The following is a 144,179-nucleotide window of genomic DNA, read 5'->3' as shown; positions in this document are numbered from 1 at the left end:
GAAGTACACAGGCATTCATGGATAAGGAGTTAGAGTGATGACGAACTTCAATTACTCTCACATTGACTAGAATGACTTCTATTTGGGGAATCCAGCCTTTCTAGATTTCCTAGATGTCTGTAGGAGTCATGGAATTAACTAAAAGAGAAGCATATCTCGACCTAATCCTAAGTGGTTCTGCTCAGAATTTAGTATATGTTATTGAATGAACTGGGATTGCATTTGACTTTAGAAGAGGGTATTTCTCTTAAACAGGGAAAGTGCTAGAAACAAGTTGAAAGGAAACTCAACTTTTCACATGAAATAAGGAATATACAAGATAATTTTGAGGAATGTGATTTGTTATATTTATTTCTTTGCAGTAGTGGTACCCCACCCTTCTCAACCCCAAAGGGGACTCAGAGCAACCGCACAATGGCAACAATTCAATGCCACATCAACAACCCCCACAAGACCAACAATAAAGATACCAATGCCTCCATTGAAATTTTCAAGAAAAGAGTTTAAGGAGCTGGTCCAAATGATGATACCAAGAGATGATTTAGATTAGGCTTTGGCAATTGTACAAGGCTGGGGGCAATTTCACACTCAAGTCCTTTCCATGAGCTACACCTCTAACATGACAAAATATCTTTGGACTACCTCTCTAAAATGCAATCAGAAGGGAAATTGTATCACTTCCTGTTATCAATTTGAGAAGGATTACACCAAAAACAGATACATATGAGGATGGTGAATGGCTCAAGTGGAGTTGGGATCTGGTGGATGGTGTGTTTTTGCATGTTTAGGGGCAGTTTTGTGTGCATGTGTGAAAATCATCCCTCAAATTATTTTTAAAACTAGGAGTTAGGGTGCTCTGAAGCACTAGTAGCAGGTTCAGAAGCCGCAGAAGTGCATGGACTACATATTCCCAACCATTGTTCTATATGTTCCTTAACAAATTAACTGATATCCACTGAAGGTGAAAGACAGGAGCAAAATAATAATAATAATAATAATAATAACAACAACAACAACAACAACAACAACAACAACAACAACATTAAGCTTTATTTATACCTCACCCCGCTCCCCAAAGGGACTCTGGGTGGCTTACAACAAATACTTCTTTACACATACCTATTCAAGTTGTGGAATTTGCTACCATTAATGACATGAATGGCCAACGATGAAGCAACCAATTTGGATAGTTTGAAAAGGAGATTAAATGAAGTAACAAATAAAATTAATATCTTCTGAACCTGATGGTTGTATATTGCACCCAGTAATATTTGTGCTATGCTTGTGAATAGTGGCTGGCCAACTAAAATGTCAATAGAATAGGGGACTAGTATTGCTCAATCGGGTTCAACTGGACTTTTGTTATGTTCTTCTGTGTGAATGGGTATATTCAGCAACAAATCCTCAGCAAAGAAACAGAAATGGCGTGGGGTAATTCATGCTGCAGCATGAAGGAATGGAAGCTTAAAATGACAAAGCCAATTAGTGCAAAGATACAGATCAAAGGAGTCAGCTGTGTTCTTGCTCTCTGTACTGGAAATAAGATTAAAGTATTGATTCAAAGGAAGGTTCCTAAATGAAAGAGAAGGGAGATACCACAATTTATTGCCAAAAATTAAGTAGGTTCATGCTTCACAACTCATATCATGAGATAAATACATTCTAGGCATGCAACATTATCCTACGTGCCGTAGTTTCAAGGAAAGCCAAAATGAGATGGCTGGAGAAACCGATGAAAAATTCATATGTTTTTAATAATTTACATCATTGGACTACTGACCCTAAAGTCTTGTGTTAAAAATTAAGAAGCCAGTGGAATTGTTATTTCATAGATTCAGAATCTGACCTTAAATGCATAATGTAGCTTTCATAAAAATTAAATTTGTTCTTCGTGGTTAGAAAGGAAAAGTTCTGGTGTCTGCAATCACATAAATACATGTTATTATCCATTTTGGATTATGCCATCAAAGCAGTAAAGAACATGAAACGGGGACACAAATGCGTATATACAATTCAATTTGTACTAGTATATAGATCTGAGCTGAAAATTACCTGAAAATTGTTTTCTAGGAAACTGAACTAATTTTAAGATTCCAAACCCCCCACCTCCAAAATGGTGTAAAATATCAGCTTCAGCCACAATTTAGTAAAGATAAGACTCCTCAAAAACTAGGCTAATCTGCACTAAATTACAACTGAAGTTAACATTTGACATCTCATACCAAAAAATTTCATACTGGTTTATTCATACACATGTGCTTGTGTGTGAGAGAGAGAGAGAGCCCCACATACACACGCACACACACACCAGTAATTATATTTCACTTGGCATAAAAATATATCCAACACATTTTAAATGTTATTGAACATTTCAAACATTACTTGATTCACCTTCTCTTGCTTATTTGGAATTATTTCTTTGGGGACAAGGAACACACAAAAACAAAGGTACGTATGTTAATAGTTTTTACTTGGAAGAACAGAATTTAATTCCAAAGCAGATATTGTTGGACTGAAAGTCCCAGCAGCTATAGCCAACTAGAGTCTCTTCAACACAGCTGAATAAAATCCCTCATTTTCTGCTTTGAACTGGAATATATGGCAGTGTGGACTCAGATAACCCAGTTCAAAGCAGATCATGTAGGATTTCTGCCTTGATATTCTGGGTGATATGGCTGTATGGAAGGGCCCAAAGACAATACTGAGGAATGCTTCAAATTGTGTAGATGCATCCAGTGCTGTAATTCTGTAGTGTGCATGAGTCCCTCCATGATCTCATCATTATAATGAGATGTATTATTCAAATTATATCAGTGTTTTCTAAATTTGAATCTATAACACACAAATTAGTTCCTTCATTAATTATTGTGCAAATGTGAACTCCTTTTTTTTTGGTGATGTGTAACCCACACTGAAGGTATGGGGTTTGCTTAGCCAAGTGTTTATCTTTCCTAAAAATATGGCCTTCACACAGGAAACCTAGCTTTTCAGAGAGAAACCGAGGCTAACTGATAGAGAGGCTTTGCATTTGGTTGGTTGTTTTTTTCCCTAAGGAGGGTCATTCAATCATGCAAAGCCATACTTCAGTCTCACTGGTACAACCGAGATACCAATTTACTACTTCAGCGCAAGCTAGACTGTAGTTAAGCCCCATTGACTTTAACAAGAAAGTTAAGCACATAGTTAAAGTGCTCACATTTGGCTAAATAGTGCCTCTTATGAGTCAGCTGTGAGTTTAATGATTTTAGCATTCTCCCATCAGTTTGTCCTTTGTAAACACAAATGATTAAAGGTGCTTTACTTACTGATGTTCCTGAGGAGCAGCATCAAGGTTGGACAATTCACAAAGCAAGAAAATTCCATCCAAGCAATCAACTCACGATCACCTAATAATGGGCTCTTCTACACTGACCACTTAGATTGGTTTGGAACCAGTTTGGGAGAAACCGCTTTCTCTATGCGGATGATTCAATTGTCATTTTTACAACAGGATCAAGTCCAGGATGGTGATTGCATTAATCCCAGAAGATGTCCTTGAACTAGGTCCAGAATCTGCAGTATTCATAGCTTGACAGAATGTGGGATCCCCCCCCCCCCATTTCCCAACCAGGGTGTGCATGAGTGCTCTAGAAGCATAAGAGACAATTTGGAGCCAGCTTCAAACTTCATTATATGTTCGGTGTAAATGAGCCCAATGAGATAAACTTTGGTTCACCTAGAAAGGAAAGGAGTGGGGTGGGAAGGGACAGGGACACAGACAACAACAGGGAGGGAGAACATATATACTTGAAAAGGAAGAAAAACATTGTTCAGAAAATAAAACATATGTACCACATTAATACAGACTGCATTGTATTAAGCCACAACTTTTTTTTTTTTGCATTAGAGTAGTCATCACTTGAAAGAGAATCTGATTAGTCATAAAGTTAAAACTGTGTAGGCAAAAAAAAAGGCTTTCTTTTTTTATAAATACTTCCGTCTGCTTATTACAATTCTGCACTCAGCTTGAGAACAGAAGTCCTAAACATACCAACTTGGGAGTGTCTGAGCTGGACTCTAACTGCCATACCAAACCCAAATCATACACACAGGCATACATAGAGGACCCCATCAGAAAGGCCAGGTGAAGCATCCTGTTTTGCCTGGCATTGTAGCAAAAAGAGAGAGCAGAAGGGCAAATCTGTCACCCCATGCGCAGCTCTCTCTTGGAGACACTTTCCCCATCAGATGTGGGAAGCATTGCCATTCTGCGAAGAACCTATGCTGACTTTATTGAAGCCAGCACAACACGGACAGGCTCCTGTGTTGTCAGGGAAGCCTATAACAACACCCCCCCCCCTCCTCCACCAAGTCAGGGACAGGGCTTCCACCAGAAGTCACCCAATGTCATGTGATGTCCAGCTTGAGGCTCCATCCTCAAGACAGGGTGAAAGTTAAATTTACTCCATCTATTAAGGTCCATAGACACATACACAAATTTAGGACCTCATCATACTTGAGCATTTATCCACTTTAATCCACTTTCTGCGAAGGCTGTGGTTTGTCGTTTAGGGAGAGGCCTTTAAACTGCTCATCCAGAGAAGCCCTGGGCTTCCCTAAACTACATACTCCAGAATTCTGCAGAAGGCAGTCACAGCATTTAAAGTGGATTAAAGTGAATGAGGTCCTAACATTCGTTCTATGAATCTTTAAATAGTAGGTGTCCTGAATGCCTGAAAAACTACGACAAACTATTTGGTTATTGTACACCCTGTACAGTCAGTCTCCAAGTTATAAACAAGATCGGTTCTTAAGTTGAATTTGTATGTAACGGGTACATTTTTAAGTGTAACTCCAGCCATATATATACATATAAAGCTTTGGGTAGTATAGGGAATGGTTAAAACTCCTGTGGTGTTGGTTTTGCAATCTGTGCCCCATTCATAAGATTTCACCTCACTTTCTGCCCTTGTGATATTTGGAGTTTGAAAAATGTGGCTCTTTGTGGAAACAGGGATTGATGAGAAAGCTTCAGTGGAGACACCTTTTCCCCATAATAACTTTTTCAGGAGTGAATATCCCTTTCTAAGGATAGACTTCTCTCATTTCATGTTGTCACACCTCCATTCTCAACTATGACTTGTTTGTAAGTTGGATGTTTGTAACTCAGGGACTGCCTGTAATAATAATTTGGAAATAATAATTTATCAGTAACATAATTACCTACAATGAATTACTTTGAATCAATGAAGCCATATCAATGTTACATATCAAAAGAAACACAGAACTTCATCCCATGGGCTTAGGAAACAGAGCCCCAAGGGAACCCCACAGAGGCCAGCACATGACACAAGGGCACTGGTGGGAATTCATGGGGCTCCGTTTCTACAATGCATGGAAACAGAGTCTGAAAACCATCTTCAGGAGTTGAGTGTTACCCGACTCCAAACACATTCAAGATGGGATAAAGCAAGGCAAAGACAGGGAAAGATGCCAGGGAACAGGTTAAGACAGTTCCCTTCATTTTCACCACTTTCCCCTCCCTTTGTCTGATGCAGTCCATAATGACAAAAAGTGAAGTTCATTAACATAATGGGTTCTAGTTATTTCCAAGAGTTACTTTTCGTGAGCATTTCAGAGACTTTTAAAGATTATTTTTCTCAAACATGATGCCATTTTCTTATGAAACACAACCCCCCCCCCCCAAGTAACAAAAAAGAACAGAATATGGTCAAACAGTAATTTGTAACAGGCTTTGAAAAGTCTCCCATTGCTATTATTTGGAACAAGTTAAAAAATGACTGATATCTGTTTTTTTGTTGCACAGCTTAATCATATTTTGTTCTTTTTTTAATTGGGGGGGGGGGGTTGATGAGAAAATGATGTTCCACATATGTTGTTTGACCTCAGCTCCCAACGGTTCTTGCCTGAACACCAAATGGCAATAGTGAAGGACAATAGGAAGTGCACTCTAACAGTACCTGGAGAGAGCAACTTCCCTTAAGTTGGGAAAAATATTTCAAACAGAAAACTGCAGTCTGTAATCTTAGTCTTTGACTAATCTTTGTCTATTTTTATCTTATATTACAGTGTAGGTGGCTGGTCACTAGTTATGTAAAGTACTTTAGATCTTAGTAGAACTAAATATCATTAAGAAATCCTGACTGTAAAAGAAATCAGTATTATACGATTAAGCACAAATGCCCAGTCCTAAATGCTATGGGAAAAATAGCAACAAACCAAGGTCAATCAATGTATCCCTGCCAAAGAAAGCAAGCCATGCTTTATATTGTCAAAGAGACAACTGTTGGTTCCTCAGCCTAGGAAAGGCATTTCACTCAGATCTTTTCAAATGCTCTGATTTTTATTTTTATTTATTTTTAATTTTTTTGTGTGTGTAAGGAGCAACTTAAGAAACTGCAAATCACATCTGGCTCGAAAGAATTCGCCCTCTGCAAGGACTTTGCCCAGGAGATACCCACATGATTTTGATGTTTTATCATTCTTGTGGAAGGCTTCTCTCATGTCCCTGCATGGGGAGCTGGAGCCAACAGTCTTTAGTCCTGCCAACACAAGAGTTTAACCCATTGTGCCACCAGGGGCTCCAATGTTCTGATGTCTCAGTAACATCTCATTGTGGAAACAAGGTCTAAGGAATTACACCAAGAGAGGGAGGCTGTAAAAGATCTTTGAAAGCTACTAAAAGAACAAGAAATGGTAGATTCAGGGACATTGGACAAATTACCCTTAGAAAATCTCACATTCCCAAAAGAAAAATCAGATACTTGTGTTTTGAACAAATCAATTCTATTTTTGTTCTTTTGTCAATATTTGAATACCAAATAATTTTGAAAAGGGTATCTTTTCTTATATGGCAATCCCCAGTGGTTTTGCACATAGGATGGGTAACCAGAAAATATTAACTCAGCTTAACCTGCCATGAACTCAACTGGTTACTAACCCTTTCTATCTCTCTTCTCCTTCCTCCTATTCTCTCTTTCCACTACAGATCTAGCATTATCAATGCTGTATCTTTGCAGAATATTTTCTGTGTGTATGATAATAATAAAGCACTTTGGGAAAACAACAAAGTGAGAGATTGGAACAAAATGGTGGAAAAACCACCTCTGGCTGCCTCCTTTTCTGAATGGCAAATACTATATGATAACTATGAGGTCCTGGTCAACTATAACCCACCCAACCCCGCCTTCCTTTTGAAACAATCAAATTCCCTCACAACTACACAAACCAAAGGAAAAAATAGACAGAACTCAGGCAGTAGCAACTGAACCAAGGACCACTGGGAGGATTGAACAAAAATCAGGCATTCCCTGTTGGTCTTGCATAAATATTCTATTGTAGCTGTGATGGGAAAAAGACTGAGTGCTACACTGATTTCCAGCTGAGAACTAAAGTGGATCAAATTAGTAGAAAGCCACCAGAGTATGGGGTACCTTTGTTCTACCATGATAAAAGCCAGTCTCCTAGGTTCTGGCACAGATGTGTTTACTTTTAAGCTCTAGCATAAAGGTATTTCCATATAAACTGGTTAGAGTGGTGAGTGAAGAAACAATGAAAGTATTCTTTGGCACTTGTTGCATTATGCTGAAGCCTGGGCTAATGAAGTAATAACTCAACACAGTGAGGTCTCGGGGACTCGGGGCAGCTTACATGAGGCCAAGCCCAAACAACAAATTACAGCAAAATATAACTGAAAACGCAAACAATAAACAACAACATCATAATTACATAGAACATATGAATGCATAATGATATAAAATTACAATAAACACAATCACAGAGACAATGGGTGGGCTACATGTAATGATTAAAAGAAAAGTAATTAAAACGGATTGAAACTGATTAAATTCCTATTTTTTCCTCGGGCAAATGAAATTGCAGACATGGATTCCATAATCACATGGTTTCACTGTACAGTGATTATACTTTCCCTACCCATCCTATCTCCTTGCTACCCTCTCCTAATCATAAATTCATCTCTTAGGGTCTTTGCACTGCATATTTATAAAAGCTATCAGGTAATAGTTAAGCAAGTGTGGTGTAATGGTTTGAACATTGAATTGTGGACCTCATCACAAAGATCCATGGATTCACCATGCATCATAGAAAATCCATGGGTTCCCAGCGGGGAGCATGAAGAACCTGTCATCCCTGCCCCACATCAGATGGTTTAATGGGCACCCCATTGCATGAGGGGAAGCATTGCTGCCTGGCTTTGTCCCATTGTCCTGAAAGCAGCATTAGAAGCCTTTTGTGTTGCCAAGCTGGCGGCATACACCGCTTGCTCTCCCCTTTCTCAAAGGAGCCCTGCTGGAACTACACATGCATTATGTAATGGGCTATTTCAGTAAAGGGGAGAGCAAGCAGCATATGATGAGAAAAGGAGAACATCTGACAAGATAGCAAGACTTTGGAGATCAGGGTTCAAACTCTCACTTGGCCATTGAAAACCACTGGATGATCTGGTGTAATGGCAAGACTCCTATGAACAAGTCTTGCCAAAAAACCCTATCATAGGGTTACCATAAGTCAAAAATGGGGAGGGGGGGCACGTTTAGAAGTCAGTTTGTTCAAACATCTCTAATTGATTGTGTGTGTGTGTGTGTGTGTATTTGCAATAACTAAGATATAGGTGTTTAAGATTGTAGTTGTAATATAATTAAGGGGTGACTTCATCCCTCTTGGTTTAGTTAGAGTGGGATCCTCTTGTTAGGCCATTTCACCACCAAAAGGCACTGTTTGGAACGGTGCACAGTGGCAACAAAGAACAAAAGAGATATCCAGGATATGAAAAAAGCTTCCCTTCCAAGTGCTGAGCAGAATCCAGCAGGGCAGTTTTCCCCCCTTGACACAGATGATTTCTCATACCATTCCACTCCCTACCACACTGCCTGTGGCCATTTTAACCCTGCCATTGCTGGCCACACCACCACCACAGTCTACACTGGGATAATTGCTGGGTTTCCTGTACAGAAAACATACACATATGACCCCTTATCTATGGAAATGTTATATGCAGTTTCACTTATCCAGTTTCACTTGTTCGCTTAGTACCTCCTGGACAAACTATACCCTCTTCTCAGTACCTCCATCATTCATGCAATGGAAAGAATAGGTTTCTCTATTATTCATGGATTCATGTATCCACACCACATCTGGGGACATATTCCATGGGAAGCCTACCAGCAGTTTCCACTGCATTTTAGGAATTTTATAATTTTTAACTTTTTAATAATTTTATTGATGAGATTTTTATGGGCTGTTGATTATACTTATGTCATTGTATTTATACTTATGTATTGATGTCTGCATGTGGCATTTGGAGTGCTTCTGTGAACCACCCTGAGACCCTTTGGGGAGATGGTGGAGGGGTACAAATAAAGGATATTATTACTACATAGTAAACTTTTGGAGGAGATCATATAGTGTTTGGGAGTAGTCAACATTAGCAAGCAAACAGTTTTTAACTTTGCTTTCTTGCAAGTACTTGTGTGGAGAATTACTTTTCCCATCCAAAATAATTGAAACACCCCACTCGGTGGACTGTCACCTTGTCGTGGTAAGGGGACTTACATGTTTCAATGAACCTGCAGGCACAACAACTGGAGTCGTGCACTACCAGGAGTGGCTGCGGGGGAGGTTCCAGACCAAGCACAGTCGGAAGACCCAAAGAACTCAACGGCTGAGCAGGCGGAGGATAACATGGTACATGTTACAACGGCTGTGAAGGCAGAAGAAGGCTGCAACAGATTGAAAAGCCATGGTCATTGTGTTAAACTACACCACCAGTGGAACCTCACTCTGTGAAGACTGTGTGTTGATCAGTTGTGCACTGATCTCCACACATTAAAAAAAACTCATGCACAGGCATCTTCCAAAGAAAATAAAAACAAACCAACAAAAGTCCCATGGCGATCAGTGAGTGGCAACGGGGGCAGGACTGTGAAATCTGGAAGCCTCTAGTCACAGACTGGCACATTGGCAGTGGATACAGGCTCAGTCATTCTACCTCAAGGTCTGAGGCAGTTGAGTAGTTTGGCAGCTGTATGCATGACTGAGCAGCCCTTTGGAGGACCCACTCTGCTCACACCACACGGGGAAGGGGCTAGAAAAGGTGCCCTGAACATAGTCTGCCTCTCTTATCCCTGACTGGACTGCTGTGTCCAGTGGGGTCACCACCCTGTGACCAAAAAAGAAAAATGAACATGTACATGGAATGTATGGACACTGATGGACAACACTGACAATGAATGCCACGATGCAGAACTGCTTTCATTGCAAGGGAGCTGGGACATTTTAACATCGACATAGCAGCACTTCAGGAAACCCGAAGAGCAGGAGAGGGATAGCTGAAGGAAGAAAAAGGGACTGCCTGAAGAAGACCAAAGAATGCTATCACAAATGATCTGGTGAAACATCTGACCGAAGCACCCACTGGCATCAACGAATGACTCTCAACCCTCCGAATTGATCTTGCCAAAAACCAACAGGCAACCATCGTAAGTGCCTATGCACCAACACTAGATGTTTATGAAGACATCAAGGAGTTCGCCGTAATGTGCTCCTCACAAGAGCCATGACAGGTGCTGACGACTGCTGGACAGACCACAAGCTAATCCGATCCACGATGGCTATCAAGATCGCCCCCAAGCTCAGACTCCAAGGAAGAAAGACAAGGCGCAAAATGAACACCCAAGCCCTTCAGGAGCCCTCCAGATGTGCCCTTCTGCAAACAGCACTCAAGGACCATCTACCCACAGAACACCCCAAAAATGTTGAGGAACATTGGAACAAACTGAAGACCTCCATCATCACAGCCTGCAAAGAAACAATTGGATATCAAACCAAGAAACATCAAGATTTGTTGGATGAAAATGTCAACGAGATCCAACAGCTAATTAACAAGAAAAGGAAAACCTTCCAAAAATGTGAGAGAGAGACGTCAACTGTGCTGCTAAGAAAAAGATCTACACCAGTGCAAAAGCTGAGGTCCAAAGAAGGACAAGAGAACTCAAGAACAACTGGTGCACAAAGAAGGATGAAGAAATCCAACACCTGGCAGATACCCATGATACTCAGGGATTTTTCAAAGCCACAAAGGTCATCTATGGACCAAGCAACCATAGTATACAGCCTCTACACTCATCAGGTGGAACCAAACTCCTGAAAAACCAAAAATCAATTGCACTACATTGGAAAGAACACTACCAAAGCCTCCTGAACCACAGCTCCAATGTGGCCAAAGAGGTTCTCTCACAAATCCCACAACAACAAACCAGGGATGAGCTTGCAGCACTGCCTAGTTTGGAAGAAGTCAGCAATGCCATCAGCCAACAAAAAAAATTACAAAGCCAGCTGACCTGATGGGATCCCTGCTGAAATCTTTAAAGAGGGAGGACCTGAGCTGACACAAGAACTCCACCAGCTCATAGAAAAAATGTGTGTGACCGAGAAAATCCCAGCAGATTTCAAGGATGCCACCATCATCACCCTCTTCAAAAAAGGGGAAAGAACAGACTGCGGAAACTATTGAGGTATCTCCCTTCTAACCTCCACTGGGAAAATCCTCGCAAGAATCCTTGCAAACCGCCTTCTACCCCTCTCAGAAGACACCCTCCCAGAATCCCAGAACGACATGATCTTCACTGCACGACAGCTCCAAGAAAAATGCAGGGAACAAGATCAACCTCTGTACATGGCATTCAACACAGTGAATTGCAGTGCTCTCTGGACCATCCTCCAAAAAATCAGGTGTCCTAACAAATTTGTTAACATGCTGTGGCTCCTCCATGATGACATGATGGCAACAATCTTGGACAGCAATGGCTCCCAAAGTGACCCATTTAAGGTGGAATCAGATGTCAAACAGGGATGTGTAATTGCCCCAACTTTATTCTCCATCTTCATCGCTATGATACTTCACCTTGTTGATGGGAAGCTTCCCACCAGAGTGGAAATCATCTATCGGGCAGATGGCAAGCTGTCTAACCTCAGCAGACTAAAAGCCAAAACCAAGGTTACAACAACTTCTGTTATAGAACTCCAGTATGCTGATGACAATGTCATCTGTGCGCATTCAGAAGAAGATGTACAAGCCACTCTAAACACCTTCGCAGAAGCATATGAGAAGCTTGACTTGTCATTGAACATCGAGAAAACCAAAGTGCTCTTCCAGCAGTCCCCAGCCAATCCCTCTCCAATGCCAGAGATACAGCTTAATGGTGTAACATTAGAAAATGTTAACCATTTCCGCTACCTTGGCAGCCACCTCTCCACCAAAGTCAACATCGACACCGAAATACAACACCGCCTGAGCTCTGCAAGGGCAGCATTTTTCCGAATGAAACAGAGAGTGTTTGAGGACCGGGACATCCGTAGGGATACCAAGGTACTTGTTTATAAAGCTATTGTCCTCCCAACCCTGCTATATCCATGCGAAACATGGACTGTCTACAGACATCACATGCAACTCCTGGAACGACTCCATCAGTGCTGCCTCTGGAAAATCCTGCAAATCTCTTGGGAAGACAAGCGGACAATCGTCAGCGTGCTGGAAGAAACAAAGACCACCAACACTGAAGCAATGGTTTTCCACCATCAACTCCGCTGGACCGGCCACATTGTCCGGATGCCCGACCACCGTCTCCCAAAGCAGTTGCTCTACTTCGAAATCAAGAATGGAAAACGGGATGTTGGTGGACAGTAAAAGAGATTTAAAGATGGGCTCAAAGTCAACCTTAAAAACTTTGGCATAGACACTGAGAACTGGGAAGCCCTGGCCCTTGAGCACTCCAGCTGGAGGTCAGCTGTGACCAGCAGTGCTGCAGAATTTGAAGAGGCACGAATGGAGGGTGAAAGAGAGAAAAGTGCCAAGAGGAAGGCGCGTCAAGCCAACCCCAACTGAAATGGCCTTCCCCCTGGAAACCAATGCCCTCGCTGCGGGAGAAGATGCAGGTCAAGAATAGGGCTCCACAGTCACCTACGGACCCACAAGAATACTGATCCTGGAAGACTATTCTACTCGGCCAATGAGGGATCGCCTAAGTAAGTAAGTAATTGAAACACATATACCACCAAAATCAATGAGACCAACATTTGCTCTATCATCTTTCTAGCAGTAAGAATTAAATAATAGATTACCTAGTTAAACATGTATTGTCTTTAGTGATATCCTAAACGTATTGCTCGAGTTATCAATTTTACCCTCTTAACAATCTAGTGATATCTTGAACCCTGTGGAGAGTCACTAAAGGGGTCAAGTTTTGTATCATCTGGAAATAAGGTTCTACCTACTCTTTTGACTCTGGTGAAGCAGCCAAGAAAAATTGCTACATCTGTTCACTCAGTTGTTTGTGATCCTGCTACAAATTCTGCAGATTGACAAATTTGGAGCTGCTAGGGTACCATGAATTCATATAAATGAATATAATCCTTTCCTTGCAATATGACTGTACCTCTTTAAGTGAACCTTGTGTCACCCGCTAAGTTTCTGGACATGGCAGCAAACCACTAAATAAAAGAGCAGCATGACTTCCTGCATGGCCTTTTAAGATGCCCACTATCAAAGGGCTTTGTGGGGGCTTAACAGGGATTAGATATCAAGGCCCATCTGCCAGATTATTATGTAAGCAAACTCAGGGCCTGCTGGGCACGTGCCGCTCCCTCCTCGGGTGGCATGTTTTTGAGTACCTCCTGAATGGAAGGCTGTCATGCTGCAAGATGCTTCCTGGGGTTTAAACCCCACTTCTCCCAATAAGTACAGATCAAGACATTTCCTTTGCTAGGAAGGGAGCACTGTGTTGGCAAGGAAGCACATAGGGGCTCTGGTTGAGGATTACAGAGGATACCCACACACTCTCATTGTCCGGGGAACAGATTGTGTGGCAGCCCCAGGGGTTGGGGAAGCTGGGCTGGTGGAGCTCTGACTTAGAGAACCCGAGGGGATCATGATTAAGTATAAAGAGCTAAGATGAAACATTAAATGGTAATTCACATTATAGTGCCGTAATGTGCTTAAAAGGTTTTATGCCTCTGTTAATCCTCTGAAAGCTTTTGGAGTTGAGCAAAATAATGCCAGCGGACTGGGTGACTTGGAGTGCATTTACTTTGACAGTTCCCAGCAACATCTCTGCATTTGTGGTAAAAGGGCATTCGTGTCATCTGAGGTGCCGGGTGTGCTATTTGCAATCTCCTGTTAAGGGCTTGCCAGAACAAAGACAGGTGGCGAGGATGACTTTGGGCACAGCCGACAAGCTGTGGCTTTATTAAAAAATACTCCGAAGGAAGCAAGCAAGCACCTGCCCCAATGTATCACCTAGGAACTTGCAGCTTTCTAGTGCGGTGGCTACAGGCTATGAGTGAAGCGCAGATCATTTCAGTCCCCAAGCTTCATCTTTTTCGCAGAATCATACTTGTTAAAATTGAAAGGAAACTGGAAGTCAGCCAACACAAACCCTTCTTCCCCTCAGAGAGAGGGCAGATCTGACTGTATTCGCTCCAGTGATGAAATGTGGATGGATAAAACAGAAAGTAGGGTGAAATGGAAAGAGAGGCCATAAACACAGGATTGCACTAAAAATAAAAAAAAACAAAATTCTGAGATGAGAAAAGCTGGATTCTGCATTCTCTATACATTTTTGCAATGGAGGCAAAATCTGCATATTCCTTTACTCTTCTTCTGTAGTTTTGACTGTTTTGTACCACTTATTTCACTCCTTACAGTCCCTGCTTGGAGAGAAAGTGCCACGTGAAGTACTATCCTGTTTTTTATCCTTCGAGACCTTTTGCAACCACCTCCTAGCTTTGAATATTACATCAGACCATGCTACAAACTTTCAAACACAGGTTCATAACCATGAGATCTGAAGCTTGTTTTTTAAGAAACAAAAAGAAGATGCTCAGAATTGTATTTTGTGTGTGACTGGGATTGTAGTAAAAAAATATATATATCATGTCCTCATAGTTGCAGTAGGTGAACAAATGCCACTTTCTGTGAAAATACAGCCAAAGATAGTGTGCTCAGCCTATCCACTTCAGAGTTATCAAATCTGTTTTTCCTCGTGAACCAGTTAAATACAGTGGCTATCACAAAAGGCAGCCAAAACAGCAAAGGGCAGTCCCTATTACATGATACCATGTGCATCCCACGACCAGTTTGCTTTCCCCCAACAATTCTCCCATTCCTAGTATTTATGGTCCTTAGAGTAAGATTTGGGCAGAATCAGATTCAAACCAAAGAACCAGTGTGTTGTAGTCCTTTGAGTGTTGAACTAGGACTCTGAGAGACCAGAGGCCGAATCTGGCCATGGAAACCCACTGGGTGTGCTTTGGCATGTAAAATTCCCTGAGCCTCAGAGGAAAGCAATGGGAAATCCTCTCTGAACATATCTTATTCAAAAATCCTCATGACAGGTCCACATTGGAGTTGCCATAGGTCTGAGTCATACTACAATTGCTACCACAATTAAGTTCCTTTTCAGCCAGAGCATTCACTCATTGACTTGGGATCAGTTACTTCTCCAGTGTAACTTATTTTGCAGGGCAGTTTATTCTAGTGAGAATAAAATGGAACGGATAGAATTTTAGATTCAAATATCCTTCTTTGCTTTGGTTTAAAGGTTACTTAGATTACTACTATCTTACCAGTCCAAGAAATCAACAATACCACACAACCACTTCAGGCTTTCATTGACCTGCCAATCAAGTCAGTACTGCTCGCTAAGAATAGCAGTCGTTTAATTAGTATTTTTAAGGAAAGCATATCAAAAAGTTTTTGGCAACAAGTTTTTAAAAATATATAAAATACATAATAATAAGTAAGATCTGCTGGTTCTTGTTTGAAATAGGGGAAGAATTATGCTAGCAGATATAGTACTTTCTATAGGGAATATTAAGTGGCAGGTTAAAGGAATGCTGAGGACCACCCAGAGAAATTTTAGACAGATTTGTCAGTGCCAAAAATTGGATTTCTAAGCTTGTCATCATTCAAGTGCTATAACACTAGCAGTAATTGTGCCTTGACATGAAAAGGTTTTTTGAGCCATATACAGGTGAAGTGGAAGGAGCAGAATTTAGAATTGGTGACTCGGTTCTTTGCAGCATGTCTTCACTTTAGGAAAATAGTCTTTTAAGTACATTTTGAGGGCATGTGACAAATACAGACATTTTATCTATCAGATTGTTGTCATTGTCTTCCTTTCCGATTAATCTGGCACCCAGGGTTCACAAGGAGGCCTGTTTCCCCAAGGACAGGCATGGGCAAGCTAAAGCCTGGGGGATGGATGCAGCCCCTAGGCACTTCCTTCAGGTCTTCCTCGTTTTCCCTGTCCTCTCAGCATAAGGATGTGGCAGCCCACCACATCCTTATGCAGAAAGGACCGGGGAGGAAGGCATGCAGCAGATGAGAGCTCTCAGGAGTGCTCTCAACCACCATGTGTCTCACCCTCCTCCTACCATATTGCTGAGAGGACAGCCAAAGATCCAGGGAGAAGGATCAAGGCAGTCGCCACATGTCTCATTTTCCTCCTGGCATGAGGATGGCAAAGAAGGCCCATCCTTATGCCAGGAGGACAACCTGTGGATGACCTGGGACCTGCCCTTCCCCTGCCTTCTCCCAGGCCCATCCCACCCAGTGCATGCCCACCTGCCCTCTTTCCCAACCCAGCCCTCTCAACCGGACCCACAATGTGGCCCCAAAGCAAAAAGTTTGCCCATGCCTGCCCTAGGTGGATGGCACCATTCCTCATTCTGGTGCTAGTACCTCATCCTATAAAATTCTGTGTTCAGCTATCACAGTGTAAAACAATCAGATCTTCTTGAGCCCCTTAAATTTTTGAGGGAAGCTTTCCCTCATTCCCCCCAGTCCAAGCTAGATTTTATTGCATTCACTCAACCATCATTAGAATTGTGTCAACCAGGCAGTTGCTTGAAGAAAACAGAGGCTGGGCAAAGCATCCTTCCTGAGTTTCAGTTTAGCTCACTAACAATGTTTCAGCTATGATATGTATAGCCAAAGCTTCCATGCGCTCCACGGGACTAGGGGCAGATGTCAGGTAATCACATGCCGTACTGCTAGATACTCAGGTTGCTTGACTTAATAAGCAGTGATGTTGGGTAAAAGTGCACTACCTGGGAAATAATGTCTCATCTCCATGCCCCAGTGCAATTATTCAGTGGCAGTGCAATCAAATCCAAATTTTTCCCGGCTCCAGAGAGGTAAACTACTATGGGCAAAGGGGGAAATCCCACTGGTATTTTCCCTTTACATTAGTTAGACCAGGACTCCAATAATGCTGGAGAGCTGCAGGTAGAACTTCCAATATCAGCCAGTGAATCCATACCAGCTTTTAGTATGATGTTTAAAGGAGCTATCCAAGATTTTGAGCTCTATTCCCTCAAATAGGTTCTGCTTCTTGGGTTTTTTTTTAAAAAAAACTGGACTAAAATTTATTTATTTATTTATTTATTTATTTATTTCGGACATTTCTATCCCATCTTTCTCACCTCCGAAGAGGGACTCAGGACAGCTTACAGCAGGCAGTAATTAGATGCAAAAAAAAAAATACATCAAAACACACAGATACAATTAACACAATTAAAACAATTATAGGATTCAACAGTTCACCGGTTCAAAACATAATCCAAATCAGTCCATTGCAGTCTTCTAAAACATTGTTTTCCCAGGTGACCCATTTATTGCACAAATGCTTGATCCCAAAGCCAGGATTTTAGTTTCTAATATCATTGGATCTAATATCATTGAGGCAGATCTAATATCACTGAGGGACCACCACGGAGAAGGCCCTGTCTCTCATCCCCACCAGTCGCGACTTTGGAGGTGAGACCGAGAGCAGAACCTCCCCGGATGATCTTAACATCCTTGGTGGTTAATAGAGGGAGATACGTTCAGACAGGTAAACTGGGCCAGGGCTGTTTAGGGCTTTATAGACTAAAGCCAAAGCATATTAATTGCCTTACTACCATTTCAGCCACAACCACTACTGATGCTGTGGAATAATGATATCCCCCCCCCCCCCCCCCGCCCCGCATACCACTTTTCTTTGTTTTCATATAAAATGCTTTTTATTTATTCAAGGAAACTGGGCTCTACAGGCCAATGGATACTCCACCACAGACACCAGAAGAGCTGCCAGACTAAGAACTAGCTATGATAGTAAAGACAAAGATCCACCCAGAGGAAAAGTGTTGTTACCATACATCAAGGGAACCAATGACCACATAAGGAAGATGACAAAAAAAAACACAACCTACAAACTATCTACAGACTGACTAAGAAAATCCAACAAATGCTACGTTCAGCAAAGGACAAGAGGGATCTGCTCACCTCTGGAGGTCTATCGTATACCATGCAGCCGTGGACAAGTCTACATAGAGACCACCAAACGTAGCATTGCCCAAACACGTATCAAGGAACATGAAAGACACTGTATCAACCAGAGAAGCCAGCCATAGGAGAGTACTTGATGTACCAACCTGGACATAGCATATTGTTTGAGAACACAGATATGCTGAACTACTCTAACAACCACCATGTCAGACTATGCAGAGAAGCCACTGAAATCCACAAACATGTGCACAATTTCAACAGAAAGAAGGAAACCATGAAAATGAACATGTTTCATACCTACAAGTATTTTTAAAAAACTCTAAAATCAAAACAGTCAATAAAGAACAACACTCAAAAACAGGGGAATTCCTGACAAAAAACAATCAGAGCCAGCTAATCACCTCCCAACAAAGGATTCCTTCAGGCAGTAGGCAGCCAGACCTTGAAGCTGCAAGGCCATTAAATGCTAATCAAGGTGGCCAATTGCAACATTCATACCTGCCTCAAACAGACAAGAGTTCTTTCTCCCACCCTAGAAATTCCACAAATATATAAACCCCACTTGCAGAGTTTCCAAAAGACCTCACAACCTCTGAGGATGCCTGCCATAGATGCAGGTGAAACATCAGGAGATAAGGCTCCTGGAACATGGCTATACAGCCCGGAAAACTCAAAACAACCCAGTGATTCGGGCCATGAAAGCTTTCGATGACAACAACAACAACAACAACAACAACAACAACAATAATACAATGAAAATGTGGGGAGCAATCCTGTTGGGAACATAAGCACGAGTGACTTATTCATATATATGTATATCCTTTTTGAGGTGCTGCAGGGGTTCCTGCCTCCACAATACCCAAAGTTTGACTTTGATTAACTGAACCTTCACAGCCACTTCCTGCTGAATCTGAGGCAGTTCCTGGGCAGGTTTACACCGGGCTAAACTGCCTGGAAGATGAGCCCATGGTGACAAAAAGGGGTTTAGAACTAATTGGCCTGGGGCAAAACATGCCCTTAAAGTGTCCCATTTTGGCAGGGATGGTCCCAGTTGATCTTCTGTTATCCCACTTTTTCAACTACTTTTGTAGCGTCTCAGTTCTCTCGCTTCCACTTTGTCCACAGACTTGAAAAAAATCCAAAATTCAGATCTCTGGTCACAAACATTTTAGAGAACTGAGGTATTTCTGGATAGTGGGAGAAATATGTTATTGATTGGAGTGGGGGGCGGGAGAGAAGATCCAGAGACTTGGGTCATCAGTAGACACCAGCTCATTGGACTTTTCCAAAGATTTACATATAGTCCACATCACTCACACTCCTGTTTTATTTTGTAGGTGGACAAGTTTGCTCTCTTTGGGGGTGTGGGTAGCTGTTTTAGACCCAAGCCATCTTTTAATGGGGAAACTCAGAAGTTTCCTGAAATTCTTGGTCAAATTGACTGATGCATCAGAAGCAGAATAGGGGAGAATCATGCCCTTTGTGGACTTGTTTAATACATCTAGTTCAATGTTTCTCAACCTGGGGGTTGAGAACCTGGGTGGCCCTGGGTGGTCGTGAGGGAGTGTCAGGGGGGTTGCCAAAGACCATCAGAAAATGCAGTGTTTTCTGTTGGTCATAGATGTTCTGTGTGGCAATTTTGGCCCAATTCTGTCATTGGTGAGGTTCAGAATGCTCTTTGATTGTAAGTGAACTATAAACCCCAGCAATTCCAACTCGCAAATGTCAAGCTCTATTTTCCCCAAACTCCACAGGTGTTCACACTGGGGCATATTGAGTAACCATTCCAAGTTTGGTCCAGATCCATCATTGTTTGAGTCCACAGTGCTCTCTGGATACAGGTGAACTACAACTCCAGAACTCAAGGTCTTTGAGTATTTTCTGTTGGTCATGGGAGTTCTGTGTGCCAAGTTTGGTTAAATTCCATTGTTGGTGGAATTCAGAATGCTCTATGATTGTAGGTTAACTATAAATCCCAGCAACTACAACTGCCAAATGATAAAATCAACCCACCCCCCACCCCACCCCCCCCCCCACCCCAATATTCAAATTTGGGCATATTGGGTATTTGTACCAAATTTGATCCAGTGAATGAAAATACATCCTGTATATCAAACATTTACATTACGATTCATAACAGTAGCAAAATTACAGTTATGAAATAGCAGCTAAAATAATGTTTGTAGTTGGGAGTCACCACAGCATGAAGAACAATATTAAGGGTCACGGCATTAGGAAGGTTGAGAACCACTGATCTAGTTGATGACCGCAGGAGGAAAGATGCTGCAGAGCTCAGCAAGGCTACTTTGTTACAATTCATCTCCTAGAATTCTGCAACCAACAAGGCCAATGGTATTTAGCAAGTGCTTTGTATGGCCACCATATCAGCAGCAATTCTTTATTGACCCACAGGATTCTGGTGTTACTGTAGCAATGATACATGGAAGCAAAGAAAACAGCTTTTCTGAGAGTCAATCTAAGAACTGTTGTAAGAGGATCTCTTTCTTCCTTGTGATGTGATTTCAAAACTTTGAAAATAGAAGGGAGGGGTGTAGAGGCTACAGTTTCACGTAGCTGGAAAACATCCATCAACAGATTTGCCTGGTGGAAAGTTGGAAATGGTGTGTTTCTTAGTTTGTTGTCGCTCCTTTTGACAGGAACAGTAGCAGCGTTTCAGCAAACACATAAACATGTATCTTAAATGAAATCATAATGAATGAGGAAATATTGCACATTAAAAAATCTGAAAGACAAAAATATGATCCATAAAACATACATCATCAACAGCTATAACCCTAACTAATAATTGCAGCACATCCATCAAGTGCAGAGGCAGGTAAAATAATAACTTCCCAAACCCAGGAAACAGCGTGTCCCTGTATACTATTGTAAATGGCTGGGGGAAAAGAAATAGAAAGTTTGTGAAATATGTGCTTAGATTGCTCTCTCTTGGTGAAAATGCAGAACTGATTCAGTTTTCCGTGGTTGAAACTTACTGTTGTTTCTTTAAGATTTCATTCACTGTCTGCTAACCCTATGCACCACTTAAAAATTAATGGGGTAATGAATGCTCCAGTTCCAAAAGGTAAGCCCTGCTTCACCTAATTCTTTCCATTTCCAACATTTAAGAAGCTGGAAGGGATTTTTTTTCTCATTTTTTTAAAGTCTGCAAGCCTATTTTGGTTCCAGGAAGATGGCCAGAATCAATCTCTCTTCCTCTCTCTCCCTCTCTCTCTCCCTCATATATATACACACACAGCATTGCCAGAAGCACACAACAATTGGCAGACCATCCCAGACAAACTGACGCCTCATCTCTTGTAGATGCTATTGTATTGTTTCATTTCTCTCTCTCATCCCTCCATCTAAAATATGTGTGTGTTGAGAGAGAGAGAGAGGGAGAGAGAGAGAAGCAGAGAGGTTTTTTAAAAAACAAAATAGAAAGGAAAAAAGCTGGAGAGTCTGAATCAGGAGTGAGTGAAAAGAGCTTTCCTGCTTTTGAAGCAGGAAGAAACAATGCCAAGGCGATGCTTTCTGTAAACAAGAAAGATTTTGGAGAGACGGCACAACAAGATGTGCCACTTAAATCAAACGGCTCCAAACAGCACACGCTCTAAATTACAGAGTATTTCTTAGCACTCAAGCACTTCCTTCCAAAGGAGACTGGGCTTTGTGTAGACTTACACACTTGATGCACTTTCCCACTCCACCCACAAGACCTCTCTTTCCCATAACCTACCGCTCCCCGTAAATCCTCCATTTGAACAGCTTTTCACCTATGTTCTTCCTGAGATTTTTTGTCTACTCCGCTTGAAACAATTTGCATGTACTTTCACTGCCATGGAAAAAAATATTTCCCCAACTATCCTTGTTCTGTGCACCTATCCCAAGCAGTCCTTTCATAACTGATCTCCAATGGCCATTTATTTTCACAATATGCCAGATGACCTTCAGTGAGTCACTAGAGATAACTAAGTGAATCCTGAGATAAATCAATTCACACATTTCCAAGGTGTAATAGATATTTCCCTCATGAAATATATCCTCACGTCAAAAATAGTATAGATAAAGTGGATGGGCTCAGCTCAGGAAAGCTAGAAGCATACTGGTACTACAAATATAAATTGAAGGTTGTACCAATTGAATTAGGATGGTTTCCTGAAAGAGTCTTGGAAACTGCTATCTAAATATGGTGCCAAGAAATCTCTCCCAGGAATGCTTAGCCTTCACTAACCGAACAGCGGATTCAAGGGTCCCCTGGAGTGTGGGAATGACTGTTAAACCAGCCTGGGTTTGTAGTGAAGATACGCCTTAAAGGCAAAGCACGAAAGGCCAATCCGCTTTATGGCAGCAATATTTCAAAGCATGCAAATGTATGGTGTTCTATTAAATAACACAATTTTGCATTCTCAGCTTAAAAATTATAGGTTACTGCTCACAGTGCGCAAGAAATATATAAGCCACATTGCTTCAAGGCAAATCCCCAGGCCTGGTGTACACCTGCAGCAGAAATGAGGTTGGCAGCATGCTGAGAGGACAGAATGAATTACACCACTTTGGACTGCAGATAGGGAATTACACATGTCAATGTTTTGTTGCATTAAAACACACACATACATTAGGCAAACATAAGCCAGCACTACACAGTAGGCACAAGTTTCGATTAAAATCTTTCTTCCTGGGGTGCATATTTCATATTTGCACATAATTTCTTGACTATTTGAATGATGCCATATTCCAGTATTGAACTAACCCAAATTAGTAGGGCTTATTCTAACACTTCAGCATTCTGTTGCAGACATAAATCCAGTGGACTTTGGAAAAGTAATTTGTGTGGGACTATCATTTAATTACCTGGTTAAATTATAACCCCCTGGTGGCACAGCAGTTTTAACCACTGAGCTGCTGAACTTGCTGATCGAAAGGTTGCTGGTTTGAATCTGGAGAGTGGGGTGAGCTCCCGCTGTTAGCCCCAGCTCTTACCAACCTAACAGTTGGTAAGCTGGTACCAACCTAACATGCTTCTGTGGGAAGGTAATGGCACTCCTTCCAGTCATGCTGGCCACATGACCTTGGAGGTGTCTACAGACAACACCGGCTCTTGGGCTTAAAAATGGAGATGAGTACCACCACCCACCCACCCCAGAGTCTGACACAACTAGACTTAATGTCAGAGAAACCTTTAACTTTACCTTATAATTCCCAAACCACTCTCTTCCAGCCAGCAAAGGTGATGGCTGTGCTGACTGGGGGGATTTGAGGAGTTGTATTTTCACAAGTAAGTTTTCCAAGCTTTGATGCCCTATAGACTTAGCAAGTTTCAGATTCCAGAAATATATCTCTAAAGCCTTTTGAGTGCAATACTTGGAGTTATTGCTTGCCTCAGCTCATCGCTCTGAAGCAGGAGGCAACCATGTATTTAGGTTCCGTGCTTTGTATATAGACTGTACTGGGAGATAAACACTAGCCAAGAAAGTGGGTTGATTTGAATCTAATATATAATGATAGCAGCAGAACTATTCTTTAAAAGAAGTAAAATACAAACAGTCCTAGTTGCAAGGGATGCAAAAATCTTTCAGATGGCATGTACTCCAAGTATAGTTACAAGGACTTGTTTATAAAAAGTTTAAAAAGAGGTAAGCCAGGGACAGGAGCACTTCCCTACAAGGGCAGGTTATATTGCCTGGAGCTGTTTAGCTTTGAAAGAAATGGGTAAGGTAAGTGCACAGATTTATTTCCAAGACAGAGAAAATAAATTGGGAGACTCCTTTCTCATTCCCTTATTAATGCCAGAATCAAGGGTCTTCCACATAAATTGAACAGGAAGAGATTCAGGAAAAATTACAAGGAAGTAGCACATAGATGAACATGGACACAAAATGTAGTCATGCTTTGGACAGCTTTAATTGCATGGAGTTAAAATATCTATGGCTTAGTCAGGATGGTTATGCATCACCTCCGGAACTCCAGGCAGAATGTTTCTCTGTATCAGTTGCTGACGAAACACAATATGTGAAGTGTACAATTACACTTAGGTATTGCTGGTGGGCTTCTCATAGGCAAGTGACTGGCCCTTTTGTGCACAAAATGTTGGATTAGGTAGTCTTTTGGTCATACGTTCCTGTTATGTCAGCGCAGATATATTATCAAGGCTTTTTTCAAATATGCTGGTAGTAGGAATGGCAAAAATTGTGGATTTGGGAGCCATATCAGTTATGCTTAACTGTCATGGCTTCATGATGCAGAATAATAGGAATTGTAATTTTAAAAAGTCTTTCTAGACCAAAGAGTCCTGGTGCTTCAGCAAATTATAAATCTCGTGACTCCATAGCATAGCAGTTAAACTGGTGTCAAAACTGCATTAATTCAACAGTGTAGATTAACCCCTAGATGCCACTAAGGACATTATTCCATGGGTAGGAGGGAAGGAGAAGAAGTGGAGGAAAGCGTCTTGAAGAGTGGAGACCCATCTTACTATGGCAAGGTCCATCTTCAAGGGTGGCAAGCCATCTCACTACATTTTCCCATCTTCTTCTCACTTTCCTTTGCTTCCCACCACTTTCTTCAATCAGGGAACATCAGACTCCTAAAAATGGAGTCTTCTCACAGTCTCCGCATGCTGGCAAAATAGAATCTCATGGGCTGCCACCAGAACTGGCTGTGCATTATGGGATGGCCTCCACAGGACTCCATTTTGCCAGCATATGAAGATGGTAAGAAAACAGGGGAAAGTTAAGATGGGATAATGTTGAAAGTTAGTTGATTTATTCTGACTCACATAATATAGCTTTGTGTCTACTTTGCAGCATTTCTCTGCTTGCTTTTGATTTGGAGCTAGAGAAGATATGGAGGTCTTGGGGGGGGGGGGGGGATAAGGGAGATGGTTTTCCCGTTTTTTTCAAAAGTATTTTCCCAGAAAAATTGAAAATTTAAAAAAAAACATTGAAAAAATGAATTTTTGAATATTTTAATACAGAATGATAATTAAAACATTTAAGATATGATGTTCATGTATTTCTTCCCTTAACATTATTTCTTAAAACTATATAAAATGAAAGCTTTTACTTAGGATAATACACTGCATGTAGTAACTGATATTCCTTTTTTCACTTCTTTTAATAGGGACAAATGGTTTACATCAGCCTGACAGAATGAAAGAGTAGAAGGGAAAAAAATAATTTCCCTGTTAATGGTTTCTTATATTTTTATTGTTCTTTGTCTGCTCCTTGTAAAGTGCCAAAAGCAAAGAAGTTCTTTGCTGCTGAAGACCTTGTAGGTCCACTAGAAACACAATAATAATAATAATAATAATAATAATAATAAGAAGAAGAAGAAGAAGAAGAAGAAGAAGAAGAAGAAGAAGAGATTTCTGTTTGAAACAATTCTCTGACAAAACTGGATTTTGAACATACCATACATGATAATTTTAGACCAAAGAAATCTGCGTAATTGTGTGTGTAAGATACTTTCTTAGCACAAAATAAATTTCAATCTGTAAAGAATATTACTATCACATTTTTTAAAAAAAAAAATCTGAAAATGGGTTGCTGTGAGTTTTCTGGGCTGTATGACCAGAAGCTGAGGGGTCTGTTGGAAACTAATTAAGTGAGGTTTATATATCTGTGGAATGTCCAGGGTGGGGGAAAGAACTTTTTTCTGCTAGAGGTATGTGTGAATGTTGCAATTTGCCACCTTGATTAGCACTTAATGGCCTGCAGGTTCAAGGCCTGGCTGGTTGCTGCCTGTGGGGATCCTTTGTTGGGAGGTATTAGCTGGCCCTGATTGATTCTTGTCTGGAATTCCCCTGCTTTTTGAGTCTTGCTCTCTATTTACTGTTCTCATTTTAGAGTTTTTTAATACTGGTAGCCAGATACCGGTAGCCAGATTTTGTTCATCTTCATGGTTTCCTCCTTTCTGTTGCCTTTGACAACAAATCTGAAATTATTCATTTCTCCCCTCATTTTTTTTTAAAAAGGGAGGGTTTTTTTCCATGTCTTCAAAATTTCTGGTGATTTTCTCTCTCTCTTTAGGGCAGTGGTGCCAGGTAGAATATTTTCCTTAGACTTTGATGAATCCTGTTTCCCTGAAGAAGGGCTGTATAGTCCAAGACATGTTGGGACCATAGATGTTTCTATGCTTCACTAAACCTTCGGTACACGTTTAATCATTCTACCCTAGAGTCATTGTGCGAACACTTGTTCTGTATCATTTTAAGCAGCTGTATTTGAGATTATCTATCACACCAGCATGTATGACTCTTCGACTGCTTAATATTCCAGAAGCACCTCATGCCCCGGGACTCACTTGAAGATGTTATGCCTCGGTGTGACGATCCCTGTGCTTGAAATTTTAAAATGAATTAATTATTATAGATAAATTATGGAGAGCGAGGGGGAGAGGGAGATTAATTGAGCCATATTTCAGTCAAATGATCTCACTGAAGCCATGAATGCTGACAGCATTGTGGGGTAAACAGCACCAGACCTCTGGGGCAGGAAAGCAGCCATTTTAATTAGTTGCTCTATTTATTTCTTTATAAAAACCATAAAAAGAAATCAAACAATTGTGCAATTTTTAACCAAAGAATGTTAGATATGTTGTAATAATAGAAACAGCTGGAGCAGTTTCATTCAAAATGTCAGAATGAAAATTGGAAAAGGGAAAGATGGATGATGTGAAATAAGAAGATTAAGGTTATTATACTATTGACAAAAAAGGGAAAATACAGTCATATCGGTATAGGGAAAGGTAAAAATAGAAAGAGAGAAACCACTTCCACAGAAAGAACAATCAATGAGAATATAATCTTCTCCTTAAGTGACTGGAAAATATTTAAAGAAAGAATACAGTGTAAAGCAGTGGTTCCCAATCTTTTTTTGACCAGGGACCACTTGGACCAGGGATCACTTGACCAGAGACCACTTTGGCCAAGGACCACTTTCACCAGGGACCACTTAACCAGGGACTACTTGACCAGGGACCACTTTGACCAGGGAACTCTCCAAAATTGGCACCAAAAAGGTTATGAATCCGTTTTTGGTCAACTTTAGATTTGGTTTGGTTATTTGCGGTGCTGATTCAGAAAATTGTATTGGGTAGACCACATCAGCTCTAGTTTCTGTAGATTTGGTTTGAGGTACTGATTCAGAAATTTTAATTGGCTAGACCAGCTCTAGGTTCTGATACAGAACATATGCCATGGTCAGCAGAAGGTAAGGAGTGGCAGGTGGCATGAAAGGAGTGAAAATAAATTGAAGTAAGAGGAAGGAGGCTCGCAGACCAGATTTTTGTTCTCACGGCTCACTGGTGGTCTGAGGCCCACAGGTTAAGAACCACTAGTGTAAAGGGATGGGACAACATAGTTATCCTGCATTTATATTTTGAAATACAAGATGTGGTTTTAAAACAAAATCAATGAATATTTCCTACATACTCCTGGGAAACACTCAAGTATGCATGAGCTACTGAAGGGATGGTTCCTTACATAAGCCAAATAAGTTATTATTCGAACTTCAGTTGTGATCAGCATTTGGGCTATGGTGAAGAAGACCATCAAAGAAATTTGGAGGTCCCAAGAGGGCTACAAGATCGGGGGGGGGGGGGGATGTTTCTTGCTATTCTTGCTTCTGCTGCTTTCTTGAAACAGCAACACAAACCATCCCTTCAGTAACTCATGCATACCTGAGTGTTTCCCAGAAGTATGTAGGAAATAGTGTGAATGGAGTTTCTTCCAGAGCAGTTTATGAAATAAACCCAAAGATGAGATGTTGAGCAGAAACTGACTCTCCAAATTTCACTAACTTGTATAGGCTGCATTGGAGAGTCAAGATGTTTAACTGCACTGAACAGCATTATATGAGTCTACACTAACCATATAATGCAGTTTCAAACTGAATTATGGTAGTATAGATGGGGTCAATGACACTGTGGAATAACGGCTTCATGTTATAAAGTGCTGAGTGAAATATGGTGCTGGAAGAGCGTTGTATGGATACATGAACTACTAAAAAACCAACGAGTCAGGGAATGATTTAAGCCTGAATTCTCACTAGACATCAAATGACTAAAGTGAGGCTGTCATACTTTGGGCATACCATGAGTTGGAATAGGCAATAATGGAATGCAGTAACATCAAAGGAAGACCGCATTATAGATGGACTGATTCAATAAGGAAGTCATAGCCTTAAGTTTACAACCTGAACTTTTTAATAGCCAGGGCTCTTTGATATCGCTCATTGGTAGAATGACCATAACCCACTTGATAGCGCAACAACAGCAAAAAATATGCACAGTGTGCCATAAACCCAAGTTATTTTATAGGCAAGGCAGACATTCTTACAAGTTCTTCTCCCCTGGCAGCAAAAATACGATAATAACAACATAAAGAACTAAAAAAAATGCTGTCTCTATGTGACACATCAAATCTGCTGCCCGAGGCATCCATTTCCCTGTGCCTAATGGAGAGGCCAGCCCTGCCACTTAGCATGAACCTAAACAGCTCCTTAAGCCTAAATAGATTAGATTTTTGAGCTCTATAATGATTAACAAAACTAATTAAACTTTTTAACTTAATGTTCCAACTTCTAGGTCTAGGAAGCCCAAGGCAAGAGATACCGATAGCTTGTACTCAAAGAAACAGTCTCCTTCAAAAAGAGTTCCCTTGTTAAATCACATCATTTTTGTCCTAATTGCAGTAGATTGCAAGAGACTTGTTCCCAAAATGAAGTTAGGGTGGGAGGAACGTTTGTAAGTATTTAGTATTTGACTATTGTTACATTCCTCATGTTGATGGTTACTTCCTATTAACATGGAAGATAACCACATGAACAGTAACGTATGTGGGAGAATACCGCTGAGTACTGCGTCGATTTACTTATGCTAAGGGGGCAAGGAAGGATATCTGCAGCAAGGGAATTATTGCAAATCTTTAATTCACCTTTAATCCCATTGCTGCACAGAAACAACTGCAAAGTGATTGTGCCCCAGAGTGATTACATCAGATACGACTGCGGTGATAGCATCCATAATCAGTATTTGACATTTGTGTTAGTGGCATTCTGTAACAGATTCTGACATAATTGCTTTTCACTTGCTCTCTTTTCACTGTGTCAAGCCCCCATTTCCTACAAACTGAAGCAGCACAATGAAACGGTAACCAAAGTCCTATGCTAACAAGAAATTAATTGTTGTCGTATGGGAAAGATAATAGCCGCAATCTGTATCCTGTGTCAACAGCAATTGTAATGACAGATGTACAGCAAGAACTGTCTATGCAATGGTATGCTAATGCTGGATATCTAGTTTATGCACATGTGGAAATATCTGTAATCTCCTGTCTGCCTGTTAAGAATATCACACTGTACATCCTGGTATCAATTTCAATATAAAACTAATAAAATGCACAGTTTCAACTGTAAGCAGTCCACATGGACCAAGGACTAAGTCCCACAGAAATCACCAGAATCAACAATATTATAAACATTTCAAAAAAAGGGGGCTATGAGGTATCATTTTATTTTTAGCAATAAACTATTCAAGCTAAAACCTGGTTTGTGTGATACCTATTAAAGTCTATTAATCAAATGAATCAAATTATGTGTAAGCATTTCCAATTTTTATGTATGGGTGTGAAAGTTGGAAAATGAAGAAAACTGTCAGAAAGAGAATTGATTCATTTGATATGTGATGCTAGAGGAGAGTTTTACATACCACAGACTGCTAAAAAGACAAAGAAGTCATAGAACAAATCTAGATGACTAAACTGGGTATAATATTGCAAGAAGCAATCATCCTATAGCAGCGTTTCTCAACCTGGGGTTGCAAGGGGGTGTCAGAGAGGTTGCCTAAAACCATCAGAAAATACAGTGTTTTCTGCTGCTCATGGGGGTTCAGTGTGAGAAGTTTGACCCAATTCTATCATTGGTGGGGATAGGGAACTATAAATCCCAGCAACTACAACTCTCAAGTCTGTTTTCCCCAAACACCACCAGAGTTCACATTTGGGCATATGGAGTATCCATGCCAAATTTGGTCCAGATCCATCATTGTCTGAGTCCACAGTGCTCTCTACATTTACTACAATTCCAAAGCTCAAGATCAATGCCCACCCAAACCCTTCCAGCATTTTTGGTTAGTCGTGGGAGTTCTGTGTGCCAAGTTCCATTCAATTCCATCATTGGTGGAGTTCAGAATGTCCTTTGATTGCAGGTTAACTTTAAATCCCAGCAACTACAACTCCCAAATAACAAAATCAATGTCCCACCCCACCTGTATTCAAATTTGAGTGTATCAGGTATCTGTGCCAAATTTGGTCCAGTGAATGCGAATACATCCTGCATATCAAATATTTATATTACAATTCATAACAGCAGCAAAATTACAGGTATGAGGTAGCAACAAAAATAATTTTAAGGTTGGGGGTCACCACAACATGAGGAACTGTATTATGGGGTTGAGGCATTAGGAAGGTTGAGAACCCCTGTCCTGTAGTGTTTGCACAATCGATGATCCCAGGTACTAACCAGGATGGTCATCTTCCTTACTGCATGCCTGACACAATTGTGCTACTTTGCTACTCCAAGACCAAACTTCCTGTGTGAGAGGAAACTCCGCCTGCCCACAGTTTCATTTTTCAGGTACGTTTTTTACATTATTTTTTTCAAGGGACTTCACAGTTTCACCAAGGTTTTCTTTTGGGGGGGGGGTAATCTTTATTTATTAGGAAAGGGAATTAGGGAGAGGGGAACAACCCCGTTCCTTGATATCAATTCTGTTGGCACAAAAATTAGAGGAAGCTGAGGAGATGCCTTTCCTCCAAACACAAACACACATCCAAACATTTTTCTCTCATCCTTAGTTACACTTGAGAAAGCATCACCTGGCAAATGACAAAATCATCCGTCAAAAAGACAGTCATTAGCATAATCACCAAATTTATGACTGATCATGAATGAAAAACAGATCACAAACTGTCAGTAAAATAAGTAATACAGTCCATGATGCAACCTTTGCATGCTTTTGTTATGCTTTACTTTATTCTGTAGACATCCCATTAGATGTTTCCCTGTATTTTTTCCTCACTCAGTGATGCATTGAATCTCTAAGTAAATTGCCCTTTCATTTGTTTTTTCATAACACATTTTCACTCCATTTTGAAACCAATCATGTGGTTTGCAGACAAATCCTTCCATTGCCTTTCACATAGTCAATCGCAAAAGAACAGCCTGCAACTTATTCTTGGGTCTCATCTACACTAAGCACTTAGGTCAGTGTGCAGTTGGATCAACCCCATGGCAGTTAAACTCTGCACAGGGCTGATCCAACTTAACCTGGTACAAGTTTGCCTTAACACAGCCTTGCCCCAAGATAAGCTAATTCAGGGGAAAGCCTGGATCCTGGGTGGCTGCCCAGTGGCATGAAATGGTATTCGATGTACCTGGGAAATTGGACATCCTGCCATTTCTGAGGTCGCTATTAGTGGTCAGTGTACAGTGTCCCTTGATCACCAACAGCAGCAGCAGTCAAAAAATTAAATACTTACTTATTTAGTGTGCCCTGCCTTTTTTAAAATTACAAAACAAGGATATAGAAACCCCATCTAGATAAAGACTTTTCTGGTATCCTTAAATTCTGCACAGGGTTTTAAGAAGGGAATAGGAGTGGCATGTACAGATTAAATAGTAGACTAAATCCCAATCTGGGTGGAGAATTTATTTAGAATAGTGACCCAAAAGAAACATGTGTTCAGTTGGCAATTAAAACCTCATCATACGAACACCCCGTCCCCCTGCTGTTTCACTAGCCTCTATGGGGAAATGGCAGGGATGCAGGGTGCCTCTATCACCCCACATAACACACCCAAGCAGCTTTGCTTCCACCATCACATGGGGGAAACTGGTGCAGAAGTGTGCTGCCTCCATTGGAGCCAACACAATACAGGAGCCTCCCTGTGTTAGGAGAGAAGCATCCTATGACATTTCTGCTCTGGTTGGGGATGTGGCTTCAACAGGAAGTCCAGTGACATCATGGGATGGGCATCTTGCCCATCCATCATTGGACTGTCCCTCTAGTGACCTAAGACACTAAAAAAATTAAGTATGTACTTAAAGGCACAGACACAAGCATAATTACTTGAAAGAAGGAAAAATAGGGCATTTTCCTTCAGAACCTCCTTGAGAATTTCATCTTTTAGAAAGAAGAAATGGGAACATGATAACAGCATCTAAAACAGAAGAAAATAATGGTATTTTGTCCTTATACTATGAATTCTTTGCCTGCTATTATTCAGAATGTGTGCATGTGTTTGTTTTTCTGAGTTTTCCAACACTTCATGGCAAAAAGAGACTGGATAACCCTTGTGGTCTCTTCCAACTCTTATTATTCTATGAACAGGGATTTAGGAATGTAGATTACTTCTAATCACAAAGAGACTAAACACTGGACTCTCCAGCCAAATTATTCTCTTTTCTGATTAGCAGAGATTATAACCTGAAGCACTAATCCTATCCACTCCAAATTTCATCACATTTGACTTTTCCTGGAGATGCTGGAGATACATATGTAGAAAGTAGTGTGTAGGAATCTGCCATGCAGGACAAGACAAGCAGGGTGGAAAAACTATTTCCAATAAATGTCTTTATTCTTCTTACATCTGTAGTACAGGACAGAAGGTGAAACAGGCACACTGGACCATGCAGTCTAATGTTTTAATTAAGTGTAGAAATTAATAGTCAGCCTTTTGAGACACTTATATCTCTTGTAGAGGTCTGACAAGTAGACTCTTCCACTACTGTTGACCTGGAGGCTTTGTTCCTGAGCACCTTTCTGTAGAAGCAACTTCTCCTGAAACCAGCAAAGCTTACTTTGAAGTTAATATGCTTATGATTTGGAGCATCACATATTTTTGTGTTGATGGGTATTTTAGTTTAGCTGTATTTAAAGTGTAAAGATTCTAACAGAAACAAAATCTGGTGCATACATTATAGCAATAATAAAAGACAAGGTAGCTGAGTGAGGTGATAATGTGGGAAAGAGCCTTCTCAGTGGCTGCTCCAAAGCTGTGGAATTCCCTTCCTTGGAAAGTCTAGTTGGCTGCTTCCCAGCTGTCATCCTGCAAGCAGTTAAATACATTTTTATTGGGGAAGGGGGGCATTTGGTTTTAAATATGTTGCAGCAGTTGAAGTAGTTAAAGTTCTATTTTGTTACATTCAAAATGTGTTTTTAAAATGACTTCATGTTTTCCTCTAGTGTTTTTAAAACAGAACTCTGGTCTAATTATGTTTCTACTTCTGTCTCAATCATTTTTAAGTTGTACTGTGTTTTTTAAATTGTTATAAGCTACCCTGAATCCTGTCCTGGGAGAGAGGCTAGAAATTGATTGATTGATTAATTAACTGGGGATGAGACTTGGAGAGGAAGAATTGGGAACAGAAGTGGCCATGTTATCCCTCCCCTGATCATTATATTAAAAGTAAAAAGAGTCGTTTTTTAGTGCCAATGGTGATTAACACAGAATATGACCCTCAAACCCTCTGACTTGGAACACGGCTAACACATGGGCATCCCTTGCAATTCTTCTGCTGGTGGCAGACAACTTGGACATTTTACAGGATTGTAATCTGTGTGCGTAGCATGGTGCCAAAGCACACCAGGACATTTTTCTTTATCAGCTCATGCTTTGTTACTTACAATTATGTTCCATTACATTTATGAGCCTACACAATGTGACAGAGAATTTGTCCAGGGAATTCGACAGCACTCACATAGAACAATGTTATATTTTAGTTTCACACAAAGGTCAGCTTGGCTTTCAATTAAGAAAAACTAAGACAAGAGGAGAAACCCAGCTGATCAAACACACTGCGGCAGTGTTTAAAATGCCTTAGTTATTTTTTAGTATTGCTGTCTTTTGTGTGATGTATCGTGAAAAGGGTTCTCATGTCCTAGCATGATTTCCATTACCAGTGAGCTCTCGGAAGAGTAGTAGTGAGGTCTGCAGGTGTGTCTTTCTCAGGAGAAATAGCTAAACTTTTTCAGGCTGCATGGTTATAAAGCAACCAGGATTTTCAGTTTAATTTTCACATTATTATCAGCTAGTCATCGAGTGAGATTCTATGGTATGCTTCCATCAGAAGTTGACCACAAAATCACACAGAAGGACCTAGAAATGTTAGATATGCTCTCTCTAGACCAGTGGTTCTCAACCTGTGGGTCCCCAGATGTTTTGGCCTTCAACTCCCAGAAATCCTAACAGCTGGTAAACTGGCAGGGATTTCTGGGAGTTGTAGGCCAAAACACCTGCTTTGGCACCATGCTACACACAGAGATTACAATCCTGTAAAATGTCCAAGTTGTCTGCCACCAGCAGAAGAATTGCAAGGTTGAGAACCACTGCTCGAGGCATTCTCTAGGTCAGGGAACTTTTTAAGCTGAGAGCTGATTCACAGTCCTTCAAACTGTTGGGCGGGGGGCAGAATATAGTTTGAAAAAAATGAACCAATTCCTATGCACATTGCACATATCTTATCTGTTCTGCAAAAATACATGAACAAGCAATACAATATTTAAAATGAAGAACAATTTTAATCGGCATAAACTTACCAGTTTCTCCATGGGAAGTGTTGGCCTGCATTTGTTGTCAAAGAAAGCCCCATGAGAAATTTGCCTTAAGGTTGTTATAAGGTGGAAATTATTTTAAGGCACACAATAACAAAAGAAAGTGACCTCTCCTGTTCAGCCTCTTGTCAATTCTAGGCTCTCCTGGTTGCTACATTGGCTTTAAGAAACATTGTATTTTCTATATTGGGTCAATGTCTTTCTTATATCATCTCACTAGTCACACACACACAAAATATGGAATCTTCCAAGATGTAGATTTCATCATGAAGGAAGATGTTACCAAAGGCTCCGGTGATAAGTTGGGTGGTTGGAGGTGGGACTTGATATTGAAGTCTTTAGGACTTCATTGCAGGTCTCTTTTGCATGTGCTACTCAATAGTATTGCAACATTTGCATGCAATCTTAAGGCCCTAAATAAAACACAAACAAAATAGAATCAAATGAAGCCTAGAAATTACACTACAAAGAATGTCCCCTTGTATTCCCTCCTAAGCTACATAACTGAAAATACTACTACCTTATTCAAGGTGAAAAGGACCTTCTTCTTTGCCTTGAAAATGGCCGCTTTTCTTCAGTTCTGGCTCTCCTGATCTCTGGACTCAACTATCGTATCCAGCTTTTTTCTTAATGTTTCCCTGTCCACAGGGCCAAACCAATAGTTCACAGGGGCTATATCAATATAACATCAGGGTTTTGGATCATTTGTGAAAAAGTTCTGATGACCTATCTAGCAGCTTCAGAAATCAGTCAGGTTCCCCTTTGAAAGTATGTCATTCTTTTGAAGTGCTCTTTTCATCAGTATCCAATCTATGCTTTGTCACAGCTTTACTCTGTTCTTCCCTGCCAATGTCTAACATATATTATAGAGAGTGTAGGTTATGACATGTTTAAACTCTCTAACATAGCAGCATCTTGTCACGTTGTGAATTAAGAGCAGTAGAAATCCTAGATTTCCACATACTCAGTGGTGGATGTGTATAAAATCACTGGAAAAGTCTTTTAACAGTTGCTTTAGTTTTCATTCAATTCTCTGAATCAAGAACTCTTTCTTGCCATCAAAGAGGGGCACAGCAGTGGACACATCCCTTCTCTTCTCCTTTACTACATTGTCAATACCCAAGATAGCGTCTCTATTATTCCTTTCAGAGGGCAAAGTCAAGAGAAACAATACGAACATTTTGCAGGCTGCCAACGTGTATGCAAAAAAACCATTTGCTTCCTTCCTTTACCCCTTTCAAGCGATCTTTTTCTAAATGTTACCAACTGCTCGGCCTTCGCATTATTACAATTCAGTGGAGCCTGACTAAACTTTGATTCAAGGCATATGTTTCTCCAGCATCCATCATGACAGCTTTCATCACAACCTGCTAGCCTTAGACTGAAGCCTTAAACCCATTCACACCTTCTGCTGAAATGGATTCCTTTTCAACAGCTTAGTTACCTATAGCTTTCACAGCCTCACCAAAGCTGCTCAGAGAGTGACATCACACAGTGACAGCTTAACAGGTGATTGTATTGCTTTGGGGTTTAAGAGGGAGACAGACATTCATCCCCTGAAGAGAAGGCTTTGGGGGAAGATTCCTCATAGGAAAACACAGATTTCTCAAAGTGCAGCTGACAAAGATTTATCCACAAAGGTGCTGAATTCAATGGAAAGTGTCTGGCATCTGTTAAGCAAGCTAAACAAAAACAGAACCTGCAGTTATCCAATTAAAATGCAGAACTTCTACTCAAATCACACCATGAATGCAGCAGCAATTAGAAGTCCCCTTATCAGATTAATGATGAATACATTCTAGGAACCTCATCCCTTTGAAGATGGGAATCATGAAGTACTGTTGTCCACTTCTATGATAATCCCTTGCTTCCTGGGCTATCATATGGTTGAGTGTAGTCCCTGCTTTCTTTCTCCTTTTAAAAAAATTAAAACCTTGGAATTGCAGAATATTTTAAGTTGTATTGCAATGCTTTTAGTTGTCAACTGCTTTGAGTCTCCTTATGGAGAGAAAAAGCAGGATATAAATGAATAATAATAATAATAATAATAATAATAATAATAATCAATTCAACATTCAGCATTTGAGTAAATGAGTCTACTGTAACTGAGACTAACTAATCAGACTATCTATAGAAAATAATGCTAACATATAGGCAATATAGAGTTGATCATGGTGATTGTGATTTTAGCTTCAGATCATTTTAACTTATAGCAATGTGACTTGCCCAAGGCCATACAGTGTGTTTTCATGGTCAAGCAAGCTTTTTAGCCCTGGTTGTTCACATTTTTAATACAATATTCAAACCATGACAGCATGCTGGCTCTCACAGAGTTGATTATGTGCCAGTAATTGTACCACTAGAGTTCTTTCTGAATAATAAAGGAGAGAATGTCACAGAGATTTCCTTCTTAGACCTGTTTATGAAGCGCTAGAACAATAAGTAATGTACAAGATATGACATTGGATTAGAGCCAAAGATGCATTATCGTTCTATCAAGGAGATGCCTAAGTAAATTAATGCTACTAGGTGTTCAAATTATGTGGAATACAAGAATAATAAGCTTGCAACCTTTTGTAGCAAGCTACAGTATAGCCAAGGCACCTGAAACTCCATCCCATTGTATTGACTTTAATAGCATTTGGTACTCTACTAAATAACAGCATTTAATAGCATTCAGAGTTGCTCCTTTTTACTGTTCGGGGTCTTGGAGAAGATGAGGATGCCTGTGAAATGCAGAGTACCTGCATAAATGTTAAATTGGGAGGTAAGCATTTTTTTTCACCAAAAGCAACAAAAAGGATTCGAGCAACACAAAGCAGTGCTGTAACGTGTTTGTCACCCTTTCTGTAACTATATTTTATTACTTCATGCATAACTGAATAACTGAAATGAGCCCTCTCTTTCTAAATCTATCATATGCAAGAGCCTGTCAGAAATTGTGTTAATTACATATGAGGCTGCCATTTCAAGCACATTTGCAATACTTTGGAATTGTGGGACAAAAGAAAAGGAAGCCCAAGGGGACAGAGAACAAATTGGAATTAGCCATTTCCACAGCCCCAGACTCGGCAATAAACCAATTTTTGCAGAGTGTAGAATAGTTATAATGTTGTACACTGGTTATATTGGAGTAGGGAGGGTCTTCTAATGTATGCGAGCCTAGGCTAAAATGAAATATAATTAAGGTCCTTTCTTATATTGACTCAGAAATATCCATCCTTCCATCCATCATTTTATTTATATCCTGGCTTTTTTACAAGCTGGCGTTCAAGATAGCTCGGAGCTACAGATAACACATCTCTCAAATAAGTCTAACATGTCAGAAGTGGTTCTAGAAGTTGCCATTTCAAGAACTCCATCCCTTAGATTCCTGGTGTTATTGGACTATTGGAAGAAACTGATGGGTTGCTGGGTGTGGGAAGAAACTGAAGACCTTTCTGATAAAAGGCAATGGCCAAGATCCTAGATCAACTGCTTAGTTAAGTACACTTGACTTAGGGCCCTTCCACACAGCCCTATATCCCAGAATATCAAGACAGAAAATTTGAACTTTGACCTGGCTTATCGGAGTCCACACTCAGATAATGTGAGATTTTCTGCCTTGATATTCTGGGATATAGGGATATGTAGATAGGGCCCTAAGTAGCATCTGGCCTGGCCTCCACAATCATGCCTTACTGGGCAACAACTGCTTCAAATGACTATGGTCTGTTCTCCTATTGCTCAGGACCAGACATACTGATGTTTTCACTCCTCTTCCTCCAGTGATCTCAGGGGAAGCAATCTGAAGCAGGGTTCCTATGGCCCCCACAAGAGGGAGGGGCTGACACAGCTCCATTTTGGGCCCTAGAATTAGTGGAGCCTAGCATGATTACTGCTCACATCCAGATTTAATATATTTGGCTCATCGTGCCAAGGTAAAGGTAAAGGTTTTCCCCTGACATTAAGTCCGGTCGTGTCAGACTCTGGGGGGTGGTGCTTATCTCCATTTCTAAGCTGAAGAGCCGGTGTTGTCCGTAGACACCTCCAAGGCCATGTGGCTGGCATGACTGCATAGACCGCTGTTACCTCCCCCCCCCCCCGAGTTGTACCTATTGATCTACTCACATTTGCATGTTTTCGAACTACTAGGTTAGCAGAAGCTGGGGCAGAGAGCAGGCACTCACACCACTTGGATAATGACAGCTCTTCAGCTTAGAAATGGAGATGAGCACCATCCCCCATGGACATGATTGGACTTAATGTCAGGGGAAAACTTTTACCTCAGCATTATGAGCCAAATATATTAAATCTGGATGTGAGCAGTAATCCATTTTCCTGAACACCTAGAACAGTGGTTCTCAACCTGTGAGTTCCCAGGTGTTTTGGCCTAAAATTCCCAGAAATCCCTGCCAGTTTACCAGCTGTTGGGATTTCTGGGAGCTGAAGGCCAAATCATCTGAGGACTCACAGGCTGAGAACCACTGACCTAGAAGAAACCCCAAGATAGAATAATTGTATTGGTACAGGTTATTTGGGAAGCAAGTGGAAGCCTTCAGGAGGACCTCTTATGTAGATCCTGTGCTCATTAACCTGGTATATTCCATTTCTAGATGAGAAGCTTGAACTTGGAAATCTGCACCAAAATTGGCTTTGAATGGGTTTCTCTCCCCCCCCCCCCCCCCTCTTTTATATCACCCCGCAGTATGACAATCAAGCAGAAAGAGAAATCTCTGGGTTGGCTTCTTTTTGATCCTGTTGTCAGCCCCACTGGTACAGTTAATAATTTGTTTTAATAATGTTTTCTTTCATGAGACTGGTTCAACATAGATTGATTATTGTTGTTGTTGTTGTTCATTCGTTCAGTCGTCTCCGACTCTTCGTGACCTCATGGACCAGCCTACGCCAGAGCTCCCTGTCGGCCGTTACCACCCCCAGCTCCTTCAAGGTCAGTCCAGTCACTTCAAGGATGCCATCCATCCATCTTGCCCTTGGTCGGCCCCTCTTCCTTTTGCCTTCCACTTTCCCCAGCATAACTGTCTTCTCTAGGCTTTCCTGTCTCCTCATGATGTGGCCAAAGTACTTCAACTTTGTCTCTAGTATCTTTCCCTCCAGTGAGCAGTCGGGCTTTATTTCCTGGAGGATGGACTGGTTGGATCTTCTCGCAGTCCAAGGCACTCTCAGCACTTTCCTCCAGCACCACAGCTCAAAAGCATCGATCTTCCTTCGCTCAGCCTTCCCTAAGGTCCAGCTCTCACATCCGTAGGTTACTACAGGGAATACCATGGCTTTGACTAGGCGGATCTTTGTTGCCAGTCTGATGTCTCTACTCTTTACTATTTTATCGAGACTGGACATTGCTCTCCTCCCAAGAAGTAAGCGTCTTCTGATTTCCTGGCTACAGTCTGCATCTGCAGTAATCTTTGCACCTAGAAATACAAAGTCTGTCACGGCCTCCACGGTTTCTCCCTCTATTTTCCAGTTGTCAATCATTCTTGTTGCCATAATCTTGGTTTTTTTGACGTTTAGCTGCAACCCGGCTTTTGCGCTTTCTTCTTTCACCTTGATTAGAAGGCTCCTCAGCTCCTCCTCGCTTTCGGCCATCAGAGTGGTGTCATCTGCATATCTGAGGTTGTTAATGTTTCTTCCAGCAATTTTCACCCCAGCTTTGCATTCATCCAGCCCCGCACATCGGCCAAAATGCTACTGGGGAGGAGCAGAGGATAAGTTCAACTAGCCCCAGATGTGATGACGCAGCTAGCTCAAAGCCGAAAGGAAGGCTAGCGGCCGACGGTACTGGAGGCGAACGACGAATCCGATGCTCTAAAGATCAACACACCATAGGAACCTGGAATGTAAGATCTATGAGCCAGGGCAAATTGGATGTTGTTATTGGTGAGATGTCAAGACTAAAGATAGACATTCTGGGGGTCAGCGAACTGAAATGGACTGGAATGGGCCACTTCACATCAGATGACCACCAGATCTACTACTGTGGACAAGAGGAACATCGAAGAAATGGAGTAGCCTTCATAATTAATAAGAAATTCGCTAAAGCGGTGCTTGGATACAACCCAAAAAATGACAGATTGATTATATGGATCTTTTAATTAATGACTATCGCCATATTTTATTGATTTTATTACTCTTGTTGATTTTATATGTTTGGTTTTAAATGTGTTATTGGTTTTAATGTTGTTGTATTGTATTTTATATGTTGTATGGCCCCATTGTGTGCTTGTAAGCCACCCCGAGTCCCTAAGGGAGATGGTGGCAGGCAGGGTATAAATAAAAAAGATGATCAGCCAGCAATGTGTGATGAACACAAAAAGTGAGTTTATAAAAACTGACTATTGTCCATCCAACTAAGATTAATTATTTATTAGGCACATTGCATTATACGCTCACTGTACCAATTTTTGTTTCATTTTTATATTCTTATTTATGCCCAATGGACAAAATGTGCCTGTTTTAAAATACTTTAAAAGAAAATCAATTGCTTTAAAGCTCAAATTTGCAAACATATATTAAAGTAAGGATGGGGTAAAATTGCTGGAAGAAACATTAACAACCTTAGATATGCAGATGATACCACTTTGATGGCCGAAAGTTAGGAGGAGCTGAGGAGCCTTCTAATCAAGGTGAAAGAAGAAATTGCAAAAGCTGGGTTGCAGTTAAACATCAAAAACCCAAGATTATGGCAACTTAACTGATTGATAACTGGCTAATAAAGGGAGAAAACATGAAGGCAGTGACAGACTTTGTATTTCTAGGTGCAAAAATTACTGCAGATGCAGACTGCAGCCATGAAATCAGAAGACACTTCTTGGGAGGAGAGCAATGACCAATCTCGATAAAATAGTGAAGAGTAGAGACATCACACTGGCAACGAAGATCTGCATAGTTAAAGCAATGGTATTCCCCATAGTAACCTACGGATGTGAGAGCTGGACCATAGGGAAGGCTGAGTGAAGGAAGATAAATGCTTTTGAACTGTGGTGTTGGAGGAAAGTTCTGAGAGTGCCTTGGACTGCAAGAAGATCAAACCAGTCCATCCTCCAGGAAATAAAGCCTGACTGCTCATTGGAGGGAAGGATATTAGAAGCCAAGATGAAGTATTTTGGCCACATAAGGAGAAGACAGGAAAGCTTAGAGAAGACAATTATGCTGGGGAAAATGGAAGGAAAAAGGAAGAAGGGCAAGATGGATGGATGGATGGTATCCTTGAAGTGACTGGCTTGACCTTGAAGGAGCTGGGTGTGGTGACGGCCGACAGGGAGCTCTGGCATGGCCTGGTCCATGAGGTCACAAAGAGTTGGAAGCGACTGAATGAATGAACAACAAAATTTAAAATGTGGCATGTGACAGAAAGCAATTATCAGGTGGATGGGCGTATTTGCTGCGTTAGATGTCTTTCTCGGAAAGATGGCTTCAGGATTAACTCCTTCAGCACTGACCACAACTAAAGATATGAAAAAAATTCAGAACTTACAGAACTTATAAAGGTCTGTTAATGACAGTGAGTTGGCACAAAATATTAGCAAGTATTGACAAGAATGTTGTCATGCAAAGTAAAGGAATATCTCTTGATGTTGAGAGGAAACTTGTGAACGCCTACTGCAAAAGATGCAGCGTTGAGGCGAGTCATGGGAAAGTGTTGTTCAAGAAGCAGTAGGAGTGCAACCTCAATTTCCCAAAACCCAAAAAAGACTGTAGAACCTGAACAAGAATTCATAATAGTAATAGTTTACTCAGTGTTGGATTTTAAAGACAAGGTTTGATTCAGCCAATACCATATGTGAATTATTCTTTCTGAAACTCTTTTGGAAACTTTGGTTGGGTGTATTCTGGAGACATAAATGATACCCGAATGCTTAATTCTCATTGCATAATACATTGTCTCAGTAGCAGCATGAGTCCTGCTCCTCATAAAATGAAGGCACACCAGTCAAAATTGAAGCTATGAAGTGGCAATTCACGCAATATTTTTCTTGACAAGTTACGGATTGACAATGTTTGTGAAAAATTAAAAAACAGATAATTTTAACAGCAGCAGACCCATCAGAAGTCCACTAAGAGCACTGAAGTAAAAATGATGGACTAGCATCAAAATGACTGAGTTTACACATTACATTTAACCATGATTTAGCATTCCAGGTATGAATCAGAGTGAGCTTTGAGGTTTTCCACTCACCTGTTCTCTCTTTTCCTCTGTCGTGGCTTCAAATTCACTTCTGTCTCCAGTTTACCATAACGAGATATCAGCATGTTGTCCAAACCCTGTTCTAGTTTTAAATAAGTTTACTTCAGAACCCATGATATGAAGGTAGCTTGTTTCGGTTGACTAGTTAGTCTAATGACAGGGTTTCCCCCCAAATTTGAGTGTCACAACAAACAGACCTAAAATAGAAATGTAAGATTTACATGAAAGAAGCAAGCTTGCAGCTTTGGTGCTTGCTGTGCTTCCGCCTTGTAATAGCAAGCCTAGGAATTGTGCAGTCCTTATGATGTTTTCTGGCCCACAGAATCATGTGTAATGTCCTTTTTGTTACCACCAACATTTAAAAAACTATTTGAGGTTTGTGAATCTGGTTTAACTTGTATTGATTCTGTAATATCTGTTATTCCACTGTTAGGCCATACTGGGTAGATTGGGTTCCCAAATACATACCTGCCAGGCTTTGAGAGTAGAGTTTGGAAAATTCTGATATTATTAGACTACAAGTCCCAGCAGTCCTAGCTAGTTAATTCAGTGATGAGAGTTGATGATACATCCAACAGTAAGCTAGAAATAAATCTTATATGTGATTGCTCCCAACTTTGGAACACCTTCCTTCCTGCTATTTAGGAGCTGGCAGCTATGTGCATTTTAGGTACTGCTCAGAGACCTGCTTTTTCATCCGTTTTGCCTATGGCAAAGTACATAGTAGCTTCAGCTGCTGAACTTTTCTACAGCTGGTGATTTTCCAACCCCTGGACATACCATAAAGCTGCTGCATAGCCACTTATGCCTGGTGAAGGGAGCATTGGAGAAGCACTTGACTACGGGCCCTTCCACACAGCCCTATATCCCAAAATATCAAGGCAGAAAATCCCACATTATCTGAGTGTGGATTCAGATAATCCAGTTCAAAGCAGATATTGTGGGATTTTCTGCCTTGATATTCTGGGATATAAGGCTGTATGGAAGCGCCCTCAGAGGATTTGATTGTTTCAGAGGAAGGAAAGGAATATCAATCTCTACATCAACCAAAGAAAGACATATGAGACTGGTTTGTGCCTACATAACAGGATAACAACCAATCTTAGCCAGTATAAGAGTTGCCTTATGAATCATTACTTTTATCTAATAGCTACTTAATGTTTTGATATGTGCCTATTTACAGCTTATGTTTTAATGATTATCTTGGTTCTTTTTATTTTTCCTTTCTGGATATTGCTTCAAAACATTAACAGGAAGCAGTATGCATAAACAAGCACTTACCATTTCTTCAAACCAACTGAGAGAAAAGATACCTCTATGTATATTGGACGCTTTGGAGATTGAATACAGGGTGAGTTTTTGTGACAACCCCTCCAATCCCACAGCTGCCATGGCCAATCACCATCTAAATTATGGAGTGAGACAATCTGTTTTCTTCTCATTTGATCATTAGCTGCTAGTGGCAGAAGGCATAAAGTTTTGACCCTGATGCTGACTTGGTCTTCCTCAGATTAACACTAAGATTGGGAGATATTTCACTCAAGAAAATGGTACTAAATTGACTCCAAAGAACATGCATCAGCCAAAGATGGGCATCCCCAGAAAGCCCCATGGCTGGCCTGTGTCCTTGCCTTTGCTAAATTACATGGCTAGACTCAAGATTGGGACATGCTTACAGAGGCAAAATGTTTGTGAGATTACACAGAACACCTATTGATGATTTTCATGCTAGCTCCAGTCATTTCTCCAAATTGTGACCTAACCCTTGTATGTCACATTCTTAACTATTTCCTCATCTGGAAAACTAATTATTTCTATGGGGGGAAATTCCACTAGATAATTACATTTCCAAACCCATTTTTCATGGTTTCTGCAGAAAACATTGTGCCAGAGGATTCCCTGTGCAATGCAATAAAGCATACCCTATTGTACAGTCCTGTAAGATTTGAAGAGGATGTCGTGGCATCATAATCATGCTGAATGTTGTCTGTTTTGTCAATTAGACAATAGAAAATATGCATCATTCCCATGAAGCTCCATATCTGTCTATTGTCAGAGAAAAACACCCCAAAGGCTCAAGACACAAACAAGGAGAAGGAACCAACACTAGCCATTATTCTGTTTTTATTAAAAGGTGCCTGCTAAAAACTGTACATCTGCATTAGTGGGTTCTCTTCAAATACCCTACAGGCACTGCATCCTTCCTGGTCTTGGAAGCTAAGCAGGGCCATCCCTGATTATTACTTGGATATAAGACCATCAGCAAATACCAGAGGAAGGAACTCATAAAACCAACTCTGAGTATTCTTTGCCTAAGAAGACCCCATGATATTAATAAGGTTGGCAGAAATTGATAGGTGACTTGAAAGCTCATACACACAGAGACTGGCTTAAAATCAAGAGATTTCAGCATATCATTACACAAAATTTAAAATGACACATTTCTTGCAGTTCTCTTAATAGTCAAAAGATACCAGAAGGTACAGTACTTAAGATTTTCTCTTATATGCATTTATATTTAATTGTGCTGTGTGAACAGTATACATAGAAGTTATCTTTGTTGGTGACATCTTACATGTAAACGTGTTTGCCCATTCTTACTATATCTCTTGCGTGACACATGAGCATCCATATATGATAAGGAGAGAATATAAACATGATGGGAGAGAGGGCATACACACCTATTGTATTCTTGGGAACAATCTCTCAGCTCATGAATGGAAACCTTTAGCCGTTTCAATGTCTATGTGACCCCAAACAGGCAGTGAACCAATTTGTGCATACTAACCCAAAAGCCAATTTTTTGCATCATGTCCCAACATGCAAGAGGACTAGGCAGTAGCCACAGGCTCTGTGATGACCTGTTAAAATGGTCAGGAGCAGACAAAGGAGGGCATCAAAACTATTTTCCTTCCCGGATGGTCTTTCTAGCTTCACTCACTTTCTTCTCTTTCCCACCACCCACCATACAGCATGGACAGGTGTGGATGGCAGGAAGTGAGGCAAGCTGGCTCTGATTACTTCCTCTATTTTGCCTTAATGTCAGTTCCTATGAAAACAGAATCATCCAGCTGCTAGAGCTAGGGATCCCTATTAGATCTATACTAGATTATAAGCCTTTTGAGAGTGCCCATGGCTAGTGGCCTTTTAATAGTATAGAGCCTTGAATCACCTACTGGTACACATTCACTGCATCCTTAACCAGGCCATGATGAAGGTATTTATTCTTCAGCATTTCAGATCAAAGGTGTGGAGAAGGCAGGGGGAGAGAATATTAAAGCATTATGATTGAGATAATTGTGCTTTCTTTCAACTTTAAGTAGGAGGAGAGTTGACAAAGCCACAACAGCTGTGTTTTGCCTCCTTTCCTGTATCTGTACAGGGTGATCTGTGCTGACATCTTCAATGGAATTGGGGGCTCGTGCTGGAAATCACAAGGTGAAGCGGTACCTGTCAGATTTCTAGGCAAAGGATTAGCAATGTCATAAAGTCCCCATGCATAGCCAGGGTGAACAAAGTGCCTTTAGACTGGAACTCCCAAGCGTCCTTGTCATTTGGCTACATTGTTCAGGGCTGATGGGACTTAAATCCACCAATACTGAGAGAGCCACAATATGCCTACTCCTGACCTAGAGACAGACAGATTGTTATTGTTGTTATAACTGCTTAGAATGTCCTTGTGGAGAGGAAAAGCAGGGTATAAATAAACATAATCATCGTCGTCGTCCCTCACTCAAATTGCCCTTGGTGAGCTATTTGTGCTTGATAAAACCCTATTCTGTGTACAAAGTCACCTAAATTGTGGATGGACCAATGCCAATAAAATGTTCCATTGGGGACTAAGTAGTGATATATCTAGTATAATACAGGCATTATATGGTTTCCAATAAATTCTAAAGTTCTCACTGAGTGAACGTTCAGTTTAGGATTGATTGTCCTCAGTAATGTTAAAGTAAACTATATTTTCGTGCCTATAAATACTATTTGGTAGATTACAAAGCCTTCCTGATTGTTTGCTTTACTACACCCATTTTCTTCCAACATGTCTCTCAACTGCAGTTATCTTCTCTCTTTTCTGCTCTCTCCTTCATTAGAGCGTGTGTTTGATTATGAACAACTATTTTATAAGTAAAGCTACTCTGTGTGTATTACAAAGACACCTAAGTTTATTTCTTTGATAGACACTGGGTGTGTATAGGTTTATATGAGTCTGGTTACTGTTCATCTTCCTTTTTTTTTCAATTTGAGTATTCTGCTTAAATAATCCAGTATCTCCCACATTTGTCATCAAGTAATTATATGACGAAAATAACACTTTTGGTAAGAAATTACTTCACCTAGCAAAATCTGGATATTCACAGATCTCTGTAAACATTTTAATAAGGTTTATTACATCTCCAGAAAGGTTAATTGTTTACAGCAGGTTTTTGAGCTACATTTTATATACTGTAATAAATATATAACAATGCCTATGTTCAGTTCCATCGCACATTTGAAATTGAGAAAAAAAAATAAAATCAATTGCGCATTATATGTAACATTCCCTTTTGTTTCATGAATGGTCATATCTAGGTGTAAACAAGATAGAGCGAGTCATTCCGGATGAGCTACATCCAAAACCAGTGGAAGGTTTCATGATGAACTGCAAAGGTCCTGGCAGTGAATACCTTTGAATAAAGAAGAAGAAGAATGAGGGAGGAGGAGAAAACAAGAGTTCAACTATATCTTCATTTTAGCAAAACATTTCTAAATCAGCATCTGTGGACTAGTGAAGGTAAGAAACTGATGATTATGTTGGTCTGTGACAAGAGCAGACAAAGTATAACCCTTCACATTTTGACCCTTTCAGACCACCTTTTTTGCAGTTGCCATCCCACACGATACATTATTTCTCTGAGGACTCTGAATTTCTTTGACTAGGTTGCAACATTTTCTTGATCTGTTGAACATCGAAAAGATACCTGTTTTCCAAAGCTAGAAGAAAATGCCTGGCCACTTTTGTTTCTTTGCTTTTGTTCTTTGGCATTTTGGTAGTTATGTGGCTCTTGAAGGGTCCTGGGGACAGAAAACTGGCCATTGGACCAGAGAGACTTGTCAACCCCATGTCTACAAGAAGAAAAGCAGCTCACCACTACCACTACCACTACTGGTTTGCCCAGAAAGTTATTACTTTATAGACACGGAGGTTAGATGCATCTCAGGGCAGTGTCCTAAGGCTTTCAAATACATACAGATACAGTATATCTATGTATTTGTATTTCCTAGTGCGGTAACGTTTATGTAAAATTCATCTTCAGCCAAAAATATAATTGAGGAGGTGGATAGAAGGGACATAATTATTATCTCCAATGTTACTGTCTTAAAGTAGTGCCATTTTTAGGAACACTTACTGGATAGTGTTTTGACATCAGTTATGACAAGAGGCATAAACATTTCACCTCCGTTCCCACCACATGTCTGCACACTTTTGGAGCTGCTTTCTGCAAGCTAGACAACAGCCATAACACTTACAAACAACCACAACACCACTGTCATCACACAAGTCATTTAAGAGGCATGTGTTGGGAGAATGTATTAAAGACCTTCCACCTCAATAACTTCTTCCCTCCATTTCTTCTCATATGTTTCTTTTTAAAGGCAGTGAGCTGCCATTGTTATTACTTATTGCAACTGCTCAGCATTTGGGAAAACACAGAGGGGGCAAAATGTTTCCATTACTCCAAAAATGAATTATTGTTTACACAAGTCCCAGCCTGAAAACACAGTTAATACATTCTGATAAAACAGACTGAACTAAACTGCTACTTAATGAAGTTGTGACATTGCCACCACCTCATTGTCATGATTTTTAGCAAACTGCTAATTTGCCATTCATCAATGACTTTCTGATTTATTTGCTTTAAAAACAGGCTATATTGGTAGGAGCAGAACTAGAGCAAAATCCTACAAACAATAATTCATCACAAATTGTCTAATAATCGCCATTTAATCTATTTCTCATTATGGATGTACTATAATTACTTGTGGGTATTAGATAAATGCTCTAAAAGTGCATAAAAATAACACCTACACTAAGTAGAAGCTGCATAACGATGAATGCATTATGCTAGAATTGATTACAACTGCTGCATATAATAAAGTGTCTTGTTTTGAAAGCATTACACCAGTTGAAGGAACCCTATTGATAGATGAACGCTCAGCATACTCTGGAATATTCATGTTGATTAATTCTAGAAAGTTACAAAGCAACACAAGAGTGTGTGATGAAATCAGACTGTTACTACCCAAAGCTTCTCATGAATTTAATGCAAACAAAAGACCTTTAACAGGAGGATGTTGTATACATTTAGGGTTTCCTTCCTGCCAGACTGAATTCAATGAAGTGTGCAAAATAGCAGTGTTGCTGCCTAGGGCTGCATTCATTACCATTAAACACCGTCACAGCCAATGGAGAGATCCCGTTAAATCCAATGTTACTGAGTTAAGAAGGAACTTTGAGTTGTTCCAAAAACCAAAAAGGGGAGAGAAATGGGCTTCTCTGTAAAAAAAAAAACAAAAAAACAAAAACCAGAGGAGGGAGCAGTATTTAAAAAAAACACTGTTCACACACACAAAAAAAGAATTCCTCACAAAGTTTCATTAGGCTTTTTGGTAATAGATGCATGCTTGCTACAGTACCTAGGACTGTGTTTTGTTTTGTTTTTATCTCATCACCTTAGAGCCATGAAAACAATGCTCTCTAGCATAAATCATAAAAAGGAAAGCAACTCTTTGGGCATTACTGCTCATTCAACTGGGATTATTATGTAACTAGTGATAACATATTCAGCACACAATATTGTTTCCCCGCGGAAGAGTTATCTCTTCCCTAACACATACTTTTTTCTCCCCAGCTGACACCAATTCATGTGAGACTGGTGGCAACATTTACATGACAGAATAGTAAACACATTTCAGCTCCCAAGGATACTGCTACCTATTGTCCCAAACAATCTTAGAGTACTCTGTACAGCTCTGAAGAGGTTTTGGATTTGTCCTTGGCATTTACTAATCCTATTTAGTAAATAGATGCAATCGATGGAAATCAAAAGATAATTCTTAGCCACAGGAATTAAAGTGGCAATTTCTGCAGTGAATCCTCTCAACTAGCTAAGACAGAAACATTAAAGAGCACAAGATATAACACCGAAATTTACTGCTTTAAAGTTTTAAAAAATCACTTATTGTCCCAGAAAAAAGTTTATTTTGTGGATTCTGGGCTCCCTGAATCAGCCAGAAAACATGGTAAAAATGGATTTTAGAACTAAAAATAATGGATTTATGGCAAGTTATCCACAAGATGATAACGTTCTTTTTGTCATCAACATCCCCAAATCCTTATTGTTACTGTCCGGAGCAGCCGTGTATGAAGTGTGACCCTCATGACATAGCTAAACTGCAAATCCCATCATGCTTCATGAGCACTGCTAGAAATTGAAGTGTAAAATCATTTGGTAGGCTGCATTTGGCCCACCTCTATGAATCACAGAAAACCAATGCCTTTGGGTTATAGATTTATTTTAGCTGACATAGATTAACACATGGCTATTGGGACATCCCACTCTGTTATCATTGCTTTTCAACTTGTGCTAGTTTTAGAGACTTACCATTTTGGTAATGCAGGCTGCCTTTTAATGTATTTTACTGTCTTGCTTTCACACACATGCTGCCAAAGACAAGTGAAGCATTTGCTAAATAAAAATGTTCTCAAGACAAGCGCTTGGAGATGTAGTCAGGGGGAATTTTGTATCAAAAAACTCCCTTCTGTGTTGGAAACACTCCACAAATTTGCAAGAAGTGCTACCAGGACACTGGCAGAAGTACCACACCAAGAACTGGATTCTCTAAGATCCTCCAGGTGTTTGAGACTTCAACAATAAGAAGTCCTAGCCAGTTTAGCCAACTGTCAGGAATTCTGGAAGCTGAAGTCCAAAATATCTGGAAAAGCCATGGCTGGGGAACCACACTCTAGAACAGTGGTTTTCAACCTGTGGGTCCCCAGATGTTTTAACCTTCAACTCCCAAAAATCCTAACAACTGGTAAACTGGCTGGAATTTCTGGGAGTTGTAGGCCAAAACACTTGGGGACCCACAGGCTGAGAACCACTGCTCTAGGATTATCCTTTAAGAGTGTAAATTCCCTTCTGTGCTTCCACGGTGCTAGACAGATTCATAACAATAGCATTCTTCTGAATTTTAGCCAGGGAGGGGAGACTCTTAAAGTGTGCATCATTTGAATGCCACTGCTTCTGTGGTGGTTGTTTAGGCATGGAGGCATGTTGGGATACAAATCTCCAAAGAACTCACCACAATCCTATCCTGTATCTTCCTGAAAGGATGTACATGTACTCTCTGCTTGGCTAGGCTATTTGATCTAGAACCCATTTTTCAACAATTGCCATATCATGATGCTTTTGAGACAATGATCCCTGATTTCAAGGGGTTCCTTTTAAGTAATAAGGTACACTAGCCCCATCTTCCATGGTTTTTTAAAAATCATCTTTTAAGTAACCATATCAGGTAAGACTGGGAAACTGTGGCTCTCAAGACATTATTGGATTCCAATGCCCATCCCTGCAATCACGCCCAATTATCAGGGATTATGAGATTTGTAGACTAACAACATCTGGAAGTTCAATATCAGTGGTTTTAAAGCCATCACTACAATGCGAGGCAGTAAGTTCTGTATGCTTGTTTCCCACTATATGAACAAATATCTCCCCGCTCCCCCCTCCCCCAGCACTTTCTTTTTTCTGTCTGGTGAATCACTTAAAGGAACAAAAGTCACCTTTGCCCTGAAGAAGCAGAGTTGGTCCACAGAGAATGAGACAAGTCCGGGGATGTTTCATTTCATAAGGTTTAAATCACTGAGGATCAATCTTTCTTCTGCTCTCCTCTAAACACTAACTTTTCCATGAGGCAGAATACCAGCAATCTCCCTTCTAACTGACCCTGAGCTACATGCAGCCATTCCCAGGTTAACTCAGTGATTGAGATGCCTTACACATAGCAAATATACACAAGGTGCTATGTGTAAGCACAGACCAAGCAGAAAACTCAGAAAACTAGAGCAAAAGTCTACAGGGCGGGGGAAGCACATATGTTCTCAGTGCTATAATTAACTAAAAAGTGTCTTTACACTTGCTAAGTTAACAGGGTGTGTGTATGTGTTCAAAATTACAAAGAAAGTGATTTGATCAATGAGTAATTTATTTTTTAAAAAGGATCAAAATGAAGCAATTCTTTTATTAGATGAATAATTCTGGCTGTAACCAAGCCATAAGTAAGCCAGCACAGGTGATAAGAGCAATGTAGACCATTGGGAGTACTGTCAACTCTCAAGGTTGATGGGGCCACATTGGACCTTTGGGGATCTTGACTTCTTCCTGTTGAAAGAAAGACCTCTCTTAGATCTAAAATGCCCTAAGAAGATCAATAGGTTGCTTTCAGGGGGTATATTGCAAGGCAAAAGAAAAAAATAGTGGCTAAAAACAGCCCTGGGACTTCATACAGTATCTGGATTGCACTTTCCTCACACCTGAAAACAATTAATACACTGGAGCTGCATTGGCACTCTCAAATTCTTGTAATCTTGCATTTTATGGCCCTTGCAAAGCTTTTTTTGGCCCCTGGATATTGCTGAATTCCAGTTTTCTTCATTCTGCACCTCAAGGTGTGTTGGGTACAGCTAATGGCACCTAGGTAGAGAGCCACAAGGTACTCCCCTGTGTTTCAAAGTAATGTATGTCCAAGTTAACGTAGTGTATAATACCTTGTATCATCCCAGTCAGGGTTCATTCCAGTGAGGGATCCCCTTGAATCAGCCGAGTATTTGTAAACCACTAGCAGGCACTGTTTACAAAGCTCAACTATTCGTTGGCAACATTGGAGCTGATCGGCAGTCACTGCTTCTGTGCTTCTACTGAATATTGTTTCCCAGGAGCTCCTGTTGGCATAGAAACAGACATGACCTCATGTTTTCTGTCACAAATGGCAAGCTAAAAAGCCTTATTTCTCTACATGAGAGATTTAGCCATGGAGAAGGAAGAGAAATAATGTATGACCTTGCCCACTTACAGTAAAAAACCACCCTATTTCAGCAGGAGGTGGTGGAATATATAAAATGCATATTAATAAGTTAACCTTCAGATTTGAAAAGCTACAGAAGTCAGTTGTTCAGCGAGTGCTATGAAGAGATCCAGGGCATTGACGTATTTTTCAAATGATATTTAATAGAATTCAAGAATGTAGATCAAGGTTCAACTGACTGAATGAAGTTCCAAACCAGTTGCTAAATTGAAAGCAAAACTAAAGATCTGTATGTTCATTGGTAATTATGTCACTTATGAAGTAGAGCAAAACTCAAAACATTCCACTGGGATATAAACTGAAGTGTCTGGCAAGAAATCAGTTTTTTTTAGTGTGACCTTAGAGCAAAGCATCTTCCATATTTGTTTCAAGACAGAAAATTCAGATAATGCAAAGTAATGGCACATGCAAAGAGGAAGAAGAGTAGACTGATGCTCAGTGAATAAATATTGTGCTCGGTGAGTAGGATTTGAAGCCTTCATTCAAACTGGCATTCTCATGAGATTCCAAATTATTGGTCTGGAAAACTGCATTATTGCATTTGGCTGTAATCCTAAACACACTTTCTTAGAGGTATGTCCCACTGAACCTGGAAGAAAGTCATTTCTGAGTAAACATGCTTAGTCTCACACTGCCAATTTCGTTCAAAAGGAAATGTGTTATGGTGACTTTCACAATATACATTTGAAGTATATTTACACCACTTTAAACTACCATAGCTGCACCCCATGGAGTTTGTGATTTGGTGAGTTACTTAAGCCCCTTGGCACAGAATTTGAAATAAATCATGAAACTACAAAGCCTGGCATTCCATCAAATAGAGCTGTGGAAGTTTAAATGATATCAAAATATAAGAAATTGTGCTGTATTAAAAGGGCTATGTTTCAAAACTGTTGCAGTATACATAATCAACAAAGCAGAACTTCCTAAACTCAGACCAATTTGGACAATTATATCTCAGCTTAATAAGGTAGAATATGGGCAAATCTTCTGTCAGTACGTACAGTCACTTCTTGGTTTTCATCAGTTAATTCAGGAAAAGTCCAATTAATCATAGTTTTCCAATTTTATCCAGATCAGGAAATGATATATGGCATTTGATAAAAGCCAGGCTCTTGAGCCAGAGTTCAGACTGCACATTAACATCTCTTTCTCTCCGACTCCCCAATTCCACACCACTCAATTTGACAGAAACAAACAAAGCATTAGTATCAAGTGTGAAAACATTGTGGGGCTCAACTTACATATTAGCTTAATTGGCAGCTAAAAAGCTTTTCACAGTGTAGTTGCATGGATCTTGCTGCTACCTTTTATACCTGGTCACAGGAGCCCTGAAGATGGTATAGTCCTAGCATTTGAAGGACAATGTGCTTGATCAAGTTGGGCACTTAATATTAATATTTTAAATGGCACCAGTATAGTTTGAGTGCCAAACATAGGAGCTGATGTCTCAAAATGTGTGGATTAGGCTTAACTAGCATGGAAGGGCAACTGGAGAAGGAGTAAACAAAAGAAACTTTTAAAGGAAGACATTACATTTATTTCCCAACTATGTATCTTTATAGCAATCCTGCGAGACTAGCCAAAGAGGCAGTAGCCTGCCCATAGCCATCTAGTGATTTTCATGGCTTAGGACGAATTTCAACATGAGCTTCCCTAATCAAAATCAACCATTCTGCCTAATATGTCATGCTTTTAGATGCCAGGTAATGCTTGCATAGTGCAGCAATTTCTGCTTTAGGCTACAATGTGGGAAATTCAAGTTATGATAACTACACTGACACAAAACTCCAACTCCAAGCCAAACATTGACTCTCAATCCAGCTACTTCACTAGATGTGGGGAAAATGTTCACAAAATTTCAAAATATGATTGAAAAAGAACATGTTTCTTGAGTGTCAAGAGGCACTGGCAATTCCTGGCAGGAAGAATTCTAGACTGATATGTTCACAATCTTTGGTGCCATAGATGTTTAGGACTTTCACTCCCAAAAGTCCCAGCCTGTATGACCAGTAATAACAGATTCTGAGAGTTGAAACTAGTTGAGCTAAAAGAACAACTAGTTTAGAAGCCTGCAAAATTACAATGGCAAAGTTGCAACACACAAAAGCAAAACTCAACAATCTTTCTGATCTCACTGTTGCACATTCAGTTAAAGGAGGGTATGAATTCAAGCAAATTCATTGTTACCAAAAATACTAAACCCACCATCATCTTTGTGTGTTGAAAGTGTGGAGACAAATAGCCTGAGAAAAACTGGATTAGTAAACAGTTTTGCCAGAAACTATAAGAAAAATAAACCCACAGCAGTGATAAAAATAACAGTTTGTGGTTTTAGTCAAGAAAAGCCATGAGGGCTTCTATATACATACAGAGCTCTTACCCTGAATTGCAGAAACAGTTCCACAGCCCCTGGCCATGGCTCCATAGCAGGCGATTAAACACACGGTTAAAAAGTCGGTACAAATGTAAACATTCCACATCTGAAACTCTCCAGACACGCTGAAGAACTGAACGAATGCTTGCTTTTACAATATCTAAAACCTAGAAAAAGATCATATTAGACCAAAAAAAACCAAGGTGAGAAATACTTCTTTGTATAAAAAAGAACTTGAAAAATGATGTGTCAGTAAACTTCTATGGGAGAAATATATAAATGGCGCTATGGTAGTTTTAAAACTTGGGATGTTGTTATATGTTATAGAAAAAGTTGCCAATGTTTTACAAAACAAACCCCCTCTGAACAAATCTTGCAAAAGGAAATCTATGATAGGTTTGCCTTAAGGTCTCTAGTCAGAATAAATTTGAAGGCACAGAACTGTAACAAAAAACAAATTCCCTTATTGTCAGAATTTCTATATTGTCTATATAACTACCCAAGGAAATTTAACTGATTAAATGGTAAGTTATTGTTGCCACACTGTGCATATCTGCAGTCCCCACTGACTTTTGTATGGGCTGCAGATGGACAGTCCCACACAGAGTTCAATTTTGCATAGGACCGCTTAAGTTTGATTAAACAGGAAGCCATTGATTTATGGCACTAAAGGAAGACAGGCTTGAAAAAACATCTCCAATATTTCATTTCAAAAAAGAAATAGTACTATTCCTTTTATTTTAATGCTCATATTGAGCTTCTATTTAAAGCTGTGTTTGGCAAACAAGACAGATGGGAAGTGAAAGGAAGTGCAGAAGTAGAATACAAAAAGATCTTCTGTTGTTCTTAAAAGAGCTTTAATTTATCATCTTTCTGTACTAAAAAAAAATCATAACTTGAGCTGGATTCATCTGAAGCTATTTTACCACATAACACATTTCTTTCTTCTTGGTGCATACTGTGTTATTTTACAAGCTGGATAATGTAATATCTGAAGGTCTGATTTCTATGACTAAGTGACATGAGGCAGACATTTTAAAAGCAGTATGTGGCCACTCAGACATATAAATCAGCCCTGGGGATATATACAGATATGTGGAATAGTATTTAGAACTGTTCACATGAAACCAATTCCCTCTGCCTTAGGATTGGCTACTTTATTTCAGTTCATTTCCGTGTTGACTAGAAGTCACTGACTCATTTCTTTCTGCCATTAACTTATCAATTCCAATCTTCTGTAAATGAGGGTTAGAGGTTCATAAGCTAAATGCTGGACAATCAGCTTCTATTCATTGTCAAAATGAGGAACAGTAAGAATAAGACAGCTCCAGGGCCCATTTTGTTGCTTCACATCCAATTGTGTATGAATTAAACTAACAGTTGATTTCAAGAACTGCTTTAGAAAGTCATACAAGCTTAAATGGTTGGTAAATGAATACAGCCAAACTCCTTGCATAAACCAAAGAATGGATGGATGGATAAGTGAATGGATAGATGGATGCAATAGACAAACAGATACAGTATACTGCAAAAAAAAAAAAAAGCCTGTACTCAGGTTTATATACAACACATTTGAGTTCACATTCACAAGGACAAAAGCCACTTCACTATATTTTAAAATCATATTTGCACTGCAACTCCGTCTGTTGTTCAAAGGGTTTCAAACCGAAACCAAACTTTGCTCACAAACATTGAGGAACAATTACAAAAGAACATGTATATGTTTTATCAGTCCAATTTTTGAAACTTTGCCAGACAATTATTACCTCCAAATGTATCTCTCTGCCTGGCTGTCCATTAGATTTATACCCCACTTTAATTATTATTATTATTATTATTATTATTATTATTATTATTATTAAACTTTATTTGTACCCCGCTAGCATCTCCCGAAGGACTCGATGCGGTTTACAAAGGCCAAGGCCTCAAACAACAACAACAGACAATAACAATATAATACAAGCAAATTAAAAACATAAGCAATAACAACAACAACATTACACTATTACGCAGTAAAACCAGGGCCGGGCCAATGAAGGGTACAGGTTAAAAAGTGCTGGGTGTAAGAGGTGATATGTTGGGATTCTGGGCAAGTGCAATGTGCAGAGAGCCTTAAGCTCTAATAAAGTGCTTCTGGGACGTAGTGCTGGAGGTTATCCTATTCGGGAAAAGCACATCGGAATAGCCAGGTCTTCAAGTTCTTCCTAAAGACCGCCAGCGTGGGTGCTAGTCTAATGTCTTTGGAGAGGGTGTTCCAAAATCGGGGGGCAACCACAGAGAAGGCCCCGTCCCTCGTCCCCACCAAACGAGCCTGTGACGCAGGTGGAATCGTGAGCAGGGCCTCTCCGGATGAATGGAGGGAGCGCGTGGGTTCGTATACGGAGATGCGGTCACGCAGGTATGCAGGTCCCAAACCGTTTAGGGCTTTGTAGGTAAGCACCTGCACCTTGAATTGGGCTCGGTAGGTAAACGGCAGCCAATGGAGCTCCTTAAACAGGAGGGTTGACATCTCTCTGTAAAGGGGCGCCAGTTAACATCCTGGCCGCCGCCCGTTGAACCAGTTGGAATTTCCGAGCCGTTTTCAAGGGCAGCCCCACATAGAGCACATTACAGTAATCCAACCTAGAGGTGACTAAGGCATGGACCACCCCGGCCAAATCAGTCTTTGTGAGGTACGGTCGCAGCTGGCGCACAAGTCTTAGTTGTGCAAAAGCCCTCCCGGACACCGCCAATGCCTGAGCCTCAAGCGTAAGTGATGAATCCAAGAGGACTCCCAAGCTGCGGACCTGTGACTTCAGGGGGAGTGTAACCCCGTCCAGCACAGGTTGCCACCCTATACCCCAATCCGGTTTACGATTGACCAGGAGGACCTCTGTCTTGTCGGGATTGATCTTCAGCTTGGTCTCCCTCATCCAGATAGCCACAACGGCCAGGCACTCAACCAGCACTCGAGGGGCCTCCTTGGAATTAGGTGGAAATGAGTAGTAGAGTTGTGTGTCATCTGCGTAGAGATGGCACCTAACTCCAAAACTCCGGATGACCTCTCCCAGCAGTTTCATGTAGATGTTAAAAAGCATGGGAGACAGAATAGAGCCTTGCGGGACCCCACAGGTCAAAGGCCAGGGGTCCGAGCAGGCGTCTCCCAGCTTCACCATCTGGGATCGACCCTCCAGGAAGGACCGAAGCCACGACAGAACCGTGCCCCCGAGACCCATCCCAGAGAGTCGTCCCAGAAGGATACCATGATTGATGGTATCGAAAGCCACTGAGATATCCAAGAGAACCAACAGAGTCACACTCCCCCCGTCCAGCTCTCTGCGGAGGTCATCCACCAAGGCGACCAAGGCCATCTCGGTGCCGTGGCCAGGCCTGAAACCAGACTGTGACTGATCTAGGTAGTTGATGTCATCCAGAAAACCCTGGAGCTGGGAGGCGACCACCCGCTCCAACACCTTGCCCAAGAAAGGGAGGTTGGAGATTGGTCTGAAGTTGCAGGGAGAGGAAAATTATTATCTATTTTTTCAGTTTTATAATATAACATTTTGCATTATTATTTACCTCCTTGTAACATCAAAAAGCACACCATTTATCCAAATCCTAGAAGTATTTTCCAATAATCATACCTATGACATCATACATTCCTTTTATCTCGTATATATTTATATATTCCAGCAAGTAATGGAGCTAAATCCTATCTCACCAAGATTTTATGTAATTGCTGGATGTATTCCTTAAACAAATTCTTTTGAAAAGTGGCTTTGGATATGTTTGTGATTTCCATCTGGTCTTCCTTTTCTTTTATTTTTTTTCTCTCCTAAACAGTTTGCCCCTGCTAGCATCTAGACCACTCAGTTTCAGATCAGGGCAAGCTTTGTATTCACACATGTCACATTTGGAAATCTTTAAATTGCAATGTCAAAAGTTAAGCCATTTGTTTAACGGTGCCCTTAAAAATGACTGATGGTTCACAGAGGTTAGGATTAAATGTACAGAGAAGCCTACAGCAAGTTGTTGCTGCCAAAAGAAGTTGAGAGCTCACCAACGCTTCAGGTAATATCATCCCCCTGAGTCATCAGGCAGGTCTTTACAAGCTGAACAAAGACATCCGCCTGTGCAGAAGTGCAGTTTTTCTTCATAATGACCTAGTATATCATCTTGGCCTAGGCCATGTATCCAGAGTATCACTTATATTTGTCAATGAAAGAATGCCTTTAAAAAGAAATCTCTTACAGGGAAAATACAGGCTGGGGTGATTTTTAAGAACAGTAATGTACAAGAGTAAAATGGACATTTGAAGCATAAATTTGGGAGTATTTGTAGCGTCTCATCAGTAGAATACTTCTAGCTGCTCACCACCATAGCCTTGGAAATGTTAGAGTATGATTAGACTACAGTTCCATGAGACAGGAAAATATCTTTTGCTTTCAGAATTGAGTAAAGCATCATGCACACCAGTGGTGCAATGGGTATGTGTCACTGGAACATCTCCTCTATTATTATTTCTGACTCAATACTTTGCTTCCAAAAAAATAAAACAGTGCAAGGTTGCATCATGAATAAATACATGTGCAGTGTGATAACAGACTAGTTGAGTCCAAAAAAAAGATGTAATACAGTGCTTTGGCAAAGTTTTATTTCTTTTACAGCAAAGGTGTGGCGTGTGTGGTTCTCTAGATGTTAGCCCTTTTAGGCATTACCCACCACTCTCTCTTCAGCAGGGAAGTACTGCCCTCTGCACCTCCAACATCAATTTTCCTCTCACCTCAAAAAGTACTTATGTGTATGTCTTTTCTCCATGCCAACAGAAATCCCAGAAAATCAGGGATATTGTTCACATGGAAAACCTCCATGTAACCAATAGCCTCTCCTCTCCAGTTGTGTCATCTTCCATAGGCTGAAAGCAAGGACAGTTACATTAGGTGCTTCCAAGCTGAAGCAGCTGCGGTGCACAATGCTTGAGCACAATGGCTTTGGATTGCATTTCTCATCTGCTCTAGGCAGCATGATGAGAGTTAGCATCCAGCAACACCTGGAGGCCAACACGTTACCTATGCTTGATTCTAACACATGCCTTTCCTGGCTAGTTCTTTCAAAACATCATGAATGACAATTGTTGTTTCCTGGAATAGGTTTAAACCATAATATCACTATGTTTATTCTAAATTAAAATGGAATAGTCTTTGAAACTGAATAGAAAAAGACTTAATATCTGTCTCAAACATTTAAAAATGCAATGATCTCATTTTTTTTCCAAATGATTTACAGAACAATGAGGACTAAGCTAAGAATAAACTCGTTGCATTAGAGAAGGAAACTGGCATTTTCAAGGTGGACTCTGGAATCATCTGTTTATCATCCTAAAAGTAATACATTTGGCATTTCTCTAAATGCCAAATTGAGTCTCTGAAACCCTGTGCTCATTATTGCTTTTTTGTGTATCAAGAGCAACTTGAGAAACTGCAAGTCACTTCTGGTGTGAGAGAATTGGCCATCTGCAAAAACATTGCCCAGGGGACGGCCAGATATTTTACCATCCTGTGGGAGGTTTCTCTCATGTCCCTTCATGAGAAACTGGAGCTGACAGATGGGAGCTCACTCCACTCCCCAGATTCAAACTGCTGATCTTTCGGTCAGCAGTCCTGGCGGCACAAGGGTTTAACCCATTGCACCACCGGAGGCTCCTTATTATTGCTTATGATTAGTATGGAATCATCTGCATACTTGAGGTACAGTCACATGGCTAGATGCTTTTGAACTACAATTCTCAGAACTCTATAGTCGCATGGCCAGTGCCCCATGATAGCTGTAGGAGTCATAGTTCCCAAAGTAACATTTCCAAGCTCTATTTTATATTTACAAATTTATTTGAGATACATTAGTAACTACACAAAGTGCTAACAGGGAGTATTCTGTTCATGTACCTCCTTTCTTCTGTTTAAGTTCCCATCATCAAGAAACGGAACGCTTCATGCTTTTAATTAATCACAGTAGACCATGACGACTGCATTATAGGGACTATGGTTAGTTTAAACATTTGTTAGCAACAAAAAGCCAGGGAAATAAACAAGATAAAAACAGGGTCTGTTTTGTTTACCAACTGAATTTTTTTTAAAAATTGAGCATGTTCATCTTGGTGAAAAGCAAGCTCTATAACTGAGCTCTTTACTTATCTAAAGGGCTGGGACAGATAGAAAAATGCAGGTTTCTGCCTCTGAAGTAGGATCACTTATGATGGTTTTAAGTTACTCCAGTATATAGTTCAACTGAGCATTAAAAAGAACTTCTTGATGGTAAAAGTGATTTGACAAAGAAATCAACTACCTAGAGAGATTATTGAGATCTCTTCCCCTGGATGTTTTCAAAAAGATAATGGAAAACTACCTCTTGGGTGTTATCTAGCTAAAGTCCCCGCACTGAGCAGGGGGTTACACTTGTTTGCATATGGGCCCCCTCCCAGCTCCATTTATGACCTCCAAAAATGTTAAATGTAAATAAAAACATAACATAACATAATTGACTAAAATAATTAAGTGTTCTATATTTATTTTGTTTTTTAAAAAATAACTACCACGTATGGTGACAAACATGCACCACTTACCTTTCGCTGCTTTGCAGAGTCTAGTTTTATTAACCAATATGAGGCCACTTTTGACTTGTGATGTTTCCAATTATCCATAATCTGTCTCAAAAGACCAAAAAGAACTGATCAGTATAGTGTCATTTCCAAAGAAAGCATATCACCCACATATAAATTGTATGCAAGAGAATTGGTATCCAATGGTATCCAATGGACCAATGTGACCAAATGCTACTTGGTCTCTACTATATAGAGAGAAAAAAATCAATATCACCAATAAAGTTATAATGTCCACAGTTGTGTGATTTCTAATGCATATTTATTAAGGGTTTGAATTTTAACTATGTTATTTTCTACTACAAATATATGAATGTAATATTTTTAAAGTGCGGGGTGGGAGATCACAGTATGGAACGTTAAGAATCTGCAGTCATCTGAATAGTACTTTGAGATCTGCCACCAAGTGGCAGAAATATGCTCTGAAAAAGTACACATGGAAGGAGCAGAAAAACATGATCTAAAGATGACCTGTATTGGTGATGGAAGAAAACTGGCTGTTTGAAATACCCAAGGTTAGAGGTAAAAGTAAATGACATTTAATTTTATTTGCCTCCCAAGTGCTGGAGACTGTCATTTAACTGAAATAATGCCCAGATGGGTTCATTTACTAATAGTATCTGAAAAGAGCTAATCCAAATTAATATAGCTGATTTAGTATCCGCAAACTAACACACAATTGTTCCAGAACCAATGCTTCCAATAACAATGAAATTAGCTACCAGATGAGACTAGTCTGGAAATGTACAACAACAAGCTTTTATTAGGGCCCTACTTTTCAAAAGATTGCCAGTATTTCTCCATGTCTAGTTGTTATTTGTACACCAGGGCTACCTATGGTGAAGACAGAGAGGAGTGCCGCCTATTATCTAATTCGTTCTTTTTTTAAAAAAAATTGTAGAGGACAGAAATGAGATCATTATATAAGCCTGATTGATTTTTCAAATCAGAGAAGGGATTTCACTCAGTGCCACCACCGTGATAGGCACATTTGGTGAGGTTGTCAGACAAGGCTTTCTTAGTGATTGGTCCAAGGCTGTACAACTCATGTTCATGGGAGGAAATAAATTATAGAGCTGCACTAAAGGACCTACAGAATCACAGAGATAACTTTTTTTATCAAATCTGCAAAAGTCTAGCATAAAACGTGAAGGACTAGCTACTAATAAACTTCTGCTTGTCAAATCTGTTTTTCAACTGTGTTTGGCTATTCCTGTCAAGTTTCAATTGGAGGTCTGGTTACATCACAATGAACCCACTGAATGACACATCCACTGGTCCACACAGGAAGCACTTTGGGCACATCTGCATTGACAGTTTAGGTGAGTGTAGGACTGGATCAGCTCCATAATGGCCAAAAGCCATACAGTGCTTATCCAGGGTGACATAGGACAGGGTCACGTTGATGCAACCTTGCTCCATGTTGGCCAAAGTCAGGGTATAGTCCAAATTCTGGCCCAAAAATCAGGCTATTGGGCCAGTCATAACAGTTGGACTGGTCTGAAATAGAAACAGCCACAACTATCTCCACTGCCATCCCAATATTTCCTGGGCTCAGGAGACTTGGGGCATGGGATAGCTGTCATTCCTTGAAGCCCATGCACCAGATCCGGGGAGGGGTCTTGAGGGGAAAGAGAGAAATGTGTCTAATAAGAGCTAACGAGTTTGAAGCTCTGAGGCTAGCCTAAAGTAGAGGAACCACAGAACATGCTAGTAAGGTCTATCTTGCTTTACTGACTGTAGGCCAAATCAACTGCAGAACGAACTAAAGAATTATTTAACAAGATGCTCCACACTCTTCTGATAATGCAGGGTGAAGCAGCATAGCTTCCTTTTTTAAAATGTGCGCCATTCAGTCGGTTGAAGACATAGCAGAGCACTAGTGGTCTCGTTCGAGAGGCGGGAGAATAAAGTTTTGTCCTGACGCAGTTCAGTCACCATCATGCGTTGGAACAGTGAGGAGCGTGCTTTTGCCATTCAGGCCTACTTTTCAAGCAGATTTGGAGTGGCCAGCCTGCTCTCCAGATTTGGCCCCTTGTGATTTTTTTTCTATGGGTTTTTTTTAAATCCCGTGTTAATGTGAACAATCCAAGGACCCTACAAGATTTGAAGACCAACATCCAGGAAGAAATTGCCAACATAATGCCTGCTATGCTGGCAAGAGTCATGACAAATGCCAGAAATTGGTTTACTCAGTGTATGGAGAATGGAGAATGGGGGACGTCACCTACCTAATTTGATCTTCAAAACTACATAAAGCAAAACTTTAGGTATGCACCCTCATTATTAAAAAAAAATCTGATTCATACAATGGATTTTATTAAGTTTTGAATACAGGAAGTTATGCTGCCTCACCCTGTATTTTTCACTATCCAATTACACAGAGAGAATGAAGGTATGAGATTGCATCATATACAGAAAAATGTGGTGTAACTGATTGGCAAACATAGGGAAAGAAGCCAGTGAACATACTTCCAGATATCAATTTCATTGAGTCTGCAAATCGATGTTCCAATGCTTGTGGATTTTGCTTCTCCAATACTTACATCTTCAATTATTAATTCTGCTTCTTCATTTGTTTTCCCTGGGAATCGGATCTTCATGTCATTGAAAATTACCAGAGTCTCCTTCGTTAGCGATTCCTCTTGCTCTTTTGTTCTCTGGTGCATCTCAACCTGTCAAAATAGAACAACATGTGTCTATTAACTAACTGGAAGAGGTTACTGCAATCTTATATCTGATACACAATTGATAAAAGTTTTCCTTGCTAATTCTTCACTTTTTAAAAAAAGGAGATTAGAATAAAGATAGCCAGTCCGCAGACTGAAGAGGTTTTCTTGGTGGCTGCTCCCAGATTCTGGAATCCCCTGTCAAATTATGCTTCTGCCCGGATCTATTGTCTTTGAATTTACAAGTAACCTACAATATTTTTTCGAGCAGATATTTGTTTTTTAAAAAATTTGGTTGTTGTTAGAAAGAGGTCTTTGAATAATGTCATTCCTTTTTTATGTTTAAAAAAATTAAATGTTTTTACATATCTAAATTAAACTTCTTTATATTTCATTTTATCACTGTTATCTACTGTGTGTGCTATAAATGTATATAAGGTGGGTAAAACTGTAATAAATCTATGTATCGCTATTTCTGTAACATTAATGGAAGGAAAGATGGATCCCCTATGAACAATTCTTGCCAAGGAAACCTCATGATAGGGTCACCTTAGAGTTACCATAAGTTGAAAACAGTTTGGCAGTATTCAATAACAATGAACTCAATTGTATGGATCTACAATTTCAATGCCTCCCTGTGAACTAATGGAAGCTTCAGTTAAAGGAACTGATCAGTATCTTACACTGATATATATAATTACCAGTCATGTTTTATGATTTAAAGCACAGATCTTAAATACGATGTTCATCATATTAACAGTGCCGTTTCTTTACCCATCCACCCAGAGTAAAAGATTCCCATTGAATTCAATGGGGCTCACTGTTAGGCAAGTGGATATAAGACTGCCACAAAAATCCATGTGGCAAGGGAGAATATGTATTTAAAATATACAATGCTTTGTTAATTATTAATGCAGGAGCATGCCCAAAAAAGATACTATAACAAAATAATCCAGAACTGTAAATTTTCTTAACAATATATCTTATGATAGTGTACAGTACTATTGTCTTGTATTGCTTTGCAATTTGCATGTAAATAAAATTTTCAGCTCTTTGTGTCTACAAACAATAACAGATATCCTCAAAATGTTCTAAGAGCCTTTTCACATTTTGATAATCTTTCATATTGGGGACCTTTTATAAACATTTTGTTTATGAAAGAATAATACTGTATTTTGTGCAAAATAACATGCTCTTCACTGTATTTGTACAAAATAAAACTTTCTGCACAAAGAATTTTTTCACAAAAAATCCTAAAAGGCAAAGAAGGTAAAAATGTTCATAATCTTGCCTAAAGCAGACTTTTGAAATGTTTCTCATGCTCAAGAATGAAACAAGTAAAGATTTGCATTATTACTTTAACAATGCCATCTGTTTAAAAGGTATTCACATTTTCCTGTAGGTTAGGAGGAATATCTGTGGAATTTTAATTAAGCTATTTGCATTTCTATAATTGTTCTAACCTTTCTTCCTTGGAACTAAGTCAACTAATTTCAGTGAAACTTATTTTTAAGTCGGTGAGCTTATCATCATCATCATCATCATACCTGCTGATTTGTATAACATAATAACCAAATAACAAGCCTAAATTTATTATACATGAGTCACATTCAAATGCCTATTTTATTTTTCTAAAGCAGAGTTTCACAAATTGTGCTCCCCTACATGTTTTGGATTCCATATCCCACAATCCCTAACAGCTGGTAAGCTAATTGGGATTTCTTGGAGCTGAAGTTCAAAACACCTGGAGAACAGTTTGAGAAACACTGTTCTAAAGTATCTGAGGACTATTTCTCTCTCTCCATCTCCAACATGAAAACATTTCCCAGTTCTTACAGTAGCAGTGAAGATATCTTGAAGTTCTTACCTATGCACTCCCCAGGTGATAACATTCGTGATAACATTTAACAAAATTTAGATTACTTTGATCCTATGAGCCATCCCCATGGGCATGACCACCTGAGAAATGTACAAACATGAGTTCTGGACAGAGCTTTAAATTTTTCCTCAAGGACTCCAAGGACCAAATCCCTCTGCCACTGGCCATGTTAGATCAGTATTGTTCTGGGAATTACAGTCCAGAAACATAATGTTTCCAAGCTCTGGAGTGAGAAGCCATCAATATTAACAACAGTTTTGTTATTATTAGAGGATGGGAGATCTCTGTTCCCTCACCAAAGCCCCATTCGGGGGAGGAGGAGAATATCCTGGAGGAATAAAGCTCAGGTCAGCTCTAATTTGTATACCTCGTTTTGTAAAGAATTTTATTTCTATCATATGAAGACATATGACCTCAGTTTGGTTCAAGAGATAACACCAGCATGAAAAACAAACTCCCTACTGGAAAAGGATGCATCTCTTAATTTTTAAAAATATTCATTGATGAGGTCACTACATTTTTCTGAATAGTACAACAGTGAAAAACTGGCTTCATACAGAGAAAAGACTTCATTAAATAGCTTTGCTGCATTCCCTACCTAGATCTACCAGGGTAGGTGTATGGAGGGACGTGGAAATCTCAGCAGGGCTGAATATGATTATGAATAGCTTTAAGCATTAACATTATCATTCTATTTTACTTGTGCATTAGCTGCCTTTCTAGGCTGCTCTTTAATGAGGCCGGATTGTTTTTATTGTATTTTGAAAGGTGCTATCTATAAAGCATGAGATAATGATTGTAAACCCTCAAAATATGATATTCATACACAAACAATGCATAAATGGGTAATAACTGGGTTCACAAATGTCACTGGCTTCTCTAGCCTGAGGTGAGTAAGATGTATCCATGGCTTTCTAGGGAGGGAAGACATGAAATCAGCTCTTCCCCCTCATGCCTAAGCTGCTCTCAGACCTAAGCTCCAAGTGAAACAAATTCTGGCTCTGTGATTGTTGGATGCAGGTATAATGACATAACAAGCTTCTGACTTCCACATCCAGGAGAAAAAAAGGAGGGAAGAGGTATATAGGTCTTGTATCTACATCCCACAAAGGCTCTATACACCAAGTATCTTGGAAACACAGAAGCAAACCAAGGTGGCCCATCTTGAACTCTGAACTATAAGGAGAACACAGAGCTAGAAGTGGGGAGACATGGGCATGACTATGCCTAAGGTGTTTAATGTGTTTTGCCTGTCCCACTGTTTCATCTTCTTGGGCTCCTTTCATTTGCATATCTTCTACTCCTCCCTCACTCAGGGTTTTATCATTTTACCTTGTCCATTTGGCCTGCCCATCCTATTTGATTTTATATTGTGTGAATTTGTTTTACTATTTCATTTTGTTATTGTAATTTATTTTATTTTATTTTTTGATCTATTTGTTCTGTATTTGTAATTTACTGTGTTAGATAGTATTTTTAGAAGTGCTTGGCCTCATGTTAGCTGCCCTGAGTCCCCATTGGGGAGAAAGTTGATTGATGTTGTTATTATTGTTGTTGTTATTATTCCAAGATCAGGTTATCCCACAAAGATGAAGTACAGTATCAGGTCAAGGAAAAGACCTGTCTCTATTTTCTCCACAACCCATTCCCCCAGCTCCTAACTGACAACTGGAGAAAAGTGCAAACATGGCCCTTCTTCCATGGTGCATTCCAGAGGTGTAGAACTGGGTCAAGGACCTCCAGGGAGGGGTTGCTAGAGAGAGTAAGTTTTTATTTGCCAAGCAAGAATAGTCCAAATGTATCACTTGCTTGACACTTTCAGGTGGCCTGTGAGAATCTCAAAGTATATAATAAAGATTTTAAGAAACAAACTGAAAGTGCCAGCTGTAAACCAAAATTCTGCAAAGTAAATTAATAATTCATATGCAACAGAGGCGATGGAGACCCATCTCTTTAGCTCAAGGGTGTGAAATCTTTGTCCATCCAGATGTTTTGGACTCTAAATTCAAACATCCTTTTCCATTAGTCAAGCTATATAGGAGATGAAGAAAGCTGCAGACCAAAATATCTGAATGGCCAAAGTTTACCCCAGCCCTGTCACAAGTCTTCCCAGAAGACTCCAGTAACAGATTGGAGGAAGTGTGATTATCACAAGCAAATGTCTTCCTCCTTGGAGACCACACATTTGCTTAGGAAGGAACCACGTGATTTCCTTTCCCCAGATAGTATCTTCACAGTGCAGCTAGTCAGTGCCAGCCAGTAGCTTCCACATCACCGGGTTGGAAAATCTGTGCTGCGATTTTAGCGGAGCTATCTGGTATGTTGACCCCAACCTCAAAATAGTTTCAGCATCTTGGACAGGTCAAAGCTCAGTCTAAAATCTGAAATAGATTCATCAGCTCATTGCCATGCAAGCCACCTGCTGTCAATGAGTGCAATGTGAAAGAGAGTAACAAGAATGGTGGATCCAATGCTCCTCTATAAAAATGAATTGTGCCACATGTGAAAAACAAAAAGATAAAAGATATTCAGCAGTAGTTGCCAGTTTGAAGATTTATGGAAACACCTTCCAAAACCATAGAAATACAAAAAAATGTTATATCTCTTCTTCAAACCTTGGCTGTGAATTACTTTAATTCACCATACCTTCCCACTAAACGTGTCAATTTTCTGAACTGTATTGGAAGTCTCATTCAGAATAAGGTTGCTGTCTGTAATATGATGCTTGAATAATCTTTAATTACACATATCTATTTTAATTTCTGCAAAGTTAATTACCTGTGAATTGCTGATTATAGAATAATCAATATTGGCTTGGGTAAGAAGAGAATAATACCATAATTCCCAAATATTCACTGTCAATCTGCTTCCCTCTGAGAACACCCCTTCTGTCTTTCTTTTGTTAACAATATGAACATCAATGTTGCAAAAACACAGTTAATGGAAATTGCTAACTTACCACAGAAGAATGTACAGTACCCAGGTTGGCAGTGTGAGACATTTTGACTGTAGATGAACCTCGGTTTAAAGAGTGTGACCTACTCACAGCAGACTGTCGGGAAAGTTGTACCACTGGCTTGGCAGAGAAAGGGCGGTTTTCAGTATGTATGGCCAAAGCGGAAATAGATCGAGGGCAACTGACTGAACGCCTGATAGGACCTGCTGCTGAGGGGGCAGATGAATAAGATGGGACTTTTTTAAGAGGTCGCTTCCAGTGCATTCGACCTGCAAAGAAATGCAATGGTTAAATAAAAGATTAGATTTCTTTTTTAAAAAAACACCACATAAAGAAGGATTCTGAAACACAACTATATATATGCAGAAACCAATTATTTAATATATTTTATGGGGTTTTTGAAAGCATGATACCAATTCTGACCTTCACAGGACATGCTTGACATCTGTTAGTTTCCAGCAAAACAACGTCTGTTTGGGGTCCATGTCTCCTCACCTGCACCCTACCCTGCAAATACAGCTAGTAACTACATTTTTCCATTGAAGGGCTCAAAAATAACTCCAGAGTATGATTTACATTGTGCAGGACTACAGCCCCTATCTGTATCAGCAGTTTTCTTTATTTTTCCCCGTGACTTGAGAGACTGCAAGTCGCTTCTGATGTGAGAGAATTGCCGTCTACAAGGATATTGCCCGGGGACGTCCAGATGTTCTGATGTTTTACCATCCTTGTAGGAGACTTCTCTCGTGTCCTCACACTAGAGGAAGCATCTCTTTCTCCTAGAATGATATAGTTGTGCTCCTGAACAGCTACAGTGATATTGGAAGCAGAAGAAAAGGTCTAAATTCAGTTGTTGGATTGGTAACTCTACATTTATAAAATTTCTTTCAATTCAGTAGGTCTTCTATAATTGGGACTAACAACTGGAATCCAGACTAAAAGTATCTTAATTCTTCTCCAGGTTGTAATAGCAACCAATCTATTTCTGGAGAAGGCACACTCAGTCAGCTACAATCACATATATCTGTTATTAGATTAAAGTGGTGTCAAATTAAATTAATTCAACAGCCCACCTTTGAAGAACTTGGAAAGTCCATGCTTTCAGAATATTGTTACAAGAGTTTTGAACAGTAGCAGAGGGTTTTTGTTTGGTATTTTCGTATTTGGATAAATATCATGTTACACTTATTGTTACATAAACTGCACTGGGCCTCTGCTTTCTTACATACACAATTTAAACTTTAAAATTAAAAATGGCTAAGACACAGTCCATTTATGACCATCTCTCATGATATTAGTCTACCTAATGAGATTAATAATGAAGCCATTAGAAGTATTCCATCACCTGCTGTAGTATGGGCCAAAGGAGTTACTTCTGTGCACTTTCTGTCATAACAACCAGAACATGGAACTCTCTGCCTGGAGAGGTTAATTTGGGCCCTTCTTACCTAGGGTGCATCTACACTTTAACAATTTGACACCATTTAAACTTTTCAATGTTATGGAATCCTGGGATCTGTAGTAGGATGAGACACCAGCACTATTTGGTAGAGAAGGCTAAAGGTTTTGATACCCTACGATTCCCATGATTCCATAGCACTGACCCATGGCAGTTAAAGTCATGTCAAATTAAATTCTGCAGTACACATGACTCCTTGCATTCTAATGTCGAAGAAAAGACTTTGGCATTCAAGAAAATTTTTCACCTGTTTCATTTTCCTTTCCCCCATCTCTTTATTGCTTTAGATTCCCAATTTCTGCTTGTTTAATTGACAGTTGTGGGTTTGATATGTACAGATATGAGCTATATATAGGGAGACAAGAGTAGGGGGTGCCATTTCACATCAATGAAAGCAAGCAGAACAGTAAATGCTAAATTGAAATGGAAAAATTTCGGCTTTCCAGATGTCTTGGTCTACACTACGCATAAATCCCACCCAGTTTGGCCAGTAGCAAATGTTTGTGGAGATTCTAACCTCACATATCTGGGGAGCCCCGGGTTTCCTACCCCTGCACTACAGTCCTCCTGCTCATCATCCCTTCAGGTATGATATGACAGAATGAAGAGAGCAGCACTCAGAGGATATTTTCCAAAGCAATATATAGTATCTTAATGTAATAAAAGTGTAATCTCTTCCTCTTCTGCCTATGCACAATAAAGATACAAAATTACTTCATTTATAGGTCATTCAGAATATCTAATGTTTAGGAATTTTAAAAAAACTCTCTCCTTCCCTCCCTCCCCCCCCCCTCCATACACACACACACACACACACATTTTGTATTTATTTAACTTACTAGATCGTTCTAGCAATTTCCTATCTTCAAGATCAAATGAGACATTCTTCTCCTTTTTTACATTTTCATCTTCTTTCTCAGCATCCTCCTCCCAATCGGACATTTCACTGCTACTTTCACAGCTGCTCCCACTGCTGTAGTTCTTGCTCTTCTTCACGAACTGTGCACTCTCTGGCATGGAATACAGGGGCTGGTAGTGGGACAAGAGGGGCAAAAGAGGCATGCATTAAAATCTCTTCACAACATCCAGGAGTGCAAAACACTATTAAGTGTTTAAATGTGTTTACACCTTGATATCTGTGTGGCTGATAGTGAGTGCAGAACTAAGAAATTTGGAACGGAAAAGAGAAATAATTTATGAAACAACTGGATCTTTACATAACTCAAACATAGATGGATACAAGATAGGATGGATGGATAGGTAGAGTTTCAGTTATGCTTTCATCTGATTGAAACGATCTACAGCACTTAGATACAATGCCAGTCAAATCTTTTGTACTTTGAATATCTTCTAAAAGAGGTCATTTCAACAGACATGTCTTGCAAAGCAAGCATCATCTTCCTAAACTTCCTCTACCATACAATTAGTAAAGAACAGTTTAAAATTTCTCTCAGTGAAAACAAGTTCTGACCAAAGTCAAGTTGTTAACAGAAAATGCACCAGTCTCAAGGAACACAAGAGGATTAAGCTTTAAAATCTTACTTAAGTAAAACCTAAACATTTTACTCTTTTGTTAAATTTGTCGTGTTTTCTTGGATGAGTTGGGGAGCTGCTTTTAATGCCAGCCATTGTGTCTGTGATTTTTTTCTTTACCCAATCACATTAGGGTTTGTTGAACATTAAATACATCTGGCGCAAAGCAGACACTTCCCGTCAGAGCAGGCAGCAACTGAGCTGGGCAGAATTCCAGAAAAATTTAACATTTTAATTTAAAAGGGTATACAGCGGTCCGGGAAGTCCAGGCAGTTTTCCAACAATTCTGCCCTTTCAAGACCTTTCTACCAAAGGTCCTTTATTACCTTTTTACAGAGCAATTGCCAATGCAAAGCTATTCCTCACAATAGACTCACACATTGCATCGGTTACTTCAATATTCAAACTGTGTGGGTGGCTTTGATCACACGGATTCTGCTCTTTGCTCGGGATGTAAAGCTTTGCTAATTTCATTCTTATAAGGGAGAAACAAGTAATTTATTCAATTTCCTCCTTACTAATAGGACATCTTCAAAGATTATGCTGCTTTCAAAGACATTTTATGACTCTCACAGCTCAGCACTGATATCCCTTCTCTTTAAGTATCTGATGCTCCTACCAATCCTCACCACTGTGTTGACTTACTATCATTCTCTACTGTAGGGATGCTGAAAGGTCTACTTAAAAGGTTCAGAATAGCTAGTCTAATATTTTTAAAGCTGTTCCAAATACCAAATATTACCTCAGACATTACCAATTTGATTTAATTTCTTAAAATGTAAAGGGTATCAAGCTTGTGAATGAGTTTAATATTCTTTAGCCCAATCCCTAGAAGCTATCAGCAATTTTGAGTAGACTAAGTGTGTGTGTGGGATGGGGGAATGCTTTCACTGTGGTGATAGGTCTGTGAATCTGTGGATTTTTCCTCAGTTTTAATAATTCAGGCAGGTGTCGAATCCTAAGAGCATCAGCTTCTACAGTCAGCTTTTCACCTGAGAGATCAGCTCTCTAGGAATTTCTAGTCCTTCCAGCACAACTCTATGGTCAACATTTGCACAACTTGAGGATATAGGAATTCCTAGAGATAACAATTTAATCAAATTCACAAAAGGGAAACCTGCAAATGGCCTATTGCTGTTGAAAGGAGTGATGAAGCAATTCAAATGCTGAGTAGAGACTAATCACATTTTCATTATTTAAATTGTCTTCCTCCTTCCCTTTCCTATCAGCAAACAGCAGTGGTAGCAAACAGCCAATCCCAGAGATTGAAGGCTGCTGGGGCAACAAGAAGAGAGAGAACTATGGAAACTGGGGTAGGTAATTTCCTCCCTCTTGTAACAAATAACTAACCCATTGATTGCTTTCCCCCAAGCTCACAAAAAGCTTGTGAAACTACAGCACATAGAGAGAGAAAATGGAGGTACCCACTATACTATAAAAACAGCCTGGAGCCAGGACTTCTCCTCACTCACAATTATTGTTGTCAAGGTTTCCGGTAACAACCAAAAACAATGTCTAATTCTGAGGCATCTAACATGGGATAGCATCCCTGTGGTGTCTGTTTTCCTGATGAGTTTTAGTTACCTCTGGGTTGTTGTAGGTTTTTTCGGGCTATATGGCCATGTTCTAGAGGCATTCTCTCCTGACATTTCACCTGCATCTATGGCAAGCATCCTCAGAGGTAATAGTTATCTCTCTTTTTTTTGCTTAGATCCTTCATCTGGTTTGAAATTGTGTTGTAACACTCAGAGCTACAACTTTGGCAACAACCAAAAGCACATATCCCAAATTGTGGGTCTTGAGTTATGGCTGCTATCCATCTATCTATCTATACACACACACACACACACACATATGCATGTTTTGGATAGCATAGGAAAGAGTTAACACCCATGTGGTATTTGTTATGCTGTTCATGCCCCTATTCAGAATATTTCACCTCACTTTCTGTTCCTGTGATAAGTGGATTTTGAAAAAGAAATTGGCTTATTGTGGAAACAAGGATTGGTGAGAAAGCTTCAATAGAGACACATTTTCCCCATGATAATTCTTTCAGGAGTGAATTTCCCTTCCTAGGGGTAGATTTCTCTCACTTCCTGTTGTCTCACCCCTGTTTTTAACTGTGAGTCATTTGTACGTCAATGTTTGTAACTCAGGGACTGCCTGTAGTGTCTTTTGGCCATGACTACCTTAAACTCTTGAGAGCAGAACAGAGAGTTAGTAAAAATAAGAAGTCAGTGGAGCATCAGTGGAACTTCATGGTTGTGAAATCAAGCACTGGATCGCTCCCCTTCCAAACACTCTCAATATTGACAGGTTTGCTGAGAGAAAAACAAAATGAGTCCAGCCCACTTTCACATTTATCAACATTTCCACAAGTCTTTCCTAGTTCAGTCCATCCTCTTGCATTATAAACTATTACAATCCAGCCTTGGAAAGAAATTAAAATAACAATACCACATTGCTGGGGAATAAAACCATAAGCAAAGGAAAGAGGACTTGGTCTGTTAATTCTCACTGTAATCCCATATGCATATGGGACATTATAACCAGTCAGGGTCATTTATCTTCCAAAATGCAAGGAATGGGGAAAGCAAGATCAGGAGACAGAAAACAGCCAAAGGAACAATGGGCAAGGTCAGATAATTGTCCTTCCTGCTTCCATAAAGCAGACACAAAGCAGAACATCAGCATGAACAATTCTCTTGGAACATATCATTTGCTGCAAGAAGGCTACGCTCCCCACTCATGACTGTTAATCTTTTTGCCAGCTGAGCCGTTATGTTTTTATTTGTCTGTTTTCTGATGATTCTTCAGTGAAAAGTAGGTCACTCGACATAAAGTGACCAATTTATCTTCTTATTGCTGTGCAACACATTCAATTGAGGATTGTGGCATGCCCTATAGTCCATCAAATAGTCTACAGCCCTGTCATTAGTCTAGCATTGCAGCGGGGTCAGAAAGAAAAAGAAATTAAGGAGCCACCTAAATGCCCCAGTTTTACCAGGAAGACTAATCTACCCCAAAATATTTGGTGGAAGCTGATAATTCACTAAGTTAATAGACCAAGAGTTCTTTTAAAGATCAGGAAATTGCTAGATTCAGAATTTGAGATTGTTTTAATTTGTTACTCCCAAAATCCTTCAACCAACAATAAACTGGCCTGCTCTTAGGTATGACTTTGTCAATAGTATCTATAAAACCGTGTAGGGGGGAAAAACTAGTCAAGATCAGAATCTAAAGTTTGAAGCTGGCTTGTTTCCTAAACCTAAGTAACAACCTGGTTGACAGTAATACAAGGCAGCATTCCCAAACCTGGTGACCTATAGGTGCTTTGAAGTATAGTACCATTCGGCTCCAGCTACCATAAATATATGCATGTGTAAGAAAATAAATTGAACTATGAAAGACTTATAGCAATTTTGATAATGTGAAAAACCTATCCCAGTACAAACACTGCCATATAATCCAGTTCAAAACAGATAATCTGAATTTTATATGGCAGTGCAGAAGGGGGCCTGGAGAAAACACTTCTCTAGATATTACTAAGTCTTCCATGGTGGTTCTATTGTATGCTTTGCCCAATACCCCAAGACATTATTTATTTCAAGTAATAAAACTGGAGTTTCAGATTACGCAAAAATCATATTACATGAAGGATCTCAGAACAGATCCCTCATGTAATTTTTCTGAATTACAAAATCAAATCATGTTCTGATACTTTGCATTTGCAAGTGGGAGTGACAGTATGTATGAGAGAAAGAAAAAAAAGATAACAAGGATGTGAACATTGGTATTATGTAAACATGCAGCAGTTCAAAGAGGTATGACATTGTTGGATGCAAAAGAACTGAATTAATGCTAGTGAACGTTTTCCAATAAGAAAGTACAAAGTGCCCTCTTGTGGCTATAGAGGAGAAGTACACAGTAAATCAAAAGGTCAAAGAAACTATCTCACAGCTCCAGTATAAGCTAATATCTTGCCATATAACTTTAAAACAGTAAATCATTTTCTTCCTTATTGAGGCCCTGTCTCTGAGCAGGTAATTCATTATTACAGACACTTCCATAGCAACTTATTCAATCATCTGTTCTCACTGCTGTCATTTGAGAAGATGGAGCAGTGTCAATAAGCATTTGTCTCTATAAGTTGGTCCAAGCATTTATGTCATTATTTCTTTCTTTTTACTTTACAGAAAGTAAGGAGCGCAGGACCTTGTGAAGGGCAAACAAGGGTGGAAAACCAGCCCTTCAGTTGTTGTTGGGACTGCAAGTCCAAGCAGTCATTAACAGCATACTCAATAGTGAGGAATGCTGGGTGTTGTAATCCAACAACATTTGATGCGTTCTATGTCCTCCACTCTGAGACTAGAGAAATACAATGCTGCATTCACTCATGCCAACATTACTTCTTAAACTTTTCCACTTTCAGCCCAATAAATGTTTATGTGATCCAAAGTACATAGGAATATAAAATAGGTATTATAAATACCTCATGAAAATAACTCATGAAGATCCATGTTACTTCCAAGCCTCGATCACATGCACCTCTTTACCACTGTGCTGCTACATTCCTAAATTCTATCTTTTGTATCCTCAATGTGACTAAGTACAAATATATGTCAAGTAATTCCATGAAATACCTTTGGTCCACGTGGTTTGACAGATTTTCCCATTAGTTTCTCATCGTCCAATTCACATTGTTCTAGAAGATCCAATATATCTTCTTCCTGAAAAGGATTGACATAAAAGCCATAATGCAGATGTATGAATGTGGCAATTTGCTTTGTATAAAACAATTGTTGTACTCCGCTGAAGAGTTACAGTAACCTAGTTAGTTATTTTGAACTCAATTTTGTCATCTTTTATGAGCACAATGAAATCTGCTCCCTTGTATATTACAGCTAAACCCTTAGGCATTTTTACAGCATCTTTCAACTCAACATGAACAACTCAGCATCCCTTCACATTTGGGTAAATATTGTCATGCAGAGATACCTCACACAAGCACTATGCAACCCTCATGTAGAATAGCAACACTGTGCAACACATGACAATGGCTGGGTTGCACTGTATAATGTGAAATGCACAACTATCACATGCAACTTCAGTGTGCAACGTTGCTGCACGTGCAACTCTGCTTTCAGCAGAATATGGGTGCATCTCCGCTATATAAGTAACTCCACTTTATCTGCCAGGGCTCAATGCTGTGGGATCCTTGGAGTTGTGTTTTCATGAGATGTCAGCACTATTTGGTAGAGAACGCTAAAGACCGTGTAAAACTACCACTTCCAGGATTCCATAGCATTGACCATGGCACTGAAGTGGTATCAAACTACATTAATTCTCTGTTGTGGTATGGCAAATAATTTGTCCTACATGCATAACTTGACTTAAGCATGTGTATCTCACTAATGGAATGCCAGACAAGACTGCCACACAACAGGGGTGTGCCATTTGTGGCCATCTAGGTACTGATGGACTACAACTCTCACCATCCCTACCCATTAGCTTTGCTGACTCAGATTCATGGACTCTCCAGTCCAATAACACCTGCAAACAACCAACTGCCCACCCCAGCTATTCAGAAATTCAAAGCACAACTTTTCTCATGAATGCTAAAACAGGAACATAAAATATAAACTTTTTTGAAATTAGTATTTCCTTAAAAGGCTACATGTAGTTTAAAAACCAGGCATTTAAAATACTGCTTCCATCTACTGCAGTTACACTGAACCTATAGCTCAGATTCATCTCCTACCATGTCTGGCCCTGATAAGAGTTGGAGAGCCAATGGTTCTAAACCCCCAGAATGTCTACCTGGAGTTTTCTAAACAACACATCCCTTTTCCATTTAGAGTCCACTTAAAACAAAGCAGGGATACGATCAGTGAAGGCACATGGGCACAACTAACAGCCAACATAATTCCAGAAATAGGCACGTATGTGTCTTGTTTCAGCAAGTAGAATGAACATAAATGATCTCAGCTACATCTTTCTTCAGAAACTGATCTTTAAATACAGCTTAGGGAGCACAAAATATTCATGGGGAAGTGTTAACACTGCACAAACATGACAAGAAGTGTGAGGTGATAGCAATCCAATGGTACCTTCATCCTTTTCAGAGGGTTGTTCATTTCTCGTTGAAGTGATGCTGCTCTCCCAGAGAGGAATGTCTGAAAGGCAGCAGCTAAAAGAGTTTCATATTTTTCAAGCAGCAGCTTATCATCAGGAGGGTAAATCCGCCTAGGATTTTAATAAAGGAGGAAGAAAAACAAAGAAGCAGAGACAGGGATTACAATCTACAGAGTTTATTTCCAACACACATGACATTGACATGAACAAGAGTCACAAAAGGGCAAAATAGCTCTGCTTCAATTCTGTCTGACAGGCTGCGCCTATGAGATTATCGGCTCCACCTTAAGCACAATACTAAATCAAAAATGGGGGAAATGGAATGAAAAAGGAAGAGGGGCCGACCAAGGGCAAGATGGATGGATGGCATCCTTGAAGTGACTGGCTTGACCTTGAAGGAGCTGGGGGTGGTGACAGCTGACAGGGAGCTCTGGCGTGGGCTGGTCCATGAGGTCACAAAGAGTCGGAAGCGACTGAACGAATGAACAACAAAAAATCAAAAAAGATTGGGTGGCATTGGGTGGCAGATTTGCCCATTGTTCATCATCAGTGTGAAGCACAGACTGTGAAAACACTAATTCTAGTTCAATGTCTTCTGTGGATGATTTAACCAGGTGTGTCAAGTGTTAGCCAAGATATAAAGCAAAACAGGAGCAGAGTTTATTGCTGTATGAAAATATAAAGCTTTAAGTCTTTGAATACCCAATGAAATCTCAACTTCAAGTATGAAACATTAACCAAATAATGCACTCATAATTCAGAAGTATAGTACATTTACCTGAACCTCATAAAATATGTCCTCTCTTGGAATTTTACAGGTCCTCCAGGCAATTCTATGGTATGCTTCTGCTGGAAGTTACCACAGAGTCATCTTGGAGGACTCAGCAAATTCATGGAGGATACATCTCTAGTAGTTTTCTAGATTTTCCAGCATGAAAATCTAGAAAGTCATTCATTTCAATAGGATTCACGGTTACCCTTGGTTTTCTGCTTCCACAGTAAATTCAGGAATATATGCCCTGTTAAATAAAGTAATGTATAAAAAGTGAATTTACTAACCAAGGAATACCCCAAAAGGGAGTGAGAAATTCATTAATGGTTGGCTTCTACCTTTATCATTCATGAACCCTTATTTCTCCTTCCCACAAAGCTAGGATAAATGCCTACCCCAGGCAACGCTATAAACTACCACTACCAGACCTTGAAAAAAGTTACTTTTTAAAACCACAGCCCCCAGAAAACTCCCAAACAATTCAGCCAGTGAACTTAATATACAGTTCTAGTATACAAAAGGAACTTCTCAATCTCTGGTTACAACCACTGTTTAATTGATGCAGATCAGCTAAAGAGGTCAAATCAGTTGGTACCAAGAAGTGGGTCAGACGTTTTTCTTGACAGTCATTAAAATGTTAGAAAAATAGCAAAATATCTCAATGGTCCTGGATTTATAAATAGACAAACAATGACTACAACATGATACATGTAAAATATCTTCACATCCCCCATGGGACCAGATATTGTTACAATACATTTCATTGTCCTACACTTTTCTTTAGCTATGCATTTGTGAGCAAGATTGGTTGCAGAGTGAAATTTGGGGAAGGATCCTAGCTCAGAGGATAAACTCATGCTTTCCGTTCAGATACCTTCTTTGCCAGCATCTTTAATTAAAATGATCAGCAGTGATTGGAAAGACCTTGATGCCGGGCACAGCAGACAGTATGAAATAGATTGGCAAACTGTCTGGCCTTGTGTGAGGTAGCTTCCTATTTGTCTGTGACAGTAACAGGCAGGTTGCCTTTCAAGGATGCTTGCCCATCATTACTGATCTTGTAGCTTCAACACTCTTGATAAGTTTCCTTAGAAGATAGTCTGAAAACAGGAAAGAAAGGGTTTTGTCTTCTGTAATTAAAGCTAATCCATGGCTGTGCCTGACACAAAATGTCCTGGTTGAATTGACCCATTCTCCATAGCATGCATGCATGCATATATATATAACACACACACACACACACACACACACACACACACACATATATATATATATATATACATATACATATACATACACACACACATATACAGAGAGATACTGAGAGTGAGAGAGTGTGTGTGAGAGAGAGCAACCAAGTGTTCAACTGAGCTGTCTCAAGCAAAAGATAGAAAGTGCCTGCAATTTAAAGAACTGCCTTATCGCATCAAGCAGAAAATCAGTTCACTATTCTCTCCAGTTCTCAAGAGTATACAGACTACAGAGTGATCTGAATTATGCACTCAGTATGTTAGACCAGAGTCTGGATGTAACTAGTCACTAGAGATGTAATTCTTTCATTCCCAAAGGAGCAGTAAGTATTTTTAGCAATTCTTTTCGAACACTCTGCTTTCCATATTCACAGACTGTGTATTTACAGATTCAACCATTCATGGCTTGAAAAAAAATCCTCCTCCCCCTTAAAAAATCCTTCAAAGTAAGGCTTGACTCTTCCATTTTATATAAGAGTTACCATGTTACTATATCATTCTATGTGATATTGGAACTTGGGCATCCATGTATTTTAGTATCAATGAGATTTAGGGCCAGGGGGGTGTCCAGGAACTAAGCCCCAGTTAATATCTGTTTCATATGAAGAAAATGTTGAAAATGTATTCTGCACAAAAACTGACACAAGGCTTTGCAGAGAAAACAGTATTTTCTGCTGAAGAAACAGAATTTTTGCACACGCACACAAAGGGTGATATTTTCTGCACACTCACTAAATTTGCACAGAATAAAACTCAAAGTACAAAGATTCTTGTCAACTCAGAATTCTCCTTATTAAACTTTCCTATCTTTCAAGTAATATGTATTTTATCCATTTTTAATATTTTCAAATATTCTTCCTATCCACAATACTCACAATCAATAAGCTACTGGCAATTCATTCTTTTCTCCACTAATGATGCCATAAGTTGTATTACTGTTGTCACTTCAAAAGGGATGAAAAAACTCCTTCCGTGGCATAATTAATCTATATAGTAATGGATATAGCCTCACTAATGGTGAAAAAAATGGTATCGCTGTTGACTCATGCTAAGCCTTGTGCTTCTACATTCATTTTTTTTAAATAGCTAAATGCTATTTTAGTTACTTTTGAGAAATTGCAAAACATTTACTTTTAAATGTAACTATTGGTTTGGTGTTTATTCATTCAGTCGCTTCCAACTCTTCATGACCTCATGGACCAGCCCACGCCAGAGCTCCCTATAGGCCATCGTCACCCCTAGCTCCTTCAAGGTCAATCCTGTCAATTTAAAGATCCCATTCATCCATCTTGTCCTTGGTTGGCCCCTCTTCCATTTTCCTTCCATTTTCCCCAGCATCATTCTCCTCTCTGAGCTTTCCTGTCTTCTCATGATGTGGCAAAAGTACTTCATGAGCAAAGTTTATTGATTAGTCCACTGACAGTATCAACATTAAAAACAAAAACAGAATCATACACAAATAGACAATAATCACTATCCTAGGACTCCCATAATAGTGAACTAACATACATTCAAACTTGATTAAGTTAAAAGATAATTAAAAATATCATCATTAAAATGCCAAGGTAAAATTTCAAACCACAAAAATTAAAAAAGAAGGTTAAAACAAAGGTTAAAATAGACCAGTTATTATACAATCCCAAGCCACTTCAGATATCTGCATCACCCCTACAGTTTACCCCAATCTCCTCCAGATACGCAGTTCTCAGCTGAGTTGCTTTATAAAGGAAAAGGGCTGTTTGGTGTGTTATCTTAGCATTCTGGCCAGCCATTAAGAACATAGTTTTGATATGGGGATCCCAGTGAGTCTTCTGTATAATGAATGGTCCGAGGTATTGATTTCTCTCTTTGTTGTACAAAACACAACTAAACAGTACATGTGTAATATCCTCTACCTCTGTTGCCCCACAGATACAGAAATGTTCATTATATGGAACTTGGTTAAACCTTCCATGTTTAACTATTGTATCTGTCCAAATCTGGTTCTAGTAAATACCCTCCTCCTTAGATATGTACTTCATCTTTGCCTCTAATATCCTTCCCTCCAGTGAGCAATCGGGCATTAGTCAAATCCTTGGAGTGGCTTGGCACGATAAAAGTAAAAAACTACTTTAAAAATGTCACTTTCCAAGCTCCAGAATAAGATCTGTACTGACACTAATGCTAGTTAGAGTTAACTTTTTTCTGAAGCAAGATTGAAAACAGGGCAAATTCATCCTAGGCAGAAAATGGGAGCACAACAAAGCCATGGCTGAAACAATCTGTGTCTTCGCTCTGCACCACATGTCAATTTTGCTGAGTATAATTGCATTTTAAACCCCAAAAACTCAGTACCACTTTCAGATTTTACTGCACTAATTTTCTCATCACTCCTCCTATTACTCACCAGAAGCCATCTTTGCCCAAACAATTTAGGCATACAAATGTTCATCAGTTACAGCATTATCCTATATTTAAAAATTCTTTTGAATTGAAAACTAAGATTATTCAATTACCTGTAATTTCCCATATGCCTGTTTTCATGTTCCTCTTTGGAGATCTGCTTGCGTACTTGTGCAAGTGTCTCTTTCTAAAAAAAAAATCAAGAACATTTAAGAAGTGATTGACCATGTTAACGGGCAGAGTCTGAAGATACAGCTTATATATGTATAGTTTCAAAATATAATACCAGTTCTTCTCTCCTTCTTTCTAGGGACCGCCGTTGTTTTTCCCAGTCAGAAGACACAGGGGACAACCTTTTCATTGAACCTTGACCATAAAGTCTCTTCTGAGCCTCTGCTTTCTGCTTAGCTAAATTTTTCCTTTTATCACTTGTCCTGAAACAAAATTGACAGCAGACATGATAAAAATAACATATCCATCAAGCAGGGAATGTAGCTGGGCTGAGGAGGTGTTGAATGATGGCATTGCCCCCCAAAATAAGAATTTGGTCCTCATGAAATTTTCCATCAGTCTCCAATTTCTAGCATGGCAGAGTTCCCATTTGCTCTGTTCCCATTTACTGTTTAAAACAGTTTAAAAAAAACCATTAAGAATATAGTTACTAGTAAGATTCATGATTAGAAAATAAAATACAGCACATCATACACATGATTTTTAATATAATGTTGTTTGTTTTGTTTTTAACTTTTGGAAAATAAGAAGTCAATTTCATATTGTTTTAAACTTCTGGGATCAGTCTTGGATCCAACCTCAGGAAAAAAAATGGGGTATACATTCAAGAAATAAGTAAAAGAAAATTCACCAAATATGTGGAGTCAAAAATGTATCTACTCTAACTCCAGCTTCAAAATAAAAGCACAAATGCCTAGATTATTATATATTCACTTTCAAAGGAATTTAGGAAAGTCTTCTTGTTCAATCATTTTAATTGTTTATCAATCTATCTAGTCTCTTGGTGATTCATGTGGTAGGGATGAATACTTTGTGCTACTATTTGGCAACAGTAAATTTGTTTTTACTAATTAATATTGATTTGCTATTTATGAAGGAACTGGAGTCAGAATCAGAGAGTGCATTTACATGGTAGAATTATGCAGTTTGATACCACTGTATCTGCCATGATTCAATGCTATTTAATCCTGGAACTTGTAGATTGGTGAGGAACTAACATTCTTTGGCAGGGAAGGATATGGACCTTGTGAAATTACAACACTTTTGATTCCATTGTATTGAGCCATGGCAGTTGAAGTGATGTCACGCTGCATTAATTCTATAGAGGAGAGGCAACCAGAAGTAGAGTTGCAGAACAGAAACATAGGTCACTTCCAGACAGCACCAAAATGTGGGACAAATAAGTAGGGCAAAAAATCATGGGACCTGACAGCAAGTCCAAACACAGACCTGTCAGCCCCAGTAAGTGGTCCCCTGCCATCCTGACACCTTCGTTTGTAGCGGATTTTAGGAATCCGCAAGATGGACATGGGACACCTGGTGGAAGTTTACTTTTTGTTTTTTAATTGAATCTCCAAGATGCACTGGACCTGATATGTGCTCTTGTAGATATCTAAATGTACACACAAGCAGATTTCTTCTTATCTCTCATTCACTCTACTGTAAATTCAAGATCTGCTTAATTTCGTAAAGATCAGAACAAAGGAATGGATGCAGAGTTCTCATTGTGATTGGTTTACGTTTGTTTTTCCATTTAGCCACCTGTGTGTCCATGGCTCCATTTGTTTACAGCACAGATCAGCTATTTTGGGATTTTAAAATGCACACGTGTACTCAAGCAGTCCACCAGGGATATATGAATGAAATCGTGTGTTTCTATGACTGCAAAGATATAATCATGTGAATATGAATATTTTCCCACAGAATTTGGATTTTAAGTGTACCTTTTTAGCACGCGTTTTTCATCTGTTAATTTGAATAAGTATGCATTTTTGTGAAACGTCATTTCACCCTGTTTTTCTATTTAGACACCCTCCCCCCCCTTTTTTATCCTGGTTTCTTTTGTGTTTTAGAGCCTAAATAGAAGGGCCCACAGAGTCAAAGTCAGAGATAAGTTTTTGGCTTACTGACTCCACAGCCTCGTAATGCGAGAAATTTGAGGATTTCATTGGGTGGAGGAGATTTCTTATTTAGGTAGGAAATACCCTAATTTCATACCACTATCTCCAGCTACTCCCTTGTTTCGTTATACTTATGACTTTGACAGCAGGTTAGTAACCATGACCCAGCAGGCAAAAATCTACGAGGCACGGGGATAAATATGCCGAAGACCAGAGGTTTCATTCATCCACACCAAGTCATGCAACAAATCAATTCATATCAAAAAATAAGAAACTCAACTATAACCCTCCATTCTTACCTGATAATTTTCCAAATTTCAAACTAAAGCATTAAGCATAACATTGCGATTGTAATTGCAGATTTTGTTAAAAATATTCCCAATGTTGTTATGTTTAAATAGTAACACAATGTCCTAAATTCAACTGTTAGTCCTAACTAGGGTAGACCAATGGAATACATAGGATTTAAATAGCTATCCACTTACTTATACATGAATTGACTCTGCGAGTTTACTTTTGTCCACGTTAACAGTCAGATTTAGGTCAACGTCTGATAACATTACTTATTTCACCAGAAAAGTAATGATGTTAACTGGTTACTCCTAAAATACCAGGGAAGTGATGCCTCTTAGGAATTTTAAGTAGATTTTTAAAAGAAAAAATAAGTAAAAAAAAACAATTAACAAATAAAAATAGAAGAAAATCATCATCAGCCAGCTGCACTGCTTTTAAAAAGTAATGTTCCCAACTCTGCAAAAGATACAGCTGTAAAAGATTCTAAATAAAAAATATATGCCAGATCATATGCAGGGTTCATAAAATATAAACAACTAAAAGCATTTTAAAAGGATAGACAGTGCTCAAAAACAGTCAATCTGCCCTCATTCATTAAACACTTTCTTTAAAATAGCTGAGGCATTGAGACAATCTGAGTGAACATATGTATCTGAGGGAAAAATGTATGCAAGACCACAGGAAGATATAAACCAAAGGTGTAATGTCCATATAAAGAATCCAAAGAGCACAAAAGAAAGAGAATACAATCAGATGTCCAAAATGTATTGCTACAAATGGAAACACATCAAAATCCTATCCTATTTGAATTTTAAAAGGCATTTTGACATGTAATAATTTGTATTTTATTCTTATGTTTTTAATACATGCTTTTAAAATTATTTTTATTTTTTTTTGTATAGTGTAGTATGTTGTACCCAGCCTCAATAAATTATTATTATTATTATTATTATTATTATTATCATCATCATCATCATCATCATCATCAATCAATTCAAATTGCATTAACATTGAATCAGTATTTACAACAACAACAACAAATAACCATCTTGTGTTGTAATTCAGCCAGCTGATGATGACGAGGGGCAACACCTAGACTAATTGGCCTCGGATTTCCTGATGTGCTTCTAACACAACAGGTTGTATTGCATTGTTTTTAATTGTGAGTCGCTTTGAGTCTCCATATAAAGAGAAAAAGTGGGATATAAATAAACTTAATACTAATAACACAGCAGGTGTGGATGATGTATTCATAACTACAGTCCATGTACAGTCATTAAAAGGTGTTGTAATTGTAAATATTGGCACAGCACACCTGTAGGTAAATGATAAGTAGGCTGCAATATTGAGAATTGGGGAAATTCTTAGTCTTGATCTATAAATTGGTCATATCAAGAAGGTTGTATTGAGGATTCTCCATTACGCTATTAACAATTCCCACACAAATAGTTTTTTGTCTATTTGACTGTTTTGGTGGGCTGCTCAACTTAAAAGAAATTAATACTTTTGCTGAGAGTATGTTGATTGCAGTGTTGTTTATATTATATCCTACTTTGCCCTTCAAACAATAAAGAGTCAAGATAGTTTTGTGAAAACTCATCAGTTAGCATTTTCTTTTAAAACTATTTCATCTTGCTGTATTCTTTGACATTAACAATAATCCTTTGGATTGTTCAAAAACCTTCTGGATGAATAGTGTTTCCCCTTCTGCAGATGGTGGTTGTTTGTAATGACTTTCATGCTGTACAGTTTGCTTGTGAATCTGTATCTCGTTTTATATACAGTTTGCAATAGCCTTTGGTCACAAGCAATAAATAGATGTATTAAATTGAAATATAAATTTACCTGATATTGAGGAGTTTTAATGCATTCAACAAAACACCTTTTTTCACATCATAGTCTATTTTTTGGTCTGTGCCAAAACTTGGGGCTCGGTTAATCTGAAAAATATAAGAGGAGAGATCATTCCTAGAAATGTTTAATCCACACAATAATTCCAAAATATTCAGTTTTTCTATCTATACCTCACTCTTTTTTGTACACACACACACATTGGGTCATTTTTTTTAAAAAATCATCTTGCAAACATACCTGATTATGCATCTACATTCTGCCCTATGTATCGTCATACCTTATTTATATCCCAGCTTGTCACCAAGTATTTTACAAATTATGACTATAGTATAGCTGAAAGCATGCCAAAAGTCTATATTAAAATAGAATTAAACTACTAACAATTACAACATAAAACATACATTTAAAATGATGCAAAATAGTACCGAACACAGTTTTCTAAAGCAGTTTCATTTAAACTTTCCAGTATTAAAAGTCTGCCAGAAAATAAAAAGTCTTCATTTGTCAGTGGAAGGATAGCAAGCAAGGAGCAATTCTAGCTAACATAGTGAAGGAGTTCCAGAGCCTAGGGGCAGCCACTGAGAAGACCCTATCAATTGTATACACTAAATGTAGCTGAGAAGACGGTGGCACTGACAGAAGAACCTCTTCTTAAAATCCCAGAGTGCAGAAAAGCACATACGGTGAGATACCATCTGTCAGATATTCTGCACCTACATAGGGCTTAGTCACATCCATTTTCACATGAAGTAGCTAAAGTTTCTGGTGAACCACCAAAATTGACAGAAGATAATTACATTTGATATCTCAATCTGATCACAAAAGAACAGGTTGTTGTCATTGCCTTTATGTCATTTCCAGTTAAGGCTGTACACTGCAGAGGGCCTACAAAAGCATCCCATGAACTAACTGGAAGCTGGGATGGTGGCCACAAAGATTTGCTGAGTGTGGATTGCTCCAAGCCAAGGAATATTTTTTTTCCTATCTCATTTGGCAAGATGTGCTGAAAAGAAGCAGCCTATCTGATAAGAATAAGTGCTGGAACAATTCAGAGCAAACCAAGAAAAGGAAACAGATAACACCACAGGAAAGCTGAGGTTTGCTTTCAGGGGAAGGCGTTTACCTTCTAGCAGAGCTGTGTGCCTGGTTTCTTTCTTTGAATGCTTCAGAGTTAGCCCTATGCACATAAGCACCTCTGCACGTTGTTTCCAGTTTCCTGCTTTACATTGTATATACACTGATCAGCTTCAGTGGATTTTATGGTTTGGTCCAGAATTACAGCTGAGAGGCTTTTTTGCTACGTTGTTTCCAGCTGAATGTGTGTTGCATCATGCATTGGGAATGTACATTTCATAGACATCCCAACCTCTAGACGGCTCAAACTGGATTTAAGTGTCTGTGTAGAAAGGCTGTAAGATGAATCATGGGGGTTTATCAATGAGATTTCCTCAGAGAAGTTTGTATTGCCTTCCTCTAAGGCTGAGAAAGTGTGACCTGCTCATGATTCTGCCGTGGGCTTCCCTGGCCAAGGAAGGATCAGAACTCTGGTCTTAGGAGTCATAGTCCAACATTCAAACCACTATACCATGCTGGGTCTCTGAGGAATAGAGCTGGAATTAAAATATGGTCCCAACTTATTCACTTCTTTATTCATTTCCATGTATTGACTCCTCCTCTTGTCAATTTTCCTTCCTTTCTCATTCTATGGACTTTTCATATTTTCATATTTGTAATGTCTATACCCACCACAGTTTCTCTTTTTCCCTGCCCTCTATATATCCTGAGGTTCTGTACACACTCATTCTCTCTTAAGTAAATCCAATCACCATCTCTGATTATTGTTTGTGCCCATAAGCATGTAACTTTTCTTATAAGCTAAAACTGCCATGTGAATGCACTGACTGCCATAAAGAGTAAATACTAAATCAACATTGACACCTCAATGTTCTAAAGGCTCTGCCTGTAGGTTAATCATTTCCATGATCCCAAATCTAATAGTATACATTTTGCATTATTTGCTCTTGAAAGAAGTATTGCACAGGGCTTTCCTTTTTCTCATCTGATACTTCATTTAGGCTTGAAATCTTTGGTTTTCTCCATTAGGAAAAAAACCAATTGCAATATCTATGGGTTTGCGCATGATTCTTTAGAATTTGAAATTTATTTTAGGCTAAGCTTGAGAATCATGTGGACATTCAGATGTTCTTAAGAGTACAATTCTTGGTGTCACTACACAGTGGAAAGGAATGACAGGAACTGCAGTGAGATCTAGATGGACTTATGATTTCTCCCACCCCTGGTTTATATACATGATTGTTCATTCCTGAACCTCAATCTTCTGTCTTGCATGTGACTATAAATTATCCCGTTAAATTGCACAAGACTCCAAAACAACTGGAAGCAGCCAGCTATCTTGCCAAGGCATGCAGTAACACAGAGAACACCAGCTTGGTGCAAAGCAATGTTTCTCAGGGTACCTAATCAGAAATTAGGGGGTTTTTTCCCCCAGTGTATCAGGGATCAGTATTGTTTTTGTAACACTGGCTTAAAATGTCTCTTTCTTCCCTGGAAATCCATTAAGGACAAGCAGCAAAATTACCCAAGGACTGACAGTAGTCCAAGAACCACCACTTTGAGTAACTCTGGTATAATAACAACAACAACAACAACAACAACAACAAATAATTTATTCTTGTATCCCGTCTCAATTTCCCCAAAGGGACTCAGGGTGGCTGTGAGTGGTGGGTTAGGACTCTGGAGGACCAACATTTAAATTCTTGCTGACCTATGGAAATACACAGGGTGACCTTCATCAAGTCACAGACTCTCAGCCTTGAAAGAAGAAAACCAAATATCCTCTGAATAAATCTCACCAAGAAAACCCTAGCATAGCTTTTTATCATACTGGAGCTGACTTGAAGACATATAACAACAAAACCTATGAAGATTTGTTCAAATATCTAATGTGTTGACAATACTGTACAGCTCTCTGGAAAAAAAACTACAAATGTATTAGTTAATCAAAGTAGTAGTATTCTCCATTGAACCATACGAATAAAACCGGCTTGGCAAGATCTTCAGCTCAAAAGGGAACACTTTGTGATTCTTCCACTAGATGGCATAGCATAGCTCACCTCTATTTGTAATTTGCATTTGCCAGAAATGTTTGGAAGCATAAGGTCATGAAAGTATAATTTGGAAAGAGCAGCATTTCTATTTTATTCTTAAAACCCAGAACACTCAAAAATGATTGGAGATTATGATGTTCTATCCAAGAATATTTTTATGGTAAATTACTGGTCATAACCCCAAAAGGTCAGTTACGTGAATGTATACACAAGATAGGATATAGAGAACAAATTTCTATCTTTATAGTGACATTCTGAAGGACTTCCTGCTGCTTTTCAGCAGTGCGGCATATTACACTACACATGATTGTGAGCTGCAGTTTCAGATCAGCTCAAGGACACTCTCTCAAGGAAATCCAAAACCCTCAAAAGATTAATTCCTTATTGACCAACTGAAATGCAGAAAACACAGCATGCAAGCTTTCAAAGACTTCTTTAATATGCAAAAAATAATAATCATACAGGAGAAGAAAAGTGATAATAGAGTCACAGGTCCATATTTTGTATCAGATGTTGTTTCAAATGCCATAGTGTAGTTGGTTTGGAAGAATCTTAATGCAGGTAATTAGTCTCCTCTTCTTAGCCATGTGGGGCTAAGGCTGGATCTACACTGCCCTATATCCCAAGATCTGATCCCAGATTATCTGATTATGTCCACACGATGTCTCAGTTAAACATGGATTAATCTGGAACAAACTGGGATTTCCCAGTTTACTCTAGATTGATTTAACACCTGAAAGGTCCAGATCTTTCCAGGTGTGGACGTGCAGGTATTGAATTCCGGGACCTCATTCTGTGATCCTGGGGGTCAATCACATTGCCATCCTGGTTCTTCAGGTGCAAAAAGACTAATGGAGTGGGGGGCACCCTTTCTATCCCTTCCCAGCCCCCCATTTTCCTCAAAATGTATCTGAGGGGCCTGGCTGCATGCTCAGTCCCATCAGTTAAAGCTCTTGGCATGTCAAAAGCCACCCCCTCCAAATTTTCCAACATATAATTTATACGTGTCAGGAGCTTTAGCCAAGGAGCCTGTTCATGCAGCCAGGAATAGTCAGATAATCAGGGATCGAATCCTAGGGATATAGGGAAGTGTAGATCCAGCCCAAATGTCAGAAAGCCAGAGCAATCTATACTCGGGCATGGGAAATGCGTTTGAATATCTACTTGGAATAGAGAGCAAATTTCAAATTTCCTCACACCTTTGGTCAATCTTCCCTTCATTCTCCACTTCCTCCTCCAAAAGAAGGAGATGGCTGCCATCATGAGAAATTTCTGAGCACAGATAGAATTCAGGAATGAATCAAACTCTCTGCACCTTCAGGCAACCTCTCTTGACCTCTAAGTTTGTTAAGCAAAAGTAGTTTAAAAATGAGGTCATGTGGTACAGTAAACTCTTGGACTATTTGTTGTTTGCCCCTCCATTCCCTCAACTTCTGTTTCCAAACTATAAGAAACATTTTAAGATAGTGCAGCTGAATAGGGAAATTAGTCGTGCTAGATAGCTCTTTCGCAACCCATCACTTCATAAGCATATATTTTGTATAATATGAAAATATGGCTACCTGGCTCTGGGAACTAGAATACTGTGACTCTAAAGGATAGAGATAAATTCCTGATGCCTGGTAAGGCAAAGAGTTAGGAGAGGGAAAAGTTTGAATTCCAGTCTTCTCTTGAATGAACAGCAGTGTGAAAGGAGGGGGGAAATAGTTATTTTTAAATTGGCAAAGGAAAAGAGAGAGAAACAGCACTAGAGGGAAAGAAAAACTGGTCAAAAAAGGAGCTGGTAATGGAAAAATGAAAGAGAAAGAGTGCTACAATACAGACCATACTCAAATAAAGCTAGTACTCAGGTAAAACTTGTACTATTTCAAGCATAAAAAGCAAAGCCATAAAGAACAGTTGAAAGATTCAGGTTATATTTATCCCAGAGAGAAAGCATTTTAAATCATAATAATCTTCAAATACCTGAAACACTTGTCACATTGTGGGAGCAATTTAATTTTTCTGTTGCTCCAGAGGGAAGAATCTGAATCAATGGGTGCAACACACATGGAAAGCGGTTTTGAGTACTATTCAAAACTTCTTAATTGAAATGTTATTAGATGAATTGCCTTGGTAGATGATGGACTCTTATTTGTTTGAGATATTTAAGCAGAGGCTGGATGGCTATCTGTACTAGACATATGCACAGATTCATTTTAGCTGTTTTCCTTCAGCTTCTCTGATGACTGTAACATCAACGGCTCAGCCACCATTTTTTTCACCCAAAACAGCCCATGTGGCAGCTGGGTGTCACTTCTTCCCTTCAATTCGGGAGCACACAGCGCATGCTTCCCTAACTTTGTTCCTCAAACCAGGCTCCCTTAAAAGGAAGAAAGAACAGGAGCCCAGGAAGGGTGCTTCCTTATCCCTGTTGCTCAAACCCAGGCTACCTTGAAAGGAAGAAAGAAAAGGGTCTTTCTTAACCCCTTCCTCAAACCCAGGCTCCCTTGAAAGGAAGAGTTCCAGGAAAATGCTTCCTTAACCCTATTAATCAACACCCCCCCCCCCCCCCAAAATTAATCAAACCCAGGCTCCCTTGAAAGGAAGAAAGAAAAAAATCCCAGGAATGGAAAGTGGAGTGTCATAAGTTCCCCACTGCCACCAATGGGCCAACTCTTCTGGGATCTTTCGCTGCCTAGCTGAAAACAGGTATTTCCGTTAGCCGATTTTCAGGAGGCTTCCGAAAACAGATCTGGGTACTCAATGAAATTCAGATACCAAAAACAGATTGCTCTCCAGCTGAATTGAACAAGCCTAATTTGTACCAGTTAATTTCCAGTATCAGCCAGAGGTGTGGGTGGTTAATACTTGGTGATATGCAATGGCTGGTATTCTATTAATAGTTTGTTGTGTTGTGTATGAAAGCTTCATTCATACAGACTTGATTTTAAAACTACCATAGCTTTTTATGACTTGGTCTGTGGTGTTCTTGTTTTGCAAATTGCAAAGTGATAGTTTCAAAGGGGAAAATATAATATAAATCTGCATATGGCCACTTCAGACCATATGCAATGCACACATTGTATGCAGATTCCAAGATTTATTTTCCTGATAGCATACCCATTCAGACAGATAGAGAACATTTAGAAGCTCTGTTAAAATGGAGAAAAGGAAGAAGAGTGTGGTAAATTCTTCCTTCACTTTTTCTATAGCAACATTCAAAATGGAATTTACTTCTAACACAAGTAGTGAAATCTGTGGGATCAAAATGGTCTCCAGGGGTCACAGAACTTACCATTTACGACATGTGTGTTTTAACAGAATAAGGAACAGAAAAGTGTGAACCATTTCTTAATTTTTTGAAGAATATTAGGCCAATCTAATCGAGTATATGGATACCTATAATAGCCAATTAGGAGCTTCGGGAAAGCCCACAATATCAATCTGAAGACAGCAGTCTATCGCTTTACAGTACCTATTTACTATTCAGAGCTATTATGCCTAAATGAAAGCTCTGTTTTACCCTCTTTTTGTCACATTTTTCCAGTTATGTTTAACATATGAACCACCTGTCAGATGAAACTATCATCTAATATTCTGAATGGCATTCAATGTCCCACACCCCTACCGGATTAAACAGACAGGATGTTGGTTTGCTTTCCTTGATTCTAATGCAGATTTAGTAAAAATGATTTTTCAAGCAGCTTACCTCTAGGAGCCATGGCTTGAGTTTTCTGTCCAGCAGAATATCAAAACCAAGAACTTCAAAGCAAACACTGTCACTTCCTGGAGACTGCCCTGGTCTACACATACGGTAAGCATGAAGGACATGCGGCTCTGCTACTATGAGTGTCTTCACCACTAATTCCTGGGGGATTGTACAGTAAATTGGGTTAGCGACTGGCTATTTTTTAATTTAAAAAATATTTTTTATTTTAGAGTACAAAAAGATATTAAAACATATTCAAATATAGAAATTGGCCATATAGAAGGAAGACTCAAATCAACAGTTCTTTCCAGTGAAATCATAAAAAAGATAGTGAATTAAAATTAATTTTAAGAATAAAATCAGAAATGCTGAAAGCATGCTAGCAATTTTATTGAACACATTTCAACAAAACGTTGAATGTCAACAAACAGGAACAATCTGATTATTTGCCCATTTGTCACACTCAAGTATCTTGCCCTCAGGGAATGATAGTTCCTGGTATAGCAAAAATGCTCTCAGGTTTATGCTCTAATAATTCAGCAACATGAAAAATGTATATTAATCAACTCCTAAAGATGTATCAAAAACCAAACAGGGTTACACTCCTAACTGAAAAAGCGAGGAATGTAGTTAATATGAGTGTGATGTAGTGGCTTGAACATAAGACTACAACTCTAGAGGCCAGGGTTCAATTCCCTGCTCAGCTATGGAAACCCAGTGGTTGACCTTGGGTGAGTCACAGACCCAGAAAACCCCATGATAAGGTTGCCTTTGGGTTGCCATAAGTTGGGAAAGGCTTCAAGGGAAACAGGCAAAATAAACTGTTAATATGCCAACAAAAAACATAAAAACAGCTATTGCATATTAGTTTTCTCTTACTGAAATATCATTCCAGAATTTGGAAACGTCAAGGTGATTTGTTTGCAGAAACTCAGTAAACCACTTTATAGAGCGCTTACTGCCTTTATCTTCGGTTTCATCCCGTTCAAAATGCTCATTATGCTTATTCACGGAGTAGTTGGTCAGGTGCATATACAGTTGGCTCTAAAAGCAATGGAAGTTTTGCTTTAAAAGATTCCATGGGATGCATTAGAAAGACAGCACACCAATGTTTTAAAACTGATGACGGGGCAGAAGATTGAACTTTTAAAGGTAAAACATTACATCACAAAACATGATATAAAATTGCTTATTAGCAAGATGAAGCTACTGCTGATGTGTGGCATAAGTTCACATGCAAGGTGGCCGATAAGAACTAGAACTATATTTCACTGACTTCACTAAAGAGTTTACTCATTTTTTTTCAAATGAAAGAAATTCAAAACATTGTAGAATTAACACATTGACACATTTTAACTGCCATGGCTGAATCCTAAACAATCCTTGTAGTTGTAGTTTTGCAATGTCTTTAGCCTTCTCTGCCAAAAGCGCTAGTGCCTCACCAAACTACAAATCCGAGAATTCTAAACCACTGAGTCATGGTAGTTACAGTGGTGTCAAATTGCATTAATTATATAGTGTAGATACACCCAAAGGGAAAGCAAGATCAACCAAAGTGATTTACACGATATAATTGGCCACCTTTCCTTTGCTGCCAATAGGAAATTGGTTCATTTCTAAACTGTTTTATATTGTACTATGAAGAGCTTTGTTTAACCTTAACATCCACTTACCAGGTTTGAATCATTGGGGGGATGATATTTTTCTGTGCCCATTCTCACTAGCCCATCGTGATATAAAAATATTTTTAAAGGATCGCAAGAAGTCACCAGAATATATATCCTTAAATCAAATTTGTAGCCTTCCATAAGAAAGGGCTTGTCAAGGTATTCCTGGACTATCAGGTGTTCTTGAGAATGCAACTTTTCTGCATTTCTTGTAAGGGAGATCCTGGTTAAAGGCATAAAAATATGTTGAAAATGCTGAAAGACGAACAAACTGAAAAATGCAGTTTTTATTATACCAACTTTGTCAATACAGAGATTTGTGCTCATCGTTAGCTTATATCAGGCTCAGGAAATGTTGCTTCCTTCAGCCATATACACTAAAGCAGCCATATGGTATGGTATATTAAGTGTTTATATACACCTTCTACTTCTGATGTCAGAGTATGTAAAAAAAACCAATACGAAATTACACCCAGCACTTCGAAACCTAAAAATGCTGTGTTTCCTGTAATGTCACTGCAGGTAATCATACCTATCCGGTGCTAATAGAGAATTGACAGCAGTAGCATCTTAAAATTGTGGATTTAAATCAGTTTGCTAACTCACACAATTTTTTTTCTTATAGTTTATTCAGCTGCTCTGTTGTAAGTTTCATCAATCATGTTACAAGTTCCTACACATGTCAACTGCAAACAATCCTGACCAGGCAGGCTGTCAAGGGCTTGTTTAACAATTTCATACTTAACTAGAATGAGTTTTATCTTACTATTTTTTTAAAGTATTATTTACTGGTGTTAAGCTTGTGCAAACATTAATTATGCTAGATAAAATCTGGACATGTACATGTTCTCAAGTTCTTGGATTAGCACTGGAAAGAAAGAATTCTTGTCCACTATTCGGTAGGGAAAATTTTCTATTATTTACCTTTAATATGCATAGCATATTTAATATAATTCTTCTTACTGAATTTGCCTATTGCCTTCCCCAGAAAAGGAAAATCATCCCTAGGGTAATTTACATTAATAAAAGCAGCAAAAAGAAACACAAGATGAAGGATTCACAACGGATGTTCTTTATGTCATACCCATGCCCCATTGCCCCATTAGCTGGCTTGACTATGAATGTTTTCTGTCTGCGTTTTCTCTTGAGTTCTTTCACATAGTTCTGGAATTGTGTATACTCTGCTGGGAATATCCAAGTCCGAGGAATAAAACTGTATTCCTGAGGCTGAGATTTTATCATTCTGAAAAACAAAAGAAGAGCATCAGTGTAACAGGTTTTTAATAGTTTGGCATTTAAGCTTGCTCCATTTCCATGTCATTCATTAAGATACGTCGCCTCTGGCAGCACAATCCTAAACAGGTTTATGGAATAATAAGAACCACTGAATTCATTAAGGCTCATTCACCTAAGCATGCATAGGAATGCAGATTAAATATTCCACTAGAGCCAATGCCATCAGTTACAACAAGGTTGTGCACCAAAAGGATATAAGATCAACCTGTAAAACACATTTGCATTCGAAAATGTTAATTGGCAAGCTTAGAACCTCCACAATTACTAGGGTAAAAAGTAAAAGATAAATATATTTGCCAATACAGATAGTTATTCAACTGTTTTGTACTTTATGGCTTTCTCCATCCACTAAGAAAGAAGCCTTACACAACATAGATTATGCCTTATCCAAAATTTCAAAATACTTCAAAATCTGAAACTGTTGACATATATGGCTGAGACAGTAACACCTTTGTTTTCTGATGGTTCAATACATACACACTTTGTTTCATACACATTTTAAAATATTATATAAAATTACCCTCAGACTATATGTATAATGTATATATGAAACATATGAATTCTGTGTTTAGACATCTCCAAGATATCTCATTATGGGCAATATATGCAAGTATGGGCAGTCCAAAATTCCATTTAAAAGCAGAAATTGTTGGAATAGACCCCATCCTAGACCCCTGCCCATCCTGGCTTCTAAAAGAGGCCAGAGGGGGATTGGCCGAGTGGGTGGAGGTGGTGGTTAATGCCTCCCTTCGGGAAGGCAATATTCCAGCCAGCTTAAAACAAGCTGTAATAAAACCGCTGTTGAAGAAACCATCACTAGACCCCACTCAATTCGTCAACTATCGGCCTGTTTCCAATCTTCCCTTTTTGAGCAAAGTCCTGGAATGTGTGGTGGCCTCACAACTCCAGGTATTCTTGGTAGACACTGATTATCTTGATCCGGCACAGTCTGGCTTTAGGCCGGGACATGGTACCGAGACAGCCCTGGTCGCCTTAGTGGATGATCTCCGCAGAGAGCTCGACAGGGGGAGTGTGTCCCTGTTGGTCCTGCTGGATCTCTCAGCGGCCTTCGATACCGTCGACCACGGTATCCTTCTGGGACGCCTTGCGGGAATGGGCCTTGGTGGCACTGTTTTACAGTGGCTCAGGTCCTTCCTAGAGGGTCGTACCCAGAAGGTGTTGATGGGGGACAGCTGCTCGTCCTCACAACCTTTGTCTTGTGGGGTCCCGCAGGGTTCAATACTGTCCCCCATGTTGTTTAACATCTACATGAAGCCGTTGGGAGAGATCATCCGGAGTTTCGGGGTGCGGTGTTATCTGTACGCAGATGATGTCCAACTCTGTCACTCCTTTCCACCTACTTCTAAGGAGGCTGTCCAGGTCCTGAACCGGTGCTTGGCTGCTGTGTCGGACTGGATGAGGGTGAACAAATTGAAGTTGAATCCAGACAAGACAGAGGCACTCCTGGTCAGTCGAAAGGCCGAACGGGGTATAGGGTTACAGCCTGTGTTGGACGGGGTTACACTCCCCCTGAAGACGCAGGTTCGCAGCTTGGGTGTAACCCTGGACTCATCGCTGAGCCTGGAGCCTCAGGTCTCAGCGGTGGCCAGGGGAGCATTTGCACAGCTTCGGCTCGTGCGCCAGTTGCGCCCGTACCTCGGGAAGTCGGACTTGGCCACGGTAGTCCACGCTCTGGTCACATCCCGCATAGATTACTGCAACGCACTCTACGTGGGGCTGCCCTTGAAGACTGCCCGGAAGCTCCAGATGGTCCAGCGCTCGGCAGCCAGGTTGCTAACAGGAGCAGCTCTCAGGGAGCATACCACTCCTCTGTTGAGCCAGCTCCACTGGCTGCCAATTCCCTACCGGGCACAATTCAAGGTGCTGGCATTAGCCTACAAAGCCCTAAACGGTTCCGGCCCCACCTACCTCTCCGAACGCATCTCCTCCTATGAACCGACACGGACATTAAGATCGTCCGGGGAGGCCCTACTCTCGGTTCCGCCTGCGTCACAGGCACGGTTGGCGGGAACGAGAGACAGGGCCTTCTCGGTGGTGGCCCCTCGGTTATGGAATGCCCTACCAAGCGACATCAGACAGGCCCCTTCGTTGCTGGCATTTAGGAAGAAGCTCAAAACCTGGCTTTTTGAGCAAGCGTTTGGCTAATCAGCGCAATGGTACACAGAAGGACGGTAAACTGAACATAGGAACGGTATAAGGATATGAGACTGGATCATGTTTACGATCGAGGCATTGTATGAATGGTTGTGTGTTTGTTATTGGGTATGCTGTGTTTTAATTGTTATTGTTGTGGTAATTAATATAGTGTAAACCGCATTGAGTCACCTATTATAGGTTGAGAAACGCGGTATAGAAATAAAGCAAATAAATAAATAAATAAATAAATAAATAATGGAGATTTTTTTTAAAAAAAACTTCCATCTGATCTCTTTCTTCCTCCAATTGTTACTTCAAGATCTGTCTAAGGGCCCTTCAACACTATTATATAATCCAGATTATCAAAGCAGATAATCCACATTATCTGCTTTGAACTGGATTATATGAGTCTACACTTCCATATAATATAGTTCAAAGGAGATAATCTGGATTTTATATGGCATCATAGAAGGGGCCTAAGACTATAAAGTATAAAATAAAAAGTTTCAGAGAATTCTAATTCCTCTCCATTTGTGGTTCCTTTGAACCACCTGTGTGCCCATTTGACAGCCTGATCAGTTGATCAGCTGTTTCTGACTTTTAAAAACTGCATGTCCACTGAAGAAGTCTACACAGAGGGGAGGGAAGGAAATCACATGTTTTGCATGACTGCAGGAAGATACAGTGATGCGAATATGCACATTTTCCAGCTGAAATTGGCATATAAGTGGACCTTTTTAACAAGTGTTTTTCATTTGTTGCTGCAAATCAGCACAGATTTACCAGTAGTGTTATTTATCCACCCCCTCCCCTTTAACCTGGTAACTTCTCTATTTTAGGTTCTGTGTAGAAGGGCCCTGAAATGGGAGAGAAATAAATGTATTTATGTGAATTATCATTCCTTGACCTAGATATCCAACTGATATCTTGGTTCCTTTCACACGATACAAGTCTGGTGCTATGGTTCCAATTTAACAGCCATGATTCTATCCTACCCTCGAATTTGCAGGTTAGCAAGGGATGTGTAGAAGTCTAAGCAAGAAAACTCCTCTAGTGCCTCACCAAACTACCAATATAGAGATCCCACAGGATACAACAATAGCAGTTAAAGTAACATCATAGTGCTATAAATGTGTAGTGTAAAAAAGCCTCTTGAGACACCTAGTGTTTGAGGTATTAATATAATTATTTGTGGAACAATACCAGAAAGCACAGAGGTAGTGTTCTCATGTCCACCATGTGATAAAGATAAAGCCAAAAAAGACATTAAGGATTTTGCTGATACTGTATTATTTCAGCTAGGATGTGGTGCAGAACCCCTACCCTGGGTGTTGCAACTACTCATCTTGGCTACACAAGTTTAAAAAAGATGCCAAGCACAGCTGTAAAACCAGGATTGAAGCCAAAAACATCAAGGCCTTGGTACAATAAGTGGCCTGTTATAAAAGTCCCTAGCTAATTGCATAACAAAACACTTTTTAAAAAATAAAATGCATAATTGGCACTCTAATTTTTATTTTGTTTTATGAGCCTTGCAGTCACAAAATATTGGCTCTGCACTGATTCAGTATATTGCTAGCAAGTGATCATATGTGTAATCGTATTGCTTTCTTGTTTATGGCCCAGCAAATGTGATCTTTTTGCTGTCTTTAATGCCTAGAGCACACTGAAGTTGTATTTTCCTTTATTTGAACAAAGAGTTGTTTCATATACTCAGGCCTCATCACTTGACTCATTATCTGGTTATTCCCTATATAAATTATATACATTGAATGACTGAATTGTCTTCACTGACAATTGAGAATATACCAAAAAAAGCATATGTGATTGATTAAAAATGTTTCAAAAATCATTACAAAATAAGAGGGTGCTGATGTTTCATTTCTAAAGTATCACTAGTAAAACTTTCATTACTATAGCAAAATTTTGTTATTTGTTCATTATAGTAGTTGTGCAAGTGGGGAAAATTCAGGGACTCCTTTCTCCCTCATTTTTGCAGCTATTGAGATGAAACATGCTACAATAGTAGAACACATTTAGCACTGTTAGCCTGTCAACTTGTCCATGGAGTTTTGGGGAATTTTCAAAGTTTTTATACATCATTTAAAAAAAACTGCAAGAGTTATCTCCTTGAATTTTCTATGCAGTGACACAAGATAACAAGGAATTATTCCCCCCAACTTTCAGAAATATTAATACAGCTACTATCCAAAGGTGGACACCAACACTTGGAGAGATGGGGGGAGTTGGGGAGGATGTTAGAGCCCTCTTGGATATTCCAGACTGAGTCAGCCCAGAAAACCTGAGAGGGCTGTCTGCACTGCCCCCTCAGAACTTCTGAGGGGGCAGTCCAGACACCAGTCATACTCAATTAGACCCGAGTCTTTCAGGATTTGACCCGAATCTTTCAGGAAGAATTGGCTTAATCAGAACCAAATTAATTTACCACAAAGCAGGGTTTTCCTGCTTTGTCACAAATTAATGCATTTTTACATGAGATGTTGTTTGGACACCCCATGTGAAAATACAGGAGGACGCACATTTTTCCACTCTGTGTGGATGTGTCCTCAGTTGTGGCACCACAGTTGTGTACTGCCTTCCCAGGGAAATTTTGTAGGCTCTGTTTTGTCTAAGTTTCTAAGTGCTCTAAGCTGTTTTTATTGATGTCACCCCACCAAAACGTATGCTGAAATAGGGCAGGTTAGAAATATGCTAAATAATGAATTAATCATGAAATGAACATATGAACAACATAACCAAACTCTCATTTTTTTTGTTTGGCCTACATAGAGTTTGCATTCTGCTTTCCTATTGGACCAATACAAGTACCTACTTTTGAGGCAAAAATTTCCAGGCTCAGCTCATAGCAGCATTAAAAGAAGGAAAGACCACTATATAAAAACAGCATACAGCTGTTTGTTGTGTGCTTTCCAAACATCTCTTTGACCCCAGCTCATAAGTCTTGACAATCCTTAGAGGAGAGATGTAAATAATATGCCTAAATTTTCTCACCCTTAGCTATAAAGAGCATTTTAACACTTGGAAGTATCCTGAAAAGGAGCCAGGAGGCAGGCAATTTTTCTTTTGCTTATCTTGAAGCAAAAATAGTTGCAGAAAAGTGCTTACAATCTTACCCAGCACAGATAAAACTTTCAAAATTTTCACTATTGTGTGAAAAAGGCAAAATAATTAAAATTTTACTTCCCTAAATAAGAGTATCAACAAATGTAACACAGATGTGAAAAATCAAAAGAGTTCTAAGGTTCTGAAAATTAGACTGCGTGTCCTTTTGTAATGGAGCACATCTCTGCAAAATGCAATCATCAAAGCAGCTACAAAAAACAAATAAACTGATTGCAACAGACTATGACAGTCCAGAGACATCTATTGCCTTATTTTGCCATGTCAGTGAATTGCATGTCAGAATGTATTAGCTTCCCAAAGTAAAGGAGAATGGAAAGGTAGCAACAAAAATATGGAGTAAGACAACACATTGCCACATCCCATTTCCTCAGCTGATGTTTTCACACATATCAGCCACACATGCCACTGTTCCTTTTTTCAGTCACAAACTTGCCTCGAGACATCATTATTAGAACAAGAGGAAAGAGGAGCTTTGTTTTGCTACATCTACAATATGTTCACTCAAAAAGAACTTGAAACAATAATTTGTGTGTAGATGAATACGTTTCTCTCTGCTTCTATGAATTTAGTTCTTTGTGGGAGAATTACTCAATCTTAAACTACCTTCCTTCTGCCCAAATGTCTTCTTTCCACATTTTAGACTCCCTCACTTCTAAGACACATTTTTGCCTTTGATTTCCAATGATAATTTAGTAAAGTCGGGCCCCAAGAGGTTCAACACACAACTGGGGCCTCATTCGGATAGTCCTCTGCCCCCAGGTGTTCTCATTTCTTCAAATGGAAAAATAGACTACTACATTTTTCAAGTGTACTAATAAATGCACCTTACCCATGGTGTTTGACACAGGGGCATTCATTAAAAAGAAGAATGTCATATTTCCCATTTTTGCAACCACTGTCCATTAAAAATATGATGAAAGGATTGTTTTTAAAAGGATCCATGGGAAGTGTTTTATTTTAAATAGGTTGCCCCCAGTCCCATGGATTACATGAAAACGGCGAGGAAGACAAATCAAACCTCAAATGAATGTCCATCTTTTTTTTTGTTTCCATCTTTAAAAAACCATTTATTCATATTAGCAAAGTTTTAAGTAGGGACTACTGGTGAAAACAGGCCACCAGCCTCTTCAAAGTTGCCCAATTTAATGTTGGTTGTATAAAGGATGAAAGAACAAACTGTCCAACATAACCCTAGTAGAAAAGTGCAAGAGCCAGGATCAATGGATGCTTATGCTACTGCTAGTTAAACAACCAAGAACAAGTAGTTCTTGGTATGTTTGCTATGTTTGTTGACTTCTCATACCAATTAACAGTGCTCAGTGTAGCTTCAAAATATACGTAATGGTTCTTTAACAAACCATTCTGGTCACCTTGTGAAAAACAGATTTTGTAATCTCCATTCTAGCCAACATTCCCCCATTGTTTGTTTGTTTTTTAAAAAAATGAAAGAGCAAATTACTTGGTCATGTTTCTTGCTAAGAAATCCTTCCTACAGATCTCACCCATTCCTGGAAAATGGTTGATTCTCTGCAAAATAAAAAAAAAACATACATTAGAAAGAGTATTTGGGATAAATGAATCATATTTGAAATTAAATAGGTTGCCACAACCACAAGCAGTTATTATTAGTCATCGTACATATTTAGCCTTATGTATAAATCAACCTCATGTATATGTCAAGGGCAGATTTGGGGCCAAAATTATGGCTTTTTCTACAACCCATGAATAAATCAAAGGTAACAGGGGCATGTAATAAACATTTTCCTCTCCTTTTAAAATGCATAGAAAAAACACAGGAGAGGGACTGTTTTTGTTTTTTTTTTTTTTTTTTTGAAGGGTTACAGTCTGAGAGAAGGAAAATTACATTGCTGACATTAAAATGTCTACCTAAATATGGATAGAAATGGGAATATAAATTAGTAAAAAGAATGGGAATGTGGTGTGAAAAAGTAAGGGAGAGAAGAGCAAGGAAAGCAGACCACCTCTATTAGGGACTCAATGTGAAGGCAATGACAAGACACAGAAGCAAGAAGCTCCTCATTGCTTCATTTATCACTTCAGCCAAGGCGCCCAGCACTTCCCAGTGTTTTCTTTTTTTTACCTGATAGTTTCGGAGTTCAGCAATCTTTTCTTGCTGTACAGCACAATCACTCCAGATGAGATTTGCAGTCTCGTCATCATCACGAATCTTGAGGTACCCCATTTCTTCTATTACTACCCGGACTGCAAGAGAGAAATGAAAACAACAACATTAAATTAGACACTCAGAGGAAAGCAAAGGCAAGACCCTCCTCCTTGACAAAATTTTGTCAAGAAAACCTCATAGTAGGACCACCTTAGGGTCACCATAAAATGGAAACCATAAAATGGAAACAACCTGAAAGCCCACAAGACTTCCAGTTTTTTGTGGTTTGGTAGTCTTGGCAGCATATAATAATAATAACAACAACAACAACAACAACAACTGCTGCTACTACTACTACTACTACTACTACTACTTTATTGTATCCCATTACTATCTCCCCGAAGGGACTTAGGGCGGTTTACACATTGCACAAGGTGCCTAAAAACAGAACATAAAACACAATATAAAATACAATTGAATAAAACATATAGGCATATAAAACAACAACTTAAGACTCAATTAAAACAGCACTCATCAAACTAGCATTTAGCACACTAGGCATAATTAAGGATGTTCATGTCCAACATTTAGTCTTGCAAATCAGATTCTACCTATTGCTTTGTTATGATGACTGGCTAGAAGCATGTATCTGCTTGATAAAAGGAATCATAAGACTTTGTGGCTTGGCTTTAAATAGATTAAGAATAAGTTACTTAGATCAATGCTTCTGAGAACATCTGAGGGCCCTTCTACACTTACCTAAAATCTGGGTTAAAATAATCTGCATCCTCCCAAGTTTCAGTTCCCACCCCCTATCACTGTCCCAGGATTTCCCTCGAAGGGTGGTTAGATGGTCAACCAAAGCATCCAGCCACCCATTTCCCTCCTCCAAAATTAAACTTAATAGAGGGACTTGCTAGCAGCTTTCCTCCCACCTCCTGACATGTCATTTTCAAACATCAGGGGTACTGTACGGAGGGAGATGCGCTGCCCGCAGGCCCCTCCGGTAAGTTTTGGGGGGGAAGAATGGCGGGGGTGCCCCCCGCTCCTTTGGTATCCAGGAGCCCAAAGAACTGGGATGGCTATGGGGATTGGCTCCTGAGACTGTGGAAGAAGTCCCACAAGTCAATCCTCACAGGGCCTACACATCTTAGCTTAAGGTCCAAATCTTTCCAGGTGTTTAATGTAGAGTAAACTGGGAAAACCTAGTTTTCACTGCATTAATTCACTTTTACCCAAGTTGTCATTTGGACCTGTCTGGAAGGGCCTTGATGTAGAAAACCACTCATTTTCTAATGTGCCAAGGACCAGTACCATATTGGCTCTCATTGTGTTTAGTTCCTGGAAAATCTCCTTAGCCAACAGCCCATGGCCCACAGAACAGTACTGAGCTAGAGTCTATGACTTTGAGTAGCAATGATTTAGATCTCAAATGCATATCTCGTTTCAGATCCAAAGTAATACATTGACCATGAAATGAGCTATCATGCATTATAAGGTTAACATGACAAACAAAGATGATTTCAGACTAAACAATCAAATTGGTGTGTATTGATATGACCCAAGAGCTTGATTGAGTACCTCTATATCAATACTTGAAATTGCTCCATTTCAGATGGGAGTTGCCACTGGCCATTCCTCCACCTGTCTAAGGACACTTCCAGGCAAGCCCAAAACTCATGATGGCATCTGGATTAACCTGAGGCATCCAAACAATGCCTCGGGTTAATTTTGGTTAATTCACTGTAAATTGGAATTTCCCAATTTACTCTAGATTTTTTAAAAAACATCAAAAGATGTGGACCTTACTGCAAGGTCTGGATCTTTTGAGGTATTGGGCCTGTGGGGATTGACTCTTGGGACTGCCTTCTGTAATCCTGAAGAGTCAATCTCCATTGCCATCCCAGTTCTTCAGGATATAAGAGACCAAAGGAGTGGGATGATACTCACACCCTCCCCTCCCAGCCCCCCATTTCCCCTATAAACTTACTGGAGGGGCATGGCTACATCCTCGGACCCCTTAGATAAAATTTTGTTTTGCGAGAAGGGGAAGGATGGCAAAATGATGTCAGCTGTTTCCTCCGAGAGACCTCAGTATGCAGCCAGACCCCTCTGGTAAGTTTAGAGGGTAAACAGGGAGCTGGGGACTAGCTAGATGTCCTCCTCAGGAGAAAACTAATATTTGGGCACTGTGTGGCCTAAAGCTCAAAAGGAATTGGAATTTTAAATCCCAGTTCCTTTCACAATTTGAGCCTGTCTGGAAGAGCCCTAATTTTCAATAGCAAACGAAGCAGAGACATCACAGCTACAGATGAAAAAAAGCAAAATAATGATAGAAAAGCAGATGAAATCCAAGCAAGGACAAATCAATAATAGTCTTCAACTGAGAGATTTACACTGAAGCAATGGGAAATCAGAAACCCCTGTCAAATTTCACTTTGTATGACCATCTCCCATAGAATCTAGCCTTCTGGATACTTGCCATATGACTTCTTCAGATAATGACGTTCTTACACTGAATAGTAATTATGGGAACAATTTTCTAATGACAGCACTGATTATAGCACCCTTGTCATAAGCCCCAAATCGAAGAACTAATTTCCTGTGACTGAACTCAGAAGGAAAAATGCCAAACTCCAGCTCAGTTTTTTAAATAAAAAAGATTGTGCTCCTTGCTCTTTTGTAAGTCAAGTGTAAAATTAATGTGAAATGGTTGAATATTTTGACATTAATGCAATGTGAGTTGTCCTGTGAAATGTTAGACGTGGTAATGATTCACTTGAAAGCCTTTAACATGTGCATTTCAGCAAATATGCAAGCTCTTAAAGAATCAGGGCTACGCTTTTAAGCAAGATCATAGGCATTTTCATTGTCAAGTTCTCCTAAGTTAGTGTGGAACGTACTGTCCACAGTGAGTCGCAAATGCACTCAAGGATTTTAGGCAGAATTATTTACTAGCCCAACCTGGAAGTGTGAAGAATTGGACCTCGGCCTTTTGCAAATGAATTATGTACTCCAACACTGAGTCATAACTAGTTTCCTTCAAACAGTATTTCAACCAAATATAAATCAACACAAGTTTGGGGAAGCTAAGATTGGCTTCTAAGTTCAGATATTTACTTGTTTAAATTAACTAGAAGCACCATTTTCACAGTGATGGTGAAGTATCTTCACAAGGAACTACTACAATACCCCAAGCAGGTTACTTAGAAGTTTCTAATAGCAAACTGTGCATATGTGTGAGTGTGTATATGCCTTTAATTTGGTTGCTGACTTATGAAACCTCCATGAATTTCATAAAGGGCTCTTCGGGACTATACCAAAACTCAAAAGGAAGCAGGTTAAGTCCCCACCCACCCCCACCCAAAGATTGACCCGGGATACCACCCAGCCCATTTTGCCCCCCCCCCCCAAACTTAACGGAGGGGGTTGTGGGCAGCACAGTCCCTCTCTACAGCACACCTGATGCAAAAAAAATATGCATCAGAAGGTGAAGAGAGGGGGAGGAAAATCCCTCCACCCCCTCCCCCGACACACCCAGTAAGTTGGGAGACAAAATAGGGGCTGGAGGGGAGGGAATGAGTGCTATCCTGCTCCTCCGGCCATTTCAGACCTTAAAGAAGTGGGATAGCTGTAGGGATTGACCCATGGGTTTTTAGAAGAAGTCCCAGTAGTCAATCCCCACAGGGCTATCACCTTTAAAGACCTCTTTAGAGGTGTTTAATTAATGCATAGTATAATGTGGAAATCTGGATTACTCTATATTAATTTGCTTTTACCCAATGCATCCTTTGGTCCCATGTTTTGGGCCTGTTGGGAAGAGCCCAGAGTTTTCTTAGAAAAGGAATACTCAGATGTAGTTTCACCAGGTCCTTCCACTACAGCAGCTAGTATTTTTTGCCAGTGTACCATCCAAGTAATAAAGAGGCCTGACCCTGCTTAGCTTCCAAGATCAAACATGATCTGGTGTCTTTAAGGTATTTAGGCCATAACAACAAAACAGGGTAAATTTAACAAGAAAATTCATTCCCTAGTAGCATGTTCTATAGTAATTTAACTTAGAAGCTTTTAATGGCTATGTAACCCCAGGTTATTAATCCATTTATCTTTATTCTTATCACATGATTAGCTGTAAAGTAAGCAGAATATGGAGCTTGCTACCAATCTCATATTTTGTGCCAGCAACATTTGCAGTGATGGTCCCGTGCTTTTTCTTCTCTCTGACTTTTCTTCTTATTGTGCTTTGGAAAGACAGGTCTGAGCGTAAAGTCAGAGAAGAGCTTCCTTGGTTATCTGTAAAGAGGGGGAAAGATGCACTCATCAACAACATAGATCTTTTGCTGAAAACAAAGAAAGTTTGGGATTGGTGACACCTACCAAAAAAGCATAAATAATTACATTCCTTAGGAAACACTGATCATATATTATTGTCTTTTCACCAAAATGGACGCCTGCAACCTGCCAGATATTTTTGGACTACAGCTCCCATAAGTTTGCAACATTGCCTATGCTGGCCAGGGCTATTAGGAGTTGGTGGCTATGGATGTGATAAGTTACAGGCCAAGAAATATCTGCAGAGCTACAGGTGCCCAACTTTGCTTTAGGACAACAATATATTACGAATACATTGGAACAATGTGTGGTCTATTCATTACCTCATATACAATGGGGCAGTGAAGCCACATTTGGTTTTCCCACTGTGCAGATATACAATACAGAATACATATATGTACAACAATAAGCATGTAAGCCCTGTTATTTAAATCTCAATAGCCCTTTTTTTTATAAAAAAAAGATATGAAGCTTTAAAAAAACATGTTAACACATATACAGGGAGTACAGGGAGCCAATACCAAACAAAGTACAAGGATTTAAAATATTTGTAATTAAATTAAACCAAGACACAGGAATTTAATAATAAGCAGCCCACCTCCCTCATTGGGCAAGGATGGCATTATCTCTGGGATGTCACAATAGCAGAGCCCAAATCCTGTCACAGGTGCTCAGGAAGCTTAGAAGGCCTTGCAAGCCAATTCCCTCAAAGGTTGTCGTCATACCATGTCAATTCAAGACTGTGACGAATCTCACTTCCAAAAAAGAAACAGGTGCCTGCATTTGAAGAGAGTTGAAGTACGTGATTAGAAAAAGATTATGAGACTAGTTCCCGATATTCAACAGTACACAAAAAAGATAAGAAGCCTAGTTTTCATCTTTTATCTACTTTATAATTTTTAAAATGAGTCAAAAAGTTAAGACTAGGGATTAAATCTTCAATCTGATAATTTAAGAGTGGGACAATGCATAGTTCAATTGAAAATATAAATGTCCCAATAGATTTGTAATACAATAGTCCTAGTCATCAAAGTCAAGAAGGTTAGAATCCATCTTGACTTTCCAAATAGAGCAAAGGGTAGAGGATTAGATTTATGGAATCTTAGCATCCAAGATGAGAACAGTGAACTGCAAAGGGGAGAAGAAAACACATGCTTCTTCCACTGAGTCAGACATCTTTGACAGCCAGGTATAGACCAAACTTGCAACTGTTATCAGGCCTATATGTTGCTTTTTATAAAACTAAGCATAAAACTGGTGGGGGAGGGGATTTAACACATGTCTGGTCCATTTTTTTTTACACACACACAGTCAAATCTTATCCTTCTCCAAAAGTTACCAGCTGCCACTTTTCCTCCATCAAAACCACAAAGGTCATTGTAGACCCAAAGCAGAACAGAACACAGGATTCCAAATATGCCACTCTATTATAATTGGTACCTACAGCAATCCAGAGGACACAAAGGCTCTTTATGTGACCCCTTCTATGGCCCCATCTATGCCTTCTAACCCTTCTACTTTGCCATATACAATCCAGACTATCTGCTTTAAACTGGATTATATGGCAGTGTAGACTCATATAATCCAGTTTAACGCAGATAATTTTGATTTTCTGCTTTGGTAATCTAGATAATATGGCAGTGTAGATCCAGTCTAGGGGCCCTTCCACACAGCCCTATATCCCAGGATATCATGGCAGGAAATCCCACATTATCTGAGTGTGGACTCAGATAAACCAGTTCAAAGCAGATATTGTGGGTTTTTCTGCCTTGATATTCTGGGATATAGGGCTGTGTGGAAGGGCTCTAGGTTTAACTGCTAAGAGGAGCAGGAGGATTAATTAAATTAATTGTTGGGAAATTTGGTTATATTTGTGGAATTTGCTAAAACAAGATTTAGGTATTGCCACCAATTTCAACTTCAAAAATGGATTGGACCAATTTATAAAAGAAGAGGCCATCAATGGCTGCAACCCAAAATGTCTACGTACTGCCAGTTTATCTGTTTATTTATTTATTTATTTATTTACTTTGCTTATATACCGCTGTATCTCAAGCCCAAAGGCGACTCACGGCGGTTCACAAACAGTAAAAACAGTAGAAACAGCAGTGGTTCCATACAACATATAACAATTGACTTAACACATTATCCATAAATTACCAATAAGCAATTACAATGCACAATTATTACAAAAAACAACCGTACCCAATCTTCTCATCATCCAAGTGTAGTCCAGGTTTACCCCAAATTATCTGGTGGTGTAGTCTCATGCCCCTTCTACACTGCCATATAATCCAGATTATGAAAACAGATAAACTACATTATCATCTTTAAACTGGATTATCTGAGTCTACACTGCCATATACTTGGGTAATCTGGCAGATCAATAAGGTAATGATGACTAGAGTTGGAAAGGACTATGGTAATGCTAAATGGATGACGGATTTTAGAACTCAATGAATGCGGGCTATAGAGCAGTTTTAGTTGATTTTGTATTAATTGTATGTTTTTAACTATTGTGTTATTGTTATTGCATTTTATTGTAATTGTTGACATTAAATTGTGCCGGATGTAAGCCGCCCTGAGTCCCCCCTAGGGGGTGAGAAGGGTGGGGTAGAAATGTCTGAAATAAATAAATAAATAAATAAATAAATTTGTTCAAATCAGATAATCTGGATTTTATATGGCAGTACAGGAGGTGCCTCATATAATCCAGTTTAAGGCAGATAATCTAGGATCAAATCCTGAGATATAGGGCAATGTGGAAGGGGCCTATGTTCAAAGTGCAAAAGTAGTTTGCCCTCAATTAACTCAAGGGGAAGAAGAGAGGAGAGGGCAAAATCATCAATATGTCTCCACCATCTTGACCCCATTTTAATGCTGCTTGGTTACATACATACTCCAGTTTACATACACCAGTTATTCAGGAACATCACCAAGACGATGCTACTGTACCTCTGTTTTGCTGTGGGCTTCAGATAGGGATCTGTTTACCCACTATGGAAAAATAGAACATTAAAGTAAACAGAACATTGGTCTCATTTAGAAGTGAACTTCTTAGATTTGAAGAGTAGCTCAAAACATTTCTGACTAATGCATAAAATATTAGTCTTAAAAGGACAGGAGGAAAGCCATGCCTCTAGAAGCACTAATAATGCAATAAGCACTAAGAGAATGACTCAGTACTTTTGTCTCAGGTTCAGTACATTACTAGAGTGTTAATGTCTGGAATAACTGCAGTGCTTTTCTAGCCAATTACAGACTTCACTGTACTCACATTCCCAAGCCCACAGTTTCTTATCAGCTTCTCTGGACTATACCTAAGTCTATATGAAAATGACAAAAAATCTGCTTAAAAACACGTATAAAAATATACTCTTGGGCTGAAAAGGTCATATCCAACATCAACATACACATGGTCCTCATATTTCTGCCTTCATATGTGTGCATTTCAATACATAGGAATGGGGAAGGCAAAAACCAATTCCAATTTGTTTCAGAAAACACAATACAAAATAAACGAACCTATTTTTGCAAAGAGTTTCCATACTTTAATTCCTGCCAGCACTACTCGTAGAGCCATTTCACACTATACACTTAACTGGCATGATTCCACTTTACTACCATAGATCCATATAGTGGAATTCAGAGAGGAGTATTTCAAGTTCTCAATCAGAGGATTCGGGTGCCTCACCAACGAGAAACCCCAGGATTCCAGGGGTTATTGTCATGACAGTTAAAGTGGAACCATAGTGCAGCAGCTGTATAGTTCAACAGTTGGTTCAGAATGAATTGAACATGTAACAACACTCTATGCAGCAGCTAAGAATTATTTTTCCTTTGTTATTAAAGGTGTATTTCCTACATTTTGTCTCAGTAAGGAATGAAATGGACACCATGTTGAGATCTGTTATCGAACAACCCTTCAGTATGAGGGGGAAGGAGGATGAATGAATATGACTAGGGCCCCTTCCACACAGGTGAATAAAATCCCACATTATCTGCTTTGAACTGGAATACATGGCAATGTTGACTCCTATAATCCAGTTCAATGCAGAAATTTTGGGATTTTTTGCCTTAATATTCTGGATTATATGACTGTGTGAAAGGGTCCTCGGTTATATCATCCACATTATCTGCTTTGAACTGGATTATATAAGTCTACACTGCCATATAATCCAGTTCAAAGCAGATAATCTGGATTTTATATGGCAGTGTAGAAGGAACCTATGACTGGAGAGATTGTGATGACTTCTCATGGACTGGGTGCAGCTGGCATACTGGTTTCAACTATACAATGGCACTTCTAGCCACAGTCAAAAACTGGGCATTCGGGCTCAGATTGAAATCCAGGAGTACATCCAAACTGCAAACCTCAGATTTCATGGGGAATGTGCCCCACCTAGCACAGTACCCTAGAGCAGGGGTCCTCAAACTATGGCCTGGGGGCCGGATGCGGCCCTGCAAGGTCATTTACCCGGCCCTCGCTCAGGGTCAACCTAAGTCTGTAACGACTTGAAAGCACACAACAACAACAATCCTATCTCATCAGCTAAAAGCAGGCCCACACTTCCAATTAAAATACTAATAAATTTATATTTGTTAAAATTGTTCTTCATTTTAATTATTGTATTGTTTTAAATGGTTTTTGCACTACAAATAAGATATGTGCAGTGTGCATAGGAATTCATTCATTGTTTTTTCAAATTATAATCCAGCCCTCCAACAGTTTGAGGGACTGTGACCGGACACTCTGTTTTAAAAGTTTGAGGACCCCTGCCCTAGAGGTTCCCATTCCCAATTTAATTCTAAAACACAGGTAAACGCAAATACATACAAAACTCCTTTCTGAATAAAACAAGTTGATATCTATTCTGATGTTGCTTTTCTGACTTTGCCCTCCTTTCCCAGTCACCAGTTTCAATGAGCAGCAGGTGAACAATATTTTTTTCGATTTTGTAATACTTGATTTAATAGCACTCAGGAAGTTGGTGTTTGGGAGGGCAGAGGGAAAGAGAGGAGGGGCAATCCAAATCTGGTTGGTGGTACTACACAACTTTATCCCAGATTTGTTTGGCTAGTTCTTTGGAATTCATAGGCCATATAGAGCTGAAAATGCCCATACATGGATGCCATTTACCTACATATATGTTTTTTAGGTCCAGTGATTGATAGCACAACAAAAGGGGTAAGTATTTATGGAACACAAAACTGTCCACTTGTTTTTCATTATTTATTCTACAATAAATATATTTTGTACTCCACATTGCTAACTATCTTGCATATACGAAGTGGTAAACATTCCAATTAAATCCATTTCATGTCAAGATTTTAATTTAACAAAATGTTGAAACGTCAAAGGAGCAGTGTGGAACATTATTGCAAGGCACTGTGTTCTTCAGATACTGGGATCTTAGTTTAAAGGCATATTATATAAACAAGTGGGAGATTTTAGCATTAAATTAACCCTGAGCTGTGCATTATCAGTAATAGGGGATCCGTGCATTCTGGCACATGCTACATACACTCCAAAAATATACATTGAACATGATTAGCTGGCCAATTCTATCTAACTGCGTGGAGAATCAAGAACATAATAAATCAAGTTCTATACACTTGGTTTTGTGCTAAAAACAAGACTGACAAAAGTGAGGCTAAAGAATCTACCATCAGTCCTCCACATTCACTGGAGTTAGAATTGCAGGGCTCCCACAAAAGTAGAAAAACCACAAATAAAATACCACTATTTTTTTACTTGAGAGAACACCTCTCTAGGAATCTCCAGGTGTCCAATCTCTGATGGAAACTGACTATAGCAGTGGTTCTCAACCGGTGGGTCCCCAGGTGTTTTGGCTTACAACCCTCAGAGTTCCCAGCCAGTTTACCAGCTGTTATGATTTCTGGAAGCTGAAGGCCAAAACATCTAGGGACACACAGGTTGAGAACCACTGGACTATAGAGTTACACTGGAAGGCTTAAAATTTGCTAAAGAGCCCATATTAATCAAATCTATGAGAATCAAATCCACAAAAGTTAATCCTGCAAATGTAAAGAGTTGACTGTAGTCTAAACTTCTAGACATACTTACCTCATGAGTAGGTATGCATAGGCTTGTGCTATTACAATTTTCTTCAAAGTGGGAGCTTAGAATTAATACAATTGTTTATGTTCTGCAAGCATAGCCACAGCCCTGAAAAAATTCTGTTAGCTTAGCTATTTACTTTAAGGTCCCTCCAGGCTACAAGCACAATAACTCTGTATGGTCTACCACACTTGTAATTTCAAGAAACTTCAAACTGTGACCACAGCAAGGCCATTGTTCAATCTGCCATACTAGTACCACTTGCAAATTTACCACCATAGCATTGTCCTCAATATGCTTACTAAGATCAATATCTAGAAACAAACTTGATCTGGAGAACAGTCTTTTAAGGACAGTGTTACAGTGTCTAAAATAGGAGTTGGGAGCTTGCATAATATATCACAGTGTGCAGTAAGATGCCACAGGGTGCTTTCTATACATAAAAGTCTGCCCTTCCATTTGAGATTACCTTTTTAATGTATAGAGAACTGATATCCTGCATCACAACAACTATTCTCGAGCTATGCCCATGTCATGCACTCACAACTCCATTCTTTATCATCATTCCCGTAAAATGTCACCAAGTCTCATATAGGGATGCTTGAAGACTCTGTTCTTTGCAAATTATGATACAAACTGACTTGATCCATAGCTCCTGGACCTATTATTGCTTACTTACTTAATTTTATTTATTTATACCCTGCTTTATCTTTCCCGAAGGAGACTCAAAGCAGCTTAGCATACAATTTATATATACAGAACAGAGTTTTGTACTGTTAAATTTTGAACTACATTTTCATTGCTCTACCAGCCATTTTACCCACCAGATACATTCTGGAAGAGTTGTGGTTAAAACAAGTACCTTCATTGAGTTCTTGATTATAACTGTGAGTTGCCTTCAGACTGAGAACAGCGGTATATAAGCAAGGTAAATAAATAAATAAATAAATAAATAAATAAATAATGCAATTATCTTTTCAATTTTACACTTCTGAAAATTTTGCTGCTAGGACTTTTATGCTCTGAAAAACATTCCGAAATGCCTAAAACATGTCCGCAATGCCTAAAACATGTCTGATTTAGGGTGAAATACTTAGAGAGAGATATTTGGAGATAATATGTTTAGAAATAAGTATTTTGTTAGAACGTAAGTTTTAACAAATATACATATTGTACACATTTTTAAAAATACAAATTATGAGAAAATGGCAAAGAAGCAAATTATGAGTGAACCTGTGTGAAACTGAAATCAATCACACAGTCATGTATCCTAAGCCTGAAAATCCCCTCCCTTCAGCTACCATACAAACGTTTGCAAAACCTCCCAAGTGTTTTGAGAGAGTCTTAACTTTTTATAGTACGGCCAGCTCTTGGTATCCACAAATACAATCATCCATAGCTTGGAAACATTAACCACAAAATTCTAAAAGGGAAACTTTGATTTTGCCATTTTAAATAAGGATACATTTTACGAGACTATACAACAGGATTTGAGTACCTAATGATTTTAATATCATGCAGCACTTATAGAACTTTAAAAATGTAAATTACATAAATTTCTACCAAAAGCCATTGTAGCACAATGACTAAAAGAGGAATCTTAAGCAGAGCAAGGGCAAAATCAACTTACTCTAGCCAGAAGGTAAGATGAACTGTATGCACACCACAATGTTTTTCATCCGAAACCCAACTATCTCTCCCTAATTGAGTGGCCCCTCTGATTTACATAACTCTTTACTTTCCTTTCAAAGGGTCTTTTCTCCTTAAGACTAACAACAAAACAGAAATTTCTAAATTGTACATCACCACGATCCATTAATTACTGGCTGACACATGAATATGTGCAGCAATGTGCATTAAGAGCTTTAAATGGGGCTAAGCAAAACTGGGTGATATTCTGAAATACAGCCCATAATGAACATCAGAATGCTTAAGTATAAACCATATTGCATGGTGAAACTGATTAAGGGACAAGGCATTCCAGCAATAGGAGTGAAATTGCTTTTTTGGAAGTTGTCAGATTATTTCAAAATAGAAAAACTCATTACACATAACAATATTTATGAATATTAACTGTAATATAAATGTTAGATTTCATAGAGTATTTATAGATGCCTTTTCTACATTTCATTAATTAGACATCTTTCCAGGAATTAAACTATTTTAAATAATGATACTTGCATACAATGCTGTTGTTGTTGTTGTTGTTATATAATTATATATAATTATGAATTAGCATATATTCCATATGAAATTGATATTATTACTATCTCTGTATCAGGGCCCTCACAATAATCATCTTAATATATTGTACTAATATTAATCTTTCCCTCTACTTTCCTATTTTGCCTTCTCAGTTGATACAATCATTATGACATCTTAACTTGTGCTAGACACAATAAAGCTTTATTTCTCCTGCGGCCATTTCTCCTCTCTTCAGCTGTGATATTCTTCACAGGGCCCCATCTATTAAATAAGAAGCGCAGCCTTGCTTTTTAGTAATAAGTTGCCACAAATTCAGAGTTTGGAGACATTGCCTTTGGGTTTTAATCTCTATAATCCCACAAATCTAAGAATAGGAGTCTAAAAAATGTAATTTGCCACACTCTGCAGATATCTACCATCAGTAGTTCTGGTACTTCTGTCAGTAGAGCTTTCTTTTTAAAGTCTAATATGTATAGAATTGCTTCAGCATTCAAAGTAGACTGTAAGCTGTGTATCATGGTGTAAGAGAGACTTACACATTCCTGGCCATGGTCCAGCTCTCAACACGAGAGCACATAACACCATTTGGTAGGTCATGAGATACTTGCTAAAGAGTGTGGAAATGGAAAACTTCCACTATATGCTTGCTCTCAGGTGCTAAAAATACCCACAAATGTTCTTCCAAATATAAAACGAGATGGACTAAGACAATCAAAACATAATAATGAAGGAGTAAAACTTCTAAATTTTAATTCTCTCAAGATATAGCTGTATGCAACACCTTCCTCCTTCCAAACTCCTATATCCAAGATGTGTATTCCAAACTCTCTCTTTAAAGATGGCCCTCATAAACACACCCAGTTTCACTGATGGGCAGAAATTAAACAAGATGATTTGTGCTTCACCACAGGGATTACGAGAGATCTCCAAACAAGGCTAGTAAAAGAATGCCTGTCTGAAACCCTAGAAACTCACGGTTAGGGCTGACATTACTGAATTAGAGGAGCTAACTCCTATGTTTGTAAAGGACCCTCAGTTAAGAAAGGCAATTTTCACTACATCACACCCTCCCCAACATTTTACAGATGAAAAATGAGATCTCTGTGGCCAAGCAAAATCAGCATGTAGCCATGATGGAAGAAGTTACTAATGAGGAAAAGCACACATGCTATGAGAGATTGCAGCAGTTCACTTTTGCCTTTGTCTATGACAGTGTTTCTCAACCTGTGGGTTCCCAGGTGTTTTGGCCTACAACTCCCTGAAATCACAGCCAGTTTACCAGCTGTTAGGATTTCTGGGAGTTGAAGGCCAAAACACCTAGGGACACACAGGTTGAGGACCACTGGTCTATGAGGAAAGGCGAGACCTAAAACCCTGCTCTTTTATGCTGAGTTAATAAAACACAAACTACCTTTGCATGTTGAACTCATTTGCAGCAACTGAAGGAAGTGTAGAACAAATGGGAAAGGGGGGAAGAAAGGGGGAAACAGGTATTTTAAAAGTAGATGAAAAAGTAGGATGACAGAAGATTGACTGGAACTGTCATTGCAGAATCAGGACAGTGGAAATGTCCACTTGGCCCTTTATATCCACGGATTCTATATACATAGATGCTTTACTATATAAAGGGACTTGAGCATCCATGGATTTTGATGTCCATGTGGGGTCCTGGAATCAAATCTCAGTGGAGGCCAAGGGCCCACTGCATGATATACCATATATCAGCACTGACCTTCATACTGTAAATTCTCAAGCTTCCACAGTGTGGTAAGTGCTGCAGGAAAGAAAGAATTCAATCACAATGAAGACAAAGCAAAACCTTGAAATGTGCTCTTTATGCACCAAGCAGGCATTCAAAAATGTATCAATATATATTTGTCCAGACACATTTTTCCTACCACCAGCACATACCCTACTCTGCACAGCAGATTTCCCAAGACATCCAATCAATACATCTGGGTCTACATTTCACTTCCTTTTTCTGAAATGCAAGGTTTTCATTTTTCAAATTTACCACACTGAGCACGCCTGAATGGTTTGATTTCAGAACCTCAGCAGTATCTTGTTCTGTTTCCTAAAGCCTCTCTTCTACCTGAAGTACACTACTGTCTGAGGACATGGACAGATGACCCAGCAGGATTTCAATATGTTATCACCCTGCCACCAAACTGAGTGGACCAGTTCCTTCAACCACAATACTGTGGAACTGCTTACCTTGTTTCAGAACCCTACTGACTGACTGCTGTGTGTACTTCCAAATTTCCAACTTCCACCCATAACATACCATAAAATCAATTATCATTTGCCAAACTCCTGATGCAACTTTATGTTTAAAGTCAGGCAAAGACTCATCATAAGAATTCTGATCGGACATTTCTCAGACTGCAATATGCAGACAACAAACTGAAAGGAAACAAAAATAAACTAATCAACAAGATTGATCATCAGTCTTAGTATAAGACAGACCCCCAGAAAAGAAAACAAAGATTAGTCCTAGCCACCCACAATTATTTATTTATCCAAAAAAAAAATCACTACCAAAACTATCACCCTTCCCTTTATCTGCTCTTGTAACACTGTAATATGGTCTAACAACAACATCCATACTTCCCCATCTTCCCATGTTGATATAAGCCTTCCTTTCCAAGCAATGCCCTCTGCACTTTACAAATCAGGGCAAAAGAACAAATCAGGGCAAAAGATCTTGGCAACAAAAACAGCAGTGCTTGAGAACCAGTATCAGGATACATATTGTAATTAACCAGTCAGGGTATTCTGTCTTAAAAATATCTAGTTTTGAAAAAAGAAACTCTGAAGCTATCCATTGCAAGGCTGCAATACAAAGAATTCAACTCTGGCTCTTATGGTTAAACAGGAACAACTTTTTTTAAAGGCAAGTGTTCATCAGCTCACTAATGCAAGGATGTCTATTTTATATTTATTATTATTTATTTCTGTCACTTTTACCCCGCCCTTCTCACCCCCTAGGGGGGACTCAGGGCGGCTTACAGAGAAAGGCACAATTCGATGCCTTATCACATATACATACATATATAAAAACAATTAAGCAATTACAAATTAAATTAAATCATCAATACATAGTAACACCATAAACACAATAGTAGGCTAATCCTGAGCTCAGAGTTCGGGGTTCCGTAAATCCTCTTGTCCAGTTCCAGCTCGTCATCAAATCTTTCTTAACTGCCTGAGTGTCCAAACGCCTGGTCCCACATCCAGGTCTTCAGCCTCTTCCTAAATGAGAGAAGGGACGTTGCCGATCTAATCTCCCCGGGGAGCGAGTTCCATAGGCGGGGGGCCACCACCAAGAAGGCCCTGCTCCCCGTCCCCGCCAATCTCACTTGTGAAAGAGGCGGGGTCGCGAGCAGGGCCTCCCCAGAGGATCTTAGGTTCCGAGGTGGGACGTAGAGGGAGATCCGTTCGGATAGATACACTGGGCCGGAACCGTTTAGGGTTTTATAGGTCAAAACCAGCACTTTGAATTGTGCTCGGAATTGGATCGGCAGCCAGTGGAGCTGACATAACAGGGGGGTGGTGTGCTCCCTGTATGTCGCCCCAGTGAGCAATCTGGCTGCCTCACGCTGGATCAGTTGGAGTTTCCGAGCAGTCTTCAAAGGCAGCCCCACGTAGAGTGCGTTGCAGTAATCCAATCGGGATGTAACAAGAGCGTGGACCACCGTGGCAGCATAAGCAGCAACTGCTCCATGAATGGAAACCATTAATACATCACTGTCTGTACTTCCTAGATTTCATTTCCTGCTGACCTAACAATTTACAATCCCCTCAGTACAGATATTCATACTTTTAACTCAGCATTTCCATCATCCAACAATGTTGACTGCAGTGTAGGGATGGGAAAAGTTTGGACAATATGCAACATACAGCCCCAAACTCCGCTTTCACAGTTCTTAAATCCATGGAACACATCCAAAATTACATTTGGTGGGTTGAGATTGAGGGTGGTTTTCACCTTTAAAAAGTTAAAAATTCAGCATTACTGCTACTTTAAACTAGTTTAAAATCACTTTACCATCCAGAAACCCTGCGTACCTGAAATCACACAAAAACATCCCAAATTATCTCCAGAAGTAATACAGTGTCACCTATAAAGGCATGGCAAAAATTGCTCCTTACCTAGTTGTCCCCCACTCCCCACAATGCCTGAATAGATCTCCTAGTCTTTAAGGTGTCACAAAGTATTATGTCACTTTTGCTGCAATAAATTTACACAGCTACCCAACAGGGAAATTGGTTTCTCTTTTATCCAAAGTTCTTGGGGCTTATCTTCATAGTATTTTCCCCCTCAGAAGTAAATCTTCAAAGGATATAGGAAAGATGAACAAAACGTGTGTGGTTTTTTAAACCATTCCTCCTCCTTTAAATATATCCACACAAAGATCAACCTTTCCCCATTTTCTGCTATATCCACCTAAGTTTCAAAAGAGCAAGTGCCTTATGGTTAAAAGCCAACACCTCAGGCTTACAATTTGCACACCTATATACTAAAGTTTCATTAGGAATCCACACTGTGTTAATAAAACATACCAAAGTTACAAATTAGCTACAATGTATATAATCATAGTTGCAGGAAGCACTGTATACAATCTTGATGCTCTAACTGACTTTGGAGAAAAGATGTTGCCATGGGCCAACTGTCAATCTGATGACAATTTGTGCTGAAAGTCACAGTTAGAGGCAGAAAAGGCACAGCCAAGCTTGGATCAAATCAAAATAAGGCATATGCTGACCATCCTGAAACCTATTTCCATAGTCTTGGACAAACTGCAGAAGCATCACTGTTATTTTGCTGATACAAATGAACTTTAGCGCGCCAATGAAGAAAGGAAATACCATCAAAGAGACAATGGGTGCTTTAAGCCAAATAGCTTCTTGAGCTGAAAAGCACACAACTATTTCATCTTTTTTCTCCTCACTAGTTTTGCTGTGGTGACAAAAAAGATAAACAACATGAGAAGATAACAAACAAAAGAGAACACCGGGAGCCTTTTGTGCTACAGAGTTACAGTCCTCTGATTTCTCTTTAACTGCCATAGTCTTATAGGATCCTAGGATTTGCAATTTGCGTCCTCGTGTACAATATTTCATACTTTTTTTCAGACAAGGAATCCTCAGAGGTGGTTTTGTCAGTTTCCTCCTTTGAAATATAGCCAAGAGAATCTGATATTCACTGGCGATCTCTCATCCAAGAGCACCCAGTATTCACTGGTGATTACCCTGTTTAACTTACAAGAGTTAAAGGGGTCTGCTGCCTTGGATATTTAGGCCCAAGTGCATTTTAGGAACAGTTATTGAGAATTCTCAACCAGTGTGTTCTTAGTTCCTCCGTAAACTACAAACCCCAGGGTTCCTCAAGAAATAGCCATGGTAATTAAAGCAGAAAGATGTTGCCATATTTTGCAGTGTAAAGGTTCTTGGAATGTTCCTTCCTTCACCAGTCCACTAAACATATGAATAAGACTGAGGGACCTTCTATACTACATAATTTTAGCACTAAGGATCCACTCTGTGATGGCTATACTCAGTGGAATCCTGGGATTTACATTATGGAGATGTTTTTAAGAAAGTAGTCTAGTGTCTCACCAAATTATAATCCCCAGGATTCCACAGAATGCATGCAGACACTGCAGTTAAAATTAATCATAATGCTATAATAGTGCAGTATGAAAGCTGCTCTTGTGATAGACACAGAAATAAATTGCTAACTTTAAGGAAATATCCCAAACCACAGCTTTTGAAGAAGAAATGCTCAACACCACTGGCGGAGCTCCTGGTGGAACAATGGGTTAAACCCTTGTGCTGGCAGGACTGAAGAACGACAAGTCAAAGGTTCAAATCCGGGGAGAGTATGGATGAGCTTCCTCTGTCAGCTCCAGTTCCCCATGCAGGGACATGAGAGAAGCCTCCCACAAGGATGGTAACATCAAAACATGCAGGCACCCTCTGGACAATGTCCTTGCAGACAGCCAATTCCTTCACACCAGGAGCAACTTGCAGTTTCTCAAGTCATTCCTGACACACACAAAACCCACCACTGGCCATTCAACTTGGCCATTACTGAAAGAAATGCGATAGGAACCATGGACATTTAAGCAGTCCTGTCGAAGAAACACCATGCTTATTTCTCTCTCTCTCTCTCTTCCTGTCTCTGTTTCCTTCTTTTTTACATTATTCTAGCCCTATGTGAGAAGGGGATAGCTATTAAAACTTATTTGTATGTGAGCTGCTATGAGAGCCTTTTTGTCTAAGAAGCCTGGTGAAAAACACTTTTAAAGTAAAGCACTGTCATCTCTAGCTGAATTTCTAGTCAATATTCTCAGAGTGCACTACTCATGGTGATGCTTCATTGCTAGGAAAAAGGAAGCAGATCAAAAATCACATATTGATGCAAAAATATAATTACATTTAAGAACTAGAAATAAAACAATGACCACAAAGTTCTGTATGCTACCATGATGCTGAATATTATCATTCCACTAAATCTGCAGTTATTATGTGAAGATCACCAAAGATTAGTTAAATGGTAAATATCCTATGGAATACATAGCAGCAGTCTCTTCTGCAGATATGGAAGTTGTTTCAGTGTGCTTCCTATTCAAATAGTAATTTAAAACTAAGAAATCAATTGCTAATTGAAAAAGCTGTGGGGAAAAAGCATGCCCATATTTTCCAGTCTGGTGCTCCCATTCTAATATGTCATTGTATGTTCTTCCATGCCTTCAAGTTGATTCCATTTTATGGTGACCCTAAAGTGACCCGATCATGGCAGTTTTCTTGGCAACATTTATTCAGGGATGCTGAGAGAGTGGGCTTTGCCCAGTCATCAGTGTGTTCTCATGGCCAAGTAAAGTTTCAAACTCTGTTCTCAGAGTCATAGTCCAACCCTTAAATCAGTACAGCATACTTGCCCTTATGTAGCACAGGAACACCTTGCACCACATCCTCTGTATTCATCAAGTTCCTTCACTACCCACCAATAGTACTGTTGGGATAATTCTGGGGAAGTTATGAGACAAGGATCACTGCAAGAAATGGCATGGAAACAAAAAAGTAGGAAATATTTTGTTCCAAAACTACTGTGCCACAAAAACAACAAAACACAGCACAGAAAACCCTTCACTCAGAAAACAATGAGTGTAATAAACTATCCACTTCTGGTGGACCTAACAAGTTTTTTTCTTTTTTTGGTGCTTTTTTGTCCTTTTAATATAGAGATATATTTGATACTTTGGTGATTTCAGAACTGAGGAACACTGCGCTTTTATAATTATAGCTATACCCTCTATTTATCTAATTTCAACCAGATACATGATTCTTTACCATAAATAAACAGGTTACTACCCCAAAAGGCTTGTAATTTGAAACCTGAAGGAGCCGGGAGGGGGGGGGGGGGTGATGAAAAATGAACATGGAAGAACATGCACTTGTTTTGATTGGGTGTATTTTGAACTAAGTTGCACAATAAACAACTGGAATTGGAAACATAGGTTGAGCATCCCTTACCTGGGATTGCGAAATCCCAAATATTCCAAAGTCTGAAAATGTTCATATGAGTGACTAAGATGGTGACACTTTGGTTTCTAATAGTTCAGTATACACAAACTTTGTTTCATTCACATCATTAAAAAAATTATGTACAAAATTACCTTCAGGCTATGTGTGAAAGATGTACAGAAATAAATTTAATGTTTAGACTTGGATTCCATCTCCAAGATATTTATTATTCATGTATATGCTAGCACAGTTATTATAAAAACAAAACAAAAAATCCAACATCTAAAACATATCAGGTTCCAAACATTTTGAATAAGGGATATTCAACCTGTACAGGAAATCTTACTCTAATCTGCTTCTGCCATACATGAATTGACCTCTGGAAGTTTGATGGAAGCATCAAAATGACAGCTCTCTTTACAAGTAGTAGAACATTAGAAATAAATGTGACTTATCCAAGACATGTTGAAACCCATCAGAGACGTTATAAAGAGACTACAATAAAAGTTAGGGTCTACAAGACTGCATCTGATAACAATAAATGCTATATATAATGTCCACTATCCCAATAAAACATTTTGAAGGAGTGTTTTGAGACAAACCAGGCCAAGAAAGCAAAGAGAGGTCAAAGGAAGAAGTTACCATTCAGCTTGGGAGACCTGGATTCATTGCCCAATGGGTCTATACTACACCACGGGTTCACAGACACCTATTCTTAATGTCACCCTAACAGTAACCTACAAGATGTTGTAAGGAAAACAAAACAGAAAAACACTCTCCAAATTAACATGCCATGCAAGCTAAACAGCAATTATACTAACTGATAAGAGTGATGCTCTGTCTCCTTCTTCTCCATTTATAGCAGTTCTTCCCACGACTTTTACAGGCACATCGGTACACTGTAATCGAATTCAGCATTTCATAAGACTGGGACTACATTCCTGTATAACAAATTACCTAGCTTACTTCTAGATTGGCATATATGAATGTATGCTGTGGATGTAAAAACAAAATAAGAACAGCACTACATTTTTTTGGCTTGACCATAAACTCTAAATCTCCCCTTAGAAGCAATCTCATTTTTCAACATCAAAAGAAAACGCATTAATGTATTCCTTCTTTGCATGTCCCAATTTAATCTAGTACATCTTCTCTTTGCAAAATGCCCCCCTCCACAAAGAATCATCTGAAAAAAATTTCATTTCACAGCTCTTTTAAAATAGCACATTGCCACCCTAAAGTTCTCACCTCTTAAAATAATCCCATCACATTCTGCTATGTAATCAGCGTGACAGTATCCTTGTTCCCAACACAGAAGTCATTCGCTAAGTAACAAACCCATTTGTCCTCTGAAGGGCTATTTGACTTCAGCAGAGCTAAGCAGGGACACGAAAGGAAGGTCATTTTAACCCTCTCCTTTCCAGTACAGCTTAGCATTTACTCATATATGGAGCACCTGCACAGTAGTTGCACAGTGTACAACCCACCTCATATTCATGATCTAGGTGTTAACCTGACAACAATCTTGAAAAATACATCAACCTCATTATTTTTCTGGTGGAGCCCCCAGTGGTGCAGTGGGTTAAACCCTTGTGCCGGCAGGACAGAAGACTGCAGGTTTGAATCCGGGAAAGTGCGGATGAGTTTCCTGTCAGCTCCGACTCCCCATACTGGGACATGAGAGAAGCCTTCCACAAGGATGATAAAACATCAAAACATCCTGGTGGCCCCTGGGCAACGTCCTTGCAGACACCCAATTCTCTCACACCAGAAGCGACTTGCAGTTTCTCAAATCGCTCCTGACATGAAAAAAAATCTGTATTACAAATATGCTCTTCTAAATCCTGGATCATTTTTTCCATATTTTTCGCTTTATTATTTCAACCAGTGCAGTACAATATATATGCTACATCATTAAATTGTGAATACAGTCAGCCATCCATATCCATAGTTTCTGCACCCACAGATCCAACCATACATGGCTTAAAAATATATATTTTTAAAATCCAAAAACCAAACCTTGATTTTGCCATTTTATATCAGGGACAACATTTGACTACATCCTTGCTTATAATGGGACTTGAGCATCCATGGAGTTTGGTAACCAAATCCCAGTGGATACCACAGGCTCAATGCATATTTTGGATGTGCAGGTTGCGGGTTAAATTTCTTGATGAGGGAGTGTACCATGAATGTACAACCTAATAAATAGCCTACTTGTTACCTAGTGCATTTTCAATATTGAGGTGTGTCCCTGTCTTTCCTTTTCCACAACCAATTTACAGTTCCCATGCTAAACTGAGCAAGGACGTCCCAGTGACAAAAGAGGTGTTTCATGTTCACTTTCTCCTGTCTCTCCTGTCCTTTGCCCAAAACCAAGACTTACATTTGCCATGCTGAACTGGGTGGGAATGTAAGCCTTGGTTTGGGACAAAGGGCAATAGACAGAGGCATTTCATGTTGCTTACACTTGTCCTTTGCCCCAAACCAAAGCTTACATTTCCCATATTCAACTGGGCAAGGAAATAGACATTTCGTGCTCCCTTTCTCCTGGCCAAAGCTTACATTTTTCATGCAGAATTGGGCAACGACATCCCAGTGATAAAAGAGACATTTCATGTTCACTTTCTCCTCTCTTTTGCACAAAGCCAAAGTGTACATTTTGCATGCTCAACTGGGCACGGATGCCCTAGCAACCGAAGAGGTATTTCAGGTTCACTTCCTACTGCCCTTTGCCCCAAACCAAAGTTGACACTTAACCATGCTGAACTAGGCTAGTGTCTCCTAAACTGCCTAAGGGCCCTTCCAGACAGGCCCTATATCCCAAGATCTGATCCCAAGTTTTCTGTTTATCCCAGATTATCTGGCAGTGTGGACTCATATCATCCAGTTTAAAGCAGAAAAGCTGGGATCCTGGTGGCACAGCAGTTAAACGCTGAGCTGTGGAACTTGCTGACCGAAAGGTTGACTGTTAGAATTCAGAAAGCAGGGTGAGCTCCCACCATTAGCCCCAGCTTCTGGAAACCTAGCAGTTCAAAAATATGCAAATGTGAGTAGATCACTAGGTATCGCTTTGGTGGGAAGATAAAGGCGCTCCATGCAATCATGACCTTGGAGGTGTCTATGGACAACACCGGCTTTTTGGCTTGGAAATGGAGATGAGCACACACACCCCAAAGCCAGACAGGGGAAAACAAATCTTTACTATGGCCTGTCTGGAAGTGCCCTAAGGAAACCAAGCAAGATACCCACACCTCGCAAATCTCTCCCGAAGCCTTTCCTAACCCAGGCCATGATACCACCTGAGAGACATTCCTCCTTTGGGCATCCCAATCACTAAGAAGGCTCAAGTGGGAAAGTATGCCTTGATGACACTGATGGGTCACTTTCTCCTGCCCAAAGCTTACATTTCCAGCTGAACGGGGCAAGCCACGAAGGAGGCTTTTCCTGTCCTGTGTCCCTTTGTCCTGTGTCCCTTTGTGCTTGTCTATAAAGCTATTGTCCTCCCAACTTTGCTATATGCCTGCGAAACGTGGACTGTCTACAGACATCACATGCAACTCCTGGAATGATTCCATCAGTGCTGCCTCCGAAAAATCCTGCAAATCTCTTGGGAAGACAAGCGGATAAATGTCAGCATGCTAGAAGAATAAAAAATGACCAGCATTAAAGTGATGGTCCTCTGCCATCAACTCCACTGGACCGGCCATGTTGTCCGGATGCCTGACCACCGTCTCCCAAAGCAGTTGCTCTACTCCGAACTCAAGAATTGAAAACGGAATGTTGGAGGACAGGAAAAGAGATTTAAAGATGGGCTCAAAGCCAACCATAAAAATCTCTGGCATAGACACTGAGAACTGGGAAGCCCTGGCCCTTGAGCGCTCCAGCTGGAGGTCAGCTGTGACCAGCAGTGCTGCAGAATTTGACGAGGCATGAATGGAGGGTGAAAGAGAGAAACATGCCACAAGGAAGGCGCGTCAAGCCAACCCTGACCGAGACCGCCTTCCACCTGGAAACCAATGCCCTCACTGTGGGATGCAGGTCAAGAATAGGGCTCCACAGCAATACTGATCATGGAAGACTATCCTACTCGTCCAATGAGGGATCACCTAAGTAAGTAAGTCCCTTTGCAAAAAACCAGGGCTTGTTATGGTTTTATATTATGTATTAATGTTTTTAAATGTTTTATGGTGTTTGGGGGCATCTAATCATTGCCATTGTAAACCATCCTGAGTCACCTGAGGGCTGAGAAGAGTGGCATACAAATACAGTAAGTAAATAAATAAATGGGCCACAAACTGGACTGGCCAATGAGGTCCTGCCCTGACTAAGCAAACCCAGCAAGGTCCCTGAGGGCCTTTCCCAACCCAGGCCTCAATGCCACCCCAAATTCCTGCAAAAAATTAGAATACAAATACCCTGCAATGGCAAAAGGTGATGGAGGACAAGGAGGGGAGGCTGCCTTTTTGTTTCCCGCCCCTTGGGGGCACCACAAAGCTTCCTCCCTCCCCCTCCAAGCCTCCCTCCATCCCTTCCAGCATCCCTGCAGGCGAGGGGTGCAGTCCCTCCCCAAAGGTGCTGAATCATTCCCGGATTCAGCCTCTCCTGGGACCCCCCTCACCCCTCTTCGAATGGCAACCGCCTCCTCCTCCTCTGACAACCGCCTCTTTCCCCCGCGCTGCGGCGTCGCCTTCCTTCACCCCCGCCTCCCTCCTCCACCCTCCCAAGACGGACGAGAGAGAGAGGATGGGAGGCGTTTCAAGGACCTGCCCCGCCTTTACTTGCCAGCACCGCGGTCCCCCCTCAGGAGCCTGCTTCTTCTCCTCTCTCCCCCTCGGCGCATCTGCCAGGGACTGACTGGGCGCGCTCTCCAGAGAAAGGAAGAGTTGGAACGAACCATTCCCAACGCCGGGAGGAGGGGGGGAAGGAGCGCCTCCTCGCGCGCGCCGCCGAGGAGGAGGCTTAGCGCGCGCCGCAACTAGCCGCTAACTCTCCCCCTCCTCCTGACGGGAGAATGGGACGTCCCGCTTCTGCGGCCTCAGCCGGCGCTCGCCTGAGGGAAGCCAAACAGATGCGGCTTAGCAACCGAAGAGGCTGGGAGCGGGAAAGGAAGGGCTGGGGGGGGGGGGGGGGGGGTTAGATAGATTAGATAGATAGATAGATAGATAGATAGATAGATAGATAGATAGATAGATAGATAGATAGATAGATAGATAGATAGATAGATAGATAGCTAGCAACGGCTTGCATCGCTTTCCCACAAAACCATCGGCTTGGTCGTACTTCCTTCATCAACGAACCATAACCTCGTGGATTTGATTTACTTGCCACTAAACCGAATCCAAGGGGAATTAAACGTCGCCGTCTATGTTGGCCCTTAAAGGCAGTTTCAAATTAAGGTTTGAATCACCCCTGGTGGAAAGAGGGAATCCTGGAACCAGTTGGAGACCCGGATAGTGATGATAATGATTGACAACTGGAATGTGTCCAGAGGAGGGCGATTAAAATAATCAAGAGTCTGGAGAACAAGCCCTATGAGGAGCGGCTTAAAGAGCTGGGCACGTTTAGCCTTCAGAAGAAAAGGCAGAGAGGAGACATGATAGCCATGTATAAATATGTAAGGCGAAGTCACAGAGAGGAGGGAGCAAGCCTGTTTTCTGCTGCCCTGGAGACTAGGACGAGATGGAACAATGGCTTCAAACTACAAGAAAGGAGATTCCACCTGAACTTTAGGAATAACTTTCTGACTGTGAGAGCTGTCCAGCAGTGGAACTCTCTGCCCCGGAGTGTGGTAGTGGCTCCTTCTTTGGAGGCTTTTAAACAGAGGCTGGATCTGTCAGGGGTGCTTTGAATGTAATTTTCCTGCTTCTTGGCAGGGGGTTGGACTGGATGGCCCATGAGGTCTCTTCCAACTCTATGATTCTATGACACAAACTGCAGAGCAGTTGCGCGTGCACTTCTGTGAGACTCTCTGGCCTGCAAGCCAGCCTCGAACTGCATTGACTGGTCAGTGCAGATGGGGCCTTTGTGGCAGAGCATCCTGCATCCAAAATGCTTGGGACTGGGTCTTGGAGATGAGACTCCAACGTCTTTATCTTTTCCATATAGACCCAGCCTAGGCAAACTTGGGGCCTCTGGGTGTTTTGGACTTCAACTCCCACCATTCCTAACAGCTTCAGGCTCTTTCCTTTTCCCCCTTAGCCGCTTGAGGATACAGTGAGCACATTTACATTGAAGAAGATTACAATAATGGTTTAATCAGAGTTGGACAGTCTTAACTTAAATTACAGTTTTATGTAAATATTCAAAAATATTTAACCTACTGATGCCTCAATTAATGTAATTTTATTGCTATCTATTTTTATTTTGAAATTTACCAGTAGCAGATGCATTGCTCATCCTCGGCTTATACTCAAGTCAATATGTTTTCTCGGGTTTTTTGTGGTAAAATTAGATGCCTTGGCTTATATTCAGGATGGTTTATACTCGAGTATATACATTATGTGTTTGTTTATGTTTTAGTAATACTGTAACCCACCTCGAGTCATAAAAAGAGGTGGGCAAGAAATAAAACTATTACTATCCATGTGCCTTCAAATTGCCTGTATACTTATGTTGACCCTACTCATTACATTGGATTTTCTTAGGTGAGGAACATACAGGGGTAGTTTTTGCCAGTTCTTTGTTTTGAAATGTTTCCACAGCACTAGGTATTCCTCAGCCGCTTCCCATCCAAGTACCAACCAGGGTTGATCCTGCTTAGCTTCCAAGATCAGCTGGGATCTGGTGCCTTTGGTGTCTGGGCGAAAGTCTCCACCAGCTTAAGCAGTTGAGGGGGAAAAGGAAAGGGCCTGAAACTTAGGAATTGTGGGAATTGAACTCCAAAATACCTGGAGGGGCCAAGTTTGCCCATGCCTGATACCTTGTGCACATAGCACACATAACATCATGCAGTGTTTTTGTACAGGTGATGGTGCCGTCAGAAAGCAAAATTTGTCCCTCTCTCAGCCACCCATGAAAACCATTTTGGTGTATTTTAGAATTCCGAATAAGGGACGCTGCTCAAGCTGTATTTCCTTGCTGTTCTTTTGATCTCTCATTCCTCCCAGGCATTCAAGGCTGCTTCATGTATGCTTTCCTGGTGGAGACGTTTGCCCAGATGCCACAGGCATCAGATCCCATCTGATCTTGGAAGCTAAGCAGGATCAACCCTGGTTAGTACTTGGATGGGAGGTTGCTGAGAAATTCCAAGTGTTGTAGGAACATTTCAGAAGACAGGATCTGGCAAAAACCAACTTGTATGTTCCTCACCTAAGAAAATCCAATATAATGAATGGAGTCAACATAAGTCCACAGGCAACTTGAAGGCACGTGGATAGTAATAATAGTAATATTTTTATTTTTTGCCTGCCTCTTTTCACTGCGGGTTACAGCATTACCAAAACATAAACAAACACATAAAGTATATACTCAAGTATAAAGGGATCTTGCCAAACCACCCCTTTATATTCCTCACCTAAGAAAATCCAATGTAATAAGAGAGGTCAACAGAAGTCCACAGGCAACTTGAAGGCACACAGATACACACTGAATTGGTTTCTTCTACCCTCTTTTCTTTAAATTAAAAAACCTTAAACCCCATTGATTTCAATTAGGTTCACTCCTAGGAATGTGTATATAGGATTAAGACCTTAGAACTGATATCCTTTTCCCTCTTTTAACTGCTTTTACTATAAGAAGGTGCTACATAATATTGTTATATATTCACAATCACAAGACTTGCCATTAAACAAACTTCTCTGGTGATGGACCCCATCAAAGTGTCCACTTGCTCACTCCTCTTGCCCGGATCATTGCCTGGTGTGGTGCATATGTCAATTTGGTAGTCGTATTTTGATGCAGAAGAGTAATACAATTGTTTGAGCATTGGACTGTGGGACAAGGGTTCAGTTCCTCATTGAGCTATGGAAACCTACTGAGTGACATTGAGTAAGTTATACACTCTCGACCCTAGAAATCCCCATGATAAGCTTAGGATTGCCATAAGTCAGAAAGGCCCTATGAGGAGCAACTTAAAGAGCTGGGCATGGTTAGCCTTCAGAAGAGAAGGCTGAGAGGAGACATGATGGCCATGTATAAATATGTGAGACGAAGTCGTAAGGAGAAGGGAGCAAGCTTGTTTTCTGCTGCCCTGGAGACTAGGATGTGGAACAATGGCTTCAGACTACAAGAAAGGAGATTCCACCTGAACATGAGGAAGAACTTCCTGACTGTGAGAGCTGTTCAGCAGTGGAACTCTCTGCCCCGGAGTGTGGTGGAGGCTCCTTCTTTGGAGGCTCTTAAACAGAGGCTGGATGGCCATTTGTTAGGGGTGTTTTGAATGTGATTACCTTCTTCTTGGCAGGGGGTTGGACTGGATGGCCCATGAGGTCTCTTCCAGCTCTATGATTCTGTAACTTGAGGCCACACAACTTAGTATTTTGTTCACATTTTAAATTACTTTCAAAAATAATTCCTCTGTTGAACATCTATGAGAAGTCCAGATGTTCAACATAACAAAATTATGTATTGTATTAACAATCAAACTTAATCCTCTTTATACTCCAGCCCACAGTCACTCCCTATGGCTTTGGAGAAAGCAGGGAAGGACGGGAGAGAAGGAAGAATAATGCAGAATTATTTTGATTATAGGGCTTCCCATTTTTTTACTTCAAGGTGTTTCAAGAACAGGCATGCCATAGATTGTAGCAAGAATAAATGATTATCCCACCTCTCTATACGAAAACACTCACATTGAAACTGCCCAATCACATTGCTCAATTACACAAGCACAAATCTAGTATGTATTACATTTTAGTCAACACGTCATTGAATCAAAACAGTCAAATATAGAAGCATTCTTAAAGAATAAAACATGTATAATGAAATCTCTTTGAAATTTTGGAATGCAAAAAATGAAAATCAGGTTAAACATTTCTAGAAGACTGTAGTTTTTACTTTGCAGTCATATTTGTGTGACGAAGTGAACATTTGAAATGTTACTGGAGCATTTGACTGATCTGTCAGTAATATTTCTTTGGGGAATCTCTCCCCTCTGCCCTATCACTAAATTCTCCATAAACAGACTGTATGCTCCTGATGGTCAAAGTAATGTTCCCATGAGGAGAACGATCAGAAAACTATTATTCAAAATATCCCTTTTAATTCCCCCATTTCCCTTATTTTCAAAAGCAATAGTGGAGTGATTCTATTGACACTAGGATTCTACCCTGCAAATATCACAGTAGACAATAGATAAATGTTTCCGCAACTGACAATAGTTTAATAACAAAACTGCACATGCATTTTAAACTGTTTTGCAAACTACGTCATCATGAGAAATGTTAAAGTTTTTTTCTCTGGATAAGTTAAGTCTGAACACCTCTCTTCTAGTGAATATCTGTTCTTTGTCCATCCCAGCATTTCTCAACCTGGGGGTTGGGACCCCTGGGAGGGGGGTCCCAAGGGGTTTCAGAGGGGTCACTAAAGACCATCAGAAAACATAGATTTCTGATGGTTTTAGGAACCTCTTTGACAGGGAAGGCTGAAGATCTCATAACCTGTCCTCTTCCTTTTTGGAAACAGATGGCAAATCCTCCTACCAAAAGCCCTCCTCTACTATGATTGGCTGGCCTCTCAGCTAAGGAAGGGCTGTTTCTGAGTCTCCAAGTGGGGAGAGGAGAGCAGGCATGCTCAGCGCATGACAGCGTGGTGTGCATGTGCGGGCGAGGAAGAGTATGCAGGACAGGAGGGAGGCTTGCGCCAGCAAGTCCCTTCAATGCTTGGGGGTTCTGTGTGGGAAGTTTGGTCTTATTCTATCATTGGTAGTGTTCAGAATGTTCTTTGATTGTAGGTGAACTATAAAGCCCAGAAAAAAAAAACAAATCCCAAATGTCAAGGTCTATTTTACTCAAACATTTGGGCATATTGAGTACTTGTGCCAAGTTTGGTCCAAATCCATCATTTGAGTCCACAGTGTTCTCTGGATGTAGGTGAACTACAACTCTGAAACCTAAGGTCAATTCCCACCAACCCCTTCCAGTATTTTCTGTTGGTCATGGGAGTTCTGTGTGCCAAGTTTGGTTCAATTCCATCTTTGATGGAGTTCAGAAAGCTCTTTGATTATAGGTTAACTATAAATCCCAGCAACTACAACTCCAAAATGACAAAATCACACACACACGCCCAACCCCACCAATATTCAAATTTGGGCATATTGGGTATTTGTGTCAAATTTGGTCCAGTAAATGAAAATACATCCTGCATATCAGATATTTACATTACAATTTAATAATAGTAGCAAAATTACAGTTATGATGTAGTAACAAAAATAATTCCATGGCTGAGCATCACCACAACATGAGGAACCGTATTAAGGGGTCACGGCATTAGGAAGGTTGAGAAACACTGGTGCAATCAGATCTGTGTGTCTTATAATTCAAGCCAATGTCTGGCTTGAACTATTGAGTCACAAAGCTGGTGACTGATTGATTTTCATGACTACTGCTGTAGGAAAATGCAGATATCTGTGAAGAGTCTCTCAAAGCTCTTTCTCCACAGGTACTTCTCAGAAGCGTATACACTTAACATGGATGAGGGCATAGCTGTTCCCTTTATTGAGAGATGCCCAATTTTCTATCACAGTGTTTCCCAAAATGCATCTCTTATTTCCAGTACACCAAACTATATTTAGCATCGGTTACATGGAAATAAAGTCAATATTCTGTGAAGTCAATGTTTATGCCAAATGTTTACTTTAAAAGTCAGATCTCAAAATTGTGAAACAAATTGTTTCAAAGTGAAGCAAAGCAATGTGACCATACAGTAAGCAAGGACTTACACAGTCTGAGTCAAACAGCTTCGAAATGACCTAACCTTTCCCATCAGATTTGGTTCCCAGCTTTTTTGAAAGGCCACATGTAGGTTCACTGATGTTTACAAGAGTTGTCCTGGGCAACGAAATAGAACACAAAGATTTAAAGGGACCACTGCCATGTGAGATGGTATCTTCTCCAAATATTATGTCACCGCATGTCCCATTTGCAGAGAAGTGTGACAGGAAGCAGGGCATGAGACAACTAAGAAACAAACTGCAATTACTTCGCTTACACACACATGCATGCACACACACACACACACACACTGCAAAAAAGAACAAAGCAACTTGTTTTCCCTTCTGTTTATGGAATTTCTTAGCATAATTAGAGCATTTGCTTTGCTGCATTAACCAGAAAGTCACACTTTTTTCTCATAATGTGCAGTGTTTTCACTTCAGCTCCCTCTAGTGACAAACGTACAGAAATCATTCTTATAGAGGTCATGTAAGGATAAAGTGCCTTGCTTAGCTTGGTCTAAACAGGTTATTTTGTTTATGAATAGACTCTTCCACCTGCTCGGAAGATTTCTAAAATCAACAAAAGGTTGCCAAAACAAAGTCACAGCAAATTAAAAGTGAAAGTGTTATGGCTGTTTAAACACTAAGGCTGTAATCCTATACTTGTTTATTCCCAACCTTATAGAATTACATGGGATTTCTTCTCAATATATATCCTTCGGACTGCAGTGGCTTTGAATAACTTCTCATACAGTACATTGGGCACAAAGCAGTCACTAAGGAAGTGCTTTGGAGCTGGATGAATGCTGAATCAAATAAAAATATGGACAGATTGAGATCTCTAGATCAAAACAGGAGTCTTCCAAAGCTGAACAGATTTGAATCCTCTTGAAGATTTGTTCGCAATATGGCTTTCAAGTAACATAGTGTGTCTTCAAAAACCTATGATTTATTTCCATATGAGGAAAGAAACACTGGTGCTAGCATCTAGTAGTTGTCAAGAATTCAATTTATTCAGTGATTGCAATAGCTTGGGTTTGATCCAGTGGTATTTTCCACCAAGAGATATTTCCCTTTGGTCCAGATGGCTCCCTTAATCCTGCCAATTCCTCCCTCCTATTACTCCCCCTCACAGAATTGTAGTGTCCTTGAACTCTCCAGGGCAAAACTTTGAGAAAAGGGAAAGGGGGAGGTCAAGAAAACTGTGTGCCTACAGATTGTGAAGAGGCTGTCTATTTGAGTGATGGACTCTTCACAAAGTAGCCAAAATGGCAATTTGTATAATCTTTCATCTTCTTGACTACATGTCTCCATTTCCATCTGGCATGAGACTCCTGTGACTACAGTTGCTGTGATGCTCTTACTCTCATATGAACCTCAGTCACAGAGGCATCACAGCAACTCTGCTTGCCATGTCTGGGAGTTCCACAAGACCCTCACCACCACAACCAAGAACCAATCGGACTCCTCCCTACAATTAGCAAGGTAAGATTTTCCCCTTCCTAGTAAAGGTGCCAGTGTTCAGAGGAGGGAAGGCAGATAGAGTGTTTTCATAGCCAACACCATCCTCTCCACTTTGCTGAGATCAAAAAGTATCCTCCCTTCGCATCTTTTAGGATCTGCCCAGCCTTAGGTGATCAGGCTTGCAGGAGGTGGTCAGTGAGGTCAAGAGAATGAAACAGAGCCACTCAAGCCAACTTACTAGGGTCATATTACCCTTTCACAGGGAGCAATCCAACCCATTGGTTCAGCATCCATTAATTATTGGCTGCTTCTCTTCCTAGATTGGTGTGTAAGACAATGTCTAATATCCTGAGCCATGAAAAATTCCATGTACCAAGCAAGATGAACCGCACAGGAGGCAACACTTGGAAGGTACTGCCTCTAGCCTCAGCATTAACTTGGAATAAGTAAAAGCCTGTCGGTTTCCATTAATATATCTACACCACTTTAACTTCTGTGTCCCAATGCTATAGAATTCTGTGATTTTTCATTTGTTGAGCTATGGCAGTTAAAGTGTGTCGACCTGCAGTATTCTACAGTGCAGATGTACTCATAGTTCTACCCAGCCTGCTTTCTAGCTTTTAGGAGAGAATGCTTCTGGAACATGGCCATACAGCCTGGAAAACTCACAGCAACCCAGAAAATGGTTGTGTTATTATTTCTCATATGGTGTCTTTCCTCCAACCCTCTCAGTTTAAATATACATTTGGATATTGTGGGCATTGCACCATAATTTTGGTATGTAGCTTTCGTCCCAGCATAATGTCACTATGGGAGTACTCTGTCCAAGCCCATATTGGAAAACAGGAAAAACACAAAAGCTATGGAAATGTTGGCAAGCAAATTTCTGGGAACTCTTTCATTTCAAATCTAAATAATCTACCATTACCTATTTTTCAAAGTCCTTCACTTATATGTTGATAATTCTTTCACTTTTAAGAGTACAATCATGTTACATCTGAAGACAAAATGTCTGATTTCGGTATCTAAAAACTACCTAAAGATGACAGTGTTCTTTGAATGTCTCAAAAGTGCACTTCTTTCAATGAGAAAATTTTGAAATGAGCTTAAATTAGGCGACTATTCATGCTGGGAGCTTGTTGTGTGCATGCCTTTTTCACTTGCTTGTTTTTGGTGCACATTTACTTGCTTGCTTGCTTCTTTCCTAGGTTTGCAGAGTGCTTCTTTCACTTAAATCCATAAAAGGTATTATCTAAATCATCCTATTAATGTTCTGTAAAACAGCCATTATCCTACCGTACTCTTTTAATGTGAGTGCCCTTTTAATATGAGACAATGGGAAGAAATATCCCTTAACAGCAGGGGCCCTGTTAAATGCAGGTTGTGAAGGCCATGGGTTAAAATGAGAACTGCCATCCATTTTCCTAACAAATGAGACTAAATGGAAGAAGGCATTAATAATTTACATCTTCAGCCCATTGATTTTGACTCTGGCTCCATGAGGTTGTTCCATATTGCGTGTCAAGAAGAATTTATCTTCCCTTACTCAGCCATGTGCATGCATACAGTTTGTCTCTTACATTGTTTCTCTAAAATAAAAGAATAATAGGATTTTAACACTGAGAGTAACATGTGATAAACAAAGTAGACAAACTACTACAAGCAGGTCTTTTCTAATCCATACTCCCTCAGTCAGAAAAGTCACGCTGTAAACTGTTATCTAGTTACACAGCTTTACTAAGTTGTACAACACTGGACAGTGAATGGGAAGTTAAACACACTCCAGCGTAATGTTAAAGGTAAAGGTAGTCCCCTGACATTAAGTCCAGTCATGTCTGACTCTGGGGTGTGGTGCTCATCTCCATTTCTAAGCCGAAGAGCCAGCGTTGTCCGTAGACACCTCCAAGGTCATGTGGCCGGCATGACTGCATGGAGCGCCGTTACCTTCCCACCGGAGCGGTACCTATTGATCTACTCACATTTTGCATGTTTTCGAACTGCTAGGTTGGCAGAAGCTAGGGCTGACAGCGGTAGCTCATGCCGCTCCCCGGAATCGAACCTGCAACCTTTCGATCAACAAGCTCAGCAGCTCAGTGCTTTAACCCACTGCGCCACCGAGGGCCGTAATGTTATACCCCCCAAAATGCCCTGATTGGCAAGGGACAGTTCTGATTAATTTTCTGCTACCCCACTTTTCCAGCTGCTTTTAAAATGGCCAAGTTTTTCATTTCTCCTCCAGTTTTCCCTTATTTCAGTTGACTTTTGGACCTTTCGGTGGGGGGGGGGGGGGTGGATTTTCAAATCTTCCCACCAAATTGGTTGAATCATGGATTCAGAATCCATGGACACAGAGGGTTGACTGTACCTACATCTACATCTGTGGTTCATGCCATGCCAAAATTAAATTACACACTAGTCATGGGCCTGGTATTTGTCTCATTCATTTATTTTCTGTTTCTGTACCATTTTGTACATTTGGAATGCACAACATGGTACACCTCCCTCTGGCACAGAAATATCAGTGAAATGAAAGGTAAGTGGGAACACTACCCAAAGAAAATAATGTTCTTTGAATGATTCAGAAGTTTGGTCAGCTGATTTTCAGTGCTCGGCACTTGGCTATAGGCCCTGACAGGTTTGCTACAAATGGGCTGAAAATATTCATTTTTTTCTGTCCTTGACAAAAAAGCTCATTTGGAAAGGCACCCATTTTTGGGAGATGTATTTGAAAATGAAAGTGGGGCCTTATGAATAAAACAAATAGGAATGAATAGTGATTCTGTACCAAAGCATAAGACTACTATACACAGCAATGTTGTGTCTTCTGTGTTTTTGTAGCTACTTCTGCCCTGCCTGGATCAGCATCTCAATACAATGCCCTCAAAAACAAAACAAAAAAATTCAGATTAGGAGGTGGGACCCATGTCTAAACATGAAATGCATTTATGTTTCACATACACATTATACAAGTTGTCAGAAGGTAATTTCATACAATATTTCACATATTATATACATTGAATAATCAGAGAACAAAGATGTCATTAGCTCAGCCACCCATGTGTACAATGTAGAAATTTGGAGCATTTTGTAGTTTGAAATTCCTCAGACTATATATATTTACAAGGTATATTCTGATTTTTCCAAAACATTAAGACTGCATTTGAAAGCATAATTACTAAAGTCACATCATACACAAAAAGGAGAAAGGAAGAAGGAGAGAGAGAAATGAATGCAGTAGCATCTTGAATGCTAACTGGTTTTTATTTTATCATGCACTTTCATGGATCTAAATTCTCTTCTTAAGATGTTGTACAGAATGATATTAAAGTCTCAGGTATAAAGCATACCTGGGAGTGGAGCAGAATGTAACATGACCCAGAAAGATGTCCCTTGCCCTACATTTTCAAAGGGCTACTGAAGGAAATCTCAGAGAGCATGCACACTAGATTTTCCTTCTCATCTAAGCAAGGTTATATAATGTTGCAGTGCTATGAATGCTTGCTAGAGATAAAATAAGGAAAATCATAGTAGCAAAAATTACCCCTAGAGGTGGGGGGAGCCTAAGATTAATATTTAAGCCAGTACAATACTGACAGGGAAGGCTGTCCAAATAAGCTATCAACTATGAGATCTCTGGGGAATGACTGGATCCTTTTTCTAGTAATAGATTGTTTAGAATGAGTCATTACTTGGAAAGGAAGTCGCAAGATTGCTTTACTGTAGCATTTGATGCCAAAGTGTTAACCACAATTAGTTTTGGATTATATTCCTATGTAGTCTTTTTCACTCTTTCCTTATACAACTGACAACTACGGTATCCTTTAAGCATAAATCCATAATTATAGTCTTGTTTCAGTAAAACTGAAATGTAAATGATTTTGTGGGACATACTTTAAGAGCAAATACTGTCAGATTCAAATATGTGCAGTGAAACTCCGAGTTTATCCTTTTCTTTTAGAAATGATAGGCTATGAATGCTGAAATTCTGGATGGTGGAATAAGGAGAGATGTTTAACCTGTTCTAGCCTGACATGCTTTCTGCAAATGTCCCTCAGTTGCTTTTCCTCAGGCTGTGCTCAGATATGTGTTTATTATACGAACTGGAAATACTTCCGTATACATCTGAACACACATTTGCACATTGCAGAGATGGCTGTCAGAGGACTTTGTTGTTGCCCTAGGCTAGAGGTTGTACTTTTTCCAGGACTGTGCAGCAGTGGCGACAGAAGGCAGAGATACCCACTGGCTCTGGGCAGCTTGTTTCTTCCAGTGTCTTACTTCCTTCACGGCTGCTGTGCCCATAGCCTTTGCTGAGTAATTCAGTATACTGGGCAAGGCAAAGCTAGCTTCTTGCACAAACAGGACTTTGAAGAGACTTCCATCACACAACAACTCCACTTGTTCCCCACTTTCTAATTTCTGGATGTATATGTATACACATATGCACATACATGAATATGTGAATTACATGTATGGATTGTGTATATGCATGCTAGAGATATCAATATTCACTCAGTTTATTCCCAAATACAGACGTGAGGAAGTTCATTTTTTTTTCTCCTAAGGAAGAGTTTGAACCTATTTGTGCATTTGAGGATTTTGCTGTGTTTGACTATGTTCATGATGGAGAAAATAATGTTTTGAGTGTTTTGTCAAAGTCTTTCATGGCAGAATCACTGTGTTGCTGTGAGTTTTACAGGCTGTATGGCTATGAATTCTTGTCCCGGCATTGAATGTTTGCCATCTATATGCTGCGCTCCACCCTGAGTCCTCTCCGGGGTGAGAGGGACGAAATATAAATGTTTTAAATAAATAAATAAATACATACATACATGTATGTATGTTCCAGAAGAATTCTCTCCTGACATTGTGCCCACATCTGTGGCAGGCATCCTCAGAAGTTATGAGGCCTGTTGGAAACTAGGCAAGTGAGGAAACCATGAAAATGAGCAAAATCTGGCTACCAGTATTTTTTAAAAAGACCTCCAAAATCAAGATGCTAAATAAAGAACAACACTTAGAAGACAGGGGGATTCTAGACAAGAAACAATAAGGGCCAGCTAACACCTCCCAAAAATGGTAGAAAGCACTCAGGCTTTGAAGCTACAAGGCTATTCAGCGCTAAACATGGTGGCCAGTTGCAATAGTCACACTTGCCTTAAGCAGACAAGAGTTCTCTCTCCCACCCTGAACATTCCACAGATATATAAACCTCACTTGCTTAGTTTCTAACAGACCCCACAACCTCTGAGGATGCCTGCCATAGATGTGGGCAAAATGTCAGGAGATAATGCTTCTAGAACAGAGCCATACAGCCCAGAAAACTCACAGCAACCCATGCTTTGAGTATTACTTAATTTGTGCTAAGGTGTTTGTATCATGAACCATCAAATGTTTTGTAAAAAGACGGTGTTAACTAGAATACTTTGTACATTTTGATGTCACAATTTTCTCCCAAAAAACCCTCTGTATTTCTGTATATGTGTTTGTGTTGTCCATACACCTGTAGCTAAAAATAGCACTTCATGCATCTGATTAAATGGACTTGAAAAAAGCTAAGGTGCTGAAAGGTTCTTTGTTAGTTTTGCTGCAACAGACTAACACAAGAAACTCTTCCACTGTTACAACTTCCAGAACACTAAGAAATATTTTGTAATGTGTTACATTGTTGATTCAGTGTGGTACAGTAATGCGTTAGACTAGAAATACAACTACAGTCACGGTAGAATTAATACAGTTAAACACCACTTTAACTGCCATTTGTGGTTTTACAGGTTCTTTAGCTGATACCCAAACAGGGGGTGGGCTGGAGATGTCACTGCCTTGGTCCTTTCACTATTGGTAGCTACTTCCTGGTGGATGTCAGGTGGTGCAATACCTGCTAAACAGTGTAATTTCTCCAGTGGTGTAGGGTGCAGACACCCCGTGATAATGTGGCATGACTCATTAAGAGCCACATCCACTGTTTTAGCATGGTGAGATGTGTTCCACACTGGGCATGCATACTCAGCAGCAGAGTAGCATCGCGCATGGGCAGATGTCTTCACTGTATCTGGTTGTGATCCCCAGGTTGTGTCAGTCAGCTTTCGTATGATATTATTCCTAGCGCCCACTTTTTGCTTGATATTCAGGCAGTGCTTCTTGTAGGTCAGAGCACGGTCCAGGGTAACTCCCAGGTATTTGGGTGCGCTGCAATGCTCCAGTGGGATTCCTTCCCAGGCAACCCTCAGAACTCGGGATGCTTCTCTATTCTTAAGGTGAAAAGCCCATGTCTGTGTTTTAGATGGGTTAGGATTCAGCTGGTTTTCCCTGTAATAGGCAGTAAGAGCACCTAGAGCTTCGGAGAGCTTCTGTTCAACCATCTCAAAGCTCTCAGGATAGAGAGAGATCAATGGATACTCCAGTTTGAGGTGCTATTGAGTACTTACTTAGGCAAACCCTCATAGTCTGAGAATCATAGAATCATAAAGTTGGAAGAGACCTCATGGGCCATCCAGTCCAACCCCCTGCCAAGAAGCAGGAATATTGCATTCAAAGCACCCCTGACAGGTGGCCATCTAGCCTCTGTTTAAAAACCTTCAAATAAGGAGCCTCCACCACACTCCGAGGCAGAGAGTTCCACTGCTGAACGGCTCTCACAGTCAGGAAGTTCTTCCTAATGTTCAGGTGGAATCTCCTTTCTTGTAGTTTGAAGCCATTGTTCCGCGTCCTAGTCTCCAAGGAAGCAGAAAACAAGCTTGCTCCCTCCTCCCTGTGACTTCCTCTCACATATTTATACATGGCTATCATATCTCCTCTCAGCCTTCTCTTCTTCAGGCTAAACATGCCCAGCTCCTTAAGCCACTCCTCATAGGGCTTGTTCTCCAGTCCCTTGATCATTTTAGTC

At 39.8% G+C, this 144,179-nt stretch overlaps 1 protein-coding gene across 10 annotated transcripts; it reads right to left on the bottom strand.

The window, feature by feature from the left end:
* Positions 1-45,252: 45,252 nt before the first annotated feature.
* Positions 45,253-129,868, bottom strand: TTLL7 (tubulin tyrosine ligase like 7). Of its 10 annotated transcripts, XM_067467799.1 has the most exons (23): positions 125,778-125,855; positions 112,095-112,136; positions 109,738-109,916; positions 108,969-109,100; positions 104,784-104,905; positions 104,142-104,209; positions 97,170-97,328; positions 96,092-96,308; positions 95,298-95,462; positions 94,419-94,577; positions 87,591-87,685; positions 83,606-83,753; positions 83,433-83,506; positions 78,891-79,026; positions 77,424-77,510; positions 72,087-72,276; positions 69,792-70,057; positions 64,831-64,959; positions 62,249-62,329; positions 55,657-55,817; positions 52,957-53,130; positions 48,107-48,214; positions 45,253-47,812 (listed from the first exon to the last, which is right to left on the bottom strand). In XM_067467799.1, exons 3-23 carry the CDS (start codon positions 109,760-109,762, stop codon positions 47,698-47,700), a joined length of 2,811 nt encoding a protein of 936 aa, XP_067323900.1. In that variant the 5' UTR covers positions 109,763-109,916; positions 112,095-112,136; positions 125,778-125,855; the 3' UTR covers positions 45,253-47,697. The 10 variants fall into 10 exon arrangements, with proteins under 10 accessions (XP_067323900.1, XP_067323901.1, XP_067323905.1 ...); XM_067467800.1 differs by lacking the exons at positions 112,095-112,136; positions 125,778-125,855 and adding an exon at positions 129,723-129,868; XM_067467804.1 differs by lacking the exons at positions 112,095-112,136; positions 125,778-125,855 and adding an exon at positions 129,723-129,868 and having other exon boundaries at positions 109,865-109,916.
* Between the last annotated feature and the right edge of the window lie 14,311 nt (positions 129,869-144,179).

The sequence above is a fragment of the Anolis sagrei genome, chromosome 4, assembly GCF_037176765.1.
Source record: "Anolis sagrei isolate rAnoSag1 chromosome 4, rAnoSag1.mat, whole genome shotgun sequence".
Taxonomy (NCBI): Eukaryota; Metazoa; Chordata; class Lepidosauria; order Squamata; family Dactyloidae; genus Anolis; species Anolis sagrei.
The sequence above is the reverse complement of the archived record's forward strand: the minus strand, read 5'-3'. Positions and strand labels throughout refer to the sequence as shown.

What these genes read in the sequence shown, in the direction of transcription:
- TTLL7 (XM_067467800.1), bottom strand. Translation starts at nt 109,762, where the DNA reads ATGCCATCCTTGCCCAATGAGGGAG. An exon ending in CCCCCAATGATTCAAACCTG is followed by an intron (nt 95,463 to 96,091) that starts GTAAGTGGATGT and finishes CATTGCTTTTAG; the next exon opens with AGCCAACTGTATATGCACCT. An exon ending in GAAATTGCTAGAACGATCTA is followed by an intron (nt 70,058 to 72,086) that starts GTAAGTTAAATA and finishes ATTTCTTTGCAG; the next exon opens with GTCGAATGCACTGGAAGCGA.